This window comes from Falco punctatus (genome assembly GCF_963210335.1).
Source record: "Falco punctatus genome assembly, chromosome: 8".
Lineage (NCBI taxonomy): Eukaryota > Metazoa > Chordata > Aves > Falconiformes > Falconidae > Falco > Falco punctatus.
Window position 1 is genome coordinate 61792390 of NC_137588.1, and position 142274 is coordinate 61934663.

The following is a 142274-nucleotide window of genomic DNA, read 5'->3' on the forward strand; positions in this document are numbered from 1 at the left end:
CAAAACGCATATGAAGTTTAATTGCAGGCATATTTGTTGCTTATTTTTGTCGATACTTATTACCTGTAGATGACAAAGAAACATAATATAAAATGCACACGGTACTTCTTTCCCAGTGTATTTCACACCTGTGGTAAACGTTACGCTGGATGTTTCAATTATGCTGTTGTGGATAAGGATGCAGTATATATATTGTTTTATAAGTTATGTTTTGTGATTATTTTTTTTTTCAAAATTAAGAGCATGGGAATAAAAACTAAAAAAAAAAAAACCAACAAAAAAACCACAAAAGATAAACGAAATCTAGAAATGCCTTTAATGTTCTTTTCTGGCTGTGTTTAAAAGATCGACTAAACGAGAAGAAAAGCAGCTTTCTCCCCCCTCCCCGCCCCGTGGTGGCATTTTGGGGAGGGCCCCTCCGCTTCCCCCCGGGAATTGCGCCGTCGCCCCGCTTGCCCCCCCCGCGCCCCGGCAGGGGAGGGGGCCTCGGTCCCGGCCACCCCGAGGGGCAGCCCCGGCACTGGAAATCCTCCCCACCTCTAATTTTATGGCAGATTTTTACCGCTGCTGTTTTGGCTGCGCGGCGGGCTTTGCGGGGGCAGCCCTCCTTGCCGCCTGGATTTCTGCTCCCACCAATTCATAACGCTTCGAGCCGTGGCTAGGGTTTTTTGTGTTTTTTTTTCCCTCCCCAAAAAGTTAACCCTCGCCCCCTGAGGACCCCCCCGGTGCCGCAGCCCTGGGACCGCTCCTTCCCGCTTTGCCGTTTTGCCCGTTTTGCCAAGGTGCGTTTTCCTCTTGCTCCTCCAAATTCTCCCAGATCCTGAACTTTAAAGGTTGTTCGATTTATTCCTCCTCTTCCCCAAGATTTTTCAAGCACAAAAGACTCTGATTTCATTACTAATTCATTCCTATTATGGTTATTATTAATATTTGGTGAAAAAAAATGCCGTAATTCTGAATTATGCCTTCCTCCGCGGCGGGAAGGGCCGTTGCTTTTTGCGCGGCCGCGGATGTCCTCGTCTCCCGGGGGGGTGGCACCTCCCTGCGCGGAGCCGCCTGAGCCCCGGGGGGTTTCCACGGCCCCGCGGAGCCCCGGGAGCCGTTCCAGGGCAGCGGGGGTGGGGGTGGGGTGGGGGTGGGGCGTGCCCGCCGGTCCCCCGTCCCGGGGCTGGGGGGCTGCGCAGGGGCTTTACACCTAACGCGGGGGCTCCGCGGAGAGGAGCTCAATCTCCTCCATCTCTTCTTATAGCTACGGGAGCGTGCACCAGCCCAGGAAAAGAACCGGGTTTCCCTCCAGTTTCCAGCCGGGAGGGTGTCCACAAGCCCTCAGCTGGGATTTCACCCTGGATTTCCCCTGTTCGTTTTCTCCTGTTCCTGGAGGTAGCACTGTTAGTCCTGAATCAGAGTAGCCACCGCAGTGCTCATGCTTAGCCAAACCCCGCTGCAAGCTGCAGTTGTTGCCAGAGCCCTGAACCAACCCCCCAACCCCCCCCCCCGAAACTCAGTCTGTGGGAGAGAGCTGGGGGTTCCTGCGCTGGTGGCTGTCGCCGTGACCCCCTGTGAATACACCAGGGATACCCAGTCTGCTGGTGCTGGGTGAAATTTGGGGATCTTGACACATTTCTGGCTCAGGGAAAGGAAAATTCCAAGGAAACACTGAGCAGAAAGCAGCTCCTACACCTTCCCTGTGCACTTTCACGGATGCCCTGCTTCCAGCAGCCTGTAGGTCTCCACCACAATGGTTAGACCTTGAATTATTTGGGGTGTTTGAAACATGGCTTGGCACTGCCTTGCCCCAGCACAGCTTCCTTAGGGATATGCCCTGGGAGATGCCCAGGTGTGTGCCCATGCTGGGAGCAGCCGAGGGGTGTTGTCATGTAAGGGTCCCTCAGTCCCCAAAGTCTCCAAAGAAGGGGTCCCAGGTATAAAACGGCTCTCCCCACCACTCTTCGCACTTCGGTTTTTGAACTCCCTTTGCCAGCGTCTGGCTGGTAGGTGTTTCCATGCGCCGGAGGCGATGGTTTTCCATCCCTCACCCTGTGCATTCCTCCAAGTGGTTTCCAGTGCGTGAAGCTCTAGCAGGGATTTCTGAAGCTGCATCGTTCGACCTAGCGTGCTCTAGGTGGGACCCTGCCTTCCCGCGGTGCTGCAGAGAGCCCCTAGACTCCTGCCCATTGATTGCAGCCTTGCCTTTGTCAAGGCAAGCGGATGCTTGGAGCCAGAAAAATAGCTGAATCAAGTTTTCCATTTGTTCTGGGTGTGCTGGCTTACCTATTAGCATTTCCAAGGCAAAGCTGCCTGAGGAGAGCTTTGCTTGGGTTTGCTTGGGAACGCTATATGGTCCTGAGAGGTCCCAGACGACCAACCCAGAAGTTGCCGCACGGTGGAGGTTCCTATTGCACCAGCCCAGATGAAGTTTACAAAGACTTTATGCCTCAGACTGCGCTGTTCGTTCGAGATTAAATGTCTTCTAATAAAAAGCTGTGGTCAGTTTAACTCCAAATTGCATACTTTTCTTTATCTGTGGCCTGGAACTCAGCAAACTATGCAAAGTCCCATTTAAATTAATGGGATGCTTCAGTACTGATTTTAATGGGATTTTGTATAATAAAAATAACACTTAGAAATGCCCTAACATTTTGCTGCAAACTTGCAACAAAAGTCACTGGAACTGGGATAATAAAAATACAGGCTTTATATGAAGCCTATGAAGGGTTTGTCATTAACTTCAATGGCACTGTTTCAGGCCCTATTATTTTAGTATACCCTTGTATAAGTAAAAATTACTTTATCAATTAAAGAAGAATCTGTGACAACTTTTCTGTTCCAGTCTGGCAACTCGTATGTGAAAACATAGTTTGATATCATCAAAACAGCCAAGATATTCAGACTCATAAAACAGCCTGTATACAAGGACTGAGAACAAATAAAAATAAGAAACTACACATTGTTTTTGCTAAGAGTTTGCCCATCAAACAAAGTTAAGTTGTTACTTCTAAAAAAAAATACTTCACATCCCTCCTTTAATCTATCCAGGAGAACAGTTTTCTGCTCACTCTCATAGAAAACAGTAAAAACCTCCTTCAAAGTAAAATATGTTTTAATTAACAGAGCTGCAAAATAAAATCCACAGCTATGCAACAAGCCTCCTCTGCAGTTTACCATTGTGCGAACCGCTCGGGCAAGCTGCTCTTATTAACAAGCTACAGGCTACGCTCTGCTCCAAACTGATTAAGCAGTAGGGCTGCAGGCAGATTTTTCTATCAAAAATGTTTCAATGGCAGCCAGCCTTTTCTTTTGCGGCATGATTTTTTTCTTCTTTTTTTTTTTTTCACAGGAAAAAATAATTTGTTTATCCCCAACTCCGATTTCTCTAATGAAGGAAGCATATGCACAAGAGCTTTATTTACCAAAAAACTTCCCAACAAATAAGAATTCCCATAGGAAATAAAAAAAGGAAAGACGAAAGAACATATGTATTTGATTTTTTTTCCCCTTCTTCACCCTAGTAATTTCTTGCAAAAACCCAGGTAACAACCTTCAGACTCTGCTAGAGATGAGCAAATTTGCTCACCAATCTTCCCAGGAGATCAGTGGAGCTGAGCACAGGCTTGTGCCCACAGGCGAACCCCACCGATGTAAATGAGCAGCCCAGAACCAGCTCCTCCCGCCACCGCCGCTGATGCAGACCTACAACCCACAGCAGCCAGCGATGCTGCCCGAGAATAACGTGTAAAACAGCACTCGATCCAGGTTGCTAATTCAAGTCTTGCATAGCAGCTTCAGAGCTTCCCAAAAAAATCTATGTGTTAATATGCAAGAAACAAAAATCTGACTTAGTATGAGCAGGGACAAAGTAGCTGCTGTCCCCCAGGAGCGCAAAGCAATTTATTTTACAGGCTTCAAAGTGATACATGCCTGGGTATAGGAGATTAGCAGTGGGATTTTCAAAAGCCCTATGTGAGTGAGGACCAGATTTAAAAAATGATTCAGTGAATCAGTCCTGGTGTGAGATTTTCCTAGAAGTGAGTTAGGCACCTGGGATTTAGACACTAAGAGTGAGACTTTTAGAGGGATTTAGATGTCTGAAGATACAACTTAGTACGTAGTGGGATCTTTAAAAACACCCAGTGCCTGTGTCTATCAGAGGTATCTGCTCTGGCTCCTTCTGAGGCTCCTCTGACTGCCTGGGTGAAACTGTGGGAACCCAAATCCTTTCCAAAGGCTGGCTCTTGGCATTTGAGCACCCTTAAAATTCCCATTCTCCCTCCACTCCCTTCTTTTTCCCAGAAAGTCTAGAAGGAGGGTTCACTCATTTAAGAGCTAATTCAGGAAAGTACTTAAGCACATAAGGAAACTACCCAGCAAAATGCTTCTAGGCATGAGGTGAAGCCCTGGTCCCACGGAGGCCAGCTGGAGCTCTGCCGCTGGCTGCGCCCCGTGGGTAACCGCAGCACCCTGCCTGCACTCTACCGGAGTCAGCAAAGTGAAGTTGCTTAAAGTTAAGCATAAAGTTAAGCGGGGTGAAGGAAGCATTTTGGCAAGTCATGTTCTCACAAGTCTATGTTTGAAGTCAGGTCCTATATTTAATCTTATGCTCTCGCAAAGCAAGACCCCACTATAAGCATTTTTACAGGGGTAGGTTTTGAGCCTTTGAAAGCAAACCTGGAAAGGCAGGTGAGAAGGCTGGGGGCCAGCCTGCTCTCCCCTCCCCAGGAGCTGGCTAACGGAGGCAGCAGCCTCCCCTCCCTGGGCTGCAGAAGCCAGCAGCTCTCCGGAGCATCCCCTCCGAGGTGGATTCAGCAGCAGAGACTGGGACCGGGACGTCCCGCGCGGGTCTCTGCCCACATTGCCAGCTTGTTCCCTCAGTGAGGAGAATAAAATACCCTGAGTGATACTTGGAGCTGGAGGGAAGCTCCTCATTGATTATGGCAGGGAAGCATGCTTATACCTCTTGCCTGCACTCACAGAGCCTGCTGAGACAGGTCTTGCCCCCTCCGCTGGCCCACCTCTGTGGTCCCATGGACCAACACAGTGGCACCAAACCGGGTTCAGCACCGGACCTGTGCAACCCTTCTGCCTGGCGTGGTAGCAAAAGGGGCTGGATCCTGTCCTCTGAAAGCTCATCCTCTTAAGTGGCTTTGCACATGTTACCTCTGAGCACACCAGCCTACAGCCCCATCCCACCTGCCCGTACCCCCACCCCAGATAGCCCGGCTGCCCCCTGCGCCCACCCCGGCCACGGTGCCCTGTGTGAGGAGTGCAGGATTGCTCCCTCGCCAGTCCCCGTCTCACTCCCAGCACTTTGGGGGGAGCGGTAAGTACTGTTCCTCTGTGCCCCATGGGCTGAAGCTCACCAGGCTGGTCACATCCGCAGAGGTCATGATCTGAAAAGGGCACAAATTGCCCACCTACTGTCCCGCCCTCTCTCCTGATCTGAACCTACCCCGTTACCTGCCCTCTCCATACATTTCAGCAAGCTCTGACAACATACATACCTATTCATTCCACAGCTCCCCCGCGCTGTATGTATTCACCTGCCTTACCTTTCCTCCTCCCTCGTTCCCTACCTGTCTGTCCTGTACAAATACCTGCCCATCTTCAGCCTGCCTGGATGTGGGAGTTAAACACTGATTGCATGTATCACCCTGCTCTACGTACCTTCATCTATCTGATCTCTGATCTGAGATTGTAACCATGAATTTCTTATTTACTTGCACATGCCAAGCTCTTTGCTATAACTGTTCTGCACAGACATATTTAATTTGTTCATCTCTACCTTATACCTACTCATTTAGCCAACCCTCCCACCTCCCAGTAGCCAATGAGTACCATATAACTTCGTGATACTTAAAACTGGTAACTCCATGTCTGACGTATTCACCTAATCTTCTTTATTTTGTTTTAACACAGTTTAGTGTTAGCTAAATACAAATGTATCATTCAATTCTGCCTGTTCCTCTAAGGTCCAAGGTTAAGATGAAGTTAGTGACAGAGTTAAAGGCTTACTGCTTAGAGTTAGAGTCAGGGTTTTGTTAAGGTTTATGTTGAGGTTGGTTTAGCGTTAGGGATAGAGTTGTTTCAGCATTTAGGATTATATTTGGGTTATGGCTGGGTGAGGGTGAGGCATGGGTTAAGTTTAGGATAGGATTATGGTTAGTGTCAGGGTCAGTGCGAGGTCTCAGCTTGTGTTAGGGTTAGGTATTGGGTGCAGAGCTGTTGGGTTAGTGCTGTGTTCAGGTACTGTTGGGTTAGGGTTAGGTTTGGCTTACTGTTGTGTTAGGATAAGATTTAAGCTTAGGGTTGGGTTTGCATCAGGATTTAGAATTAGGGTTAGTTTTAGCACTTGTTTAGGAGTCACATCTTAGCCTTGATCATGTAATTTCTCTATGCTTATTTCTTGTGCAAACAGATCTGGTCTCTTTCTGTCCATCTTACGACGGCAGATCACCTATTTTTCTCTCCCACACATCCCTGCAGGTGTTTGCAGCTGAGTTTCATAACACCTAGCAATCCACTTCCCCCATGTATTCCCATTTACCTGACCTCTTTGCCTGTTTTGCATACATTCATGTCTCACACATCTAGTCTGTCTCACATCTACTAATCACTCTTGTCTTTTCTTACAGCACAATGTATTCACCACTTCTGCGTTTGCCTATCATGCCTAAGACATCAGTGCAACTAATGCCACCATTAACAATCTTTTTTCACAGCCTCATTTATACATACTCATAAAGATAATGTCTGTGACTACTTACCTATCTGATTAATCTGATGCAAATTTTAATTAATCTCTCTGGATTTCCATAGCACATGGTAAACTATATATTTTCATCTCCCTACTTGTTCTGTCCATATTCATCTTTCTCCTCACTTGTACCCATTCTGATGAGCTTCCTGGTACCCACTCATCTGTATGTGCACCCACATCCTTCTTCATCAATCATCCTGTCCAGGATTTATTTCCTCCATTTAACATCCCTCTAATTCATGCTTGATCATCTGGCTAATTTCTCAATGTTCCCAGCTCATGAATACTCCTCTGTCTCTTTATCTACCCAATACCCAGTCCAACCTGTTAGCTCGCTAATTGTTCCAAGCTTTTTTTTCCAGCATAATCTCTTTATTCTGTATGATTTTTGTATGTAATCTATTTACTCCATGCCTATTTTATCTGACTTCATTGCTTTTTCCCCTATCTACGCATCATGTCTGTGCACTTTATCTTTTTCGTATGCACCTACGCAATACTTCTTTTGCTCATCTATGTCTTGTGTGCCACATTTCTCACTGCTTCTCTGCTTTTGTATTTGCAGGGAGCTTCGATGACTAGGTACCCTCTCTATGGGTGTTACTCACCTATTACTCTATTAACTGCTCATCTATTAACCCTGTTATTGTTCTTCTTTTATCTGTGGCTCCCTCTATCCACATTCCCCATCATCAATGGCCTATTCACCCTATCAGTCTATATTTTCTGGCTGTATTGCTCATATATTTATTCCATCCTTCCGGCTGACTTTCCATCCCTTTACCCAGACAACACGTGTGCTGTCTGCTATAAACCTGTCCATCTCAATCTAATCTCTTTCTCTTTTGGCCTTCAATTTATTAATCGGCTCTCTACAGGTTTATCTACTCAACCTTTCTAGCTAATACAAGCTCAGTTAATATTCTCTTCAGTCGGTATATATGCCCATCTCTTCATCCACCCATCCATCCAATTTCTGCTCAGCTGACCCAGCCGCAGAATATTCAGTGTTTCGAGTGGATCACCTCCTCCTCCTTACATCCATTTTCCTGTTTTAGATCTGTTAGTGCCACTGCTGTTCATGTCACTTTTATTTAGATTATGTAGCCCAGAATATCTCTACATATCTCTTCACCTAAACAAGTTAATTGATACAAATATCAGTTCATGTCTCCTTGTATTCCCTATGTCCTTCTACGTTTTCTATTACACCTGTACTTATCTATATGTTACCTATATCTATATCTATATGTTACATATATCTTAATATGCTACCTATTAAGTTACAACTTACAATACCTACTTGTGATAATCCATATTTCTATTTTGTAATCTATCCACATTTCATTTACTCTGCTTAAGTTCCCAGCCACCCAGCAGTCACTTTACCTACCCAATACTCTTTCTCTCTTCCACATTTACCTGTTCCACATCCATTCAACAAATCAATATGTGATATACAGACACCTATTTGCTCATTGTAACATGGGTATCAGGCTGGAGTATCATGGAGTAACATGGGTATCAGGCAGTTCCTTCTTTCCTTCCTTCCTTATTTTTCCCTTAATAGTTCTCCCATATCTAGCTGTACATTTAAAAATATTTCTTTTTTATGGCCAATCCAGCCAGTGCCTCTTGCGTCTACATATCTATCCCATAGGTTCACTATGCATCCCATCACCCACCTCAGCCCTACCTCCACTACCCAGCTATCCAGCCAGATCCTACATAAACTTTCCACTCACCCAGATGGGACTTGCTTTAACACAACACATTCCACATCTATTCTACTTATCTTAATGTGCATCAGGACCACCCCTACCATACCAATCCCCTGGCCAGGCTGTCTAGTTCATGTCAAATACACATGCTTTCCCTCCATCATCACATCTGTATTAATATCAACTTATCCATCCTCTGTACAAACCCTGTATATGTCTATGTAATGATGCCAATTATTCTAATTCACCAGTGTCCCACGTACCTGTGTGTCTCTACCCATTTATTTCTGTGTGTTTATCTAAACTATCCATCAGTTTACACCATAAAATCCAGCAATCAACACGTGGGGCCATTCAATCTGGGTGCCCAACATGCAGTCGCTCCTTACGCAAGAGGCAATTCAGTTCAAAGTAAGTGCAGCAATAATGCTTCTATCACTTCCAGTGACCCAGCCTTGTATCACACTGATGGGTACAGGGATGCAGAGAGAAAGACCAGGTTTTGTCTGAGCCAATGCCATGTAACCCCACGTGTCTCAAAGCAAAAATATCCACTAGCTGCAAACAAGTAGAAGTTTGCTCCTGATGCAAAACTGGGTGGGTGTCAAGACCATTATGCCAACAAGATGAAGAGAAGTGGACACTGGGAACAGACAATAGTTTCTGCATCTGTGAAATGTGTGATTTTCATGGTGTGGGACCAGTTTCCAACTTCAAATACTCATGTCAGCTGCAGTGGTATGGTACATCTTTTGTTATCATTTGTGTCAGGGTAAGAGAAGTGATATCAAAGGTTCCCACCTGAGTTTTCCGTTCTCTCCTTATAAGTTTGATTTCCCTTTTTTGGTACTCTGAATCTTTCCCTGACCAGGCAAATCTACACCTGCCTGCAGCTGCTCCTAGGGGAGTTTCTATACTGTAAAATAGACACCCTCCCTCTTCTCACTCTTAGCCATGTCTTTTTTTCTCTGCTCAGATTGTGGACCCTGTCCTGGGCTCAAACAAGAGCCTTGCATGGCTGAAGGGGGCAAAACCTTTGAAGCCCTGAGTTTGGAAGTGTTCAGACCCAGGAATTTGGATTATCAGGATGCTGAGCCATGGGATTTGGTTTTGAATGCTTTTCTGTTATTTTATATATTCTCAATTACTCTCCAAAACCAAACCAGTATCACCTAATGCTAAAAAAAATTTGAGATCAGTGAACCATTAGGTGGCAAAGACTGACAAGGCAAGTCTGGAAGTGCATGGAGTTATGCTGCCAGGTGCTGCAGAGGGAGCTGGGGACTGGGATGCCCTGGGAGCCTTTGCTGAATCCTTGCAAGCCGCACACGTGGCAGGAGCTGGGGAGAGGAGGGCAGGAGTCGGGAAACTCTTGGGAAAGTGTCATAAATACCTCTCGGTATTCCCTGAGATAGCAGAGCCCATACATGCAACGCTGGCCACAGTCACCAGCCTCTGTGAGAAATTGTTTGTCTTGGTCTTTGCATTAGGTAAACGCCCAACCCAAATTCACTGATAACAGCAGACACCGAAAAAGAAAAAAAAAACACACAAAAAAAAAACCCAACCCAGAGACAAGGTCTCCTTGGGCCCCCAGTCAACAACAAAAAAAGGCAGCAACCAGACAGCCATTTAGTGAGCATCTCAAAGCTATCTACCGTCTGCTGGAGGGGCTTTAAAAGCATCAGATTTGTGCGTTTGGCTCAAGCCAAGCGAATTGTAGTCTAAAGCTTTTCCTTGAATTCAAGGCTGTGTTTACTGCAGTCAGGGCGAGGGGAAGGAGGCAACCCCAAAGCCCTCCCTCCTCCTCTTCCCCCACCCTGCAAGCCCCAGGCTTGAAACTTGATTTAAAAAAAAAAATACAAGATTGAATTTCAGTTTGCAGGATTAGGGAGATGACTTTTAGGGGCTGCTTGTTGGAAAAAAGGCAAAGCAAAGCAGCTGGGAGGGATTAGGTTGAGCTGGCGTCTGCACTTTCAACTGATTCAATTTTGCTCCACAAGACATTGTATCTGAGCCTTTCTGGAGACTATTCAAAGCAAATCATTTTCATTTTACCATTTGGTAAGTGATCAGAGTCTATTTTTAGTGTCTTGGAAGCGTCGGGTTTTTTTTCTCTCTCCTTTTCTTCTTTTCTTTTTTTCTTTCTTTCCTTTTTTTTTTTTTTCTTTCTCCATTTTCTTCCACAATTGAATATCTGCATTTGGGGTATCAAGAACAGGCATGTTTGGAGGGAATGTTTACCACAGCCAGCAGCTTCAATTTATTTTATGCCTCACTTCAAGATGAGAAGGCACCAGAGAGAGGCTGGAGCTGGCAAGGCTGTCAAGACACTCTCTCAGAAAGCCTCCCAGAGCCCAGGCTCTGCACCAGTTTGTTTTTTTTTCAGGTGATTCCTTACAATTTTGGCAAAGTCAGCCAGTGGGTGCGGGTCCCTGCAGCCCGCAGGGCTGTTAGCAGAGGCTGGGGTCCCCCGTGCCCAGTGGGCATCAGGCAGGGGGGACTGGGATGCAGCCCAGGGTCCAAGCTGATGTTTTTTCAGCTGATCCTTTCTCCCCAGCGACAAAGGTTAATTTGGCAACTCAGAGACGTTTTGCAAAATCTTCGGTGCCTTCTCTGCATTTTTCATTGAAAAACGCAGAAATCAGAAAATCTTTTTGATAATAAGAAAAGGAAGAAAAAAGATCTTGTTTCTTGGGGAAGGGGAGAATGCTTTTCCTACTAGTTTAAATGTATTTTCCCACATTTTATTTTTTCTTAATTTCACTTTACTGAAAATGGAAGGGTTTGCAGTATGTTTTCTCTCTCTTTCTCTCTTTCTCTCTTTCTCTCTCTCTTTTATTTTTTTTTTCTTTCTTTTCTTTCTTCCTTTTCTTTCTTTTCATTCCTGGAGCTGTTTGCTCTGGTACATAGCTCTACAAACTGAAACCCCTTTACAAAAGGGGGCACAGGCCAGGTGAGGGTCCCACAGCATCATCCTCTAGTCCTCCACAGCCACAGCAATTTCCTTAGACTCTGGGGAGGACAAGGGGCTGCGATCCCCTCACTGAAAGGACTGCTTGAACAAGGCTCTTGGTTAAAAGCATTTCTCTTGCTGGTTTTGCCACAGATTCATTGTATACCTTTAGGGCAAGTTATTTATTCTCTTTGCATCTTCCCTTACATAAAAAGCCTGTAGCAGGGAACAGAAAATGATAAATGCTAGGGTGTTTTCCTCCTCAGACTGTATTGCAAAATATCCGTTTGCTCCAGGAGCACTAATGCCTTCCTCTTTTCCCTAACCGAGAGATGGTAGATTACTGATGCAATATCAAACACTGCATTTCCAAATCAAAAAACTGACCTCTGGACAAGAGTCCTCCAGCATGAATGTTTTTCCTTCTTCTGTTACATTTTTCAGGATGTGTTTTGCCTATTAGTGACATCTATAAAGCACTTGCTTTGTGTAGCAGGGCACAGATCGCATCCCAAATCAAGTGGGTGAGTTTATTCAGTTCAGTTTGTCTGTAAAATGGGGGTAAAGCATCACCTGTCCCCGACGGGCATCCCCGTAGTAGTGCGAGGTGTTTTGGAGGGATGCTGGCAGCAGCCCCCTTGGAATTGCCAGCCTTTTGAGAAGCACAGGGCCACTCACTGGCAAGATGCAGCTCAAAAGGATGGATTAAAGCAGCAAGGAGGAACGTAATGAAACGCTACATCTGTGCTGGCGGGAGGACAGTGTGGGAAGCCCTAACAGCACCAGACCCAAAAATGAAGCCACAGGTGAAGCAGGGACACCGGCAGGGAGACCACCGCCTGCCATGAAAAGGACCTTTTGGTGGTTTGGTGAGATGTCTAGGATCAGCTATTCTTTCAAAACAAGGAAGAAGCCTCCCCCGCCTTGTCCTTGCTGTCCTGGGCTGAGCCTGCAGCCCGGCTGGGTGTTTCAGCCCAAGCAGCCCCCCACCCCGCAGAGCCAAGCAGCAAGAGCTGCTAGCTATTGTAATAGTGACAATTATTTATTCACAAGCTACAGCAAAAAGGAATCTGCAAGCAGGGGGAGAGAAGGGGGAGCAAAACACAACCTGATCTTGTAAAAGAGAGCCTTAAAAAATACCATACATAAGGTCCTTGCGCAAGCTTTTTATTTATCAGTCTGCAGTCAGAAGAGGAGAATGCAATAAGTGCATGGCACACAGGGAACGGGGCGTAGGAGGGTCTCTTCTAATAAAAAAGAATGGGTCTGAACAAAGGAAAAGGTTCTGCTAAACTGATGGTGGCAGATGGCATCAGCCCCACCATGTTCCCCTTCAATTGCGGGAAAATATAGTAAAGCAATTTAATGAAAACACTTAAATAAGCAAACAGTGCAGTTAATTGAACCCATATGCATTAGGAAGGAAATCTAAAGTATACTGATTCATTAAGTTTTATATAACTGTAAACCCCCAGAACCTAAGACAGAGTAAGAAGCCATGATGAAGTGCCAACTAGAAGGAGACCTTCTACCCAGCTTCACTTCGATCTGTTTTGTTATGACAAGAACAAGTGGTTTTAACAAGTACACCATAAATCAGGAGTGTGCACTCCAGCCCAGAGTCTTCCAGGTACCAAACTGCACTGCAAACTCACATTCCTTTTCTTCTGGTAGGGTTTTTTTATTTTCCAAGACAGAAATAACTGAAACTTGGATGCTGCCATCTGCAAAGAAAATATGCAGTGAAGAGCTGGTCCTTGTGGTCTTTATTAATTTTTTTTTATCAAAGAAAACTTAGCGTAGTATCTAGACGATGCTCCCTGAGTAATGTCTAACTGCAGGCCTTGGGTTCATCGCACTTGGCTTTGCCTGGTAAAACAAAATCCTCTCTTTTGCAGTGAGCATGCCCCTGCAGCCGTGACCTTCTGGGTAGAGAGGTGGCACGGACAGAGGGCTGGGGCTGGGAAAGGCAGCAGGTTTGCTGTCCAGCAGGCTCCTCTCTTCCAGAGAGCTTCTGCCATACCCACTGTTTAAAAACACCATAAATAAATAAATTCCTGGGGAGACAGCAGCTTGGCCCCATTGAGTCAAAGTGCAAAAGTTCCCTTTGATTGCAAGAAAGACAGAACTTCACCTACAGATCAGGAAACCTCTGGAGATGCTTGGTTCAGGATTTGCTTCATGTGATTTGGGTCTGGAGGTACCAATTTTGGTTCCTGCTTCCACTGAGTTTTTCCCCGGCTCATGAAACAAGATCAGTTTGGTTTTTGGAGAAATCGTGTTCATTGCAAACAAAAGCCAATGAGTAATGATGAGTTTTTCCCAAGCCACATAAACAACTGAGAGATGGGCTTTAGGATTTCCAGTGATGCTGATGCAAACTGCCATTATAGCCACCAGAGTAAGACCTTCACCCTCAGTAACTTCAGTCTGAAATGAAGGTGACCTGCAGCCAAGAAGAAGTCTCAAGGGAATTGGAAGGCCATCTCAGAGCATCCATGCTTGTTCAGGAGTCATCAGTAGCCCATGAAGACACCATGGTCTTTCCCATTCATACTCACCTGCTGATATGCACAGCTCAGTGGAAGGGGGTTGTAACAGGAGAAAAAGCTACAAAAGTAGAAAATTGCAAAATTAAGTTTTCATGCATAAAGGTTGACCAGGGAGGCTAAATGATTGCACAGCATGATTCCTGGTGCTCAGGACTAAAAAAACCCAACCCCATCAAAATAACCACAAAGCAAGCATCTTTTATGAATGTGCAAAATGTTATGGAAAAACACCTTGATTTAAAAAAATGAAAACAAAGACACAGAAGTCTTCTAGGTGGGATCTTTGTAGAGACTTACAAGTGTGATGGTTTCTCAGTCTCTCCACAGGTGACCCCATGGGCTCTGTGGCGTGGGGCTCCCAAGGGATGGGGAGTGATGGGGCACAGAGCTGCACGGGATGGCTTGACCCTGCCACCCTGGGTGCTTTGGCCACGCTGCAAAATAGATGCAGTGACTGTCTGAAGGGAAAAGCACGGCTGGTAGGTGAATACTGCAGCCCCTGTTTGAATTTCCTGAATGTCAGGCACAGTTAACGTTAGGGAGACAGAGGGAGAGCTGAAGTATTGGCCCCAATTCAACAAAGCACTTAAGCACGAGCTTAACTCTAAGTACGTACTTAAGTCCCTCCTTATATAGGAGAACATATGTTAACGCCTTGCTGAAGCCTGTGTTAAGTGCATGCTTAAAGTTAAGCGTCGCTTAAGAGCTTGAATCAGGGCTGTTGTTTACTTCTAGAAATTGATGTCTCCTGGAATATCCACATTTCTGGTTGCAAACCTGATGCATCTGTTTTCTCTTCACGTTATTAATAGAGTCATTCTTTAAAAAAACCCATGGCGACAGGATCCTCAAAAATCTGCAGTCGCTGCATTCAGGGGAGCCAGTGGCCAAGTCCTGAGCATTGCCATATAGATCCCCCATGCTTTCTGGTACTTTGATTTTATTCTAGGGAGTTTAAGGGGAAGCAACAGTGTTACAAAACAATGTGGAATCACAAAAAATACAAATAATATGAATTCAGCTCAATTAGAAAAAAATGTGTTACCAGGATTAGGAAATCTTGAACCATCAGAGACTGCTGGAATAAAAACTTGTAAATGACAAATTATTAATGTAAATGTGTGTTAAATTAGTATATATAAATGTAAATAACATAAATATAAAATTGTTCCTATAAATAGAATAGCTTTGTCAGGAAATCTTGAACTATGGAAGATTATTGGAACATGGCTTAACTCCACCATTAGGCAGCAGGAAGGACATCTTAGGAAAACGAAGATAATTCACAATTTGGGTTCTTTTCAAAGATACATCCTCCCAAGGGGATCAGCCTCCATAGAAATTATGCTCCTTGTTAAAAATCACTGTGGTGTGTCTGGGAAAGTGCTATTGGGATGCTCTCAGGGGCTACCAGGACTGGTGAGGCACAGAACAACATTTGGCGCCTCTGCTTATCTTTTGAATTTATTTTTGCCTGTTTGTTGGGCATCTCTCCTGTGCCTTGCTGCCCTTCGGAAATAAGGCTGCTCACTCCATCGCTCCGAGTGAATACCAGCATCCCAGTGGAGGTCCCAGAGTGGATGTGGGGACCTGCCGAGTCCCCGCAGTGTCCCAGGAGTGACAGGCGGCCATCCCCATCGTGGTTTCGCTGCCTGGGGCTCAGATTTGCCACCAGCCCTCCTGGCCCTGCCGGGCGGTTTCCCAGCGATGCTGGAGACTTAGACCACAATAGAAGGAAATCACTAAAGCTGAATTGCTCCAAGTAAGTCCTCAGCAGGGTTTGACTGGTAAACATTTAACAAGGAGAACTCCCTATCCTCTCCTGGTACGTATTAAACTAATACATTTATTTTAACAAGGGAAACGGTTTCCCCAAGCTCCTGCTCAATTTGAGCCCTTGACTTCTACAAAAGCCTCAGTAAGGTAGGCTTCCTGGGGCTCGGTAATTCACTGGGACTAAACGAGAGATGGCTCTGAGCCATGAACTTCGAGTCTGGAGGCGACAGGACCTCCCCAAGGTTGGGGAGAGCTTGGCACTGGGGTTTCCATTCCCACCTGTCTCCAGACAGGTCTGATAGCCACCTCAGGACATCCCTGCTGCCACCAGGTTCTGACCACTCCAGCCATCCCGTGGAGCCAGGTTGACCACAACCCATCATGGTTTCCATGTGCTGGAAGCGGTTCCCACGCCAGGTCCTCCCCTCAGAGGCTTTGTGAAGCTCTGGCTCCATCAGTGCCCATCCCGCGCTGCCTTGGGCTCCCAGCCCTGCCTGCTGCCTCGCTCCCTGCGCTCAGGTGGAGCTGGGTGTCACGGGCAAGGACAAGATGCTGGGAGAGTGAATAGCTCCCATCCCTTCTCCCCAGGCTGGTGGTGCTGAGGTTTCATCCCGCCTTGGCTCTGCTCTTTGCTCTGTTGCATAGACCAGAGGGGGACTGGCGAACCCCCGAGAACAAAAGCGCTTTCATGACAGAAGATCCTCCGAGATGCCCAAAGCCAGCTGTCCTCAGGAAACCCTGCTGAGCCATCTCCTGATGCTTCCTGACCTAAACAGGACACACTCCTGTCTGGAGCCCCATACCGGAGGTTCAGCGCTCCCCAGGAGCAGGGGATCAGTCCCACCGCCGGGGCTGGCTGCGTTCCCCCGCGCTCTGAGCAGGACGGTGGCTGCCAGGCGAACGCCGCCTCTGCAAGGCATGCCCCGAACTGCTCCTGGGACACATCACCGGTGTCAGGGCTCCCCCACAGGTACCCACAAACTGCATGGCTGCTTTCCCTGCAACAGCGGGGGCCCAGAGATGGTCCCATCCCCTGCGGGCAGCGGGGCTGCTGGTGCTGCCTGCCTGCCATCCCAGCGTGGAGAGGCTGGTGCTGCCTTTGCAGGCAGAAGCTGAGGCTGCTAGAGTCTCTCTAGCTCCCTCACAAATGTTTTTTAGACTTGCCCTCAAGGAAATAAAAAACTCTGAAAGCAACTCCCAGATTTGTATCTTTGCTCTGAGCCATCCCATGACTCCGGTACTTCCACTCTGACTCACGAGCAAGAGGGCAGGTTTGAACAACTGTGGCTGCCTCTGCCAAGGCAATTATGAGCCCTGGCATCACGACCCAAAAGTCTCTGGGAAACTTTCCCTGCTCAGCTTTCCCTGGTTGCAGTGTGCACGAGCAGCTGAGGGTGATGTGTGGCATTCCCAGGAGAGGCGCAGGCGCTTGTGGGTGGAAATGGCAGATGCAAGACCTTGCTGTGTTGGGAAGAGCTCCCTGGTACCATAAACCACCTTCGGCTTCACAGTCCGCAGAGCAGAGATTGCCTTGGCGTTTCCCTTGGTGCCTCACAGTTAGGTAGTGCTGGGAGATCCTTTCAGGTGATGCCACGAACATGGAAACATCCAGAAAAAAACTGCTTTGGCCTGAGCATCTGACATTTTTTCTTTGTCACCATGTTTACCTTTTGTCACTACCAAAACCTGAGCTGTGAAGTGTCTCGCCAAGTATTTGTTCCCCAGATATTCCTGCCTGCTTTCAGTTCTTCACGATGTTTAATAAACCTCCTTCTTGGAAAGGATTGAGAAGAAACAAGGAACATTTGCAGATGTTTCCCTCACCCTCAGAAGCAAGCAGAAAGCCCATCCCCATCCCTATCCCCACCTGTCCCAGCCCACTCCAAGCAGTGAGGTCTCTCCCACCACCAGCAATATCAGCAGGAAAATCCTTTCCAGTCTGTTTTTCTGGGATTGTGATTCCAGCAGATCTTCCAGCAGCTTGGCAGTACAGTAAATAAGAAACAGATTCCCAAACATTTTGTTTTACTATTTTCTTCTTTGTAGCATCTGAGCCCAGAGGCTGAGGACTTGACTCCCAAAGGTCCCCGTGCAGATTGCCCATCCGCACCCACAGGCAGTAACCCCATGGCAAGGCAGGCACCAGGCATGGGCATCGCCTCCAGGAGAGAAGAGTGTGCCACGTGGACCGGCGGCTAATCAGGCCAACAGAACTGCACAGGCATCTGTTCAGAGTGCCCAATTCCAGTGCAAAATGGAAAAGCAGATAGAAAACAAGGCCCCCGGGGTATGTGCTGTGCAAGGGTGGTACGCAATCAAACAGTCATTGCAATCGCTTGCACATTTCTGCAGCCAGCTTCTGGGCTGGTTTGAGGTCTTGTGTTGCTTCCTATCACGGCTGTCCCCAGTTGCATTTTTCCCATGTGCTGTCTCCTACCTGGGAGCACTAATGTCAGGTCTCAAAACGCTGGGACCCATCCTCTTTCCCACGCCAGCATCAGTCCAGAATACGTTAATCAATTGGAATTAGCTTTGGTGCACAGGCATGCAAAAGAAGCATGAACTGAAGGATTCAAGTAATTAGCCCTATTACAACAGAAAGCCCATTTACAGGCCTTTTCTTAATTTTCTAACTGGACTTTCCACTCCTTGAATTCACGGCAGTTCCCTCTGAGTTCAGAGCCCCCCCTGCGCCACTCTTTGCTGCTGGGACGGGTGGTGGCGTTGGCTCTGCATTTCATGGCTTTTATGTATCAGAGCGTGATGCTACCTATGAGTCTCTTATCAAACACAGCATCCATCTGAAGATTACCTCTAGAGCAGGACGAGGCTGGACTCCACCCAACAGCAAATTTTTGGAACAAATTTTGAGCCTTTTTCAAGGAAAACCCCTCTGGGATGGGGTCATCTCGCAGAATAAATGCTGCTCTCCCTGCCTAATCCACACAGACGACAACTAAGCACATGAAGCGTTCCTCAGCCCATGTGTTACTCACAGACCTCTCATCCAATGCCTTCTCCCAACACAGTCAAAAACCGTAGTGCAACGCAATGATTGCAGAGGGAAGCCTCTTCTCTATCCATGTCTCACTGTCATATACCTACATTATTCAGCCACGGAGAAATCTATGTCACAACACCTCAAGGGAGTCCTTCAGAAAAGACCGGTCTCTGGTCTGTATGCAAAAGCCTCTAAACTTCTTTATCCTCATAAATTAATTTTTCTCTTTTAAATACATTTCACACATTGCAGATTGGTTTTTAGAACACATCAGAGTCAGTTAATGAGGTCAGATTAGTCCTACACTTGTTTCAGCTAGAGCCAGAGTGGCACTAATAACAGTGATGCAGCCTCTAACACCAACATGCCTAAAGCGCCCCTGTAATCTGTTGTGCAAGGTTGACTTGCAAAGTAGGCAGATAAATTGTGTGCTTTTGCATTTTGTAATATTGGCACTCGGATGACTACCATGGTGCATGGTAATCCCTAGGGATCAGAGGAGAGCTTCAAAGCAGAGCCTAGATGCTGCAGGAACTGATGCTGGCATGGACTTAGTTCCCAGCTATCATTTGCTCTACTATTTTCTTTGCTACTACAGCCATTGCTTCAAACTCGGTTGGCATAGCAGGGTGAAAGTGGATCAGAGGCGGTCAGCGTCATGGCTATAGGGGACGATCTCTCCTCTCTGCGCACTGGGAGGGAGGATCTGGAGCCTGCCACCCTCCACACCAGGCTCCCGGGTGCTTCCCAAGCTGTTATCCTTCCTGCAGGCACTGCCATCCCGGTAGAGCCCCACAGCAGTGGCACAGCTGTGTGCGTGGAAGTGCCGCAGTATGGTGGGCACAGGCTGGAAAGCAAAAACCAGCATGGGCAGCTCCAGAGAGCAGGTCAACGGGTGTCCGAACACCAGCCACGGGCACGTGCATGCAGTGTATGATCATACAGCGATACACGTGGACAAGGAAGTTATGGCAGGCAGGAGTTTATACTAAATAGACCAAGTCCTATTGTGTTATAAGACAAAATCAACATCACCCTGGTTAGTAACTTAGGAAGTAATTAAGAGCAGTTTTATAGGTGCAAGATCCCACTGTGTGATAGACCAGTAAAACCGTGTCTGAGTCTTCTGATGGATGCGTGCAAGGATGCGTGTAACACGCGGGCCAGGCTCGTGCTGCAGGTGTGCCTGTGCCTGCTCATCCCCACTCCTCTGCTGGTCGGAAAGAGACCAGGGCACTTCACAGGGGACCTGAGTCCCCTCTCACACCCACCAGCGTGGTTCCACCTGCTTTGGAGGAGCACAGTCGGATTCACACCATGTCCAAACCAAAAGAGTGAGCCACGTTCCCAAAAAGCTGGACCAAATTTACAAAATGAAGCTCGACAGAGGCTTTGCAGTCTGCTCTGAGAGCAGCGAAGGAGCTGTGCTCCGAGCCCGGGGTCCCCCTGCTCCCCTACGAGCCGGCCACCCAGCACCTCCAAGCTGGGCGTTCAGAAACAGGCAGGCAGCAAGAGCCCAGCGTCCCCCAGATCCAGGCTTTGCGTTTTAGTAGTTCAGCATCAGTAGAACAGGCAGGAGGCTGTTTCCAAGATGCCAGAAGGAAACACAACGGTGGGACCCACCAAGCCATTAGGTCCTCCCTGCCCAGCTCCCCCTGCCCAGCCTGTGGGGCCGGTGCTCAGCTGAACCAGCACTGGGGGCTCCAGCGCCAGCTCCTGTTCCCAGACCAAGGCCACATATTTACCACGCCAGTTTAAACCATTAATAATTGTCTCTACATACCCTCACAAGCTTCCAACGCTATGTAAACAGAAGTGAATTAAAATTATTTTTTTTCCATCACTGTTTAAAATGTGCGATGCTTTTCTAAACGGCCCCACAAGCAAAAGGGCGGGGGGAGGGGGGGGAGTCTGAAATGGTTCCCTGGCCTCCAGCCAGGTCCCAGAGAGTACTTGATATTTCACTTCAAGATGGTCAGAGCAGAGGTTTAAGAGGCTTTGAACACAAACAGCGTTGGGTTAGTTAAGTCCTGCTTTGACCAGCAGTGAGCGTTGGAGATATAAACAGATTTCATTTGAACTGGGCTTAATGTAACTGGGTTTACAGAGTCGCAACTGATTTCGACATACATCAGAAGTGGTGTATATTTAGGGAGGCAGCATGGTCTGACAGCAAGGGTGTGATCCGTGTAGGTGCCCAGCACCAGCGCTGACCCCCCGTGCACCCTCGGCAATCCCCACCGCTCCTTTATCTCAGCCTGGAAAGGGCTGACCTACTTCACAGAGCAAACCTGGAATCAATTAATGTCTAGCCTGCATTTAGGAGAGGCAAAACACTATATAAACATTATGTATCATTTAGCTTCTGAGGAAAAGCCATCGCCTGACAAAAGGGGCCTCTCCTTTTTATTTTACAAAGTCCGGTTTACACTGCTGCAGCCCTCTTGACTTTTTTGGCCTGGTCCTAATTTACACCAGCCCAAAGTGCAGGAGAAGCCAGTTCACAAAGTACACGATTTTCCCTCATTAATAGGTGGGGGTGCCTTTGCTGAGAACTCCCATTTCATATTTGGCTGCTCTGTGAGTCTCCCCAGCACGAAGCCGAGGGGCAGCATCACGCTGCCTCCTGGACACCAGAAAGGCTGCTGGCATCTCCCCAAACCAAAGACACTGGCCAGAAGGCTGCTTCACGCTGCCTACCTGGGCCAAAGGGGTTGTGCAACGTCCCAACACATTCTAGTGTTTCTCGAAGGGTTCCAGCAGTTCTTGGTCAAGGTCATTAAGAAAAAAACTTCATTGGGAGATAAGGTGAAGCTGAAGGTGGGAATCATGGAACCACAGAACGGTTTGGGCTGGAAGGGACCTTGAAGACCACGCAGTTCCACGCCCCTGCCACAGGCAGGGACACCGGCCACCAGCCCAGGTTGCCCCCAGCCCCATCCAGCCCCTCGGGCACTGCCAGGGATGGGGCACCCACAGCTGCTCTGGGCAGCCCATCCCAGCATCTCGCCACCCTCACAGGGAAGGATTTCTTCCAAATATCTAATCTAAATCTCCCCTCTTTTAGTTTAAAACCATCCCCCTTGTCCTACTGCCACAGGGAAATGCACAGAGGTGTCCAAGGATGGGTGCCCCATGGAAAGCCAAAGCACGGGCTTTTGTGGGAAAAGACAAACCCCAAATCCTCCTGGCAAGAGCCATCCCAGGGCAGAGCCCTGCCCCACGGCAAGGAAGCAGAGGTGGGAAGCTGCTCCTCAGACAACATCTCCAGCACCCCCAGGTGCTGCCTGCCTCCCTGCAAGCCTCCTGCCTCCCTGCATGCTATTTTACATATTTTACAGGCTGCTCTGCCCATGTGCCGTACATCTCCGGGTGCCATTACCGCAGCCTGTCTGCTCCTGGTCCCAGCACTAAGGCTTTTTGCACCCGAAGTGCCGCCCGTGGCACACATCTCACCACAGCCCTCTGCAGTTCCTGGGTTTGTATCCACATCTTCAGCACCAAAACAAGAGGCAGAGAGACTTCTTCCAAAGCAGCAATGTTTCTAGCCATCAAGCAAGGCCACTGTATTTTAAGGAAGCTGAAACACCTGAGAGTGCTTTGCCATTCCCAGCTGGAAAATGGAAATCAGGTTAGAGAGTTAGAGTCTCCACCTGTTTGGTTGCTACCTATGATTTCTGCCCTCTGCATTCATCCTAGATTACTCATCAATGCAACTGTTGCACTTTCCTGCCATTAGAATTTTATTTTCAGTTTAAAAATATCTCCAGACCATTTATGACCAGTGTCCTTTCATGCTGGTTGCTGCCTTGCAGTCTCCAGCCCTTGCACACCATTTTTTCAGGCTGTCTGAGCCCCTCCTATGAATGCAGGGAGGCTTAGGGTTGTTTTTCACACTACACAAAAGTTTTATCTTACCATTAAAATAATGAAAACCAGGATTACCCGCAGTCCACACGCTGAGCTGGGGATGCCTGGCAGGGTGCTGCTGTAGGTGCAGTGCTGCTGGTGAGAGCCAGCCCTGCATTTTCGGGGACCCTCTGCACCCACTGCTGAGGGGAAGGGGATGCCAGCAGTCCTGGCTGATGGGCCATGTGACCCTCGTTACTCAGCTGAACACAAATACTGCAGGAATTGCCCCTGTTCAGTGACACCTACTGCGGTGTGGCCCAAATACAGCTAGTGATGCTGGTATCTCAGTCATACCCTTTGCAGAGGGATTTGCTAAATCAAATAAGCAAAGGTCCTTTAACCTTGTTGGCATTATTAGCTTTGAAGCCTGCAAAAACCATTTCTGGGGTTGGTGTTTGCTTCCTCGAGTTTGACTCTGTCCTTGAAGTGAGCACAGCAGCAAACCTGCACTTTGGATAAAATTCCAAACGATGCTTTCCCTGTCACCCGCAGGTGACACATGGACATACCTGGGCACAGAGCTGGCTTACCCCTAGCAAAACAAAAAAAGCTGGAAAAAAACGTTTAAATAATGAATTAGCAAGGACATCCACCAGAGGTTGTGCATGCAAAGATATGCACCCAGTATTTCTGGAAAGGTGAACAGTGTGGACACGGCTGGGGGAAGGTCGGATACCCCATGCCCCGGCTCACCGGACCGTATCCCGTGCAATCAGGGCAAGGCAGGTTTTCATCTCATCTCTGCGCCAACATGGTCACATCATGTGTTAGAGCACCACATGTGTTTCCATCATGTTGGGGAAGTTTTAGGAAGTATCCCTCATAAAACACAGAATTATTACAAATGAGAACATGAGAAACAAATTGAGCAGGAGCTCGTGTCGCTGTTTCTCCCGAACCCTTTTATGAGGAGCTCCTGTTAGCAGGTCTCAGCCTCCTGGTGCCAGGTGGCTCGGGCGAAGGCTCTGGGGCACAAACCCACTGCAGACAGCAGCGGGGGGCTGGTATCGGGAAGGCGAGTTCTGGAGAACCATGGAGATGAGCTCTCTGGCATCGGCTAGAGGCAGGCAGGGCCCCAACAGTGACAGAGAGCTCTGCAAGACCAACCCACCACTCCCCATCGGGACGTGTCAATAATTTTGCTTAGATGCTGCTTGTGCCTGGCTCTAGTTTATTTTACTGCTGGAAGCCATAGCATAGTAGTGAAGCGGGTATTTTCTAGATGTTCCTCCAGTAATGCTGCACGCCCACTGATAGTGCAGAATCACGAGGAATGGTCATATAAACACTGTTAAGGCTGAGAAAAACAGAGCACCTGATGTTATACCAGCAGTGCCATCAAAGGCAAAACATGTGGCAGCCTCATGTCCAGGTCATCAAAGGCTTGAGCCTGCCTGCTTGCCACGGGAGCCGAGGAGCAGCCATGAGCCCCCAACATCCCTGCCATGAGGCACCCACTCCTCTCCCCATGTCATCCAGCCTGGAGAGAGCCGAACCCCCAAGCCCAGCACCCCTCACCCACTTCCCTCCCTTCCACCATCCCCAGCGCTCATTTCTGGGCTCCTGCCACAGCGTGCCAACGGGGACTGTGCCAGGGGCAACGTGGAGCCGTGCAGCCGGACATGCTCTGCTAATCCTCGTTGTCTGCACAACCTGGATGGGGTCAGGGTGGCTCGTTCCTCATCATCCCAGGCAGATCAGCCACCACCGTCAGGGCCACCCTGCCCGGGCGCTCGGTACCGGTACTCCCCGTGCTGTGCGGAGGAGCGGCTGCTGCTCCCCAGTCTCCTCTTTCCTTCTCTGATTACCCAAAGCCATGTGGGTGTGTTTGCGTTACAGCTGCCAGATGAACCCAAACAGGATATTCCAAGATGCTAATCAGCATCGGAGCACAGAAATGAGCTGCTTCGTTCAGAGCTATCGCGATCCATTTCTGTGGCACGGGTTGGTTCTCTCTGACGCGGAGCAGCCCCTTCGCTGTGCCGAGGCTGCTTGATCTTTGAGAAAGGGAGCTGGCAGGGAGAGCACTGGAGGCCTGGGCTCTAATCCCAGCTTTGCCACAAGGTTTCCAGGAAAAGGACCCAGGCTGTGATCCCTTCCCAGCCCCCGGTTGCTCCAGCTCTCAACGGTGACGTGCCTCCCTCCACCACCAGCTGCCTGTAGCACGGGGCCAGAACCGGCGGCTGCGCTTCCACCCGCCCAGCGAGCAGAAAGTAGGGCAGATATTTTCTGAATTATTTTTAATCACAAATGTTTCCGGCTTATTGTAATGAAGGTTTGAAGAGGAGGTTGTAGGCAGAGCTCTGACGGCCACCAAGGATCATGTTCCACCTAAAGAGCTTTTAACTTTCCATCTTCTCATGATCTGGCAAAGATTTTTCTTTCATGACTTCCACAATCTCAATATGCTAGTATGTTCGTAATAGCGATGTTGCAACCTGCAGTGAGAGAAAAACATGGTAAAAAGATCCCCAAATACTGTGCAAAATGGGAAACACCATGGCTAAGGCATACGGGGAACTGCACCCTCCAGGAGCACCCCTCCACTCACCCGGTGCGGCAAGGTGCAATGGGAAGATCCCAAGTATTCTGCGTGACCTTGAGCCCCCTACCTCTGCAGATTTTAATATCCTTGTAAATATTTTTCTCCCAAAAGATCGGAGGAGAATGGCAGAAGTGCAACTCAGGATGGGCTCCGCAGTGTGTCATGTGCCCAGTAAAACATTTTCAGAAGCACTTGTCCTGATCAGTGCACTCAAAGTACAGGGGGAAAATAATACAGGGATTCCTGACAGTAACTGCAGTCACCTGGGGAATGGGGCAAACAGGGATTTTTGATATCCAAGGAATTTTTTCTAGACTCCAGGCCAGACCGCGGGTGTTTTAAACAATGGGTACCAAGCTGTGATCATAGGCTTGTATCACATTAAGGTTAACCCAAGACATGTAAAACTCAGCAGTCTCCATCTGGGGGATTTGTGGGAGGTTTTTCTGGTTACATGGTTTAGACTCACTGCCTGGGGTTAGTTGTTCCCCACAGAAGATCCAGAGAACTTCATTGCAGAGGCAAAGCACAGGTCAGCCTGGACTACTGCTGTAAGAAGAAGGTAAGTCCTCCTCACCTCCCAGATTTGGGTGCAAACACAGCCTCCAACTGCCCCCATGAACCTAGGATGGGCTCTCGCCTGCCTCCCAGGTACGCTGAGGGGTGGGACACGGGAGCCAGACCAGGGGGATGGAGCCTTGCTTGGGGCTGGGCACCCAGGGCTCTGCCAGCAGCAGGATGTGCCAGGGCTGGGGCACAATGGGGAACAGTGAAGAAGAGTGAATTTTCCATCAGGAAACTGAGCGCATGTGATGGATCCCACACTGACACAGCATGGTGCTGGGATATGGCATTATCCCTCCTGATAGGGATGAAACCAATTCCTAGCATGTGCCATGAGTTGGTACCTTCCTAAACTCCCAGCACTGCTCCTGCTGAGACCAGTAGCATTTTCCCAAGGGAGAACAGCTCAAAATGTCCATTCATCCCAAGAAAAGGGCATCTGTTCTTGTACCTTGGAGTCTCTCTTGTCGTCACCTGCTCCTTCATTACTGACCTGTTCTGTGTGTCAACCTGGAGGTCCAGAAACAGCAAATAATGATCAAGAAATGGGATGGTGAAACAAAAGCCATATAATGATTCATAATGATGATACTGGTGTGTCACAAAGTCTTGTTGATATCCAGCAGCTCACTGAAATCTTCACTTAAGTGATTTTGTGCTGTGAAAAAGAACAAGCCCAGGAGGAAAACACTGTTAGCATGAAGGTGACGCTTGGGACTGTCACCCTGAAGACCCCTCCATGGGCTGCACACCAGCTTCAGGCTGGAAAGAAGGTTGTGACCCCCATCCCCAATGCACTTTTGGAGCAGCCAGACATGCCAGGCAGCGCAGGAGTCCCCAGGCACTGGCAGGATGGGGGTGCCTGTCCCAAGGGAGGCAGCCCGGGGTCCCCCAGCACCAACCCAGGCAGGCAGGTCCTGCAGCTCTTCAGGGCCCCCCACCCCTGTCCTTGGGTGGCACCCAAACTGGTCACAGTCTAGTATTCGAACCAGTGATTTTCTGGCCCAATGGCAAAACCACTCTCAACCGAGCCATCCTGAACTGATTATTTAAAAATTACATTTGCTAAAAGCAAGAATGAGCAGAAGAGTTGGGGGACTCAGGGAGTCACGTTGCTCTAATCATTTACATTTCAGTGACAGCTTTACTGCATTTATTTCAAGTCAGCTTTGCAAAAGCCCTTTATCAAGCGGTGCACAGCTCTCCTACAGGCGCTGCAGCATGTGTTTCAAGCCCATAGTAGCATTTTGGATATGTTGCATCAACGGGCTGCAAGAACGCGGGAAGGAGAAGGACCTCCCTCGAGCGCTCACAGCAAGTGAGTCCAAGCCATTTCTGGACAGGGCTCTTGGCTTGACATGACCTAAAAGGATTTCTTTTTAAACTCCTCTTCGAAGTTAAACAAACTCAGACAAAACACATCAAAACCAATTAAGAGTTTTTCTCCACCTTTGTAGTATTTTAACGGCTGTGTGCCATCATAATACTTTCAGCTGCACGTGTGATGAGCCTGTCGAAAATGTATGTAGGATCTACAGCCTGGATTATTATAAAAATGGGCAACGAAAGAAAAGGAAATTTTTCCTCCACTGAAAGCAGCTCATCCGTGTCTTGCCTTGTTAAACAACATCTGACATTTGCAGACAGTGCTATCCACCCACGGCTGACCACCGCCCACCTGCCTGAGCCTGACTGGGTTGCTCATGTTCTTTCCTTGCTTTTTCAGGAGCTTTTTGCTTCTTGGCCCAAACAGCAGCTGCCGTCGCTGCTTCGCAGTCCCGTCCGTATGTCTGAGTCAAGTTCTGCCAGTGCCAAACCGCAGGGATGGGAGTGAGTCCCCGAGCACCACTCACAGCTGGTGGGTCAAGAGATCAGTCAGGGAGACCTGGGCTTCAAAAATCCCCTGCTCCGGCCCCAGCGCCGTGCAGCAGCAGGAGGTGTTAAGCAGGACCACCTCGGGGCTGGCAGCCGAGCGGTGCTGGGGAGCAGATGCCTTTCCGTAGGATTTGCCGTGTTCCCCCAGCGCACCCAGCTGACCCTGGCCCCGGCAGCGTGCAGAGACCTGCTGCAGAAGGGTCAGAGGCAGCTACAAGACCACGAGAGCAGCCCTGGGTTAAATGAATGCAGAAATGGGTCATGGCTGAGAGGACTTGGGTGTAAAGCGTGCACTGGCTGTGCTGCAGGAGCCCGGGCTTTTGGCAGTGATGGAAAAATAGTCAAAGCAGGAGTGTAGAGATGACAAAAAGGGGACCATGGGGAAAGATACACTTATTCTGCTCAGGGAATGGGACTTCTGTATCCAGCACGTTTCTAGCTGCACCAGAAGCCAAATTCTGCAAACAGCCAAGCACCAGCTTTCCAACCAGAGCCTGCTGGCTGGTAACACCCACACCCACATGTGCTCACACACACTCATGTGCACACACACGCATTCACATGCACCCACACAGGCTCACATGCACCCACACAGGCTCACACAGATTCACACATGCATGAACACTCAATGCACAGAGCTTGCGTGACCTGGGTTTTGGTAATCGCAAGTGCAACTGACATACTGAAGAAGGTGAAGTTGCCCAGCAAGATGAACACAACCATGAACATGTGGCTGCTCATAAGCCTGTAACAATCCATCTCCCGCTGCAAGTCTGACCAGCCATCAGCCTGCAAATGTATTTAAGCAGAGCAGAGAGTTAGTTCCAAACCACAGCATAACTCACAAGCCATACAAAATCTTCCTCTTCTTTTTAAAAACTAAGCACAGTTTCTCTGTTCCTCAGAGGTCCAGGTTTAAATCAGCTAGTACAGATCTCTCTGCTGTTAGCTTCAGAGATTTTCCCCTCTGAATTTGCAGTACTGGGTGGGGAAGTTTGTCTATCAAAGAAAAATTTCTGGATCTGGAATATGAGTTTGCTGCCGAGCAGTATATGCTCTCCCTAATGAAGTCACAGGTTAATCAAAGGGCTTCTTCATCAGCGCTCCAAAATCTGCAGTTTGTCGTTTGGCTGAGACAGACTGGAAAATGCTGCTGCTCTTACGGTTAATAAACTGAAGAGTGTGAAGAGGGCAGCCCTCCAGCTGCCCCAGTTTTCAGAGTCTCCAGTTTTGGGATCTCCATACCAGCCATGTCCCAAAATGGCAAATGCAAACATCAGCAGGTAGAGCATGATGGGGGCATACATCACTGTCTGCACCGGCTGGCCGAGAGCCTCTGTGAAAACCTGCAAAAGGAAAGACAAATGTGTGCTCTGTAGGTGAAGGAGATGCTTGGCAGGGATGAAGTCTGGGAAGCAGGCTGGGGATGCAGGAGATGACAGCCTCCCTGGACCACCTCTGAACCAGCTCCCTTGTGTGCGTCCACAGGGCTGTATGAACCAGCTCCCTTGCATGCATCCACAGGGCTGTACTGGGAACTAAGGAGAGAGAAGGGGCAACCACCACGATGCACGGGGGAGCATGGCAAAATTCAGAGGCTGTGGCCATGCATCAGACTCTTGGACTGGGAAATGGCCCTTGTAGGGCTCAGTGGTGCTTGCATGTGGCGAGACCAAGGGCTGCTTGGTCCCAGAAGCATCACACTTAGCACACAGGAGCTTCTCACTGCCTTTCGAAATAGGGACAGGTTACTAATGGAGTAATGGATTCCTATTGATAAAGGATACAGCTGTTCCCAAGCTCCTGCATTAATAAATTAGCTGAATAAAAATAAGCAATGCTATTAACCCTCATGCCCCGGGGTCTGAGCACAAACTGGATTTAGAATGATATTTCTGCTGCTCTCACTGCCCAGCTGCTCCTCCCTTGCCATGCAGGATGGGCCGGGATGGGAGACAGGAGTCCGCAGCCGTCTCTCATCCCTCCGTGGTTGCTCAGCTTGGGAAAGCCCCATGCAAGGCTTGGGGTCACTGGGAAGGGAGGTGATACTGCTTCTGAGACCATCTCACTTCTTATAAAAACCCACATATGACACTAACATATACAAAAGACATTCCTGGGAGTTGAGGGGTTTGCTGGTTTGGTGAACTGAGCTTATGACTTTTAGGCAAATGCTCCCACTGACTCCAAACCACAGCCAGCCACGGGCAGCCTCTGGCACCCACGTTACATTACGCTGCAGAGCGGCGGCAGCATGGGCGGCTGCTCCCCCAAAACCACCGTGCCTGCTGGTGCCAGCTGGGTCTCATTCGGTGCACCCATTCGAGGACTGTCCATCCACCATCTCTGACTGTCGACAGCATCTCTGGCTGGAGCTCTGGACCGCATCTGGCTGAGCTGCTCGGGTGGCACTGCCTGCAGGGACGGGTGCGGAGCTAGAGCAAGGGGCTCTTCCCAGCCTCCTCCGGCTGCCGACGTCCCGGCTTGTTCCGATGGCTGAGGGACTCCTGCAGAACCATCTCAGAAAGCCCAAACCAGACCAGCCATAAACCACCAAGCCTGGTACCAGTCCCGGAAAACCAGGAGGGTTCTCCTGTCCCCCTGCACACGCAGGTCTCTCCGCAGGCACAGCCTGGGACTAGCAGGGGAACAAAAGCCATTCAGCCCCCAGAATCAGGTGACATTTTTGCCAAATTATGTCATGGAGTTGGGCAGGTTTGGGCTGTGGCACGTGGCCATAAAGAAAACCAGCCACCCAGCGCTGGGGGTGACGGGAGGGCCATAAAACGCTCCCAGTAACCGCGGGCTGGCGAGTGTGGGACCATCCGCCCGTTTCCCATTGCCAGGGCTTCTCTGGCTGCTTCGGGAGCCGCTGTGCAGCCTCGGAGCTTTTATTAAGAAGGAGCTTTGTGGTTCACAGTGTATGCAGGTAGTAAACGACATTGAAATTAATCCCAAATATATTTTTTAAAAAAAGCAGAAAAGTTGATTTTTTTAATTTTTTTTTTTTTTTTTTTTTTAACAGAACAACCTGGCATTTTTAAAGTTTATTTTGAAATTGAAATGAGGATGAATGGGGCCTACACTAAAACAGGGATTGCAGCTAACAGAACGTCTCTGTATGGAATACAACAAGGAAATTATTTCCTCAAGGTGGAAATTTATTGCTCCGAGGTGGAAGGCAGAGTGTTTTAAAGAGGTTTTTAATTAATAAAGGGAAACGTGCCAAGAATGTGTTGCATGTTTGAGCTCTCTGCATTAAATACTGCAGAGAGTTGAGGGCTAATTTAGGCTTCAATTAATAAACAACAATACACACAGAGGCATAAACAGCCTCCTCCGCCTTCAGCAAAATGCATGTAGGCTGCCCTATCACATTTTAAAATAAATTTTAGGCAAAGAGGTGTTGTGTCCGGGGTGACAGGCAGCTCAGGGCACTTGTCCCTTCAGGTCAGGACACAAGGGTAGGTACCGATCGCCCCTGGAGTGGGAAGGCAGCAGCACGGCAGGGCTTTGCAGGGTATTTATAACATACCTGGAACAGGAAGGGACTGTGAGAGCCTAAAGAATTTTCCTTTTTGCTATTTCACCCCCTCCAGTAATACCATTCTAGGCATTCTCACCCAAAGGCAGGATGCAATTTCCCAGTGGCCCCAGTCCCTTAGGTGTTAAGTCCCACCAACTTCCATCAAAACCCAGTGTTGCATGGCCCAGATTTTCAAAGGCATTTAGGCTCTTAAACTTGCAGATTTGTGCTGAGTGGGATTTTTTTTCAAAGCACCTCAACATTTTAAGCATCTCAGGGGGGAACGGTGCCAAATCTTATCCTACGGGTTTTCTTCCTTGTGGTCCCCAGACGAGGCATCTCCTGGCAGTGAGTTCCACAAGTGCATAGCACAAGGCTCAAACCAACAACACACGGGTACCCTGATTTAAATGTCCCCCCATTTTGCTATGCATCAGTTTGCTCTCTTACGATCAGCCAGTCCAAACCGCAGCATCTGATCCCTCATGCCCAAACCATTCATTATTTCATGCGCTTCTACATGTCCTCCCTTCTCCCAGCGACACAGAATAATTAACATATAAAAGTCTGGTGATAAGTGAAGTTTACGATCCAAACTAGAGGAATGAAGGCTCAGAAGTGAACATTATAAGAGCCCTGTGCCCATAAACATCCCACTTCTGGTGGGCTACCCAGCCAATTAATTACACGCAGAAATGCTGGCTGAGCATTCATTGCCCACATAAGCTCCTTGCTGAAAAACAAACCTCCAGAGTCGTCAGGAGAAAACTAAGTAGGAGATGGTGTGCTGGAGAGAAAAATACACACAGACCAAGAATAGGACGTGCCCTAGGTTTTATAGGGGTTTTTTTTGGGTCTACTCTGCTGTAGTAAGAAAGAAAATCTCTCCGTTCCTTGTGGGAAAGAAGAAATACGGGAAAAAAATAATGGCCAAGCCATGGGCTTCTTAAAAAATTAGGAATTATTAGTTGTTACCTTTGCTTACAAACTACCGCAGGCATCAGCCCCTTTTGGACTAGGCAGCCCTCGACACCTGGGTAGAGCAAAGCCTCCCCCTGTTCCTGGGCTTGGGATTCCCCCTCTCTGCTGGGACTTAACCAGTGCGCAGTGCTTCACCCTCACCCCGCGGCTCTGCTTGATGAGCTTGAGTATGCGGAGGGTCTGGAGACCCTTGATTGTCCCCTCCAGCTGGGTGCATGTGGCGACATCCACGGGTAAGACGTGTGGGAGGAAGGTATTGAGGAGGGTGGCGGCATCCAAGGTGGTGCAGCTGCTCTTCCAGTAGGCAATGGGATCCACATACAGCTTCAGCAAAGGCTCGATGGTGTAAACAGCGACGAAGAAAGCATCTGTGATCTGGAGAGAGGAGGAGGTGAGCCCAGGCTGCTGCCTGTGGCTGCCAGACCCCACGCACCCAGCCAGCATGTTTCTATTAAATGTCCCCAACAACATCCCTCTGCCCAAGGGTACCATTTCAAACATGAGCCAAGCTCACACCGCCGCAGTCACCATTGTGGGTCCCTGTCCAGTGCAGGAGGGTCCTGGCCGCATCCCAACACATCATGCACCCCCTCGGCCCTGAGGAGCCAGGCACAAGCCACTTGCCTCCCTGCACGGAGCCTGGTCCTGCAGCCAGAGCTCTCGGGAACCTCTGACGCTCGTGACTGGGCTCCTTGACATTAGCCAGGCCTGGCTATATATTACTGGGATATATAATTAAGGCTCAGAGGTTTGCGTACAGTAGCTGGCTTGTGTAAGACAAGAAAATCAAGAAGTGTGACCAAGAGGGATTTTTCAATGTGAAAATCGAGTATTAAAAGGGTGCTTAAACTAGCTGTGCTGAGACTGTGGGAGGGGAAAGGGCTGCTGTGGAAAGCACCAAACAATTACATTTGAAGGACAATGATTATCGAATAAGTGAAGGGATTTGAAGCTGCAGTGCGTTTCATCCAGGCCCTAGGCCAGTGCAGGCAATAGCACGCAGGAGGACAGTGGGCTGGCAGCCACCCTGAGCAGCTGTGGGGGCTGGACCCCCATCCCCTCCTGGCTATGGCAATGGGAGCGTGCCATCACACCTCCCCTCGGAAAAGGCACCCCAGCCCAACAGGCACTGGCCGTTGGCCTCCGCAGCCAGGGAGGTGGCACTGATGATGATGCAGCTCACGAGCACTGTGAATGTGCAGCTGCCCATCAGCCTGCGCAGGGAGGCACAGAACTGGGTGCCCTTCCTCCTGTCAGAAACAACGGCAGAGCTGGAGGGAGCTCTTTCAGTTGGCTCTCTTTCCCCACCCCCACCCCCACCCCCCCCCCCATGAAAACACCCACCCCAGCAGCCAGCCCCAGCTGGAGACCTGCTCCTGCCTGAGTCCTCCCTTCACCCAGGCTGAGCTGGATCTGAACCAGCAGGTCCCACAGCACCCATCACCTGGGGCATAGCTCTGCACCGAAAGGGCTTTGCTCCGTGTGTGCTGCGGTGGCAGCAGGCAGCACGCCTTGGCACGGCTTCCAACAGGCACTGGAAGGGTCTAGGCAGGAAATCGGAGGGGGCTTGTCCATTCTGGGAAGGGTCGGGATGCTCCGTGTGCCACCTCCCTGATGGCTCCATGAAGAAGCCGGGTGCTCAGCTTCTCCAAGCGACCCTTGGTGCAAGCAGGAGGGTGGAACTTGCTGTTTGATGCCACCGTCTTACGAGGTCACTTCCAGAAGAAGAAACCACACAGGAAGGTGCTAGGGCCAGCTCCTGGATACTCAACATCTCTGCGTTAGCAGCGTAACAAGCAGGTGGTGATGATTCTTAATTTACTGGGTTTGCATTGCTGATTGGTTTGGGCAGATACCTGCTCCAGCCTGAGGGAGGGGACAAGTCAGGATGGTGCTGTGTGGGTGCTGGGCCCCGTCCTTTCCAGAATCCCGGGGGAACGGCCCATCTCCGTGCCAAGGCGGGAGCTCTGCTGGCCCTGTGGAGGAGCACCATGCCCTCGTGCCACCCTGGCACTAGTGTCTAACAGCAAAACAAGCCCAGCACGCCCAGGACGAGGTGTGCCTTTGAGGTTAGGGGGGTAATCCTCCCTCCTGCACGCGCCACCGGTCCGGAACCAGTGTGGGAGCCCAAGCACAGACCCTGCTCTTTCCAGGGACCCTTCCCGGGGCTCCAGCATCCCCGCAGCCCACGCGGGCTGGCCTGGCTCTAACCAGCAGACCGCTGGCAGCCATGCCTGGACTTTTTTCACAAAGGAATTGTCAGTTCCTCACCAAAGGGTCCAACTCTGCAACATATCATGGTGTCACAGAATTATTTTGATTGGAAAAGACCTTTAAGATCATCAAGTCCAACCGTTAACCTAGCACTGTCAAGTGCATCACTAAGCCATGGCCCTAAGGACCACATCTATGTGTTTTTTAAATACCTCCAGGGATGGTGACTGTACCACCTCCCTGGGCAGCCTGTCCCAGTGCTTTGGCCACCCTTTCTGTGAACAAATCTCCAATCTAACCTCCCCTGGTGCAACTTGAGGCCGTTTCCTGTTGTCCTGATCTTCAGCATGAGCGACACTTACGTAAACATGGCCTTTGATGTCAGCGGGATAACACACTCATGTTTGCTTCTTGCCTTGGTTCTTCAGGAGAAAGAGCATTAACAATTGCCAGTTTATTTCAATTAGTCAGTGTCTCTGTGCTTGCTGCCCTGGATGCTCTGCAGGCACTTGTGCTAGGACACACATGTTCGGCTAATCGCGAGGTGCAGCTTTGAGTAAACCACAAATATTTGTTTCTTGGAGCAAACGATCATGAAAAACTGAAACTAGCTTGTGCAGAAGAACTCATTAGCTTCAGTTAATTGGCAATCCCTTCGTTACCTGAGACTGAAAAGGCCAGAGGAGATGCACACACCTGTAAGATGCTGCAGAAAGTGGGAGGCTTTCAAAATTGTGTTTTGCATGATTGAAAAGCACTTGCAGAAGTGGGAAGGGCAGAGCAGGGCTGAGGACCTGGCAGGTTGCGAGGCTGAGGATGAAGGCAGGGATGGAGCAGGGATCAGGGCAAACCCAGGAACTGTGCCCGTTGCTGAAAACCGGTGATGCTGCAAGCACCCTGAGCCAGGGCCAAGCCATCTGGGGGACATAAACCAACCGAAACCTCCGGTCCAAGGGGACCAGCCCTGTGGGTTTGCTCTGCTGAACGCCCAGGGCTCCAGATGGGGCCAATGCAGAGCCAGTGGCCACTGGCACAGCGGCCCAGACACGTCCCAGGGGATGCTGTGATGCCTCCAGCCCCATCCTGGAGCTGGGGATATGCCATAGACAACTGGAAAGCATCGGAGAAGTAACCACGTCAGTCTGTCCTTCCAGCCTCGGGGTGCAGCTGGGTGAGGACACATCTTTGTCAGCCTTCTAATGTCCAAACTGCCCCTGATGAGGTTAATTAACAGAAAACCCACCTCTTCTTCAGCCACTCCACCACCACACCTCGTCTGCCAGTCTGAGCAGCTGGGAGGAGGAGGAGGAAGGGCAGGAGGGATCCCGGTGCAGTTGGTCTGAGTCATAACTCACAAACCCAGACGAAGTTTTGCTTTTGTTCCTGCAGAGCCGCCTGTGGGACCCCATCCCCAGAGCCCTGCAGCACACCTGATGCTGACGCCGCCCCTTCCAATATGATTTTTGCAGTTTACTGGACCTGAGCTCCCACCGCGGGGAAAGGGAAGGATTATTCGCTGGCCCCGTTTCAGAGGGGGTCCTGTGGAGGTGTGATCTCCAGCCCTGCAGGACCCCAGCAGCAATCCCAGACACGCAGCATGCTGCAGGCATCTTTCCTGCTCTGCTCTCTCAGTCTCGAGATTTTGCTTTTTAATTTCCTGAGGCCACGGAGCACCATCAGAAGGTCTCCCAGGGATGGTGTTTCCCACATGCCATGGACTGGGCTGGTTGGGGGGGAACACAGCAAGTTAAATCAGTCTCGACACAGGGAAGTAGGCAAGTTACCTGCAAGGAGAAGGCCAGTTCATGATGGATTATCCAAATACTTCAAGCCACAGTCAGCCTTAAAGCAAAAAAAAAAAGAGAAAAAACCCCCACAAAAACCCAAACACTCCAGGGGAATATATAACCAGGTGGCTGCTAGCCACGAGCCAAGCCTCGCCGTGAGGAAGGGAATGCGGTTAGTTTGCAGGAGTGGCACCGTCCCGTGCTGGGGTGCGACCCCACAGGTGCGCGGGGAGCGGGGACCATGGTGGCACCGAGGAGGAGTTGGCACAGCAGAGGAAGGTGAGTTTTGGGCAGCTGCTGGAGCCATACCGTCACGGAGCAGCGCAGCTCCAGCGATGCCATCACCTGGAAAAGACCCAAACCCCGCACTCCAGCTACTTTTGTTCAGAGCGGAGCTGACAATGCTCTTCACAAGGGAAGGCGCCTTAGGCTGATTTTCCTGGCTCAAATCCAGCGCCTGTCATTAAATCCTTGCTGTATAAATTTGCTGTGAAGTTCCAGCTCAATCAGGGAGACCGTGCATCCCCTCCCGGTGGCCCTCAGCATCCTGCACTCACCGCACACCAGCAGCACATGTGCAGGCGGAGAAAAGCTGGGGAGAGGCAGGAGCACAGAGTGGCTGAGCTGGCTGCCGTGGGTTTGGGGACATACATGAAGGTGGCTTGGGGCTCCTCAGCATCGCGGGGCTCCCCTGCCCAGCCCTGTGGACAGCGGCGAGTTGGGGATGCTGCTGAGGCAGGGTAGCAGGTGGAACTCGACGGGGGTTCGTCACAGTTTGGGGACGCGTCTCAGAAACGCTGGGAATTCTGTCCACACCCCCCAAATTATAATACAATAAAAGGTAAAAGAAATAGAATGAAAGAAATTACTTGTGCCTTCAAGGTGAAGCAGAGCCCAGGAGCCTGGCACCGCTTCCCGACCCACACGGGGCAGCAGCTGAACAAAACCAAGCGGGGCCGGGGGCAACGGCACCCCGGGAGCCCCCAGGGAAGCCCCTCTGTGAGCAGCATGACAGACCCCAGCACACCAGCACCAGCATCTCACTTGGGAGACCGCCTCTGAAGTCAGCACTCCCTGCAAAAGAAAGTGAAGCTGTTTCTTCACTATTTTTATTTTATTATTATTCGTGTTGCACAGCAACACTCACAGAAGGCACGCCCAGGTCTGTGGGACGTCCCAGAAGTCAACAAGATATTTGGGCTCAATAAGTGTTGTCCTAGAAACGACGAGCATTTCAAAGCTGTCCTCCTCTTTTCTCAGTGTTTTTGCCCCTTCGCCAGTCAGGCTCCTCAAACCACCACAGCTGCCCAGCTCCCTGCCCTGGCTGGGCAATGCACTCCCCCAGCCGAATTAGTTGGTGGATGTTTATTTTTTCCTTGAAGTATGTAAATAAATATCAATATTCTAACCCAAAGACCTCCCAGTAACTAAATATTATTGATCTGAAATTTGCCTTAATACTAACAGCTTTGTTACATCTGTACAATAATAAAGAAACAAAGTACAAAGGAGGAATTTGTTTGTTTTATTTGAAGTGCCCACATTATCTGTCAATTTCTAACAACAGAGTTTTCACACTTGATTAGAGAAGTCAAAACTGTGGGTGAAGCCCCTTTCACTTCCCCACCAGTAACAGGAGACGTCACAGCCTGGTTATTTATTAGTTTTAGTCATTCCTCACAACAGTGACCACTTTCACACCGTATCAGAGAAATCTGCCGCTTCGCTGGGGAAATGCACTTGTAAGCAAAGCACACTGGAGCACGCAGCCTGAATTTGGGTCTTTCTAGGTATTAACTTGATATCCCAAGCAGGGTTACCGACAATAAACCCCAACACCTTACATCTTCCTTCCTGTGACCAATTAGCACCTGACAGTGCACTTGCTAAGGATTAACAAAAAATACCTTTCTTATTTTATCGACACGGATACTTGCACGGCAGCTAGTGGCATTCTGCATCCCAAATATCTGACAGACCACACACCTCGCACATACACCCAATATAGATTTTGGCACTCATGTATCTCACTTCTGGGTGGCTGGTGGCTGTGCCGCCGGTGTCACTCCAGCAATGCACTCTGGCATTTCGGAGGTGTCAATCTCCTGGAGCTCCGCGCCCAGAGCTGCTGGCAGGGCATGCCGGAGCACGCTGGGGACACTCACAGCGGGACTGCACAGAAGAGGCCCTGCCGTGAGCCTTCAGCAGGTTGAAATCTCCCTGCCGGCAGTGGAAATCAGTCTCGGTGAGGATCATAGGATCAAAAACAAAGACTTTGAAACCAGGGAAGAAATTATTTTAAACCTCGTCGGTGGGATATGCAGTTCTTGCAACAATGTTTGCAATGAGTAATTGTAGCTACAACAACAACAACAAAAAAAGGGTGAGCATACCTTCAGCCGAACCCAGCTTAGCAAGAATCCTGCTAATGCCGCTTCCTCCACCACCGGCAGCTCCCGGCGGTGCTACCCCCCGATCCCGCAGGTACGGCAGCGTTACAACACAAACAATGGCTCAGTCCTGCAAGGTGCTGAGCACTGGCCCAGCCCAGCCAAGCACTTAAGCTCATGCTTTGTTTAATGATATGAGGGCCAGGAGCTCACTGAGTATGTTTTGTATTTGCCAGACCAGAGCTCAAGTTTTCTTGAGCCTTCTGCAGAAGGCTGCAACTGCGGGATCCAGTCCTGCATCTCTGATGGAGAAGGGTTCTCAAGCATGCTGCAACGCTTAGCTGGCTGTAGCGGCTGGGCTGTGGGTGCCAAAAGGACAGACACACTCAAAGAGCCGTCGGACAAGCACAGAAAAAAACCCAAAAGCAAAGCTGTAACCGTGAGGTGAGCTGCAACCCCAAGGCAACAGCAGCAGCAGCTTGCACTGCTCTCACCAGCATCCCCTGCGCTGGCCACCAGTCACTGGCAGAGGGAACAGCCCCAGCCTGCCTGCCCTTACGCTGCCTGAAGTGCAGAGATGTACAAATCTATAGGAGGGAAGCGGCTGGGCACAGGGCAGGGTCCTGTGGTAGCTGCCACCAGCCTCGGCTCCCAGGGGCTTGGGGAACACCAACACGTGCGGGCGGGCTCCTGCTTTCATTCCAGCTTGTTTGAGTTGCTGGAAAAGGACTGTTCAGAACTTAGTTGCTACTGGTTTATCTGCTCCATCCTCACGTGAAGCCAGCGATGGCAAAAGACAGGCAGGAACATCCACAGGCGTCTCAAGGCCAACAAAGCTAAGCCATTCTATTTACAAAATGTCTTAGGGGGTTGTGAAATCAGGCTTACAAGGAATGAGGGATACCATTTAAATCAAAATACTGGTGGACACTGTATTAAAGAGCTTTACATCTTGGTTACACTGAGGCAGCGGCTTTGTCAATAAATTTAGCCAGCTTCACATCTCTCTTGGTCAGCCCACCGCAGTCATGGGAAATCAGAGTTATCTGAACCTGTCAAAAAGGAAAAGAAAGGGGTTACAAAGCCATTCTGACATCCGCCACGTAGGCTGAGCAACAATTCCTTGGGAACGCTGCATGTCTCTAAGGTGAACTGGTTTTACACGGTGCTCCCAGCGAGCTGGACACTCACCACTTATGTAAATGCTCATTTAAACCTAAAGATCTTGTAGGTGAGGGGGCTTAACAGACCCTAAAGTCTAACCAAAGCGAGCCCCTTCGCAGAATAAAACAGGCTTTGCGTTCTCAGGTTTCATCCAAGAAGAGGTGTCCGATTAAGTAACTCATTCTTTACATTTAAATTCCACGGATCAGTTTCATGAAGAACCTGGGCCAGTGACCAAGCTGCCAACAGCTGAGGCAGGAGCTCAGGCGTTTTGTTAAAAAACAGCACCCTGAAGGTGAAAAAAATTGTTAAGCTTGATGCAGATTAATTTCAAAAAGAAAAACAAATGGACCGGTGCATTTTGCTATGACGCAGCTGCCTGCACGGGTTTGTTTAGACTAAGCCAGATGACAAGTTGGGCGTTACTTTGTCTCGCCTTTGAGGTTTTGGAAAGAGAGAAGAGGAAAGAAAAGATAAATTCTGACGATTCTGGAAAGCCAAAAAAATAGTGAAGAGTAGGTGATCAGGACTTTGTCTGGTGCGTTTAATGTCCCCTTAAAGAGGGTGAGCTGAAGGGCTGATGAGGAGGAGCCAGTGCCGGGATGCCTCTGCTGGGGAGAGGTGGGGATGTCCTGCTGGTGGCTCCGAGCCGCAGGCTGCTCCTTCGCACGTACTTTCGGTATGTTTTTAGTGATACCGCTGCATACTCACCAAATGCTAAACCACACACCTCGATACAATGCAATGAGAAGTATCAAAAAATAAAAATAAAGGGAGAGCAGTAATTCCCCCTTTCACAGAGCACCTTTCATTTGTGGGCTGCAGTATACCTTGTAACCCTTGTAAATACAAGACCACCACCAGTCAGGTAATATTATAAACAAATTTTATAAGCTGCTATGTTGAGACATAGAGGCCTAAAATTTTTTAAAAAATCAAACCTAAATTGAGACTGCTGGGCTCCCATTTAGGTACTTACACATCAGCGGTCTGCCACCCTACACCCCTGGGCTCCGGACTCGCTGCACAGAAAGTTTAAAGACAGTAATTTATTCAAGTTGGTTAAGTAAGAGCTTAAAGGCTCCTATTTTATTTTTAGATCTCAGCCAGAGAGGTGAAGTGATAGGTCCAAACCATGCAGCTGGTAGCCCTCGCAAAGAGCTTGATTCTCGATTCCTCACGGCTACAAACACCTCAGCATCTCTTTAAAAATCTCAAACCTCTTTATAAAGACACCACCTCTTTCCATTCCCTTATCTTGAACATAAACCACAAAAAAAGGCAGAGAGCATGGGCCAGAGGTCTGGCCCCCTTAGCTTGCCGTGCCTGTACCTAGGGCTGGTGACCACGTTACCTTGCTGTAGACATTGAACCATTCTGGGTGGTGATTCAGCTTCTCTGCTTGTAGGGCAACACGCGTCATAAATCCAAAAGCCTAAGGAGAGAAAGAGCAAAGAGGAAAATACTCCTTCACCTGCCTTGACTGGCAGCAGATCTGCAGGATTCACTCCAAAATCTCAACAACTCCGAGAGATGCTCTAGATAGCTGCACCTCGGGTTTGCAGGTGTTCAAGGAGCATTTCACCTTCTCACGCCACCAATGCATTGCCTGGGATTGCTGAAACCATCCCCTTCAGACCCCGGCAAATCACTCTGCTCGATGTTACCTGCTCCGGGATTCAAAGCCGTTGTATGAGAGCAGTGGTTTTACCTTTGGCATCCAACAGTGAGTTTAAACATCCATCCCAAACCCCTCATCCCTTACTGCATCTTAGAAACATGCCATTTCTAATTAAGCATCGTGCCACAGTATTACTGATACCACTTCCAGAAACATATCCTTTCATGTAACTATTTTGCTGTCTATTTTACTGGAGGGAGAAAGGCGGCGGGTGGGTTTGCCCCTCTGCTTTATGAGAAAATATTTTCCCTTAAAATGAGTTAAAATAGGTTTCCCAGTCCTCTGCCCCTATATTCTGCACGACATGCTCCCCCAGGATGCAGGTTTTATCATGGGCTCAAGAAGAAAATAATAGCAGGCCCTTGCCAAAATACTTAGGAGCAAATCGTTGCATTATAAAGAAAATTAGAATGTCCATGTAAATCAAGAATGCAATTACGCAGCGGGGCCCGAAGGGCCTTGGTGCGTGAGCAGGATGCCTCTCGGTCGGCGGGCTTTGTTCGTACTGAGCTCCATCCATCGGGGTTCAGGACCTGAATTAACATGCAAAGCTAAAGTAACATCCACGCTGTAGTCTGGTTTGTATTATAATACAAGCAGCTCAGCAAAACCCTACCTGATTTAGGTAGTTTTTCAGTGCTAATTTATGGAAGAGAATGTACATAGCCCGCATTCCACCAAGCGATGGCCATTTCAAACAAACATGTGGTCAATGAATAACATATAATGGTTGATAATAGTTTCAAGTCTTTTTGCCTCTCACAAATTACAAAAACCTTTAAGTAAAAAAAGAATCGGTGCCTGGATGAAGTATGACTTTGTTAGTCGCTTTGCCAGTCAAATGAATGCAAACGTTATAATCAGAGAAAATCATTCCAATGAGGTTTGTCATTTGGAAATCACCAAACTGTCAGCAATTAAAAAGCTTTTTTCTTTGACCCAAGAGCATTCCAAAATTCGGGAAAATCTAACTTCCCTTGAAGCTCTCGCTCGGTTTAGTTTTACTTTGAGTGAACAATTGCTTTTAAAACTTTGCAAATGTTTCAGCAGCATGCTTTGAAGCAGAAAGCTGCAAGTTGTGCACTAGATGTTAGCAATGATTTGGAAAACTTCTGCATTAATCGTGCTGAATGATTTTTGATTTAAATGCTTTTAGAGCGTCCATGGGCTTCATAGGAATGCTATTTCCAACAGAGCAACCTAGACACAGAAAGGTCCCCAAAAGTTTATAACAGCAATGCATCTACAGCTGGATTGCCTTTCTACGAATAAACAGGATGGGAAAGAAAAAGAATTAGATTTATAAAACCCCCTACCAGGTTCATGTACGCCCTACCAGCGCCTGTCCGTCCCAGGAACTCACCCACCAGGGCACGCTCCACAAACACAATTCATCGACTCTGTGGCAATAATCACCGCTCCAACGGAAGGCAGGCAGAGCAACTGCGGCCGCAAACCAGGCTACTGAATGGTCTGTCCTGCAGACCCTCCTTCACGCTTTGTGGTGACAAATCCTCTGTGACCGGTGGACCACCATATCCCTCTGCCATCAGTGGACCACCAAATCCTCTGTGGCCGGTGGGCCACCAAATCACCCACTTCCCCTGAAGGCAGTAACAAGTCTCCAGCTAGATAAAACGGACGGCGGTCTTAAAACTGTTCGTCTTCCCGAGGAGTGCTCGATTTGGGGCTGTCTGAGCCGCGAAAAGGAATTCACTCTGGCGCAGGGGACCCTCCCCAGGACAGGTCCTGCTGCTCGTTGCTCCAGCTGGCCACGACTGCCCGGCCAGGGCAATGCGGTGGCGCAGCGAAGGACGAAGCCCGCGCGCCTGCGAGGCATGCCCGCCTTCCTGCGTGCCCTGCTCTGCTCGGAGACCTGCTCCCTCGGTGCACGTTACCCAAAGCAACTTACCTCTTGCCATTTCGTTTATTTTAATTATACACAAAAAGTATGTCCCACTAAGAAAATGAGCTATGGTTCTACCGAGCAATTTCACCAAAGCAATCTCCATTAAGGCCCTAAATACTTCCTTTGCTAATTAAACGAATTGGAAAGCTATTGTTTATGAATCACCTTTGTATTTGTAGAGCCATAACCCTTCTTTGGGAAAATACAATTGGCTCTGGAAGGAAAAGATATTCAGGTTTGATTAGATATGAAAACACTATTACATAAAATCAGTTTGGACATTTCTTCACGTCTTGAAACTTGATCGGTAATTTGGTCTAATTGGTGATCAAGGAAACTATCTTGTGATCAATTAAAGTAATTACCGCATTCCGGCAACACAACCAACCTTAATTTGAGCAGGAGTCTGCACTTCTTCAACTTTAATTAAAAATAATGAAAATTATTATGCAGTCTGCAGTGCAAGATCATTGTCAAGACTGCATTGGTGGGCAGAGTTTATCAGACCATCACACATTTCTTGATGAAAGTGGGACAAGTACCCTACTCATGACAAAGACCCAACACAGTCTTGACTTTCACTATATTAGTAACAGAGATCTGCAGCCCCTCGGCCACTAACAAGACCTTTTTCAGATTTTCCCTTTAAAAAGAGAAGGAGAGGAGAAAGAAAGGATTTGTGTATTTTCCAAAAGCCATAAAGAAGTATTTAAAGAGGCTTTGATGTATTAATGTTATGAAGTATTCTGATATTTCTGTAACAGGCATTATTAGGCAGACATTTTCAACCTGATTCTTTTAGGACGTTTGGGCTAAAATAACATCCAGGCACAGAGGGTACTCTGACAGCATCACCCGCGTGACCTGCCACGAGCCATGGAGAGCAGCAGAAGCAGCAAGGAGTGAAACAATCCTGCACAGACAAGGAGATGCCTTAGGTGCGCCGGTATGTCCCTTCCCTTCATGTCTTTTAAGATAGTGAAAGACAGAACTGAAAACTAATGGTGCTTCAGTCAAAACATCACTTGTAAAACTAGATTTTTTAAATACTAGCAGCCATAGTATGTCTTTATGAGATAAAAATCAGGGCTACTCTCAGAAGAACAAGTTAACCTAATAAAGGAAAACAAAAACCCAACAAACCAAACCTTAAAATAAATTCAGCTATCGCATAATGTTTCAGGACTGGCCAAACTGCTTGTGAAAACGACAAAGTATGCTATCAAAAAATAAGACTTAATGTGACTTTTGTTGCCTGAGAATGGGAAAACCAGGGCCAGACACCGCTGTCAGAAGCGGGAGGAGAGATGAAATTCCATCCACCCCTCGGCACTGCGCAACGCCGCATGGCTCCGGGAGAACCGCGGGATCCTGCAGCTAATCTGCTATTATTCTTCCTTTCACACTTCTTAAGCAAGGAATCAATTCATCTTAATACTTTTTAAACATGCTGCTTTTGCACAATGCTTGCCAACATTATCTTGATGAGTTAGACATCAAAGCGACGCAGGTCGCTGTGTGGTGCTCGTACATCACCCACCCGCGCGTCCCCCGTGATGGATTGCCCCAGTGCATCTCCGCAGCACAGCAGCTGACAGGACTTGACTCGAAAGCGGAGATAGTTGAGAAAAACAGCTGAAAGGCCTAACAATATGACCACACGCACTTTTTATTTATTTGTTTTAAAATGCGTACGCTGTGAAGTACGTACCCAGCCTTCTTAAATCCTTCGGACACCCAGCCAAGGAAACCATATGCTCGTCACAAGTACGTTAAGGTTTCTGCCTCCCATCTGTCATTATAACACTGGAGGTAGCATTAACCTTGACCTTCTGCAGCGTGAGGGCTACCTGTCTTCCCTTCCCCACCCACCCAAGCTGCATCTGTATCATTTATCAGCGGGAAACGAACAAATAAAACCAGTTCTAGTGACATTGTCCCGCAAGGCAAGGGAGGACTATGCCTCACGCATTTGCTTTCCATTCACCCGAGCAAAAAATGCCCATATCCAGCATGTGTTCTCCTGAGCAGCTTGACACTTTTAACAATAATAAACTCAAATCATTAAGGTTCACTTCCAGACTGCAGAAGCTTTCCCATCTCCAGCTGACGGAGCTACCTAACTGAGCTACGGGCCAGCGGATAAAAGGAAAAAGCTCTTTAACGTCGAGCTATGGCAAGTTATGTCACCAGGGCCGTCATGGTATTTCCTCTTGTGCTCTCAAGCAAAATGCAGGGTTTGTTTTACTTAAATTCTATTTATGCCATTAAGAAAGACTTTTACCTCATAAACGTTCAAAAACCATCTCACAAGGTCACATTCTTCATCGGAAAGTGACAACGTGGTTAAAACACAAAAAAAGAGGAATGCAGCGAGCACTTAGGGAGGTGATGGCAGCACAGCAGGACAGGTATCATTCTCAAACCCACGTGCCTGTTTTGGGATTCCTCCCTGTCGGCATCATCAGCCTGCCTGAGCCATCCCCAGGGATGCTGGCTCCACCTCGCATTAGATATTTTCCTCTTCTGTTGTTTTTTTTTTTTTTTCTGGCTCTGCCTGGATTCATCCACGACATAAATCAGGGTGATGCTTCCCCACTGCTCTTCTCCTTTTTAGTACCATTCCAAGAGCAGCCAGACAGTCACGAAGAACGCAACTAAAGGATGCCCCAGCGCAGAGCCAAGCGCAGCTTCTCCCGTCCCCATCTCCCTGGTGCGAGGGCATAAGCCATGGAGCAGCCGGCTCAGGCGTCTCGTGCCTGCACCTCCCTGCTCCCTCACCCAGTGACCCACCCAGGCACGGGCAGGCAGCAGGGTCCGACGGTGAACACCTAACAAACCACGGTCAGAGATGTGGTTTCCTCCTCTTTATTAGCTGGAGCAGCAAAATACTGCAAATGCAGCCAACCCTCCCGTTCCCTAAGCATCACTGGAGACTGCGGTAAGCAGGACTCCTGACTCTGACGGTCACTGATAAAGGGAAAGGATGGAAGAGGAATACTACAGACACACTGAGATGCTGTTTCTGTCTTCAGAACAGAATGTGAAACTCTAAAAAACCCCACAACCACAATTTCCAACTCAACTGTTCATGCTTTTCTGCGTTTACAATATTCTTTTAAAATCCAGAGCTGACTGCTGGCATCCCCCATACTTATCCGCACGCATCATTTATACAAAAGTGAAATGCTGCTTTGCGCTCTAAAAAAAGTTACCTATTTATAGTTGTATCGTGGCTGTAAACATTACTCTCCATGTTAGATCTGCAGCGGCGTATGTGAAAACCTTTACACCATGTTCTACAAAGAACGCCGTTTCTGTTTCTGTCTCCCAACACTTGTTTACAATTATGTCGGTGAAGAAACTAGCTCGCCAGCTCTATATCAAACATTTTTGACAGCAAAAGCACAAACACTGATCTGTTCTAAGTAGTTTGCCACTCTATGTAATCTTGGAAAAGGCATTCTTGCCTTTGATTCTAAAAATGTTTATACTTCATACATTATGCAAATAGTTTTTATATATTAAGAAATAATGCAAGCAAAGCTCAAGTTAAATTAAATTCTTCAACAATAACCTTGCCAAAGCACTGATTTTCCTATTAAAAAAATTATTCCAATTTGTTGATCTTACATTGGATGAAACATACTGTAACAATCTTCATAATTTATGTCCTGTTGGGACACTATGATTTAAAGTAACATAATACAGACCAGCATCACTGCTAATCTAAACCACCTGACCAGATAAACAACAGTTTCCCCTTCCCTCTTCACTGAGGGTATTTCTGTTTATTGTCATATGATTTACCAATTTGAAGAACATGAAGAATAAATGGAGGCAAAGGGAAGCGGAGCTCGGAGGCATGGCCTTTCCTCAACGGGGATGTTTCTCACACAGGTACCGGTACAATGTCAAGAGCCGCGGGAGATGACAGAAGGTAATTTCAGGAATGCTGTCCCAGGAAAAGCCCAAGCCGCTTGCAGCCAAGGGAAGTTTACACTCGCTCGGTGCAATCTAGACCAGGTGTGGCACGAGAAGCGACATGGTCCTGATGATGTTCAAGATGCAGCTCCCCAAAAGGGGTCTGAGTCACAGGCTTCACCTTCTAAGCTCAGCAGTGACCTAAGCTGTGACATCACTTTGCCATAAAGCAGGTGCAAGCGTAATGTGCCCCGTTTGTGATTCAACTGGCCTGAAAAACAAATGCAAATTTTCTGTGAAGGCCAAGGAACATGGATCAATGCAAGCCAAGGGCCCACGAGGACGGCAGAGAGCACCGACCTGCTCCTCGAGCCTTCTCCGCGCTTTGCCTGCCTCGTCCCCTCGTGCTCACCAGGTGCGTGAGATGCCCTCGCGTGCAACCCGCACAACAAACCTCACCTTTACCTTTTCTAAGCCTATTTGTATCAACATTTTCATAACTGCTGAATTTAGACCTCTTTTTCTTTTATTGGTGATAATATGATACAAAACTTTCCATCTATTACCTTCTTCCTTGTCACATCTTGACTTTTCCAGCAGCCTCGGTGCCGAGGATCATTTTTCCTATTCTCATTTTTATTACAGTAAGTGATTGCACCTGGATTTCATGAACAGAAAGCAGATAATATTCTCGGTGATTCAATGAACAGACTTCACACCAAAATTCATCGCCTATCCCACCAAAAAGATTTATAGACTCGATGGAGTACAAGTGAGAGAACACGGAGATATCTGAAGGCAGCATAAAAACTTATTTCTGGGAGCGGTAAAAGTTTCAAGCCTAGGCTCTACTGGGTCAATACAACCGTATCACAAAATACATTAATTTGCTTATAGGTAGATAAAAATAATTATAGTTGCCATAAAGACTACTGCAAAATAAGAAGACATCCTAAATCCCAAGGAAACCTGCAACAAGGTCGCATGGTATTTGTGATATATCACTTCATATAGAAATATTACAAAGAAATGCCTTTTTTTTTTCCTCCCCCGGTTCCAGTTTCTTAGCACTAGGTAAACATACACTCATAAGTATGATTTTATTTATTGAAATAATGTAGCTCTCTATAATTAGATTTTCGAGAAAAAGAGGGGAAATCATCCCAGGTTTCGGGACTGAACTAGAACATGGAAGAAATCCTCCAGCCACACCATCAGCTTAATGTGGCTCTCCACCTCCCAAGCCATTTTGGTGTGCTTTGTGCTCAAAAATGGAACATAAAGGTTGCACTTAGGAGGTTTGCACCAAATAAAAAAGCTACTTCAAGAAACATGACTTTTTAAAATGAGCTTTTTGCACCCTACCTAAAAACATTAAATAATACAGCGAAGCCCCATTAACTGAGCACCTGCTAAAGCAATCAGCCACTTAAAATAATAAACTCTCTTGGCTGCGCAACTGAAAGAACAATGATAATTTTACTTGTTAAAGCAAATGTTTGGCCCAGCAAATCAAACCCCTGGCTGTACTGTAATAAAGCCATCACACAAACCACTATAAAAATAAACTAGTAACAAGGTGCCGTTAGTCCCCAGTCCCAACCTTTGGAATTCAGGCACCCGCACCCCCTGCTAAGGCGCTCCACAGCCAACCCGCTTCGTGCCTCTGCCTGACCCATCCTCGACCACACGGTGCCGGCCCATGACATGATGCTACTGTAAAACAGACCAATGAAGAATTAATTTAAGCGAATACTCCACTTCAGAAAGGTGCTCGAACCCTCTGGCTTCTGCAGAGCTCAGGTGCAGCGTAGAAGAACAGGGAAGTTCCTTATCCCATCGCCCCACGTTCTGGATGGGACGGAGCTGGCCACAGCAGAACAAACCTCTACCCTCTTCCCCGATGTATCTTTTTACTCATACACGAAGGAATGATTTCATTCTGCAAACATGAAAGTGAAGTTCACATGCCATACATGTTGCTGATAACACAGGGAGCGCTCAGACAAAATTATCCTTGCTCTTTTGGCCAAGATTACAGATTCTACCAGTTTAATATCCAAGATCTTCTCTGCTGAGTATCCGAGGGCAATCGTACCCTGCCTCTGACAATCCTCTAAATCTCTGCTATTTATGATGCTAAGAAAACATCAAAGAGTGATAAGAAAGGCATCGCTTTATGATGGATGAAGAGAAGGGGTTGGTCTCAAGACCATTTCATCTCCCACTATCCTACCCACTGTCAGCTTCTTTGGTTTTTTTTTTTTTGTTTTGTTTTTTTTTTTTAAAGACAAGGTCTGCAATTGAAACATGCAACAAAGAAATCACAATGGAGGTGTGAGGCACTTGGAAAGACCCTCTTGGCTAAGCCAGAATCGAAAAAGACCTGAAGCTGTGAAATAAAGCAAATTAAGGAACATTCACTGCAGATCCAGTCAGGGAATCATTTCACTCAACCCAGCTGCTGAAAGCGTCCTACTGTGTTGTTAGAATGCGTCTTCACGTTGGGACAACTCTTAGAGTAGAAGGGAGTATATGATACACGAGGGCAGTGAACTCAGCAGGAGGCTCACCTGGGCCAGCACCTGCAGGCTTTTGATTTATATTGCACTATAAAACCTCAATGTGATTTTGCAGACAGACATTTCAAGTCTAGAAGTGACAGATCCTTCAAAAAAACCCAAAGAGTAGGAGAGAACAAGCATCTTCCCAGACAACATGTTTCTCTTCAGGGCATCCTTCAACCTCCGAGCAGCCGGGTACCTTGCCTGGTTTGCCATGCCCACCGCTCCCGATGGGATCTGCAGGTCACCTGGACCTGTGCTTCATCTCCTGACTCCGATATTTAGAAGAACGGCTGGAGCAGGTGGCAGAGAAATGGACAAAGGCAGCCAAGTTAAGTTACGTTATTAAGAATGAGACTCAATTAACTGCCAATAATTTAGATAGACAACCTACACTCAAGGTTTCCAACTGCCTTCAGACACCTCCATGTGCTCCAAGCACATGCCTGGAAGTGGCATGGTACATCTGATGTGCAATATTTTAAGAGGTTCCATGGTTTTTTGGTTGGCTGTTCTTTTCTAAGACACAAGGGTTCTTCCGGGCAACCCACACCGTTTGTACATCAGCACGTCTGGAAACGGAGAGACGGGCTCATGAGGGGAGACAAATACTAATTCTGAGTCCTCCAGTGAACATCCAATTTCTTTTAGAAATTCGTACGAGCACACCACAAAGGGAATCCCTTTGTACAACTCTGTTTTTTCATTAGATTGGGCATTACAAGACACGGTCGTAAACCCAGCGTCCTGGACCTGCACAGCTAACAGTAGTTTTGCTTCCCACAAGCACCCACCCACTGTATCATGGAATAAAGATTCTCCCAACCAGGGGCACCTTGGTCACACACAGACACAGGTTTAACTGCCTCCTGTTGTTTTCATCACAGCACGAGGAAAATCACACTAGAACATGAAATCAGGACCTTCCCCTAGGAATAGAAAACATTTTCCTGCAAAGCACCCTTAGCGATAAAACAAACCCACAGCGCGGGGCTGACTCAGGATGGGGCTCCCCACTCACCGGTGTGTTCCCCACCAAAACCCTCCAAGACATCACAGCCAGCTTTATGTTTGTCCAAAGCAACTTTTCATCTCAGCCTGACAAAATTAAAGGAAGGAAAGGGCAAGGAGAAGAGGAAGAAGGGAAGCTCTCCCCACACCCCCCTGCACGAAGCAGGTCTGCAGCTTTATAAAAATTACACTCACCTCACCCTGATAAGCTGTGGCCCTGCCAGTGGCTTTCCAGAGCAGATGTAACGTTTTAGCCAAACGTGATTGTTTGTGAAAGAAATAATTCTGATCAAAACCCGAAACTGCAGCCAGCAGAAGCGCTGCACTTCGTCACGTTAATCCGCCCTGACGGGGAGCAGCGAGCGGAGATTCCTACTGCGAGAGGAGCAGATGCGAAAGGTCAGCACTGGCCCGCGACTTCAAAACCCTTAACGTGTAAAACAGTGCGCATTAAAGCCTGAAACGGCTCACCGCGGGATTAACGGATGTCCGCTAAGTGGGTTTGATGTGCTTTTGGTGAGTAATGGTTAATTTTTAAATAGGGGCGTTGTAGTTTTATTTTAGTTTATTCTGCCAGCCAGAGTCCATTTTTAATTACAGCTGCAGAGAATAATATCCCAAAGCGTGTCTCTCCTTCGCGAGAGTACCAGAAAGCGAGAGCTGCTGGTGTAAAAGGCAATTTATGGTTTGGGAATGTAGTTGGGCATTACTCCAGAAGCAAGGGGATGCAAAAAGTTAAACAACCAAGACAGAGAGATGTGCTGTTTGCATTTAATGAGCATCTTTCCAGCACCCCCATAAAAAAAAATATAAAATTAATGTATAAAGAGTTGCAAGACACCAGGTTTCCTTAACCAAAAAAGTAAAGAAAGGATTCTGAGTGACCATCCTCTTTAGCTCAGGCAGCATCAGTCTCACTTGCATTTTTCCAAACAGTGGTCTCCAACTGAATTCAAACCCACTGAATTTTCCATTCGTTTTCCAAAGGTGTTTTAATGAGGAAAAAGCCCAAACTGTAGCTACTGACCTGCTCACAGTTGCTCCTTTTGGTTATGCATGTGGGGCAGCCCTGCCCGCATGGCTGATAAACAGAACAAATGTTGTAATCCAAACAGAACGAATGACCAATTTGTGGGGCTGGAAAAAAGGGGAAACATTTCTTCTACTCCAAATCTACAAGACAGCTTGTGAAATCCAAAAGGCATTTTGACAAACAACTTCTTTTGCGCTTTCAGATCAATGCATGCAACAAGCGTTAAGGCAAATGCTGTAATAATTTTTACTTGAGTGATAATAAATCCATCTTTTAAGGAAAGCATCTGTATTAGAGCCAACTGGAGAGCTGCCCAAAGGTCAGCTGGGCAGATTTAAGCAGTGGCCTGCTTAAATGGAGATACAACAGGTCTACTCAGTGGGGAAAACAGCAATTAGAAATGCCAGCACCCCCAGTAATTCTAAACAATAAAATAATGGTTTATTCTAAGGAGAAATATGACCTAGCTCACCGAGAAAACGAGCATCCCTAATTACAGTTAAGTCACAAGAAAAATTAAATTGATGCAACTTCTTGGACACCTGGGACGGGACATCTTGCATGATGAAGGAGATGAAGGACACATGCCCATTCTGAGTCTTCAACTGAAACATGATTAATTGTATTTAAATATGATTAATGTTGTGATTGATCACTGGCCTGATACTGGTGGTAGTGCCATGATACTGTAATGGTGACACTGGTACTGTAACAGTACCTGCCACAGGCAGAAGGGATGCGAGGGTGGCGGGGTCTGTACACACAGCCCCTGCCCGAAGAGGAGATGAGACAGCCCGTGGCATGAAGGGGGGCAATCGCTGCCCACCACCTGCCTGACTTTTATCAGGCACAAATTTCTCATACGCATTAGAGCCGTGAATTTGTAGCGAAGAGATTGAAAACGATGGTTCCCACACCTGTGAGGAAAGGCTAATTGTGAAGGGCTTGAAAGGACGTAAGAGGCTGCCGATGCACTAAACCAACACTACTTAAACCAATAAAAAGTCACCAAGTGCAAAGCACTGGTCTGAAAATATTCTGCAGCACAGGCTGACTTTGCATATGGGTGTGTACCCTGCTAGCCATGCTGGCCATGAGAAGAAAATAAATCCGTTATTTCCCAACTCCCAGCACTGAGGGTTTAATTTCTGCCTAGACACAACCCAGCTCTGTATCTCCACCACTGCGGACTGCCTAGCTTTGCAAAATTTCCTACTGCTGGCTGCCAGTTAACTGGAAGCATCACTGGCCACAGGACCTGCTGAGCAGGGCACCGGTGTCATCTCCTCCCCCTCCTCCTCCTCCTCGGCCAGGGAAGGAAACCCGTGAGCCTTCAAACAAGCCATCTCCCCAGAACTTCTCCTCCCACCCTGCCCAGCTGTGGGCTCCGTGCCTTCCGCGGGCAGTGCCCGGCACGGGGCAGGCAGGGGAGCCGCGGCCAGGTCCCGCAGCTGCGCCCTGACCTGCCGACTCAGAGGCGAGAGCATTATTGACTCAGTCAATCACAGGAATAAACTGAAGGAAGGTGTGACCATCCAGGAATCGTATATTTTTACTGTGCTCCGCTCGGAGACACTTGAGCTGGTTCATTCACTCCGTTTCAGCTTGCAGTTTAACCTCTGCCAGTCCCGAAAACTTCATTATCAGTTTCTAATAAAGGAAAATGTCAACAGGCAGATATGCTAGAAATTCATTATTTTCAGATACAAGTATTTTATCAACTTTGTAAATCCGCTCATAAATAATTCTGATTTATTGCAAATCAGTTATTGTATTCATAAACGCAGGGAAGTTAGTGAACAACATAAGCAACAGAAATACTTTCATAACTTTGCAGGTGCACAAATCACAGCATATGGGAGAGGACTCAAAGGATAATGGAAAACGAAGCGGTTTAGGAAGGGCTATATGAAAACCAGCACCTACCTAGGCGGATAAAAAATAATAATTTATTTTCATTCCATGGGCAATCCAATGCACAACTCTAGCAGGAAGAGCAAGGAGACCGATCCTACACGAAAAATAGCAATTCCCCCCCAAACGAAAGAAAACAGGTTCGTCTTTTGATTAGCACAAGTGACAGTCGGGGCTGAGGCTGCTCAGGCTTTGAGGTTAAACACAACTGACATAAGCTGCACCTGAATCCAATCAGTCCCTGGGCTCTGAGAAGATTCACACGCGAGGACTAAATTTGTCACAAATGGGTTGGTTTCCGATCCTCCTGTAGCCAACTTGCTTTATTCTGACCCCTATTTAACAAATCAACTTAATGGGCACTGGGAGTGCTATAAAACTTAACAATGGAGTGATTTTAACTTTTAAAATACAGTTATGAAGCAAAATGTTGGAGAGCTCCTTCAATACTGGAAATCAAATTAAATCTAGACATTTTTTAACAGTCTTGACAGATATAATCCTAGTTACCATGTAAATTTATGGTAAGCTGCTGTGATATTAGCCACAGGTGCTACTTTTAATATATGGCCCGCATCTGGCTGGGAATAAAATTTCTCAGAGGACTGAAAATGACCTCACTATCAGACAATGGAGAAGAAAAAACCACAAGACCGCTGTGGCATATAAAAAGCTGGAGATGTGGTCCACAACCGAATATTTAACATAAAATTCATTTTAACTCTGCAGATTGTAGGTTAAAGGATATTATGTTTTCAATACGTAAAAGGCGTGGACATATTTCAGCCAAACAGCCAAAAGATTAAGTACATCAAGTGGCAATGAAATACACTGCCTTCATATATAAAAACAAATTTTCCAATCTTTGATCAACGCAGAAGACAAAGCAACGTGCCAGGAGTAGAAAAAGGAAGCGTGGATGCAGATTACATTACCGGGACTGGCACCAAGTACCACCATCAAAACAAATAAAGAGTATTTATCGCATATCAATAGAGCATTGCATATGAAGAGAGCTAGCAAATTTGGAAAGGAAATGTAAAGTGAGAATAACAATTTATTTAATATTTCTAGATTTTTTTGCACCATTTTAAGGAAGTTCTCAAAAACCGAGACTCCACAACTGCAATGAAACACACACGCTTCTACTCTCGCCACACACCATCCTCCAAAGCACTTCCTTACTGTCCCCTCCGCTCAGGCTCATCTTTCGCCTGTGTCCTGTAGCCCCAAAACACAGAATGGATTTAAAATAGCTTTTAAAACTCTTAGAGCATTTGATTTCCTGTCATTTTATAAAATGACGTTAGAGGTCTTATGGAGACTTCCTACATGATTTTTTTTTTAAAAAACAACTTTAATTAAAAACTTACCCTATGAAAGAAAGCAGCTGTAAATGCTGAACCTGACCATCAGCAAACTTGCCCACCTTTGTAATTTCCTAACTGCATTTTCTGCCTTTGCATGATTACCTAAGGAAATGCAATCATACAGGCAGTTGCCCCTTAAACCCTCTGGTCAAATCCAACCAGTTTTGACAAGAGACATGGAAGTCTCCGAGTTAAGATGGTCCTGCCAATTTGGTGCAAATGAGCAGTTGGGTACGGGGCCCAAGGGGAGCGCTCAGCACCCCACGCTCAGAGCCCTTCGCAGCCGCCTGCCCAGCCCAGGACCGGGCTGAAGATGAATCTGGGGGAAATTCAGATTTTTAAGCCAGGTCTGGCCCCTTTGCAGGATCACCCCTCCTGAGGCATACTGACCCAAAACGCTGAGAAAATCCCACGAAATTCCTGAGATAAAGGCCAGGACACTGAGGTCCTTGGCAACCCTCCCCTCCCTCAATTGCTCAATGACCAACTTTCAACATTAGTCCCGATGTTTCTGCTGCTTCTTTTCTGAATTTGCAAAATGATAACTGGGAGAAGTTACCGACATGATCTGGAGGTGTAAATTAACTTTCTATCCAGATCCTGAATTTTGTTTGGGCAGACTGGAAGCAGAAGGCTCGCTCCACAGCTGAAAGATAAAATTTTGTTTCAGTAGCGCAAAGATAGGAATGGACAAGAGCGTGCCTTCTTGATGCTACACAGCAGCCCGAAAGCCTCACTAGCCACTTGGCTCTTCCCTGCAGACAGAGAAAGAGCCTCTGAAGAAGCTCCCTGACGTGGCCGGGAGGTTTACGGATGCTCACCGGCACCCAGACGCGTGGCAGGGCTCGAGACTTGCCATGGAGTGGTCCAAACCCACCCGCTCCCCCTGACCTTGCTCACAACCCGAGGTTTCTGCCAAGCACGTGGAAAAGCAACTCAACCATGGGGCTCCTGAGCAAGTGCACCCAAGCGAGGGTCCTGGAGGTAAAAGACTCTGATTTTAACTCACTGCTGCCTCTGCTCTTCAACAGTGGCAACAAGATGCGGCGGCTGCAAGGTATAAGGAGGAACAGCTGCAACACTGCGATCAGCACAGCTTTTCTAGACACGGTGCTCTACAACCGTGTTGCATTTGCATTTCTTCCCCCACCACTGGTGTATTTTATATTTCATACAAGATTCAGAACACCCACCCACCAGAAGCCTGTCTTACACTAAAGAACAATGGGAACACGGAGCTGCAGCCACCGCCCAGCACCAATGCCACCCAGTTCAGTACACCAGGACTGGTGTGTGGTGGGCAGCTACAGCAACGCATCTAGCACAGGACTTCCAGCCGGGACCCTCGGCTGGTTTGCAGTTCAGAGAACTGTGCCTCCAAAGCCCATTTTCATGAAAACATGTCTTCAGACTAACAAACAGCACCAGCACTTTCAAGTTGTGGGTTACAAACTAATTCCATGAGCCAGAATTGTCATTAGCTTGTCAGCCTTACAAAGGCAGCCCACGGCTGATCGCTTTTAACCGAGCTAATCTCAGTCTGAAAGCTTCAGGAATCTAAATAACTCTTGTTTCACAGAAGTTTCATTTCATTCTCATGCTGAAAATAATATACATAAACCAAGCTCATGTCTACACATTTGCACGACTTTATAATAAAAGTTGTGTTTATATTCTTAACATCTGTTGACATACACAGACTTTGTAAACCTGGCATAGATTTTAAAGCCACAGAATTTTCCATGCATCATGAACATTATCTGCGAGAAGCAATAAAAAAAAAAAGCAATGAATACATTAATCACACCAATATCATCTGCAAAGCATAAATCTGAAATACCTTTCATGTCAGCTCAACTATTTATTTTTTTTTACACACCTGATTTTACACCATCTGTGAAAGGGCAGCAGTAATCTGAGGAAATCATATTTCTCAGTCCTTTGACTTTTACTAAATACTTGCACTTTAAATATTGTAAACAGAATATTTATTATGTGAAATGAAAGAAGCTGTACCTACAAGTTCAGGTTTTTTCATTGCAGGATTAAATTCTCCCAAAGTACAATGCAGGCATAGCTCCACTTTTGTCATTTGTTCCCTAGGTCATAATAAACACAGTATTTACTAATAGTCGCTATAAACATAACCATCGATAAGCATACATGCATAATGTTAATTTACTTTCAGCTCCAACTTATTGAAAGGCAAATACTTGCTCTCTAATACCAGCTCGGGATCTAATACTCTCGGGACCTGCATGTCGAATCCTTTGGACTACACAGGAACGGCCTCTGCCTGTAACTGCAAATGGGGGCCACGACAGCTAGTTCATACAAGTCAGCAGGTGAGATTCTGCCTTCAGATATTCACCTACAACCCCGACCCAGCCAGAGCTGCCCAGAGGATCCAACCCACCCGCCCAGCTTGTTCTCCCGCCTGGGTGCAGAAAGTTCAGCTCTGCAGCCAACGCCTGCCCTCTGCTCTCATTTCTGCCTTACCCGACATCCACAAAGGGCAAGCAAGAGTGAAAACGTTTGTACCAGTATCTCCCAAATAATTCAAGTGTCAATTTTTTTTGAGTACCCTTTCTAAGGCAACATGTACTATGCATACTTCATCATTTATTAATGAGCATATTTAAACATACTCAACTTTCTGTATCGGTATGTGCTTCATCAGTCTTCAGACTGGGAAGATGCTGATATCTACCTATGCTGTAAAATAGAGCTACACAGTCAAAACACCGCAACTTTGTAAATGTTTGCCAAAGCGATGGGTTTTCTAGATATCTGCGGGTGCAGCACAGTGATTTGTCTCTTGACCTGTCTGTTGGCACACTGCCCAAGTCCATCTGATCAAATTGACTTATTTATTTCAGTGTGTAAAACCACTTCTGACTTAACTCAGGGTGTGTGGGGGAAAAGTCATTTCTAGTTGTGCTGAACCAACAAAGCCTGACCATGCCCTGTCAGAGACACTATTTCATGAATGTTCAGAGTGCAAAGGCTGAAAAGCTCAACTTCAAGGGTTACTTCTATCTCATTGGTGTCAAAGGTGGTCTCCACTAGTTGCTCCAGCTGCAAGCTGCCTGCACATCTCCCCAGGGTTTCATATGAGCTCCCTCTCACGGGCTTCCCTCCTTCGCTGCCCTCTGAACTGTCTGATACGGTTCAATTTGGTCTGTATTAACGTTCAGGTTTGAAGTGCAATCCAGGAAAAAATGTACTGGGGGCTCTGGACATGCTCCCCGCGCCAGCACCATCCTGCTTGTGAGCCGGATTTTCCTGCAGTTGTTTTCTCTTCCACTTTCACCCAGCTCAGAGGGGCCGGGAGCACCTCACCCACCTTGTCTACTGCCTGAGCTTTCCTTACCACGACAACAAAAAAAATGCATCAGTGTTACAAATTGTTGTTTGTCTAAGTCCCTGCAATTTACGAAAAAAAATCTTGGTCTGGGTTTAGGCATAGCTATGCAAATAAACGGCTCACAGCACAGCTCTGGGCCCCTAAACACACCAACAAACCTGTGGCTTCCCAAAGCCTGGAGCTCGCCACGTCCCTCCTGCAGCGAGGAAAAGAACCAGCTCAGCAAGAGCCACTGCCCGAACAAAACCCTGGCTTTCCTCTCCCACCCAAGAAAGCGCTCACCCCTCCTTCAGAAATAAAACCAAACGGAAATGCAGGCTCTTGCAACATGACTTTTTTTCAAAGCAATGTCATGATTCTTCAGAACGCGATTTTTTAGGGGAATGTAGCTGACCACAGATCTCCAGATAAATTCAATGTTTTTAAAGCAAGTTTCTAACTGATGCCTAAGACGCGTTCCTGCCAGTTTGAGACGTGGCTCAGGACCCCGACTCCAAAGAAAAACCCAACAAGGTCCAACCAGCAGTGTGCTGTGCCGAAGACACTGCGAGATCAGCTCCTATGATTCATTCAGGAATACACTAGAACTGTCTTCCTGCTTAGAAGGTGAAACTTATCATGTTTTCCCCAACTTATTTGCCAAAAGCGTCTGTTCTTATATCTACCCATTTTTCTCAAGTTCTTTCCTGACAGAAATGAACCTCACCAGTTACATATTAGCATTCACTTGCAAGTGCTAGTAATGAAAAAAAAATAAATTAAAAAATCAGGGTCGGATATTATTTGTCTAGTGCCATAGTCCTGACCCTGACCTTGACCCTAATATGATAATCAAGAAATTGTAATATTAGACCAAATTTACTTAATAACTACAAAATGGAATTAATTTACTCCACCTAATGAGATCAGAATCAGAGAGCAATGCGTCGAGGCAAACCCAAGAAGGTTTGGCGCCACAAGGATACTCCCAAATTTCTGAATATAAATACTTTCCCATCAGGATCGTATGGAAATCAAAGCAATTACATTTCCTTTATATTACAAGTAGTATATAATAATAATTACCTGATTAAAATTTTTGAAATTGAACTCTTTGTAGATGGCATCTCTTTCACCTAACTCAGACCAGCCCGAAGCTTTGAGATCAAGTAAAACTTGGCTCCTCTCCTCTGTCGTCAGCCAGTGAGACTGAGAAGACTATTCAGGGAAGAAAAGAAAAACATGACACGAGTGAGGCAGAGGTTGTCTTTTGTACAACAGTAAGAAAACCACACGATGAAATTGTGGTTACGGACTGTAGAAAGGTAAGGAGGTGGAAAATTCACTGTACAGTTTCTTACTGTTTATAATTTCACAGACCAGCTTAACTTAAAACAGACAAAACCCACCATTTCTGTTTGGTCAATTAAGTTTGGCTAAATGCTCTTCCACGGGAATGGGAAGGGATGCCAGCATACCTGCACCCATCCCTTGTTCATCCAAATTACCCAGATGCTCTAACGCTTGAATTAATTTTCAAATATACCACTCATATAAAGGATTATTTACATTATATGCCAAATGTACCATTATAAGGCTAAAAGGGATATTGGGAAATACCTATTTCAAAAGACAGAAGTAAACCAGCAGACTGCATCCTACCTAGCCTGTATTTTACTAGTCCTAAGCAAGCAGGAATGGATTTAAAGATAGCACTGTGGAGTTCTATAAGCCATAAGCTTTTTAACTAACAATGAAGAGAAAAAAAATTGACAATACAGACACCATTACGAGAAGTTACACGTTACTGGTATAAGCACTCGATTCTGCAAAGCCCCTGCGTTTAAACAGGTCTTCCTTGAAGCAGGAGTCCTTCTGGAGCCACGGGGAGCACAAGCAGGGATGTAACAGCACACCGTGAGCTTAAATATTTGAGTCAGTACCTGACTCATTCACGGGGCCTGGGCCAGACCCGGAGGAAAGTTCTATGAGGTGTCTGGAAGCTGTTTGATATTTTTACTAAAAGCAGAGACTAAGGAATGAGTGATTGCAGAGATGACCCTTTCTGACAGACGGGTCTCAAACTCCTATCAGAAACGCAGCGCTGGAATGGGAAGGAAGCACCTTTCTCCCCAGCAGGGCAGAAGCCAGATCGCTTCAGGCTTTCCATCAGCAGCCAGAGCAGCTTTGCGAGGGCTTCCAGACAGGGGACGAGCAATTTTGCTCCAGAGCTTCACCCAGACACCGGGGGTTCGGGACCACCCACCGCCCGCTCAGCAGCTCAGGGAAACTGGTGCCTTTGCCAGCCGGCACTGGCAGCTCCGCTGGAGACAGGCAGGAGCCAGTGCCACCAGATGGGGCTGTGAGCCCGAGCAGAGCAGGAATTAACGCAATTAATGCGACTCCAGCAAGGCTTTAAGATGCTGGAGCAACATTTTCACCAGTATTAAGGAACAAAAAACCCCCTGCACTGTGTAAATCAAACCGCATCGCTCCCACCGCTTGCGTTCAGTTGGATACACCCAGTCCAAGCGATGGGTCTTACAGGTCCCAAACTGAATTAATTTAGGCTTTTTACGCTTCAAACCCAACTTTGGACTCGCAGGAATGGAAACACCCAATTTGTTGTTGCTCCAATCGCAGTTGCAGGCATGAATTTCTGACATTCTTCTTTTTCCAAGCATATACAAAATTGCCGCTGCCAACAGCTGCCTTGAAGAGTATTATTTTATCTGGCACCAGATGAATTCGCTAATTTACAAAAAATCGGGGGGGGGTGGGCGAGCTAGCAAAGCCCAGGCCTATGAACAGGAGGCAGCGCATGGTTGGTTCCTCCAGCTGGCAGCAGAGGTGCTCTCAGTGGGTTTTGGGGATGCTGCAGTTGCCTCCCCGAGGCCTCGCCGGTGCTGATGAGGCACCACCGGCCCTTGAAATGAGACGGTAAGAGTTTTTAATGGAAGTAGGGAGAGTGCGAATGACGCAGCCCCGCAGCACGGCAAGGGCAGCGTTCTGTTTAGGAGCAGGTTGCAAAGGCCCCGTCCCAAGTCAGCCCTGCAGCACATGGGGACCGTGAAAACGAAGCCGAGGCGGCGGGAGATGCCACCTGTGCCCCAGCGCAGACCCTGCGCTGCAGCCGGGTAGCACCAGGCAAACGCCGCCGGGGCACCCAGGGGCCCTGCACCCAGCCCGCCATGTGCGGCAGCTTGGACCCCGCCATTGGGACTCTTCACTGGGAGGAGGCTTAGGGGAAAAGAGCCAATTTATGTGATTAGCATAATTAATTAAGTTTATGTAATTCATGTAAAAAAACTACAACGTACCAAAGAAAAAAAAATTACATGGGATGAAAAAAGAATAATTAAAAAAAAAATATCTGCATTACAAAAAAGAAATTACGCGCTCCCCCAAAAAATTTATGTTACCAAAAAATTTACCCGGTACAAAAAAAAAAATATTAGGTAGTACAAAGCCATTATAATTGAACGGCACAAAACGCGGCATGCTGGAGGGGGCCAAACCTGCGCTTCAGTTAGCACAAGGCACGATCGCACCGCACCGCCCCGCGCCCCTCACCATGGCCGCTCCCCGCCGCGCCGCGCCCGCCGCCCGCCGCGCCGCCAGCAGCGCCCGCAGCCCGGCCCCGCCGCCGGGCATGGCCCGCACCGCGCCCGCCGCCGCCGCAAATGGCGGGCAGGGGCCGCCCCCCCACGGCGGCCTTCCGGGGCGGGGGGAGCGGCGGGCGGGGACCTGCCGGCCGGGGGGAACGGAACGGCCCGGAACGGCCGCTGCCCGGCGCGGGGGGGAACGGAACGGAATGGCCCGGAACGGCCGCTGCCAGGCGCGGGGGGGAACGGAACGGAACGGCCCGGAACGGCAGCTGCCGGGCGCGGGGGGGACCGGAACGGCCGCTGCCCGGGGCAGGGAGGAAGCGGAACGGGCAGGAACGGCCGCTGCCCGGCGCGGGGGGGAACGAAACGGCCCGGAACAGGGGGAAGCAGAACGGAACGGAACCGGCCCGGCCGCTGCCCGGGGCAGGGGGAGCAGAACGGAACGGCCGCTGCCCGGCGCGGGGGAAGGGAACGGCCCGGCCCGGCCCGCGGCTGCCGGAGCCAGCGGGCTGCAGGCTCAGCCCGGTGCCGCAGCGCTGCCCCAGCCGCCCCGCGGGGGGCACCACGCTTGGACCCCCCCCCCCCGCCTGAGCGCCGCGGCGCTAATTACTGCGGGGAGCCCAGCCCCGCGCCTCTCAAATTAATTGCCGTTGGCAGAGGCAAGAATGCACCACTGTTCCATTAAAAATCTTGACTCTTTATAGAATACATCCCAGCGATTAACTATTGTGTATTAATGTGAAAATCAATGTATTAATAAAATACATCCTAGCTTTATCTCCAGTAATCCCAAAGTTTTCTCAGCGCAGTTTCCTTTTTATACACAAGGACCTCAGGTTTCCAAAGGGGAAAGAAAGAGCCACCAGGAAAACACCCAAAGAAGGACGCTGCAGGGATATAAGCTCTTTGTCAAACAAGAAATCCTATGGTTGTATTTTTTTCATCTTAATTTGCACTCCAAAGCTTCCCATCAGGGTCCTAAGGCAAGCCTCCACCATGTATAAATGCTACACAAGCACATAATCCAAAAAACACAACGTACCCATGCCTTATTCAGAGTCTTCCAGACTAATTACAACTAAAACCCATCTAAATTCTTTACATAACCTCAGCTGTAGACTGTGCAACCAGCAAACCATGTAAGCAGAAATTTAAATAAATCTCAAAACTGGTCTTGCATATTTAGGCAGATGATCCACACTTGAGAAGTTTTAGTCCTGTAAGAAACTGACTTAAATGGTTACACTAAAAACCCGATTTATTTTTAAAAAAAGAGTAAGGACAATGAACACAATATAGTTCTACAGAAATGTGGTAAATTAGTCGTGTATACCAAATAAAGGGGCAAGCTTTGGAAGTTATTCTAAATCTTAAAGAACTACCACAAAGTCAAAACTCCTCCAGCACAGTGAAGCAGAAAACCAGCATCCAACCCCAGCACCAAAGGTGGGACACAGTCACCCTGTCGTATAACGCTCCGCAACTGTTATTGCTGGTATACAATGGAATAACTCATTTGAAGTATGCTACTTTTTTTAAACACCTTTTTCTCCATAGTTAATTTTATTGTCAAACTAATCTAGCAACATCACCATTCACCAGCGTTTTCCTTTAAAATGTTGTATTTCAGGAATATACCAGCCAAAACCTGAGTATGATCTGTGTGGGCTAACACATCCTATTCCTATCATGTTTACCACATTGTCCACATGGAAGCACACATGCCTGTGTGTTCTGTAAATGAACCATGGATTCTACCAGAGCAGAAGTAACCCGGCTCCTGTGCCAAGCAGTGCCACACATACAGGCCAACGTGCTGTAAAAATCTTACTCAATCTACAGAGCTCAGGGACCTCTTCAGAGGAGCAAAGCACCACCTATTTACATTACAGTCCATGAAAAATAAGCCAGTCAGAGTAGCTTAATAAATAATTTTTTAGTTCATGTTTGTTTACTTATCACATAAATCGCTATGAATTTGCTTTTTACAGATTCAGTAGCTGATAAATAAAGCAGATTTTTAGTCGAGGTTATAAATTACAGCAAACAGATTCAACAGTTCATTCCTACGTACTTTTAGTCCATACAAACTCTTGCTTCACCAGGAAGCGGGAAATTCCGTCCCTCCTTCGGCATCTCAGATTATTCCTGATGTTCGTGCTCCTGTCCTGGGATCAGCCACCGAATGCTCTCCGTTCGAACAGTAGCGTACATGACAAAGCTAGCCAGAAACAGCAAAGAAAACAGAAGCAGCCAGTCTATGCCTTTCGTCAGAACGCTGGGCAGGGGGCCTTCCCAGTCTTCCTCGGTCACGGCCACATCGCTTTTAGCTTCTATACCTAAAAGAGGAAGCACTTGATCAAAACTGGTAATACACATTAAATACAGAGACGTTGCTTCTATTTGGAGCCTTTGTCCCTGTTCTCAGACTAAGGCACAGGTACTAAGACTTAGAATTTTGGCAGGGTGCCCCCTGTGTGTTAACATATCTAGTGTGTAGTTTAGTTACATAAAACCAAACTGATTTTTTGTGTGTGTTTTCATAATAGGAGAAGGCTTGTTCTGTCGCTCCACAGCACAGCCTTGTATAAGTTTGTGGGTTTCTTTCTTTTTGTGAAGTTTCTTTTGTTTGTGTTGTTTTGAGTATTTCTGCAAATGTAGCAATTTTTGGCCTCTAATGAAGGCCCTGGTAGGCCTATATATGTTTTTTGGTTCATTTTTCTTTACAGAAGCACAGAAGGACTGTGCTGGAGCTGCGCTCACAGTGTGCACAGCTAGGTCACGGTAACTGGATTCCTTTTGTCTCCTCCAGCACAAGAATTGAAACCATCTTACCGCCCAGCTGCTGTCAGCCTTACATGGCACTGGCAATGACCCCAAGGTTTATCTGCCTTTATTCCCAAATTAAATATTTGGGCAGGAAGATGTGCTCAAACCTAGCACTCTCTCTAGTTAAACCCCACTTTTTCTGTTTCTCTCCACTCCTGAGACAGCAGCCCAATGTTCAGCACACCCTGAAATCCAGCTCACTGCAGCAACTGATTATATAAACCTTTATTGGGTCCTCTCAGGATTTTCATGAAATTCATCTGAAAGGCCAAACATCAGCGAGAGGAAAGCCCAGTTTGGAGCTAAAAGCCAGCCTGTTCTTCTTACAGACACATCAGGGCTGATTCACATACCTGTTTGATTAAAAATGAAGTCTTTCAGTGTTTCCAGCGTTCTGTCTGTATGATTAAATCTAGCCATAGGTTTAGCACCTTGGAAAAGGAGGATATTGGGTACAGCCACAGTTCCAAATCTAGTTGACAAACTGGTGGGCATAAAGAAAATACAAAGCATGAATGAAAAGAAATCCACTGGAGGAAGAAACAAAGATAGTCATGACACAGGAAGTGTCAGTTTTGCTAAAGTAAATAGTTGCTTTATAAGAAAAAAAAAATTACTCCTGTTTTTATAATACAAACGGAAATAAACTGATGCTAGAGCACAGGAAGTGTAAGTTACCTGCTGTGCTGAGATGCATCCAGTGCCAGGAAGCGAAGAGTTGGAAATGCTCGAGGTAAAGAATTAAAATGAGGTGCCAGACTGGCAGAAAAGCGACACCATGGTGTATAGAACAAGACTAACGTACAGTCACTGCTGTTTGGGTTTAAGAACTCCATCAGGTCCTTAGAGAAAGCAGAAGAAAACCAAACATAGACAATTACTTATTTAAGAGTTAAATTCTACATAGGAATGCATCTGTCAGCAATTGATTAGACACTTGACAATATTTGTTAAGTAGATCAAGTAGCTGCACATTTGTTTAACCTTTTTAAAACAGATGAAAAAATGTAATTAACTTTTTTTAAAATATATATCTACACACACGTAACTACTACAAGAAACAAGCTAGAAATAGGCACCAACAATAAATGCCATTAACAAATTCAGAAAGAGACAGTTAATCCATGCAGCACAAAAGCTGACAGTTGACTGCAGTCACACAGATGAAGACAGAGGCACGTGGACTGAACTGTATCTCCGTCATTTTTTGCTCAGAATGACACAAAAGGCCTCCTTCCCGGACATTGCCTCTTTTTGCTAGCACAGAGCATGTTACATGAGGAAATTTGTTAACTCAAACTGAAAGAAACCCAGGGTGCTGACAGGGCATTTTCCACCATCCTCACGTGTTAAAAACAACACCGAGCAGTGAACCGGGCGATCTGCTCACCTGGGACACATTCAGAATCTGCAGTGTGAAGCGCTCGATGCCAGTTGTGTTCCTCTCCTCGCAGTTCACTTTGGGAGCTTTGGTGCTATCGGTGCCGTTCGAGTCCTCGGCAGGCGCGGGCAGCACCGTCTCCAGCACGGCCTGCTCCCGGCCCTGGCCGCCCGCCGGGCGGAGGGGAGCCGCGGGGCTGCTCCCAGCGCCGCACGCAGCGCCTCCGGCCGCCGCATCGCAAGCCCCCGTAGTGACGGCGGACGCCTGGCCGTCCCTCGCCTCCCCCGGCACCACCGAGAGCACCACGGCCTGCTGCGCGGGGAGCCCGCTGCCCAGCATCGCGTCTGCCATCTCCGCAGTCCGGTACCGCACCGGCTCGCCGCCGCCCTGCGCGGAGCTGGCCCCGGGGGAGCGGGGCTGCCCGCCGGCGCTCTGCTCCGCCACCGCCTCTGCGCCGGGAGGAAGACGTCAGCTCCGCGCTGCGGAACAGCCCCGGCCTCCCCGCACCCCACGCCCCGGCCCCTGGCGCCCACCGCGGCCGCCAGCACCGAAGCCCACCGGCCTCACCTGCAGGAAGGGCCCTACTGACCCAGGCCAGCGCCAGCAGCAGCCGCCACATCTTCGGCGCAGCCCCGGCCCCGGCGCCGGCCACCCCTGCAGCGCTGCGTCTCCCCGGACAACGGCCACTTCCGCCGGAGCCCTGGCCCATTTCCGCTTCCGGGGTGCCGCCGCCGCCGCGCGTGCGTGTGTGCGTGCGGCCGCGTGCGTGGCGTGCTGCCATCTTGTCCTGCAGCGGGGCGGGCGCCGCGGCCGAGCTGCCGGTGGAGGCTACGGCGGGGCTGGGGCGGGTGTGCCGCCCAGGGACCGGCTCCGTGCGCTGGCTGTGGGCTGGCCAGCTTCGCCCAGCCTGCGCTTTTCCTCCTCCGCGCCCCGTCGGTGTGGCTGTGGGAAGAGGCCTCCGGTCTTCCCACAGCCGCGCTCCTCTGGGAGCCCAGAGGCTCTTCAGCTGAGCGGGGCGGAGGCCTGCCGGGTCCGGAGAGCAGCCCCGAGCCCGGTCCCTGCCAGCGTGCAATGCAAATCGGTTGGTTTGCAGTGAGTTCGCCGCCGCAGGCTCTGCCGAGCCCCCGCATGGCTGCCACATGCGTTCCTGTGTGCCGCCCTCGCAGCCCGAGACAAGGCCGCCGCGCCACAGCCGCTGCTGGAGGTTGGCAGGGATTTCAGTGTTGATTTCAATTAGTTCAGGCCAAAAATTCTTGCAACCAGGGGAAATGTCACCCCGAGGACTTGACAGGATGTTATGATTGAAGGGTAATTCGTTACAACAACGTGTTTTGTTATAAGCCGGTATTGCAGCCCCAGGGGCCTGCTGGGACCGGGACTTCCTAACAGCCACTCTGTGCCGAAGGATTTGCCTGCTTCCACCCGCTGCGGAGAAGCACAGATCTGGCTTGGGATGTGTTTGCACATGAAAAGTAAACTTTAACCTATAGCCTGGCTGGGGTAAGGGTAAAAGCCTGCAAACTAAAGGCATAGATGTAAAGCTTTAAAGGAAAAGATAAGCTCTTGTCCATCAGCATATTGGCCAAAGGCGAGATACATGCTCTTGGTTTTTCTTTTTAGGAAATAGTAATTCCTCCTGTCATAGAATTAGTTCTTGCTTGCTTTCAGTTTAATAGTGAAGCTTCAAGACTATTTGGCACATTTTGAAAATGAACATAGTACCTCAAGTGCTGGTACCCTCATTCTTTGTTAAAGCTGCTAGCACAGCACCATGAGATTTGGCCAGAAATTTGTATCTGTCAAAAAATGTGTGAGAATTATAACCTAGGGAGAATATGAACCATAGACACATGCTGGAAAAAAGTAAGGAAAACACCGTACATGCATATAAATGGAGATGACTGTCAGCTTTATTACAGAAATGGGATTTTTGTCTTATTTATTTACCAGGGGACACTTCTCCGACTCTGCCCTTTCTTATAGCACACGTTTTCTTGCTTTTTTCTTTCCAAGTCCAATTTGCAGAAGCATTAATAGAGGACATAATAGCCTAAAGATAGAAAACATTAGGTTTGCACATAGAGGGAAAATAATTAATTAGACCAGCTGACAAGAGACCAAGGAAGCAAGCCTGAAAGCAAAAGCACGTATGGAATCCCAGCTGGTGCAGACTAGGCAGGAAAAAGCTGCCCCATCCCCAGTTGTCCTTTGAGTTTGGACAAAGCAGCATTTTCAACTCGAGAACAATTTTCCTTCTCGTGGCCAAGGGCTGCATATGGTTCCCAGCTCTCGGCTCTGTGCCATCAGGGTCCTGCGTCTCCCCTGCTGCAGCCCTGGATGGTGTCAGATCTCAGATGTTGGTGACGATACTCCAAACCTTTAAAATAACAGATAACCTTCTGGCAGCACACCTTCATCTGACACACTTCTGTGGATTTAATCCTAACATAATATCCTTCCTACTGTAACAAATCAAAAGGTTTGTGCAAAACACTATTTTTTTTAGTGACTACAAGTAATCTATTAATGGAACTCCCCAGAATTATAAACAGGTTTTATCATACCTAACGCACAACAAACATACTATCCCAGTGCTTATGTATTGCAGAGAAGGCACATTTCTTACAATGCCTGCCAGTTTTGTTGCAAAACTTTTCAGTGGCTTGCATTTTTCTGATTTTTAATGCCAAATGTCTGTTTTCACGAAGAAGTCTAGGAAAAAAATACATTGTTTTGCATCTATTCAAAAATCTTGGACACATTAGAAAAGCCGTTTGCTAAATTTCAGATCATTCCCTAGCCAAGAGGAGGATTTGCAAAATACGAGTCCTTTGTTGCACCCCTGAATAAACACCAGAACTTGGTGGGTGTTTGTGCATCTTAGATTTCTGCAGCTGGACTCCTCTCCCCTGGATTTCAGTCACACTGGGTGATCTCCTTCGCAGGCAACACGGCAAGAGAAGGAGCAACGAGTACATGGACTGGGACAATGAGGCAACACCGGGACCTGCACCAAGCCCAAGGTTTCCCCTCATGTATAATCCCAACACCCTCACAGCTATGACATTCTGTGTATTCAGTAGCTCAAAGATGAGGTAGAAGAGAACACAATCAGCACTCCAGTCAGGAGCACTGACTGAGGTCGCAGGCAACTTTTTGGGATGTGTGACTTTGTAATCTTTGTTTGCTCACTGTGGCTGCAGTTTTTAGTTTTTATTTAAAAACATGACCACTTGAAGCAGTAAATACACATTTTAGTATTAAGCATATCTCAAAGGCCTACTCTTAAGTAATCAAACTTGCACCAATTGTTACTGTGATGTTTTTTCACTAATTAGAACAGGCTTTTGTGGTATGAAAAAAAACAGCATGAAAGGCAGGAAGATTTATCTGCCTCAGATCATTTAAGCAACACTTAAGAATTCCACAACATTTTCTGGCTTCAAAGTAGTTAGAAGTTTTTAACTAATGATTCCTTCCAGCAACCCAGCAAGACAAGCAGGTATTTTTATCATCTTTTTACCAATGGGAAAAAGGAGCCCTTGCCATCCCTACGCCATGCGGGGAACCTGGGCAAGAGCCAGCTCCAGAACACGGTAGCTTTTGGGCTGCCAATTCTGTATGGTCAGGCCACACCTCCTTCCCAAATGTTAAATAAACACAGAGCCACAGGCAGAACTCTGATAAAAATAGCATGCAGCGCAAGGCAGCAAGTCACTCCTTTGGGTTTAGGCATTACAGCTTTAAATGATTAACTGTCAGGAAAAATCTTCACTTGTCTTGGTCCAAAACCACACTGTTGAGCTGGCATTATTTAATAGGTATCATATCACTAATTCACGCCGTACTATTTGTGCTACTTTTAAGAGATCACACTGAGGAGATAGAAAAGCATAAAAATGCCAGTCCAGCCCCAAAGCAAGCCTTGGTGTCTCATCATACAAGTAAATGAAATCCTAAAGATTCCTTCAAGAAGTCCAGCTTGTGTAGCTGATGCCCCAACACTGCTGGTCTGTCAGCATGAATAAATCATAAACTGGTCCTGTCATCAGAAACCGCACCTGGCCTCGCACACCAGCTGTGTATCGAGGGAACAGACTGCATTGCAACTTCTATCGTTCAGTTCATTGCACAGCCGAAAACACAGCAACCATGGAAGCAGTCAAGCAACTTCCAACACAGCTGAAAAGCCCGTATTCTTGTATGCTATAATTATGACTGAGTTAATATCTAATACCTAAGGATTCATTGCAACCAAAAATAATTTTGCTCAAGGAATCACATCCAGGAACTGACTTTAAACATAGCAGACTGCAGTCGAACTCTGCTCTGAACATATCCCATCACTTTGAAAGGCAAATATTTGTAATTGCCAGAATAGACAACAAAAAAGAAAGGCATCAGAAGCCTTTTTCAGGTAAAAGCAACTGACATTTAAAACGTTTCAACCCTAGATGTATTCAGGGACTTTGAAAAGTACATGGAAGAGAAAACAGAGGGTGCTGGAGAGCAAGGGGAGGATGGATGCAGTCCTAGCAGTCTAGATTGCAGCTTTTGGTAGGTAGGACTGCCTGCCTGTCTTCCCCAAAACTGATGTGAATAAGCTGTAAATAATATGGTCAAGTTTGTATTCATAAACCAATATTCATTTTAATGCATAAATAAGCTTGTAATTGTATAGCAACAAAGGGGTTAAAATGTCTGAAAGATCATATAGACTGTTCTGGCAAGAAAGTTGCAAATCTCTGCAAGGGGAGCTGTCCTCCTTATCTGCAAAGCAAGCTGCCCTACCAAGGAGATAACGGGACAGCTGGATGTCCTTGAGTAAAATTACGAGGGGTATTGTAAAAACCCTGGGAAAGATTTCTACAAGTCTGCCAACTCATCACTTTTGAGACCTAAGATGAAAAGTACACCATGAGGAAGACCTACGGCCTTCCTCCCATAGACCACTGCCCACATTCTAAAGACCCCGGCCCACAATTTTTGGAAGAATCTGCGCAAGCGTGAAAGACTGATAAGCTAATTAGCATACGAAGTGAGGGTAGGCGGGTTCAGGTAATGAATATGTATAGGCGTTAATGGAATATTCATTGTTTCATTATATAAATATAAGTTAATCTGCCCCTCCGGGTGTGTATGATTGGTGGAAGGATCCCCCGTACACCTGGCGCTGACAATAAAGAATATTTAGTCACTAAAATCTGGTTTTGGACCTGTGAATCAAAACGTATTGAAAAACATCAGCAGAGGAAAAGGAAAAAAAAAAAAAAAAGAGAAAGGTTGGGGTAGTATGCACATCACATGTTACCAACAAAGAAACTGGAATATTGCTAGAGTACAGGGATAAATAAATCTTACTCATCACAGAGTAAGACCACCATTCCACAAGAAGTTTATGAGTACTCTCAAATTGATTTCCACGTGCAACAGAGGGGGGAAAAATAAAGTTAGCAACTTACTATTTATACATACATAGCTATGACTCCTTTCCTCCACCTTCTGATATTTGAGTGAAAGGATAACAACAATTAAGTTACCATACCAGCACTATTAATTCATTAAAAAATAAGCATCATCCATCTGTTTTCTGATACCTTGCAGTTCATACGTGCTTTTTGCCTTAATTCAAATATATGGGACTTGCCTGTAACAAGCAATACACATCTCATGTTAAAATTCAGAAAGCTAAGTACACTGAAAGGGTGGGCTTATGTATACAATTTAAAAATCACACAATACAGCAGCCTCCCAACTCTCACAAATCCTGTGTGCATTTTGAAGTCCACACAGGCGTGACCACACTCCATCTATTGCAGTCGGATTCAATTACACTTCAGGGAGGCAAGGGACAAACAAAACAAGCCGCTGGATTTCAAGTGAAATCTGTACAAGGTGTATCAAAACATTTCAGTGCCAGCTAGAGTTGCTTAACTATGACTGAGATGTCAGGAGAACAAACAGCATTTCACTGACAAAAAAGAAAGGCTAAGGCTATTGGTCTGCCAACGTTGTCAACAGGCATCTTCAGACAGAATTTAAACGATATTAAAAAAAGCCCAGAGAAAAATGGTTCTGTTTTAAAGTATTAACTTTATTAATAAATATACATCCATATGATGATGTAAATACAGATCATGAACACTACTCCATTCCCATACACATAATTGCACACGAGTAGCTCAAGTTCATGGACATAAAAACATACACAGTATCTAATCAGGCTTTTTACAGCAGAGGATGGGGTGCTGATACTAGTTAGTTAACAGATTATTGTTTCCCCCCCCAAAGTAAACCTGTGGAAAAGCAAATGATGAAAGGTTAGAGTATCAGAAAAGTGGTTCAAATTTCAGAATACAGATTTTTCTATTTGAAAAAAAAAATCACAAGGATAAAGATCTAAACTCTACTAAAGTCATAAATATATTTAAGCAGTGTTAAAATATATGCATTAAAATAGAGAAGAATAAACTTCTTTTGTGGTCAGAAATGAAGTCTGCAGTTCAAAGTATTTATGATTGTTACCAACCATTTTAACTGTCAACTCTAAGGATAGCGTGAAACATTATTATACATATAACAAAGAATGGCAGAGTCACAGCTAATGAAACCATCAGACAAATGACTTCACATTGCTCTGCCTTTTAAAGCTCTTCAAAAATGGGGGAGGGAGTTAAATTCTCATCTGAATTACTCTGTGTATTGTAGTTCCAAGTAATTCTTTTCACAGACACATCACTTTTCACTGACAAGGCTTGGTTTTGTCCTAACTGAACTCTTAAGATCTTTCAGACAAAATGAAAATATATTCATTCAGAACAGAGATCTTTAATGGCTCTTGATACATAGTTATTTTGATTAAACTAAATCCAAGACATAAAGAACATTGCTTTAACGACAAAGCTAACTGCTGATTTAAAAAATACTATCTTTGATATCAGAGTCAGCCACTTCTGATGGTATCTGATTTTTTTTCTGCCAAAATATGGTGCTAGCATCTTGAGTATGTCCAGTGCAAGACTTTGTAGTAGCAAAATTATTTGGTTTTACAGTTTAAGTAAATTTAATCAGAAACTGAATAGTAGTTACTATATGTATATTAAACAGTGAACTTGTATAGCATCATTAAGGAATAATAGCAAGCTAATACATTTCATTTATGTATAAATAAGACGTTAGAAACTTGATACTTAAAGGAAATCATTAAAAACCAAACTTGACATGTAGATCTTCTGAACAGTGTTGACACACAACAGTGATCCTAGCTTATGAATAGCTGATTTGTGATATATAATATAAAATAAGCGATTTACCTTACAAGTAATGTTTCATACTATGGGGGGAAAAGGCCAGTTTTCCCACTGGTACTAGTAAAGTTTAGGCATTAACATGCTGTTTCAGTGTTTCTCATGGAAAGAAAAGTGTTGAAAAAAGCACAATGCATTCTGCAGGTAATACACAGGAAAAGCAGAAGTAGTTGAAAATTCCATTCCTAGTTCACTTTGAATCTCTTAACAACTTCCATCTTCCCCTCACTGCACGGCACCAGTAAACTATAGTCAGATATAAAACAAAGCAGAATTAGGAAATGCCCAGCAGTGCACTTCTGGTCTCCTTGCTAAATCTAGAGCGCCGAGCAGCCCATTACAGGCTCTCTGAACACTTTTCTACTTTATGCTCATCATTTCACAATTGACAACATTAATTGGGTTTTACTGGGATTATATTCCATCTGATATAATTAATAAACACTGTAATGAACAGAAATTGCTTAGATGATTTCATTATTTCATCAGCATACTTGAATACAAAATTCATTATACTAGCAGAACAGCAATACATCTGCATTATCTCCTGACACACAGCACAGCACCATTGAGTAGATGCACAAGTGAGAAATGGAACAGGAGCGAACAGCATAAACAGGCGGAGGTAAGAAGTGGAGTTTCTCCAAGGTACAGTGGTGACATGCAACTCGTTCCTTGCCAGCGAGATGTGACACTCCTGCAGTTACTACATTCAGCTGAAGAGGACTGCTTTCCCAGCTGAGTTCAGGAAAGAACTTAAAGCAGTCTTTTTGTTGAAAAATCATCTGATTAAAAACAGCCAATACAACACAGATCCTGAGAGCGAATTAACTCACGTTAGCATTTTGTGTGTGTCAGAAGTTACATCGTTCTGAGAAAGACTGCTAAATTCCAGACTTGCGAGTTTGTTGAGGAACAGAACATATAACTGGATTTCATAGCTTCAGCATGAAGACACTATTTTTTTAGTAGCAGTTTAGCTGCCATTAGTTCATCTATCGACTAAGGAGCCATCCAGTATAGTTGAGGTTCATTGTCTTAGTTGCCAGTGCATACACAGTTCCCCCAAAACAATTCAACACACCTATTGTAAAGTACAGCATAAAGTCCAGCTCAATATGTGTTAGGCATCACTGGAACACCTGAAGGCTTGCTGCTTTTTTCCTGATAAAAAAGGTATGAAACATGACATCTGTTTCTTAAGTTGTCATCACTGAAATCAAGAGGTCTCATCAAAATGACAGCAGGCCAGAATAGCATATAGGTTAACAAAAATTATCAGCATCATTACTCATTCAGCACAGGCTCAATTAACCCAAATTTTTCTGCTCCCCCAGATCTGCAAACTCTAGATATTCCCCCTCCCCACATATTTGAAACTACAAATTTATCATAAAGTCACTTATATGTGAAACAACTTTAAACATAAACTTTCTTCCAGATGAAGAAAAAAAAAAAAAAGCTTTAATTCCAGTAAAGTAAATTTAGAACAAACAATATGCAACATTGAGGACTGATTTTTTTTAAGTCTAGATGAAAGTATTTTACACACACACTCACACTCTCACACTTAAAAAAAAATTAAACACACCCAGTTGAAAAATGGAACATTTCTTTTGGAAGGAGGGAAGGTTTTAGTTTGAGTCAAGAAAGGTATTTGTAGTTAACCAACAACATTTTTTTTCAGCTTGCATGCATAGATGAATTACTTTGTATCTGGGCTCTAGCAGTGCAGTAAACTGCATCCTGTTTGCATCAGCTATACAGTTTGCTTTTATAAATCATGAAAATGGTGTCCTTTGGTAGATATATAAGCTTCCATAACTTAAATATAGTATAAGTGTCAAACAACGAAATAACGGTATTTCCAGGAATACCCAGCAAAACTAAGTCTGAAAACTTGGCAACAGTGTCTATTTAAAAAGTTTAATTTGTAAACATTATAGATTAATACTTTAAAAGCTATTAAACTGTCGCCACCTAAGCACAGATTTTAAAGGCAAAGAACAGTGTAAATAGCTATTTACAGGTTTAAGAACATACTGTTTAATATTAACCAAGTGCGTAACTAGAATGAAAAGTACTTAATTTCTTATAAAATATTTCAGATTTCAAAGAACTATTTGTGGTTTGGTATATGTAATATTAGGCATTTCAAAATTACAAAGCAGAATCCTGTAACAGCATAACTAAAAGAACAGCTATCACCTAAAGGCAAATTAGCTTGTATTAATAAGGCGCTGTGAAGCTGTAACATGCTGTACAAATCTCAGTTTTCTTTAGTATTTTCAAAAATATTTTTTGAGCATTAGTTGAAATTGACTTAATGCTTAACTCCAGAAACAAAAGCCACCTGAAATCAGCACTTTAGAAAAAGGTTGGGTGGATTTGTTTGGGTTTTTTTGAAGTTTAAATATCTATTTGAGGTCTGGAGAAGCTCCTGCAGAAGTGGAAAAAGTAGCTTGCTGCTTTCTTTATCAATTTTTCTTACTGAGTAAGAACTCACCTGGCTAAGTTCCTTATTGTGGGATAGGCCACATCATGAACCAACAGCCAGCTAATTCTGTCCTCCTTATTTCAATTATTTAACGCATAACCACACAAGTGGATTTACCAGAAATTGAAGGTTAAACTAGGGACGTGGACATTACTTAAATATTGACACCAAGGCATAATGCATCACTTCAGACTTTCTTCTAAATTATTATTTAAAACCAACAAAACCCCCTTTAAACCAGTGCCTTCTCAACATTACCTTAGAAGTTACTGAGTTGCACCCGAAGGCTATGGCATTATTTGAATAAGATCTAGAAACTCAGACTTAGGCAAACACTACAACAAAATGCAAGAAACATGCCAAAATTCAGCGTAAAGCGGATTAGTAAGGAGTTACTAATTCCCTCCTCTCATTCATTAGGCTGTTTGATTTTGCTACTGGTTTCACCAACAGCATGTACTCCTCTGTTATGCACCATAGGATAGGGAAAAACTGCACTGCCACAAGTATAACTTAGATTTGCAAGCCGTGATAGAGCTTTAATGCTACCTGGAGGTCTGCCTGGGCTGACTTTGTATCCTGCTGCTTTAGTTGTACCCAAGGGTCTGCCTGGACTTGTCTTAAATCCAGCTGCTTTGGTGGTCCCCAGGGGTCGACCTGTGCTGGTTCGGTACCCTGCTGATTTTGTGGTCCCTGATGGCCTTCCACGTTTACCGGATCGGTTGAGGTTTTTCTTTTTCTTTAGTTCGTCTTTTGTCTCTATATTCCTGCCACTTGTGGTCTGCAAGTGCGATTCGTTCAATGCATCTTGTCTCTGGCATGCAATTGGTTTGTGGCTGACTGCGTGGCTGTATTTACTCTGCTGTGTGGCATACAAGTCAAACTGATCAGCAGCTCTCACATTGTCTTCGTTAAGGCAAGAACTCTTGCCAGTCCCACAGAAAGCTGTATTACTGCTGGCAACAGGGTGCATCATTTTCTACCAAAAATAAGAGAGACAAATATGCATCAATGTATATAAAAATACTGCAGTGTTCCACAAGTGAGAATCTTTCAAAGGCTACCACTGTTCTTAAAATTAGTCCCAACAACTTTGTCTATTTTTAGTAAACAGTATTGATGTCAGTAAATTACTTTTAAAAATTAGTTTTATTAAGCTTTCACTTAAGGTTCTGTGCAGTAACCTTTACACCCGATTAAAAATTACTATTTAAACCATGTATTATTCAGGTAGGTATAATTGGGGAAGAAGTAAGTTAAAGAACTGAATGAAAGCATTTCAGCAACCAAACTATACAATATCTACTTACCCACCGCAATTTCAAAACCTTTCTAACTGAATCTCATCTAAATTCTAGCTGTTCTAGTTGTATGATTAACCCATCACCTGTGAGCCAAGGAAAAATACAGTATCACTCTCTTGATTTAGTAGATACAGGCTCCTAAAGATATTTTTTTTTCAACTGCAGCAAATTAATAAAACACTAATCAGTTTTGTCATTTCTTGTCAAAATTAATGTGAAGAAAGCAATGGGGAAGGCATTCAGCAGAGACAACGGTGCCATAGTTGGGAAAGCAGAGGTATGAAACGTATCTACTATGAAGTACAAGATGCTGGATTGCAGAAATGCCACTGCTGTCCTAGTTCAAAGAGCAGGTACAAACTGGTGGTAATGCCAACTCTGAGATAACAACTTTGCGAAAAACACCACGACTCCCGTTACAGCCGTGCACGTTATCACACATCTCCAAATCTTCTGGAAAACAAACATGGCTCATCGAAGTCAACAGGTGTTTTATATAGCCTGCTTTTTTGTTAAGACAAAAACAACTTGAGCTGTGCTCTGTTTACAGAGGTTTACTTGTTTAAACAAGAATGAAAGCTCTATCTTCAGGACAGCAGAAAGGTGACTCTCACCTGCATGTTACTGCAGGCTAACCCCAGTTTCAACGGACAAACTGACGCCCAGCTGCTAGAAACCACATATGGTCACCATGCGTAATTACAAGCAGCTATTTCTAAGTAAATTGGTTATGATTATATCCATCCTATCAATGCCCTGCAGCATACGTACTGGGGTAGAATCACAACAATTAACAATATTACTGGTATTTAAAAACCTTTTAGTATTAATGCTTCTAAATACCAACTGCACAGATACTGCCTCAGATTTCCTACTAGTGGCAACTACTATGAGAAGCTACCAAAGCACTCAAGGAGCAATACTATTATTTTCACCCCATTCAGCTATATTGGTTCCGCAACTTAAAGATGCTGCAAATACTGAAGTTTAAGATAATAATATTTAGCCATGATGAAGACAAGATTAAGCCAATCAGTACGTGGCACATCAGAGTATTTCTACACCCTGCAGTCATGCTTAGGACACCAAGTATTTCTACCTGTGGTAAATTTCTCTAGTAGATTAGGTCTGGAAGATTTATAATATTTTCCATGCAGTAGCTCTTCAATATCATCTACAGCAACCCAATTTAAAGTCCACCATTGATTACTGAATTTGTTCGGCAGTTACGAATGTCTCCTCCCAGCCAGAGAGAAAGCATAGAGCAGAGACTATCTGTTTACCCAGGTGTAAACCCCAGTGCCCTTTTCTTCTAATTACAATGGCTACACTCCTTGCTGTAATACCCAATTTACCCTGGCTTGTCAAATGTGCATTACAGTGTATGCATTACTCTTGTGCAAATACATGAATATGGTTTTATGTCAAACAGTGAAATTATGATAATAATGTAGCTTAAATATTAGGTTCTAGCAGAGATTATCTGAGTGCTACAGTTCTGGTGTGTTGAATGGGGTACAGTAGAACAAATGTGAAACCACTATTATTGCAGGTGTTGACTAGCAAACAAAATAACTAAGAATAATTAGCAACCCTGCACTTACCAAAGAATAAAGTAAGCAAGCTACTGGTTAGGAGAGCAGACAGACTTCTCTGTGCAGCCATAAAAAGGAAGCTTAAGGTTTTCTACAATTAGCAGTCAAAAAATATGTTACCTTCCTCTAACCCCACTAGAACAGGGCCCACAACATCACAAAAAATACCGGAGATTTTTCATGATATGTAACTGCAAACATAAGCTTTCCGATCATGTCCTTTTGCTGCCGAGAGAATAAGCCCAGCAGCTTTGAAAGGCTATTCATCTGTTTGTTGATACACTAGAGGACACTTGGCATGATTAGCAGCATTCTTGTCTTGGTACTCACTTTAAATGTAGGAATACTGGCTTCAGCCCCAAAAAGCCGCTCCAAGCTTGACTGCCACAAAGAAGGATCAGTTCAGCTGCCCAGTATCCGAGGAACACACCAGAGCAGCGAGAAGGCACTAAATAAACTGGGGGGCCCTGGTGTTTTTCAGAAGACAGACACCACTTAGACTTGTTTCTGTCTGTGTTACATTGCTATTCTCTGCTTTTTCTCCTCATTAGTCAGGGGGATTTTTCCCTACAGACACCATCCATCTTTCCTGGGGAGAACCATCACAGGTACTCCTAGACAGTGAATATATCCTGCTGCAACTGCCAAATGTTGGAGCTTCATCATCATATGCATGTGGTTTGTGCCTACTGTAATATCTCTGAGACCTCTTGACAAACACTAACTTTACGTACAAAACCTGGCTGATGCTAGTTTACCTTCCACCTGGCTACAGCCAGTGTCACTGTAACTGATGAAAGAAGAAAGACTGTACAGGAACTGTTTAAAATTTCTTACAAGAGGAAGCTTAAAAAAACCCCACACAGTCTTGGTGGAAGACTGCCAACGGGTTTTTTTTTTTAAATGTGGCCTCTCCCCCCTCCCCGTCCTTCATCAAACCATGAAAATTTCAAGTAGAAGCCAAGGTTCATATTCTGTGCTTTTTATTTAAGACTTTTTTTGAAAAGTTTCAAAAAGGAAATCTGTAATCAAGCTTAGTTACCCTAACATGGACATCTCCGACAAAATTTTACTTCGTTCACATTACAGTGGGGAATAAAAGAATGTAGCAAGTCTATCAGTAGAGTGGAAGCAGGTTTCTTGACAAGGAGATATACATTATAAATGAGAATTGGGATAAAATGCAAAGCTATGCCAATTTAAACAAAAAAAAATAAATCGCACTCTAGCTAAACTGCATAGCCAAACACATACAACTTTGTGTGCAAGCATTCTTAAACAAACAGAAAAGTTTCCAGCAAAATAGAACTTAATTGTTTTAAATCTGTAAATAGACACATAAAAGTTATTTGCAACAGTTTATTTAAATCAGCTTTTAAACTGATTCAAGTCACTGGTTGAATGTTTCTGTGTAAATGAATAGTTGAGGCATTGTGGTAATGAAATTTTGTTGTATTTCAAGAAGATTTTTACTGAAAGTGCTGCAGAGGATTTTCTGTACGGATCCTTTCCGATATGGCAATTTATTTCTATACAAATGCTGGGGAAGGGATGAGACAACTGGATAAGGTAGCTTTGGGAAAAGAGAGGCAGCATTAGAGCTTCCCGACAAAGCACAGAAGCTCTACCACTGACAGAAATAAAGAACGAAAAAGGACCATCCATCCAGGACCCACAAAGCCTTGCTGCGGAGGCACTTCTGAACAGGGCAACAACCCCCTCCTTTTATAGTACTGCTGCACTGCCACTCTCCTGCAAATTTAACCTGCTTTAGCACTAGCAAGGCGAGTTTAAAGTTTTCAATTTGCCCCAATAACAGCCAGGCTACCCATCAGTCAATACACAACGTATGAAGCTGCCACTAAGATTTTTTTTTTTTTGTATTTCAGAGACAAGCTTGATGTTTGCTTCTCTATATATTATAGCTTAAATAAAAACATTACCCATATTAATAGCTTTTCAAACAACAAATACCAGGAAACGTAATCTCCTATTGCCAACAAGGACAATTGTGCTTTTAATGAGAGTTAGTATATAAAACCCACTCATTTTTCTTAAGTTTTTCACTGCTGAGCTTGGAGTAGTTGCAACAGTATTAATGCAGCTGCAGGAAGCTGCAGCAGTACATTTTCATCATCATCCAACACAAAGTATGTGACACACTACTTAAAAACACAAGCAGCTACAAGTATTATTTCTGCACTAGTACTCTGAACGTCATTTCTACCAATTAAAACCATTGGAGTGGAGCACAGGACCGGCTCTGTTCAAGATCCTGCATAAAGAACGCTCTATGCCATGTACGACGGCGCAGGGGCTGCAGGCCCTGGGGAATACCAAAGAGCTCATTTTCTTTGCAGGGGGAACTTTAAGCAGCAACAGGGGCATTTTCCCTTTCAGGACTGCAACAGAGATATGGTAGTGGTTCTGCTCTCCCTCTTAGCATGGTGGGTGTGAGAAATACTTTCATCAGTCAGTTAAAAAAAAAACAATTATATCAGCGTAAATGTTTTTCAAGTGTCCTTTTTACTGTCAGCTCCTTTTCTACACATTAACTCTTGCCAAAGTAGGGCCTTACCCAATTTTTAAAAGCTTCCAACTGCTTGTTTTCACAATGTTGCACCTTACCTTGAGTATTCCCATAAATGTAAACACTTTAAAATATGAAATCCTATCAGTGGCACAACATACAGTGTAAGACCTGAACCCACCTTTGAAATCTTATCTACTTCTGAAGCTAAGTTTCTCCAAACTGTGCTTTTTAAGCACTTTCTGCAGCTGATTGCATAATATGATTTTTCTCATCATTTGACACTAGGTAAACTACATTAAAACCAGCCTAAAACATAAGAAACAATTTCTTTACAGTAGTGACTCACTAGAGCTGTTACATGACAACATGAGACTACAAACCAAAGAGACAACAATTTTGAAAACAAGTTTCTTTCTCAATTATTCTTAGTGCAAAAAACCCTATAGAGCTCCCCAAACAACACAAGAACGTACAAGTCTGGTCCTTTCCCTGGTGACCCAGGTCATTTTCTTATGTGATGGAAGTTATATTTGGAGCTGAAATATCCACCCCCTTCAAATTCCTCTTCCCCTGACGTGCTGGGTGGAGGGGGAGCCTTCTCTCGCAATGGGGCTGTGACTCCTGCTTCTTACCAGAGCTGCATCTCTGTGCCTCCGGGAGTTCAGGTCTTTTGACTCAAGACACCCTTGGAGAAACAGAGCTCTCCAAAGCCTACGCACCAGCCTTGTTTTAAAGACAGAAATGAGCACTGCTCTCACAAAGATTAGACACTGTCAGGCCCTAGCTGGGTTAAGTGTCAAGTAAACTGTGAATTTTTAGGGATTGTTCATTATTTGACTGCAAAACCAGGCAAACAAGTAATTGTTAGGCTTTCTAACCTTAAAAAACAAGTTAGTCATATCCAAGGGCTGAGTTTCACTAGATGTTAACATCGGCAAGAACGTCAGCTGACTTCTTCCCACCCCAGAAATAAGATCATAGAACCATGTGATGATAAGGAACAGAACACTTGAAAGGGTTAAGACAGCTTCACAAAAATTCAGGAAGATCACATCAACGATTTAATTAACTGTGCACTTCAAGTTCCACTGACAGTTTGGTTTCATAATCAATAGAAACCACTCTGAATCTGCATCTTTTTCTCAAAGGGACAATCTTGCCCTTTCCTCTTCTCCTACATTCCCACTCCTTGTGCCAACAATTGTGCAAGAGCAGGACAAGCTAGCAACAGGGAACTGACCCAGGTGAAAACTAAACCAATAAGAAAGCAAAAGCAACAGCTGGCTGGCATTGAGGCAGGAGGAACGGAAACACGCATTTCCATTAGAACCACAGAGACAGACTGAGGTCCCAGGTCAGCCTAAACCATGTTACCCACTGGCTGCCACTGACCCACTACCCCCTGGTCGTAGTTACTTAAAAAACTAATCAGACCTCGAAAAGATGACTTGGACAACTTAATGAACTTAGAAGACCTGACTGAAGGGTATGACAAGTCCCAAACAGAACACAGTAAATGGAGGCTGGTGAAAAACCCTCACATCTGGGGATGGGGCAGCCATCAGGCCAGACAGACTGGCTTAGAAGAGTAAGGTTGTGAAACTGCACCCTGATTATTCTGTGGTTCTGTAATTACCAAACTTCAAGGCAATCTCAATATGCATATGAATGATGGAGCAGGTACAAGTAGATCTTTGTAAAGAAAGGATTATTAGTGTTTGTGAATTGTCCGTTCACCTCAAGGAGCTATTCCCAAGTAAACAGGAGCAGACCTCGCCATAGCCTTGAACAATGGCTTTGAGGAGCTGGAGATGCTTATTCATCTCCGTGGGTGTTCTTGCCCACCTGCTCTTCTCCCCAGGGAACAGACCTCATGGTAGTCTAGAACAATAGCTCAGAGAAGTAAGAGGTACTCATTCATCTCAGTGGGTGATCTCACCTACCCTCTCCTCTTTCCCTAACCTCCTCCCACAAAAAGATTTTAAAGCTTAAGAGATGGATCAAACGTCATCTTCCTGATGTGTGCTTCCACGGTGGTTTCTGTGACAGGCCTAGTGCAAAAGGCTCCAGACACCTGTCAACACACCCAAACACAGCCACTACAGCGTACTTATGCTAGACTGCAGAAAGACAAAGTCCACTTGTTGAATCTCTTTGATACAGTCAACAGATAAACAAGTGGGACTTTTATTTTGTTTAAGGTTGCAACTAAAACCTGAAGGATATATACACACACACACACAAAAAGTTGTAAGAGAAACTGCGGCATCTGAAGACTGACATAGAAATAAACCATAACTTAAGAAATTTATTAACTGAGTGCACCTCCTACTCTGTCATTTTGCAAAAATAAAAAACCCCACGTGGATCAAAATAACTGCTACTTTCTTCAGAGAGATACCCAGAGAGAAATGTGTGCAAATTAAAGGTGCAACTGTTAACTAATTAATTAATTACCCCAGAAGGTCTACGCACAAATAAGGATGTACTAAACTATCTGTAACTACCCGCAAGAACATACACGGCTTGCATGCGGCATGCCAGAAGGCAGAGGCACAGCAGGAACGTATCGGGGGCTACCCGGGTACTCCGACACGACAGAAGGCACGCGCTACTTAGGTATGTTACGGAAACACCCCCATGGACGGCACGCATGCATGCAAATCCCCCACACTAATGGAAATACGTTCTAAGTAGAAGCACTGCACATACACTATCCCCACGCAGGAGAGCTGCGGGTGCTGGAGGGAATTAGTAATTCCCGAGCGCGCAGCGAGACCAGGCCGGGGCGCAGGAGGCCCCAGCTCCACCTGAGGAGGCCGAGGGCCAGCTGAAGGGACAAAGCGGCGGCGCGGCTCCCTCCTGCCCCGGCCCGCCGCCCCAGCTGCCGTCCCCGCGCCCGGGTCGCTGCGCAGGGGCTCGCCTCGCGTGTCACCTGCCCTGCGCGGGCAGCAGCACACAGGGCCCGGCGCACCCCGCCCGGGCGAGGGGGCAGCAGGACGGGGCGGCGATGGCGCAGCTCCCCTCCCGCGGCCCTGCGGGGCCAGGCTCCCGCACCGCGGAACGGCGCGCCGCCGGGGCCCCCCGTGCGGGGACCGGGGGATTCCCCTCAGCGGCGGGGCTGGAGGCGGCCGGCGGGGGAGGGGAGCGGAACGGCCCCGCTGCGCTGCGCTGCGCTGCGCTCCGCTCCCCTCCCCCGCCGGCCGCGTCTCCATCTTGCCCGCCCGCCGCCTTCCACGGCGCGCAGAAGGGGCCGGGGGGCGCAGGCCCGGCCCGCACCTACCTGAGGGGATCGGGGCGGCCTTGCAGGGCGGCGGACAGGCGGGCGGGAGCGAGCGGCCGCCTCCCCCACACCCCGCCGGGCAGCTGCAGGGAGCGGCGCTGCGGCGGGCGCGGGCGGGCGGGAGGGCGGGGCGCGCTCCCGAGCGGGGCCGCGCCGCGGGGGCGCGCTGCGAGCGTGCGCGGGGCGGGGCCGGCGAGGCGCTCCTCCCGCCTCCCGGGCGCTCAGTGTCGAGCACCCGCCGCCATTTTGTCCTGCGGGCGGGAAGGGAGGCGGCGGGCGGGCGGCCGAGGTGCGAGGCGAGCAGGGAAAGGCGAGGGGCCAGGCGAGTCCGGCCTCCCCCCGGCGGCACCGTGCTTGCCCACACGGGATGAGGCAGGGCCGCCGGGCAGGCTGCGAGGCCAGCTGCAATGGCGTGCAGTGGCCTTGAGTGCAGGCAAGCCATCCCCATCACCCTGAGCCTGTGACGAGCCAGGGGGGTGCCTGCACTGAGCTCTCATTCTAGTTCTTCACCACGAGTAGCGTTATTCATGTTCGTCTTTGCATCTGGCTCCTAAGGATAAATCATGGACTTCATAGTAAAAGAAGCCATCGAACATGTCCTGTATATTTTAAATACTGTAAATGGTTAAGCACATTCATGGAAGCTGATTTAGGATTCCTGGTGTTCCTGTTACTTTTATTTGAAGGGAGGAGTGTGGTATATTCTGTTCCAAAAATACACGTGTTGTAATCCATTATAGAATAGCCAAGCTTTAGGACTGCATTAAAATAATGTATTAGGTGAGTTCTTTTTCACTGCTGGCTTCGCATTGAAGAAGGCAGTCATTTCCAACGTAACTTGCAGGGTCGAGTCCACGTACCATTAGCCACTCCACTGGTATCTTACAGCACCAGCTGCAATGAAGTGCTGTTGATTATTAAATATTTTGCCCTGTTTCATCCATCTATGGTCTCAAGAGTTTAGTATTGCAATGGCACTTCACTATAAACAAGACTTTATACCTTTGAGTGGCAATAGCAACTTCAACTATTTCAAAACAGATCCCATAGAAACTGGAATTTTAAGTGCCTAGGGCTTTTCACCATCTAACCTCTTGCTGTCAAGGTCATTTTCAGAGAAACAATGTGACAGCCCACTCTGTGGTGGGCTATGACCAACAGAATTTTTTATCCACATTTGTTAATGACCGTTAACAGAAACAGTGCCACTGTATATTCACCCAAACCTTCCTCTGGTTTGGGCCATCGATAGACAGTAGCACATACACCTTCAAATCACAGGGTCTGTATGAGCATGTAAGTTCTTAAATGACTGACATATGAAAGAGTCTGAAAGATTTTAGATGAGGTCTTAGAAAATAAAAACACAAAGGACCAGGCTCAAAAGAACCCACAGCTTTTACAAATAGCTAATTCTGTTTTTCTAAATATTTTCCTCTCCTGCTGTTGTTTGGGGAGCTGACTGCTATACTCCAACCCCGTGATACTCCATTTCTACAATACTTGGAGCTCTTCAGGCCAAAAATTGCTGTGAAACATCCTGCCAAGATGATGGTTCAGTTTTTTGCCAGTGCTTCCTAACGCATGCAGGAATCTTCACTTGCAATATAAAAAAGCAGCAGGGAAAGGCAGCATTTATTTAGCTTAATTTAGCAAATGATTCAGTTTATTTACAAACCTCATCTTTATGCTGTTTTTAATTCTTGTTGGAAACGCTACTGCCAATCAAAAGCAGTAGAGTTCAATACCTGTTTGGTATCCTGGTATTTTCCTTTTAATATCAGCCTGGAAGGTGATAGAAGTCAGGCTGGGCTCAGGCCCCTGATTTATCTAGAAGAAACCGTGATCGCAACAGAACGCAGAAGCAGTCAGATAGTACAGAGGAGCAAACTTGTAATGTGAAGCAGTGACAGGTTCCATCCCAAGAAGCTGTGAAAGAGCAAGATCTGAACATTTGGCCTTGGAGCTGGACGTGCCTCTGTGAAGGCACTGCCGCGCGAGCGCTCTGTATCGTGCTCCGGGCAGACCCACGCCAGATGAGCCAGCTCTTGTGCCCACAGTGCTCAAATAATCTGGTAGCAACAGGGTCCGGTTTCCTCATCTGTATGCTGCGCTAATAAAAAGAGGAACAGAACAAAAAATAAATTGGTCTGTGACTATCTTATTTTGTGAAAGCTCCCCAGGGCCTGAAGCACAGCTGTTATTCAGGCTGTGAATCTGTTTCCTCTTCTTCTTCTTCTTCAGGACTGCCATCACTAGCAGTAGCAAATGATTACATTAATTAATCTGTAAAGTAAAAGATGCAATGAAATGCTGCCCTCTTCTACATCTGGACCACAAAGTCCCATTCCCTTCCTCCCTTACTGGAGATCTCACTGGAGGATCCAAATTTTAAAGGAGAGGAAGGGCCTAAAAGCACAAGTTCCTCCTCCTGCCAGCACAGGAGCTTCTCCCTGGTCCTCAGCTACGCAGCATGCTGAGCAAGCTGGGGGAGTTCAGAACCGTAACTGCCGCAACCTTCTGCCTATTTAACTGTGAATTGCTGGAGCTGATAACTTCTACAAATTCATTTGCTTGCTGACATGCACTGGCGGAAGAAACATAGGTTTTAGTTAAGATCAAGGATTTTCATTAAGTGTAATGTTTTCCTTGCTCAGTGGGTAGTTTCACAACAGATGCCCAGTGGTATTTATTGTTCTGAGAAACGTGTTTGTGATGATGAACTTGGTACTTAGAATGGCCAAAGTATAAAATAACTTAAGAATCATACGCTGACTCCACAGTAGGTTATTAACAATTTCTTAGCTCACTAGAACTACTTAGTTCTGAGATACTAATTCATTTACCTCTGCTTATGCTGGCCAGCTTGACAATTTTGTATCTCTGAGTTCGACTAAAGAAAAATATTTAAATTTGTTTCAGATGAGAAGTGTCTCAAAGAAGCAATGTTTGGGTGGCAATCACTCAGACTAATGGTCATTTATTTCAATTGTTTCCACTGTAGCTAAAATTATGAAAACAAATCTTCCTCCCTAGCACTATATAAACATTTTACAAAATGTACATTTTGGGACAAGTTTGAGTCCAGCTGCGTGCCTTTTATCTTTACATTTTTAGGTTGCTCTCTGCCTCCACTCCCCCCCTACAGCCGGTTAGCTGGAAGCCAGAATTTCTTCTGCAAACGCCGAGCTCTAAGAACACAAACTTGTTTAAGCTGAGACCATATTTGGAAGAGATCTGGGTCAAGAAAAATAATCAAAGGAAAGTGCATTCCTCGAGCGTCACGTGAGGAGGCCAGAACGCGCACACAGGGCCCAGTGCTCACGCTCAGAGAACGCAAAGGGGCTGCGCACGACCTTCACAAGCAGCTCCCTGCGAGCAGGCTTGTGCAAGGGCTGGTTTCACACTGACACAGAGAACCACCCCACCGGCCTACTGAGGCCGGTTCAGAGAAAGCTCTCTTAATAGAGGTGTTCAGCAACGCACCACCAATGCGCCCATGGCAGAAATCTAAACTCTTAATTCTGCCACACTACACAGGCTGCATCCTCACAGATACATGTACCTGTCTCTCTAACTCTGTCACTGGCTTTGCTGCAGTAACCGCCTTTTCTTATTAATATGAACATGTCTGAAGGACTGAAATAGCACAGTGTGCTCGCTCCCCCTAAGAAACCAGCAATCTTTTTCTTATTTTATGAAAATCCCAAATCCTATCTTTGGTGTTTGTTTTGTATTCGGCTATTACAATTGCAGAATTTTAGCAAAGCTAAAATTGCTTAAACAAATAATCTTTACTTCTTTGTATTCCACTTGGAAGACATGAGTGAGAAAAGCTCCTAGAGATGGCACTTTGAGCCTCAGAATCTTTTATTAAATTAGCAGCCAAATGTACATTAAATAGACTGCACTGCTTTAATTGTACAAGTAAAATCTCAAGCAACCAGGACAGGGAACAGCTACGGAACATGCCAGGCTGTGATCTACACTCATTACATTTTGATTACAACTTTTACAGCATAAAGACTAACATGTAAAGTAAGCCTTAAACTATTTAACAAAACAAAGGGTGGCAACGACGTGCAATATAAAGTTAGGGTAGTACAAAATTCTGAACTGTGACTGCACACATTTTTCATCTGCTGTGAATTTTTGTTTCCCACCCAGAACACTGGATTTAGTCCTCCTCTCCTGTTATTCTGGCTAGGGTGTGGAGCAGAACCTCTACCTGTTCACCCACTCAGCGTGCATACAGAGCAGCTTCTTGTGCTCCATCAGCTCTCACACGCAAACAGCCACCGTGGTAGACGAGATGTCCTTAGTACCCTTCACAACGTGGTGAGGAATATTTTTTTGTTTGCATCTTTGGTGGGCCACATACATGGAGAGCAAGGGAGCTGGCAGGGCTGCCACTGAGACTTGCTCTCTCCCTCCCCTCACTGGTGCAGACCTGCTGGGGCCAGGACCACAGGCAGTGGTTGGAGGCACCATGGGAAATGGTGGCACAGGGCTCCCCTTCTCTGCCTCCAGCCGCTCCCTGGGTTCACCATCTCTTCCAGATCACAGATCTTCACCTACAAAGCAGTCCTCTCCTACTTCACTGCCACCTGGAAGTGCCAATGTCCCATTCCCTGAGAATGGCAACAGCCCCAGAGTATCACCCCTCACCACCACCACTGCATGGCGACTACATTGCATTACTGCGACGTGCAAGCAAAAACTCATTCATGATCCTGTATCAAATACCTGTATCACTTATCCACCCAAAATACCACTGTTTACTCAAGCACCGAAAGCATAAGGCAACCTAGAAAGCTGGTAGTGTATCAGCTTGGGCAGAAACAGAACAAGCTCTGCTGACAAGTATTAAAAAAAAAAGTAAAAAAAATACAGCATCCCTGAGCTCTTCCAACAACTGGTGACCAACAGGGATCTGTACAGGGAAGATTCCCTGGAAAGCACCCAAACTGTGATGTTTATAAAGACCTTGTCTGTATCCATGGACACACTTGGAAAGAACCAAATATAACATTTTTCATTACTTAATTGTGTCTTCTCCAAGCTTTTATTTTCCACTTCTTTCCACTATTTTTTCTTTGTGTATTTGTTAATTTTAGAGTTTCTTCTTCTCTGCCTTGTAGGCATTTTGCTTCTGTTTTCATTTACCCCACATCTTCACTGTGAATTTCTTAACTGAGTTTGAGCTGCACCTCACTGCATTTCCAGCAGAAAACCACAAGCACTAGTTACTGCACACATGACCCTACTCCAAAAAGTATGAGGTTAACTGCCCTAAGAAAAAAAACGCAGAAGCAATAAGTGCAGAAAACATGAGCTATTCAGAAAGACAGTTTCTGAAAAATATACATTGAAATTACTTTTATTTTTGCTGGAATTTAAAAAACATAGGAATATTGACATTGCATTTAAAAACCCCAGGAAGTTAAAGATTATACATTGTTGCATCTCTGAAATCCAACACTGCAAAGCTGGAAATCACAAAAATGTCTCTATCATGCCTCTTTTAGGAGATACCAATATATATATAAGAACATTTTGAAACAAGATTTTTAAAGAAGTGTCAGGCTGTCCAAACTTCAAAGCGCTCTTCATTAAATACACCAAAATCTGTCACTCTTCTGGGGGGGCCACTTTCAAAAAGTTAGACAATTCAACAAACAAGTTGTATGAAACACATCAAACCCCAGCTCTTAACGGAAGGAAACCTGGCATATTTAAAGGGAACCATGGGGCTTTAGTTGGAAGATTTCCATTTTACATTTTGAGAAGTGTTGCTGTGTGTGCTGCTTGTCTTTGTTCTCCTCGATTTATTAATATTGTCAACTACTACATTATGGGTGTTCTAATCCTAAATGCATACTTTTAAGTCGATATAATCATTACTTTCCTTTCCTGTACTGCAAACAAGGTACGCTGACATTAAAAGTAACACACGGTTGTATGCAAACAGAAATAGTCATTTAAATTACCTGAAGTTTGGAAATAGGAGTTGTGAATTTATACAACCATGGTGCAGATTGTATGATTTGTCTTCACCAGGGTTAAAGCAGTATATACACAGCTGTGTTAAAATGACACATTTCTTCTCAATGTGTCAGGTAAGAAAAGCTTTCTAGAAAAGTCCTTTTGAAAGTCATCATCTTGAAAGTCTTGCAGCTGCTACAATGAAACAATTCAAACTGCTACCACTTAGGCTCCAGATAAGTAGAGAGGAAAATTAAATGCTTAAGAGTAGTAAGTGTCCATCATGAATACTAATGGTTATGGGGATGAGACCTCCAAAAGAAAGGTCCTGCCTGTCCCACTAGTTTATTGACTGCAATGACAATCAATATTTGTGGAACTCACTCATAAATACCATCATTCCTATTTACTTAAAGCCATGTCCTAACAGTAAGAACGACAACAACCCTGGGGGGAAAATCACATTAGATGTATATATAAGAACAATATAAAAAGTGACAAAGTCATATTTTGTTACAAAAAAGGTTTCTCTTTTTTTCTGAGAATTTCTTTTTAAACTAAACAGGCTTTCAATTCTTATGTCAGAGAACGGGGAGGGGGGGGAAACCAAATCCTAAAATTCTGATGTTTAGAAAAAAACAGGAAAACTATTTTCATACTACAAAACATTTCACTTTACAAAAAACCCAAAGAGTTGTTCTATTACCTGCATGATAAAGGCAAAATGGGACACGAAATGGTAAGATCTTAAAACCAGACCTCAAGTATTTCTGGATAAAATTCTCTACTCTGATCTCTGCAAGACTCTCTGACCTTAAGGGGACATCTGTACAGGGAACGGATGTGTGTGGAACCAGCCAGAGAGATGCTATGGATCAGGAGATAATCCTGCCTTTATTTTGGTGTTTTATCATTTTTCCAGTATAAACTGATATGGCATGAAGCACCCCCACAATATGATGCAGGTACATTCTAACAATTTCCAACACGAATCCCAACATTGTTGAATTTACTTAACAGTATAGTCTGTCAGAAAAATTAAAATCTGTTTTATTTTATATTCTTTATGATGAAAAGTATAAACTGCACTTTTAAATTAAATCATGCTCCGCCAAAACCGGTCTGCTTTAAGACTGATAACTTCAGTGGAGAGAATTAAGATGTTTTGCAAGTATCAATTTTCTGTTAAAAAATGTCCGCAAGACAAAATAAAAAAATTTTTAATTTACAATAAGCAGTGTAAACAGCAAAAACAACAGAAGCCACAAAGTTTCACGCACCAGCCACTGGCAGACAGGTAACTCCAAATACTCATAGAACTTTGTATCTTCCTTTGTTGGTTGGTTGGTAAGAATTTTGCTGCAAAGGAGAGAATAACCACAGTTAAAAGTGAAAACGGATAAATGAATTGCAGTAAAACCCCACTAACAATACATGTAAATATCCCACATTACATGTAAATAAGCAGTTCCTTAGAAATCTCCTTCCTTTGGAAGACATTTTTACGGGGAGCTCAACAATTTTGAAAATGAAACAGAATATCAATAATGGCTCAGCAGGACCACTGAAATTGATGGTGGATTTGAAAGGCTGCTTAAGAGAAAAAGCCAAGGACACTGTCAAGTCCAATGTAGTATCACTGAAGGTTATTTTAGAGAAAGCTGAGGTTTCTTCAGCCAGAGAACTCAAAATACAATCTCCCAAAAGAGTGTCTTGAAAACATGGTACGCTGAACACAGCCGATTATTAGCTGGGTATGCTGTAAAGTGACGGCAAAACAAATCTCTCAACGTATATAATAAAGTATTAAAATGAGGGGAATCATTTTCTCCTCTGCCTGCTGATGCTGAAATTAGGAAATTTATTGGGACCTAACTCTTTAAGGGGTCCTCATTCAAAAAGCTCTGTTAATGTGTTATCTCCATCTGCTGGCTGGATAACAGCCGTTATGTCTGTCTGGCTGAACCCAGTAATATATCTTCTAGGCTGTTAATGAAAAGTGGTTTTGAGATCTATAGATCCCAGCCCCTGATACTAATAAAAATGTATGCCAGAGTGTCAACATTTGTAAAAATTAATCTCATGAAGCATAAACTAAGGCACTTCCCCTCTGGATTCTAGATATTTCACTCACCAATCTGATGAGCTCCTCTTTTATAAGTCGTGTGATTTCTGCTTTTGCTTTCTGCACAGCCAGTTCATTGGCACCTGAAGGAAAAAAAAAAAAATTACCGTCTTAAACAATTTCTGTATGTGAAGCCTACAGAATAAACACTGCTGGCTGCTTTCAGAAACACTGTAAAACTTGCTGGATATCTGCAGCTATTTGCTGAGGAACACTAGAATTGTATGGACTGCCACAGCTAGACTGCGTTCTGTTTTAAAGGAAGATACTTAAAACAGACAGTCATAAATTAAATTATTCAAAAATACCTAGGATTAGAGGTTTCTTTGAGAAACACTCTACTCAACCACCATGAGATTTGCAAAGTTTTTGTTGTAGTACTAGTTAATTTCTTAATACCTTCAACAGCCAAACCTCACACAATTCTGTTTTCTTCCTTATTTCACACTGGCACAGATGTCCTCATGCTTATTCTAATCTATGTTTCTTGCCTTTTTTCCTTCTCTTTCTTTCAAACAGATTCCATATGTTTGCTGCTGTTCTGTGGCAGGTCAGTCTTCTGAGGAGAAGCATCTCTGTCATCCCCATGTGTCATTTGACAAAGCATATCAAGATAAACGAGTGCTTCTTTAGTAATTGCAAAGTAACTACAGTGGGTTTGTAACTAAGCATCCAAACACTATCACTGCAGGGATTCCATGTCCAATTACAGAACTTGGCTCACATCTTTAAACATTTACAAAAACGAATACATACTTTCTATAGCCAAATAAATCTTTCGTTCTCCTTCCTTAGGTTCTTTGCCTGGAGGGAAATAAGTTCCTCTGATTGTAATAGCAGCTTCAGAATATTCACTGATTCTCTGTAGCGCTTCTTTGGAGGTAACTTTCCATCTGGCTGTCTGCAAGGTAAAGGATATGGAAGGATCAACAAGGAGAAAGGCATCGTGCAAAATGGCAATCTAAAGGTCAGCTGACATTTTAGACAAACAACAAGAACATGCACTGCGAAAATCACTCACAGCATTCTCTAAAAATGTAGACTGAAATTTTAGCCAGTTATGTTTATGCAAGTATTCAACAAAATCTGCCTCTTGTGTCAGCAAGATAAAGGTATGGAAGAAGGAGAACAGAGAATGGATACACAGTACTATTGAAGCAAGAACTATAATGACCTTCCATTTTGCTACACTGAAAGTTCAAAATCTGTCATTTTTTCTTGTGATTTTCTGAAGCAGCACTCAAGTATTTTATTTAGCACTTTTTGTACAGGAATAGACTTCAAGGGCAAGCATATACTGTTACTGGCTGCAAGTAACTGCCTTTAAGAAAATAAATGCTATTTATTTCTACACAGTTCATCAGCTAAAGACAAAAATAAGTAAACTTAAAATATCCATAAATAAAGCCTAAGGAATAAACACTGCCAGTTGTTTTTCATAATCCTGTAAAACTTGTCCCAAATCTCTACAATATCCTCAAAAATACTTCACTATGATAAATGCATCCCATTAATTTAGACAATTAAATTACTAGAAAGTATCTAGTAGATTGCTGTAAGTCATTTATAGATCAAGACAAATTTTTTTGTCATGGTGAGCTTCGGCATTCAAAATAAGAGGACTTAGGACCAGACTGGGGAAGCTCACACTGCTGTTTCTGACAGGAAGAATGATCCCTTCCAGTCCTCATTCCGTTTCTCAGTTCTGGTAGACTGAGCAAACATACCATGTATCCTACCTTAAACCACTGCTTTTCCAGAAGCCAACTTTGGAATCAGCCTCTAAAGGCAAATTGTACGTCCCTGGATCAAAACTTTGCCCATTACATAGTATCTCTACAAGAGGTACCTTATCAGCCTTCATCTGAGTGTCAGAAATTACTGCACCCAAAATCAGGAAAGCTACCCTATGCCCATCTTACACATTTGGTGTAAGTTGGGTGGTACTTCTGTAAAAAACAGCTTACAGTCAGCTGTCACTCTTGCTTTAGGCTATCACTTTGTCATCTCAGATCTGCACTGTGTTCAGTATTATACATGTGCACAGTGCAACATGAGTCCATCTCCCTTATAAAGATTTTCTGGGGATGTAATGAGCAGTGATGACTCCCACTGAAGAGCTGCCATATACATCATTGTTTCTGAGAAGATAGGATACTACAGATTATTGAAGAACAAAAAGAAGGGCAAAAGAGAGCTATTTTTTTCTAGTACAGTTCTAAAAAAAATAAACGAATTGTAGATCTTTGAGATTTTATTATTTGCAGACACACACGAGGACAACAGAACAGTTACCTGTCTAGCCATTAGCAGCAGGCAATGCTTTGTACCTAACAAGCGTATCCTTAAAGGGTTACAAGAATTGTTAGCAAAATTACAAAAGCTACATGTTCTATGAATGAGAAACTGCTCAGGATAAGAATTAACAGGATTTCTGAGTGGGAAGGGTAACAAACTAATAACACTACGACTTGATAAAATAAGGCAAACCTGGACAAAACCACAAAGACAAATACAAGGAATTTGTGTTTCATACTGTGGAATATAAATCCTCAAAATAACAGATGAGGTAGACTATAACAGCAAAATTCTGAATGGCAAAAATACTAAAGTAAAAAAAAAAAAGAAAAAGAAAAAGAAAAAAGAAAAGCAAAGAGCAGTACCAGTCACATGGCCTTTGAAATAAAATGCCAGATGGTGACAAAGATTTGGATATGACAGAAGTCAGTGGCAGAGGGCAAAAAGATTTTTGTATAATAAGGAATGCTTGTTTTTCTGATATTCTCTGGAATATGTCCAAAGCATTGTGCATCTATAAGCTGAGAAGTAATCACAGATAATGCAGTAAATTCAATTAGGTATGATAAGAAATGGGATAAAATATTTTATTGGTATAACCAGTTACAGCTATGAAGACAGCTTTTGTTAAGTAATGGTCTTTTACACTTGATTATAGCAAAATGATTACTCACCTGTGGGAAGTCATTGATCTCTAATTCTTCTTCATATCTCTTAAAGGATTCATTTTGTCCTCCATCCTGTTTCTCTTCCTCCTGTTTCTCTATGGGCACATAATTGAGCTTAGCATTGATTTTTTCAGCCAGTTGCTCTGCAATGGTCTTGGCAGATACAGTAGGTGCTTGAATTGTGCCTCCTCTCAGGATAGCATTTGTAGCCTGCTGCATCACATCCTGTATTAAGAAAAAAAAAAGTCCACACTAGGACCAAGGTAGCCAAAAGAAGTCCTACACAACCACAAGGGTTTCATTAAAGCTTTCTACATAATTGTCCACATAACAAATACATCCTCTGAATTTTGCTTTCTCTTCTTTCCTTCCACGCAATAACTCCGCTCACACCTGCACAGAAAAGATGTTATTGGTTTTTTGTATCTTCAGCTCAAAATACCTTTGGACTTTCCAGACCACATTGTTCTAAAACTACACAGATCATATATCACATGCTTCAGCAGAGAAAGATGTTCTGCAACTCTGCTAAAGCTGAGAAAGCCTAATTGTGTAATTCTATCAGTAACAAATTAACTCTTTGCCAGGGCAGACAAAGCATTTCCAATTCTGTATTAAAAATCATATTAGCTCAATTAACAATCCTACAACTTATAACTGAGTTAGCCCAGCACAAATGAACTAAATAATGCTCTATGTTATTAGTGTGCAGAAACACTAACTAAACTGGCAGCCACAGAACAAAGAATTGAACAACCTTAAAAAAAAAAAAAAAAAAAAAAAAAATTGCTCTGTAAAGAGTCTGACCTTAAAGTGGAAGGGGACCAATACTTGTGCCTCTGCTCCAAGATTCTTCTGGGCATTGATTCTCAAAGCCAATCTTTTAGCAATTTCCAGTTTTTCTGCATTCCCAGCTGACGGTGTAGGAGCATTCGACGTTCCTGGTGCTGCCATGTCTTTTACTCTTTTCTTTGAATTAAACATGCTTTCAATTTGTTCATCAATCTAAAGAAAATAACAACTATTAGATCACTGCATTTACCATTAGATAATCTTATCATCCTAAAGAAAGAAAACACTGAGGTATATCTAGATTACATGCTTTTAAATAAATTAATCTCATAAAAAAGATAGAAGCCTACCCAAAACCACAACACAAAAGGAACAGAAACCTAATAATCAGGAAAGTTTGAACATAGTATTTACTTTAAAGGTCATGAAAAGTAGTCTAACAATAGTCTAACAAACGTTAAGAAAGGAATCTAATGAGGATTTAGAAATAGAAAAGGCTACTAAGGATTTCTTTAAAGCACTGAAAGTAAAAAAACCTGTTTGTAATTGAAAGCAATCATTCTATTTAATTTACATAAGAATATTATAAAGAAAAAATGTGACATTTACATAACTACATATATTAAGTATAAAATACTGGTAAGTCAGAAAGAGACTTTAAAGATCTTCACAGATCTTGATCTTCATAGCTATATATATTTTATACTGAAGAATGCATACAGATTTAACTCATGGAATCAGTCAGTAGCATAGGATACAGAGTAACAAAAATCCATGCATTCTGCAACAAGTTATGTAACCTACTGGGGAAAAAACAAATATATTGAAAATCCTTAGGCAGTTTCAATGTTATTTTCAGGTGCTTACATCAACAGCTGTATCTTCATCATCTGAATCCTGCAAGCCAAGAGCTGCTTTTTGTAGCTTCTTTCTTTCATTAGCCAAAGCCTGTTCTGTTTCATCAAATTTAAAACCTTTGCCAGAGAATCCACTGCTTTTTTTAATCAACTTTCCCTCCTGAAAACAAAAACAGGTATTCCATATTTAGAACTTTAAAATTACAATTGATATTTATAAATATAAAATTATACAAATAATTTTGAAGTTATTTATTTTAAAAAGCAAATCCTGCACATTGAGAAAGCTCTTCAAATTAAAACCCTGTATTTTACAATTAAATGTAATAAAAAAGCTATGTTAATTCAGCAGATAGAAACAATACGCTATTGGGATTTTCTGTAAATACATATTTTAAATGCTTTTCAAATGCAGTAAACAAAACCCTCCAGTTTTTGTATTGGAAAAACTCTGAAATCACTCTTCTCAGCATGAGCAAGATCCTCTAATGGTGAGAGCTCTAGAAACAGTAATACAAATTCTGTAAAAGAACTTCATTATCTTTTACGTGAATTTTGATAAAAGCCGAAGTGACCCTTACACAGTAGGCGTTTCTTTACCTCATACCAGATGACATCTAAATTCTCAAGAACAGTCCTGTAAACGACATTCAAGATCCTAATCTTGAAAACACTTACATGCTTACCTAAGCATACATATGTGTTCTCAATGAAATCCGGAGATGACTCATGTATGCATACTGTGCAACTGGACCCATGTGCATACGCATTAAACCCAGACCAAACCCCACTACAGAACAAAGAATGACTTACAGCCTTCTGTTGGTCTTTGAAGTCAGCCCAGAGCTTCTCTAAATCAGTAGGAATTGGATTCCCCGACAATTCCAAAGCCTTAATGATATCACCAGCATACCGTGCCTGATCCTCAGTAATGAATGTATATGCATACCCCTGGTCAAAATTAATTTAAAAGATAATAAAGAAAAAAAATCTCTAAAGACACTTTATCTCTAAATTTATTGAAGCACCCTTGCACAGATGCTGTTGTTCTGGTCAACAAAAGTAACCATGATATTCACGTATAAACTTTTTTTAGCGAGAATATAGAATGAATAATGTGATTTCCCAGGAAACTGTAATCAACCACAGATGGCAGAAACTGAAGTCTTTCCTTTCAATCTTGTCATAGTTAAAAGTTTAGAAAATAAAATCTTATAAATTAGCAAGGCACATTTCCAACACTGAAAAACACCCAAACCTTCAGCCACAAATGGGATTTAAAAGAACATTCATACATCTGATGGACATGTAAGTTCCAACTTTCATAGCACTAAAATTCAAAATATATTTTACACATGATCACTCAAACCCCTTCGACACACACTAAAGGAAAACCCTCTTCCCTCCAATGATGTCAACTACTCCTTCTGCAGCTATCCCTTAGAAACACCTTAATCAAGCAATAAATAAGGAAAAAATTTCAGTAATAACTAAAGCAGGCAACGAATTATACATACTTTATTGCCGGCTCGTCCAGTTCGGCCTGCTCGGTGCACATAATCTTCATAATGGTTGGGACAGCTATAATTGACCACCAGCATCAGTTGTTTTACATCCAAGCCCCTTGCTGCTACAGAGGTGGCCACCAGAAGTTTGCAAATCCCATTCTTGAAATCATTAATTATGCTGTCCCTGTCATACTGATCAATACCTGCAAGAAACCAGACAAAATAGTAAAATTGTAAAGCTCTGCTTTGAGCCAAAGTAATTTGTACACAAGTCAAAACACCCTCCAACTTCAAAGAACCAAAAGCCTAAGCAAATAAAATTTCAATACATTCACACTTTTACAGGCGAAATGTCGCAACACTCTCCAAACCAGCCAGCTGCAACAAGGTCTTTTACCATCTCATACCAACAGACTCTCCGTGCCAGTCCCTCTGCTGCCTCCTCCTTGTCTCTCCTCATCCAGGGCACATGTTCTCTCTCTCTTCTCTGCTTCTTCCTCCTCTCTCTTCACTGGCTGCCCAACCTCTTCACAGAACCAGCCACACCTGCACTTCATCTACACCAGCCAACCCCCCGCTTCTGAAGCCAGCCCACATTTGTATATTATCAACGCTAATTAACCCAGCTTCATTCTTCTACAGTGAAACACATTAACCAGAATAATAAGTCTCTTAGCCTATTATCCAGAATAACAAAACTTCTAGTTTTTTCATTACAAAAAAGACGCTTTCCCATTCCAAGATCCTCAAAAGTTTCTTTAATGTAATTTTCTATTTGATTTCTTACACTTTTAGCTAAGACCTCATCTGGAGGCTCTGTCTGTTCTCTGAAAACAATAGAAATCTCAATAGAATGAGAATATTTTTCCCCTCTTCCACTGTTGCACTAAATGAACAGTGGTTTTGTAGTTATTGGCTACTGTAATTTTAAGAGCATTATATATAGAAAGTTTTAAAATACTCTGGGATGGACGATATTCTAGAGATTTCCTCCTCTTGCTACTAAACTACTTCCGTTATATTAGTACTTGATGGCAGAAAAGTGAAACAGCAGCTGCTGTTATTGTGGAATCTCAAATAAAAATATCACATAATATGCCCCCAATGGCTTCACTGTTCTACAATAGCAAGTAGTTAGCAATATTCCCTGGGAGGTGTTAACTCTCAGTAACAATCCTGTTGGACAGAGACAACATTTGGCATCTGATGAGATCTCACAGGGAATAAAGAGCAATTACTGAAAACTATCACATCTCTTTCAAATTAAGAGACAAATTATCTTCCCCAATTATAAGCAAACCTGCTTAGGAAGAAATAATAAATGGTACTATACAGGAACTAAGTAACTTCACTTTCTAACTACTGAATACCAACATTCTGGTTTGGAGTTGTTTATATAAATCTTTAAGATTGCAGATTACCTCCATGAAGAGACAAGCAAGGGTAAGAGGCTCTCATTAAATCTTTCAACAACCCATCAGCGTGTTCTTGTTTATCTACAAATATGATAACTGATCCTTTCTCCTGATAGTGTCCAAGTAGCTCCAGTAACTTCAAAAACTTGTTCTCCTCTTCTATGACAATCTAGAAAAATACATACAAAAGCAAAGTAGAGAGAGTGTAACTTGTATCTTAGAATCATAAAATCGTATAGAATCATTGAGGTTGGAAAAGATGTTCCAGATCATCAGGTCCAACTGTTAACCTGGTACTGCCAAGTCCACCACTGAACCATGTCCCCAAGCGTCCCATCTACATGTCTCCACACATGACTCCACCACCTCCCTGGGCACCCTGTGACAGTGCTTGACCGCCCTTTCAGTCAAGCATTTTTTCCTAATCTCCAACCTAAACCTCCCCTGGCGCAACTTGAGGCTGATTCCTCATCCTGTCACTTGTCACCTGGGAGAAGGGACCGACCCCCCCTGCCTACACCCCTGTCAGGCAACTGTAGGGAGCGAGAAGGTCCCCCCTGAGCCTCCTTTTCTGCAGGCTGAGCACCCCCAGCTACTCCCGCTGCCCCCCATCAGGCTGGTGTCCCAGACCTGTTGCCTGTCTCTGGACACACTCCAGCACCTCAACATCCCCCTTGGCGTGAGGGGCCCCAACACTGAACACAGCTGAATTTGAGGTGCAGCCTCACTAGTGCTGAGCAGAGGGAGACAATTACTGTCCTTGTCCTGCTGGCCACACCATTTCTGATACAAGCCACGATACACCTGGGCACACTGCCGGCTCATATTCAGCCCACTGTCAACCAGCACCCCCAGGTCCTTTCTTAAGTCATTAAACACATTCAGGGTGCATACAAATAAAAATCAGGAATAGGAGATGACTTTTTCAGGCTGTTTCCACAGCTAGTGACAAAATTGCTGTTCAGCTTGGTGGTATTTTTAAAATCAAGTTTTTAAACAGAAAGTGATCACATTGCCTTTGCAAACTGAGGTTAGTTTATTCTGAGTTCACGTTTAATAAGCTCGCTAAACTTTTAAAAATAAAAGCTCTGTGGGTATATTGGTTTATATTCAATATTGCTGGAAATAATCTTTTGGAATCAAATGAGAAGATAAAGCAAGGCAGATGTGTGATACTCACAACATGTTGCTCCACATCAGAACAGACAACGCTTCTGCCTCCGACCTGCACTTCTATGGGTTTACTTAGAATTCTCCGAGCTAGTGCCTCCATAGCTCTGGGAAAAGTAGCAGAGAACATGACAGTCTGACGATCAGGCCTGACGTTGTCTACAATGCGCATAACCTGGTTTAAGAGAACATTCCTCGTTAACACCCAAGCGCTGTAATCGTACTTCATGCACAAACAGAGCTGTCATCTTTAAAGTCAGGTGGTATCTGCAGTACACAGGCTGTAAAACATTTCTTTACAGATCTCTCGGGACCTAGATGCTGGCATTGGAAGAAAAGCAAAACTTGCTGGATTTGAAAGGAAGCCGAGTGGTAATATGCAACCTGACAACAGCCCAGCAGAAACCTTGAGACATGCAGCAGAAACCCTACAGCTCAAGACACAAAATAAGGCAGTTTTCCTAGTCTGGCAGGACAATATAGCCTGATGACAACTTAAAGAGAGTCCTGGATGTCCAAAGCTGCCAGCAAGTAATTTGCCACCAACATTTCCAACATCTTGTTCCTGTCTCCTGCACGACATGGCTAGGAGACATCAAACACTTTATAAGCAGGCTACAACTACTAATATCACACCTGTATCAAGGAATTACATAGGGTTACAACATGGTCACAAATATCCAAAACAAGCGTGCAAGAAAAAAGGTAAAACAGTATATTAGAGAAAGATCTAAGCCATATAAGAATTTATTGAACACAAAGCATGTGAGGATAATAGAAAAATTAAAGTCAGTTGTCTGTATGTAGCGCATCTTTCTGAACACTTGTTGGCAGTCTAATAGTAACGTGGCATTACAAAATCCTTTAAGTGGAAAACAACATCTTTGGCAATATCACTCATGTCACTAATTACCTGAGGCTCAAAACCCATGTCAAACATTCTGTCTGCTTCATCAAGTACAACATATGTGACTCTACGGAGATTTGTCACCCGACCTGTGAAAGGAGAGGAAAAAACACATGGGAAACAAAATCAAATGGAAATCTAGTTTCCCTCAGGAATATATTTTTTAAAATGATATATGGTCTCACTATCTTCTAACAAAGACATTAATTATTTTTTTTAATAAATTCACTAAATGTGAATTTTAATGTTCTCTTTTTAATCACATATACATTCTGGGAAATGTGTAAGTATGCACAAGGCCCTTTATTTTGTCAAACTCTTCTCTTGCATACCATCATAGGGCCAGAAGAACCTGTAAAATTCAGAAAACTGCCCTCGCCAAAACACATCATAAAACTAAGACTGAGATGAAGCAAGGAGCCACATCAGCCATTATCTGACAGCGCCACCTAGAAAAAAACATATTAGAGATTACAGCGCATGTGTGGAAGGCAAAGTCCAGTGCTAACTGTTGCAGCCTCAGAAAAATTCCTTTTACACATATAATCTGTAATGCTTCCTCGGAGCTAGAAATAACTATTTGAGGATAATCATACTAATTCTAATTAACTGCTAATAATATGCATAAAACAGAGTAAGCAGTGTTTTAAAAATAAATATATGTAAGATTAAAACCTACCCAGTACCACTACTAAATTTAAAATTAAGAACCACCCCAAACTCTGGGACAGCTGGAAACAAAATAAGCAAGTTGTGTATCTGTGGACATTTTGAAATTATAAAGATGGACAGGATAATTAGCACCCTTCCCAAACAAAAAGCTAAGAGATTCCCTTTAATGAGAAGGATTTAACTCAAGGATTTAAGAATCATACTTTCAAACAATACAAACGTGAACACATTCAGTTCCAAACAACTGCAGTGACACTGTCAAATGCTCTCAGAATGGAACAGATTTCTCAAATTTTCTAGAAATATCACTCAGATATGCGCCTATCAAACTACAGAAGAACTTGGTCCTTTCAGCTTCAGCAAATTGCAACTGAATCCTCAAATTATTTTTTAGAGATTTAGCGCTGCATTTCTTTAAGAGACGAAATTCATACTTAAGGAACAAAATAAATATTTCTTAAAATCTACGTATCTATTTAACTTCTTAACAGATTCATCCCCAAATAATAAATTTGTAAAATTACTTGGGAACAGCATTAATGTACCTACCTTTGACGATTTAAGTCTTGGAAGCCCAGTTCTATATGTCTTGAAGGTACTTTTTCCACAGAAGTTAAATAATGTCAACAGTTTAGTAGAGGTTTTGATGTGGAATAATTTAATAATAAAACTTTATCTAATAAGCATGCAATGGTTACACTAGGACAAAACCTCTTAAAGCTGCAGTGGCTCAGTTTAATCAATCTGAATATCTGATACAAAGTCAGTTCTTTTACTTTGAACAGTTATTTAGGGAGGGCTTCTTTGTTTTTTAAAACCAACAGATAAAGGCAGTCAGATGCTCGTATGTAAGAGTGGGTAACAGCTGAGCTACTCTAACAATAAAGAAGTATCAATGGGCAGACAAAATAAGCAGCTCTTATATAACCTTTATCTAAATGACTTGAAGTTAAAAAATTTGGACCAGCACATTAAGTTTAAAATGCTAAACATTCTGAGAAACTCTTCAAGAATGTAGTATTTCCTGTCCTCCCAAAAAAAGTCAATTAGTGCTATATATTCTCAATAGCTAGGTAGTGCAGCCTGAAGAGATATAAAAAAATTCTGTAAGACCATTTATCAAAATACATGATCTTCTGAATTTGTTAGAATTACACAACAAATATAAAAAATTCTCCATAGCAAAAAGTTTTCTACTCACCATTGTTTGCTGCTAACATGTCAATCATACGTCCAGGTGTGCAAACAATAATTTCAGCACCTCTTTTGAGTTCAGCTATCTGATTTTAAAATACAGTAAGCAAATGATTAGAGTGGGGTTTTGCTTTGGGTTTTTTTCTGTTTTTTAAAAAAACATGTATCTCTTTGCAAAAAAACCACCCACATATGCTGTAATACAGCTGTTCTACTAATGTGAATTGTTTATGTAAAGATTTAATTAACAATTTCTTTAAGTCTTTGGAAAACTTTCTTTCTGAAAGGGTAACCTCTGACAACTTAATTTACTTTCATCTTAAGTAGTTATAAAGGGGATACAGGCTTGTAGACAGTTAAAGGCCTATAAGAAATGTCACGTGTTATATCAGGGACAACCGATACTAAATAAACCATGTTCCATCACAGACAGTCACTTGTGTTGCTTTCATAAATGTGTGTGTGTGGGGAGAAACCCTTGAAATTAATCTCTAAATTACTCTTAACATGCAGTATTTGATAATGCAATAAACCCAAAATTAACACTTTCTGGATTTTGTTATTTTGAGGGGAACTTTTGTAAAAATATAGCTTCTCAATAATTTTCAAACTATCACATCCCACTAATAGTTGAATTACTGTGATGCTCAGTAAATACCTAAAAAAAAAATATCTGAAACTTTTAAGGACTATACAATTTTCAAGAAGATCAGTATGTTTAAAGCTAAGTTATGTGCAAATGCTTCAGCTTTACCATAACTACCATTCAGGCAGAGAAAATGAATTAGGAAGGCTGCAAATGTACTGGACTCACAAGGAAGAGAAAGGGACTAAATTAAATGCAAAATTAACATTAACTAATAAAGTTAAGTATGGTATGTCTTTTGTGTACCTGTTCACTGATTCCTGTTCCTCCATAAACACAGACAACTCGAAGTCCAAGTGTCTTTGAGAATTTCTTACACTCCTTGGTAATCTGCAAAGCCAACTCACGAGTAGGTGTCATAATGACAGCTGAAAAGCAAAGCATTTTCATTATACATTGTAATGTAGGAGATGTTATTATTCATACAATAAAAATTAATCTGTAATTATGTTTGCAGCAATTTACTTACATGTATTTTTAAAATAAGACAGTTAAGAAAATGGGGTGGAAACCTGGTCAAAGTTTCAAGATCAAAGGAGTAAGGTCTCCCAGATCTATGGACATGCAAGTGCTCTTGAAACAACAGTAGACAGCACATTGGTCACAAACAACATTAAATATCATGGTCTTCATTAATGAAATTAAAAAAAAAAAAGCCACTCATTAATGGACATTGGTAAGTAAGCATTCCTCCCTATAACCAACCCAAGAGAAGAACTGAAGACACTTCTAAAATGTATGTTTGAGTTTTTATTTATTTAAATAGTGACTTCGAAAATAAAATCTTTATACCTATGGGACCTTCTCCTTCTTCTAACGCCCTCTGATCCATAATGTGTCTGAACATAGGCAACAGAAATGCAATAGTTTTTCCGCTTCCTGTTTTAGCAATGCCAATCAAATCACGTCCATTCATAATTGCTGGGATAGCCTGGGTTTGAATGGGAGTAGGCTTTTCATAGCCATGTCTTAAAGAAAGGAAAAAAAGATATTTTAAGAACAAAACAGGATTTTACAGATGTGAGTCACAAAGTCATCCTAAAAAATTTTGCACATTCATTTACATATGCATATCGGTGCCATTCAAAAAATACAACTTAAAAATGAACAGCAAAAGCATGATACGAACAGCGCAAGGCATAATTCATAACACTAGCTCAATACTGAGTGATAAACACTCTGATGACTAGGTATGTAATGTCTACAAACATGGACATGTTGCATTAAGCGGCAAAGAAAAGGTGTTTCACACTAATGCATGATAGAACACAGTGAGCAAAATCAAACATGATATATATAGTTCATTAAGTGCTCGCTTACTTTTTGAGGGCGGTGAGAATCTTCATGGAAATACCACACTGTACCCAGGTTTTTATTGGTTTGGGGCAGCCTTTTCCCTTGACTGTAATTCCCTCCAACTCCAGCCTGTATACGTTCACCTCTGAAATAGAGTTTGCATTACAACAGAGTCAAAATTGACATTTCTCTACTACCTGCACCAAAAAATTCTTGATCTGTCCCTGAACATGACATACACATTTTATCACCACCAGAAACACAGTTTTTAGCTTGTTACACATAAATACAGGAGGTATGTGGAAAGGACCCGGGTAAATTTTTCAATCAAAGCCTCATACAGAATTAAAAGTTATAATAGTGACCTAACTGATTCAGTGTTTTTCTATACCAAGTTGCTCCAAAAGCTCTTTATAATAATAAAAAAAATTGCTGTTTCTTTGCATATCAAAATCTGTCACTCTCTTCCTTAATAGTACCCCAGGTGTTCTGGTTGTGTTTGTCCTTACCTTCTTGGGTCATTTTAGCCAGTTCTGGTACTTCAACATAGAAGTTTTTCCGGAAAGGTTCATATTCTATTTTTCCGTGATCCACTGGTTCCAGCAGCTTTCTCTGCTTGGTCTGATAGCCAGTCAGGGCAGTCTGAAGATCAACTTCCTCCTCTTCTGAAGAATACTGTATAGATTATAATTTGTGTGTGAATCAGTGTGAATGGTATTCTGAGAGGCTCTGGTTTTTCATTTATAGAGGAACTTTACTGAGAAGTAACAGTTACCCCTTATCCTTTTAGACCAGATACTGAAAACCCACTCTCCGTTTAAGAACAAGTCCCAGTTGGTCTTCCACCTAGTTCTTTCATGTTTCTCCTAAACCCTAACGTGCACCATGTTCCGTACCACTTTGACGACTTTACCAATACCACCTGCCAGCCTCATCATTCAGAAATAATCACTGCCACACAACAGAAACTGTAAGAGGAAAATACTAAGAAAGAAAGTCCAGCCAGCATACCACCGACCTGTATCCCACCGCAGTCACAGCTTGACAGATGCACCCAGCTCAGCTTTAAACGACTCCTGCATCTGCAGCAGCACAGAGCTCGGCACGGCCCAGATGAGTCTCAGCGCTAGCGGGGCACCCAGTCTACGACTCGGGCAAGGCTGTCCCTCCAGCTTCCCGACAGCAACACACCCATACCCTCAACAACGATTCGGGCCTACAGCACCACACACCACCACATTAAGTACTCAATATTCCTGTTCTCCTGAAAGCACTTCATGAAAGCAGTTTGGACACAGAAGAATAATTCTGAGAAGTTCAGGTCCAACAAATGAGCAAGATGGTTCTGCGAGAATCCCAGAGCGCTGTTCTGTTAAAATTCAATATTCACACTGACCTGCCACTGCCCAACATGCAAAAAATCACATACTGTAAAGACTAGGGGAAGATCTACCAGCTCACTGAACCAACAACCAGAGAGGGCAGCTTACATTTATCTACTTGTACCACCTCTTCCTACTAAAACACATTTGTTATTTACAGCGAGTGTAACAGAAAATGCTTATATTTTTGGTTTAGGGTGCTATCTACTAGAACACATGAGATGGCATAGCATTTGGCAGCCCTAGGCAGAATCAAACTCCTCTTCTACAAATGAGAACATCTACCTCTCATTTGTGCTAAGAGATGTCTCGTTACGATTTAGCAAGTGTTTTGAGATCTGTAACTTCCAGGTCGTTTGAAAATTAGTGTATTTATACTTACAAAGAAACTCAGCAGAAATTACACACAAACTCTATTTTTTTCAGATCAGATACATGCAACTACATACTCAGCTGCTCAGTCCGCACATGCAAACACTCTACACTAGCTCGTGGGTCATTCAAATACAGGACCACCAGAACTGGCTGCCCAGTTTCAGGAATGTGAACTGAACACACACTACATGTGACAACACCAGCCTGGTCATATTAAGAAGAATTACAAAGCCAGACAACCTGATGCATTCATTCAGTTCCTTCTGAAAAAAACAAACCACCACCACCCAGTACAAACAACTAGAAACTGTGTAAGATCAAAAATCTTGTGACCACAGTTCTGCAAATCAAATAACTAAATGTTTATCTCCTACAAAATGGAAAAATCCCAGGACTATCTGCATTCTCATGCCTCTTGTAAGAGGCACGCTGCCTTTTCATAGTAGAAATACAAGACACTTCCATTACCTCCATTGCATCTTGGTCATTCTCCATGAGCTCCCCTTTCTTCTTTTCTGACTCTGCAGCTGCCTTTTTGGTTGTCACCACGGTTACTACCTTGGTAACAGTTGGTCCAGATTTCTACAGAAATTAAGAAAAATTATTACACTGTCATATAAAACAAAAAACATACTGTATAAAATATACAGAATATTTGTACTTCTGAATGCATTATGCTGGGGTTTGGGTTTTTTTTTCTGCTTCAGTGAAATTTTATCAGACTAATGCTTGATAAAACAGCCTGATAAAAGCACAAAGAAACAGGCATTAAATGCATCTAACTTCATGATTTTTGCATTTCTCCCTTTTTTTTCAAAGCCATTTTGATATTTAAACACAAAGCTATTTAGAAGTCTAAGATAAGAAATCTTAATCAGTGATTTTACCTTTTCACTCCCACCTCCACCTTTCACACTTCTCATATTGAACTTCTTCACCTCTTCTTTTACTTCTTCCATATAAGCATCCAAAGGATCTAACTCTTCATCTTCAACCTCATTGCCTTCTTTTTCTCCTTCTGCAGTTTCCTCTTCATCATCTAATAAGAGCAAGAAAGATGGGAATAAAACAGGGAAAGAGAAAAGTGCTCCTGTGTGTCAAATTATTAGTCTACCCAAATAGTTACAGCTCAGTTTTATTACTGTATCATTTTTCCTCACAGAGATCTCTGCGATTTGTTAATCTTAATTGTATCTTAAACCATTTGAAGCCATGACCAGATTTAGGCTTTGTTATTTTATAGTTCACAATCTGAAACGTGATTAAATGCTTTGAAGATAATGTAATAAAGTATTAAGAACAAAATTATTTTAACTGTTATATAGAAAAACTTAAATACCATCATCATCTTCTAAACTCCATTTTTTCCCCTGTTTCATCTCTTCAATTTCTTTTTTCAGTTCTCCTATGTTTTCCATAGCTTTCTTGCGTTGCTCTTCCCTCCACTTCTCCACTCTTTCTTTTCGTTTTCTCATTTCTTCCTCTAGTTTGTTCTGATCAAAATTCTATGAAACAAAACAACCAAATAGTGAAAATTAATGGCCACTGGCTTTAGCTTAGGCTTCTTCAAATAAACATACCCGTTGTGTGAGCATGCCATAGAAGGCTGGACATCCACAAACTTGTCACAACAGAAGTAGATGAAAAATACTAGCATCAAGTATAGCATTTTCAAGTAAGAAATGCAGTTGACTATTTTATTTCTCATTATACTAGCTGGTATATGATTTTTAAGATAACAGCGCATGAAACTATTTTATTTACTATGATAAAAATGTAGTAACTCACTGGTGTGAGTAACCTACAATTGCTAGTTTGTGAATTCCTCATCTTTTCATGTCACGGAACAAAGCAAAGTGAGCTTCCCTCCCTCCTCCTTCAATTGCTACCTGGGTTCAGAAGCCAAAACAATTTTCAGCTCCTCTACTGACACCTAATACATGAAAAATGGGAGATCCCTCATGCTTGTCTGTGGTTTGCGGTCTAAGCAGTTTGAAATCTTGAACTGAGAAGAATGTTTCTTATGCCAAGAACTGGAAGCATACCCCGTTACAGGAGTCTCTCTGTTACTGAAGAGATTTTGTGGGGATTTTGTCCAGCTCTAAGAACAGCTTTTCTTTTGTTAATGCAGTAATCTATGGCTAACTTAATTCCTGGTTTAAATTCTTATCTTTTAAATCTGTAAGTGTTAAAGGTTTCTACCTCAGTGGCCACAGTATTTGTGGTAGCATCTTTATCCTTCTCTTCTTCTTTGTCATCTTTGTCTTTTTTCTTTTCTTTGGAAACTTCCACACCTTCTGTCTTTTCTTTAGATCTTGATCTGAAAGGCAAGATCAAAGACTTCTTAGAACATGACAGCTTTTCTCAGGGGAGGATACACGTGCTGCACAGAAACAGAACTATGAACACCCTGTACAGATTTATGTTTTCAAGTACCGTAAAAAGCACACTGCCTCCCAGAATATCTTTCTATGTCATGGAAATATTCCCATTAACTACCAGAAATGTAGAATCTATTGCAATCCACCAAGTCACATGCTTTGGTTCTGTTCTTCTCATTTCTTTACAGGGAAAGTTGCAGACTGCATTTCCAGAACACTTACAATTGATACGCTAGTGGTTCTGCAGCTTATTTTACACCTCCTTGAAGACAGCAGTTAGAAAAGAGATACTAAAAATTTCCTGTTTGTTGAATTTCTAGAGAAGGGTAAAGTGATATAAAGTCTGAATGTCCCCCTGAGCATTCAGTACTGGCTGAAAGACATAAAAACACTCTCCCAGGGAAAAGCTACTTATGTAACTCAAATGTAACGTGCAGACTTGCATTTAAGACAAAGCTCATTTATCACAGATTTTATTATCCTTACTTGCTTCCAATTAAAAAAACCCACCCACACATCCAAACCAAACATGCTAATTCATGATAATAAATGTAAAATTCTCTTCAGCCAATTAAATCTCATTAAGCCATTTCCATAGGGCTATTCTAATATAAATCATACGCTTATTCCAAAAGACTTTGTGATTCCAGCTTCCCATAATTTCCAGGTTGTCATCGACCTGCTTATATACAGACTGCTGTTACAACTTATGTTACAACACAACTTGTGTTACAACTCCACTCCTTTTACAGCATAGCATGATTACATGCCGTTTGTAATTATATCTGAAAATAGCATTACAATATATTTGAAAGAACATGACCTGCAGTGAGTTTTTACATATTTCTGAAGTCAACATCAAAAAAGTTCAATCTTCACCTCTTTACTAGACAGTTTATTCGGCTGCAAACCCCTAAGACCAGTACTTGTCAAATCCATATTGATTGCAGCACTAAGCACACCACAGAATTCAACAAACAGCAGATAAACAGGTGGTGGCTTTACCAAAGCAGACTTCTTGAACTTCTCTGAAGTGTTACACTATATACTTTATTTTTCTGCACAAATATAAGTAAAAAAGAACAAAACCCACAACAGATTCCAGACTTTATTGGCTGACATTCTTTAGAACACCTTTTGTGTAAAGAATGGATGAAACGCTGAGCTCAGGTGCAATCAGTGGCACTTGTAGCAGTTTAGAAATTCCTGTTCCAGATGTCACCGTGATGCTGTTTATAGATCCCCTGCTGCTACCCTACCTGCATTTTTTAAAAGCCCTTTATGTTTCCAGAGAAATATAGTGCTTTACCTGAGAAAGAAAATGATACAGTGAACACTGCACTGGAGCACATCTGGCAAGTAAAACTTACAATTCAACAGTAATTTACAAGTTCAAAGGAAGTTATACTTCAATGTAATGACTGTGGTAGAGAGCACCTGTACTTTATTAATTTGGGCATATATTCTGGAACACAAAAGACTACTTATTCATACTGGAACCTGAGATATCAATGAAGCATTACAAAAGAATGAGAGTAAGTCTTAACTTTAAAGTTAACTGCTTTTTTTAGCCACTACAACTTCCATCTTTCTCTCGTAAAGAAACATTCTCACAACAAACTGCGTTAGGCACATTAAGCAAAGGGAAGAGATCCTAACAGTACACTCGCATAATATTCTCTTGTTCTACAAACCAAAGCTTTGCATAGCTTTGCCTGACAATTCCCTCCATGCTACCAAGAGTTTTACAATATTTTGTCACTGTGACATTGATTGTAACTAGAGAACCCAAATACCTGTTTTCTGTTTTCCTGTTCTTGCTTGGACTGGAAGATCGAGACCGTCTGCCTCTACTTCTGCTTCTAGAGCGCCTTCTCTCCCGGCTCCGGGATCTCCTTCTCTCTCGGCTCCGTTCCCTTTCTCTACTTCTTGAACGTCTGCCACAAAACAAAATTGTATTTATTTAGCATGTGATCAGAGTGTAATTTTAATCTGCTCTTGAGGAGCAGGTTGTAAAAGGAATACAACAATCATCAAGATCACTAAGAACTTACAAACTCCAGCACCAGCAGCTAGGAACCATTTAATAGCAAAAAAATTAAGCATAGTAAAATTTATCATGAACAACAGCAAGTAACTAATCATAGCAGTGGAAGAACATCAATATCCAGAAAACAGGCATTTTTATCTACTTTGATTGGAATTAACAAGTCATACCTTTGACGCTTTCTGTCACGCGACCGAGACCTCCTCTTGTCCCTGCTGCGTGACCTCTCACGTCTACGTTCTCGATCCCTGCTTCTGGAGCGTCTGTCTTCTCCACGTTTTCCTCTTTTGTCAGATGGAGAACGACTTCTGGAACGGCTACCAGAGCGTCCACGTGACGCAGAGCGCTTCCGATAATGTCTGCATCGTAAATTCACAAAAAAAGACGAACATGAGTGTAAGAACAATTTGCAGTTAAAGGATACTTGTCACATTTAGGTGGACAGGCCAAAAAGAATTATTTATATAAGTATATATTATTTAATATAGGTATATTCCTAATGATGCTGAAATTAGAGGGATTGCTTAGTCACATTTTTGTTTTGGTTTTAGAGTACTACTGTAAGCACATCGTGAGAACACTGGAACATAAAGAATAATTTCCTTTTTAGAAATCTACTGATTTCCATTATACATAGGAAAAGATGAAGACTCTCTGAAGCTATCTCAGAATTTGTCAAACAAATAAAATTGTTCTTTGCTGCTTTTAATATAATGCATAATTTTTAGCCAGGTAAGGTGGGTGGGTAATTCATACCTCTGCCCAATGGAAAAGCTGTCAAACTGCAATTAAAGAAACATAAACCCCTGAGCATATGTGACACAGCAACGGTCAATGCCTTTACAATGCTAACATCCATAAGATCATCAAACATCACAATAGAAGCTTCAAGAAGTTAGCAAGGCTTCAGAGGTGTGTGAGGGATGTGGAAGTCTCTTTTTTTCCCCTCATTAACACTCTCTTATCCCAATCACACTGTGGGAGAGTAGGGCTAGGAATCCTCTAGGAAACTCTTGCTGAGCATACTAGTCATAGAGGGGCCTCATCTGTGACCATCTCCTCTTCCTTAAAGTCCTCATTTTCAGTCACCATGCCAGAATAGTTCCTTTTTTTACCCTCCTGTAGCTCAGGACCCACAGACCCTTTTTCCTGACAAGCCCAAAAGCCAGGCTTGGGAAGCAGAGGAGGCAAGACCTCAAGCCCCCCACCTCTTTCTTTCCCTTCCATTACGCCACACCGGGTTGTATTACAACAGCATTGGCACTAAAAATAACATAGTTTATTTCAGCACTTCGGTCTATTTGGGTATCACATACATTTGGAATCAGTACAGTGGCAGCATGATATCCATGTACTGCCTCTCAGGAGTATAAGCGAACGCAAAGAACATCTGTCAGCATTAGGTATCTCTCATCTCTTTCCCATCTCTGTCACAAAACACCATGGAATCTGCTCCATACTTCCTCTTTTTCTAATCTTTTAGTTTTGGAAAACAATTTTTTTTTTCTCCAGTTTTCCCCTACAGTATGCAATGCAGTCGAGTACTTGATTTCAGGTTTCAAAAGCCCTAGTCTGCTCAACGTTACATCAACTCCAGCACGTGCTGCCCACCCCACCCACCATTCACTCTCACCTTCTTACCATTTCTTAATTTAAAAAACTTTGTGCATGTATTAAAATAGAAAGTTAATAAAAGTTTAAACCCACTTTTTACATTATTTTTCAGTCCAAACAGAAAAAACTCGTCATTATCAGAAGAGAAGCTGTGCTGTGATAACCAAGGTAGTCCTGCTAGCTTGAGCATCAGCCCTTTGGTGTTCGGTTCCCAGCAGATTTTGCAGCCTGAGTGTCCAACAGTGCCTGGCTGGCAACAACCGCTGCCCTAGCTCGTCTGAAACTAATTTAGACAGATGCACGGGACTACCCAGCTCTTCACTGAATCACTAATTTGAACCCAAACCAGCTGTTAAAATTTCCACTCATCTGCCTCTCCTGGTGTAAATCCCAGCGATGGATGCGGGCAGCGGTTAGGGTGGAGGGACAGCAGCATGCAGGGGATCCTGTGTCCCAGCGTTAGCGTTAAAACCCGACGGTGAGGTTAAGCGAGGGAACAGGGACATGTGCCACAACAGCACCGGCAAATTACGGAGTTGGTTTAAAGCCTGGTAGGTGTGAGCAGCTCCAGATCACAGGGCAGCACAGGCATGACCCAAAACACTCAACATACACCGTCACATTACGGCTGGGTCGGTTCCAGCACCTGATCAGGTGTTTAGAGCCGCTGCGAGAGGACAAAAGATACGTGATCCTGCAGAAACTTGAAAAGAACAAGCAAAACCGTCTAACCCAGGTGAAAAAGCCTGCCCGGCCGATGAAGCCAGCGCTACTGTGCTACAACAAGGCAGCAAAGGCCGGGCGGGCTCGGCGCGGCCCCCGTGCCCCGCGCACAGCCCCGGCGCGCCCGCGGGCCAGCACCGGGACCGGGCGGCGGGGCCCTGGCAGCTCCCGGGGCAGCGTGGCCCGTCGGGCCCCGAGCCCCCAGCCCTGCCGGCGGAGCGGAGCCAGCCCCCCGCTCCCGGCCCCGGGGCCTCGCCGTGGCCGCTCTCTGCGCGCCCGCCGCCCGGGCCGGCCAGCAGGGCCCGCCGCCGCCCTTTGTTCGCCCCCCCGCCGCCACCCGCACCGCACCGCACCGCACCGCAGAGAGCCGCCAGCCCCGGTGCGGGCCATGCCGGCCGTGGCGGCGCCCCCGCTGCCCTCACCTGGACTCCCTGCCCATGGCGGCGGCGGCGCGCTCCCTCCGCTAGACGGCGGCGGCCATTCCGCGCCCCTGCGCCCGGGCCGACGAGAGGCGCGGCGGGAAGCTACCGCCCCCGCTTCCTGCCCGCCCCCGCCTGCCGCGCCCCCTGGCGGCTGGAGGCCGCACCGGCGAGGCCGCCCCACGGCCCCGGCCCCGGCCCCTGCCGGTGCGGGTCCCGCCCAGCCCCACAGCCAGGACACGCCGCCGGGGAAGGGGGCAACAAATGAACTTTTAATAGAAAACCACCAGCCCGGCAGTAGACGTGACACGGCGCTATGTACGTGAACAGGTGCGGTACGAACGGGAGCGAGGGGCTGCATTTCTTGACCGACGGCGAAGCAGCGTCACTGGCACAAGCCCTGCGGGGGGCAGCGCCGCCACCCCCAGCCCCTCGGCGAACCCCGAAGTGTTGAGGGGCTGACCGGCTCCCCGGTGGGTCTCACAGGGTGGCTGCCACCCCCTCGGAAGGAAACCCGCTTCGTCTCTCCTTGCTTCGTCTCTCCTTGCTTCGTCTCTCCTTGCGTGTAGGGACGGTGCAAGCCAACGTGCAGCAGGTGTGTCAGCTTTCCGAGGATTCAGCCGATCAGGGTTACGATTTTTATGCTGAGGATTAAATAACTCATTGCTTTTTGCAGATATTAGTACAAAGTATTTTCGCGATTTATTTGTATTACACTCAGGCATATAAACAGTCAGAACAAGTGTAACTTCTGAGCAAACTCATTATTTACATATCTCAACAATTTAAATGACAGCTATTTGAATTTGTTGAAATTCCTGTCTAACATAAACAAATTTAAAGCTTCTGAATAAATATTTGCGTTAATAGATCAAAGTCAGAATCTTTTGCAGCCCAGCCCTGGACACCTGTAACTTAATACTCACTGTAAAATAAAATAATCAGTAAAAAAACCCAAACAGTGGTCAAATCAAAATGTAAGCTTCTTGTTTTCATGCCACAAACAAACATGTATCTAAGTTAGGAGTCAGGAAGCTTTTATGGAAAAAAGGCAGGGCCGTTTACTTCAAAGAGGCATAATCAAATGCTTCTGCTCCCTAAAAAAAGAATTCTGCAAACACCAAGATGGATAGGTGCTTCCCTATGCTAAAAAAAGGCACTGGCCTAGATTACCTGACAGTCCAGATTCTAAAGAGAAAACTACAAGTTGAAAATATCACCACATTTAGCTTCAATAGAAACTTTTATAGATCATCAGCATTGAAGTCGACTATTTGGAAGGACTCTTCCTTCCTCTCTCTCGCTGTCCAAAATTCATACAAGATCACAAACAAGCATTTGCAAGCTTGCTGCTTTATCAAGTGACAGATTAATTTGTTTGTCTTGTTTTCAACTATTTGGCTGGACATCTACAGAAAAAAAAATACAAAATGCTATTCTCCCTTCATACACAGACCTTCATGTTGGAGTCAACTCAAAACACAGTTTTTTATTTCACTGTCACTTGTAGTGTATCGGATTTAGACAGGAATGGCTATTGTGATTTCAGCGGGGCAATTTCAGAAACATACCCAAAAAGTGAACATAATCAACTCTGCTGAATCACAGACTCTGTACTGTTGGGTTGTAGTAGTATGCAGCAGGAGTGGAACTCCCGCAATTAAGAACCTGTCTACATGCAAATGCCTGGTAATAGAGAGCCAGACTGCAGAAATCAGTGTCATATTAAAAGTTGTCTTATGCAATCCTGCAAGGAGCTAGGGAAAAAAATTAATTCCCTTTTAAGTTGTACATATACTGGAGCAAACATTTGATACTGTAGGTTGGTTGCCAATATATACAACTTTTCCCTCATGAAATGAACTGTTAAAATAAATAAAAGCATGTGTATGAGCTACACTAGAATTAGGTTGCTGGAAACTCACAAACAGGTCAGATTAACAATTTTGTTTCTTCCTACTTTTTGATTAATAACATTTGTAAGCAACGGGACTTTTTTTGTTATTGGTTTGCTTAGCTGTTTTGCATTACAATCATCAAATGAAATTAATCACAATCACAACAAATAATGTATAGCAAGGCAAGGATTAGGACAACAGTGTGGCATGTTTCAACAAGTATTCTCCAGAAGTAGCTACTGATTCAACATTCTGAATTTAAACAACAGAATGCAGGGATTTCTTTTATTTAGAACTTTCTAAAAAAAAATGGGACCATCACAAAATAAGCACTTCTTGTTAGCTATAGTCATACAGGAGATACATACATATATATATATATGGTTCTGCTGAGAGGAATTCTCTTCTCTTTGTTCTCACTGAAAAGAACAAAGGCAGCTTTGTAAATGTTTATGAAGGAAGCTGAGAAGGGCATTATCTAACCAAAACAAATATATCATCCACTGACACTTGCATCTTATTCTTCACATTTGTAATAGGCAGACACAGTATTTAAATAAACTGAACCAATACAACTGGCAGTCTGGGACCCTGCTCTTCCTTTCCCAGCATGACTGGATTTAAGGCTCCTTTCAAGCATTCAAACAGGTAAGAATTTTAATGAAGATTTAAACCTGTCTGTCTGCACAGTCAGACGTTAAAGGAATACAGTCCAGAAAGCTTTAGTGTAACTACTGCGTTGAATTCTACAGCCATCATGGTACTTCAGAACCAAAAACCAGAATAAGTTCATGGCAAAAGATAAAAGTAAAGAAATAAACACAGAGGTCTGTGAAAACATCTCCCATTTTGCTGTAGGTGTCCATGGAGCGACTAATCACTTCTGCAGGTATTCCAGACAGTAAAAGAGCAGCAGTTAATACTGTCGTTTTCACCTTCTTCTCACACTAAAAGAAAAAAAAAAACAAACAAAACCCCAAACCCAACAGTATTACATTAGTTCTTCTGTCGTAATCCAATTCTGCTTTACATGTCACAAAAGTTGCGACAATTTTGTACACAGCCAGGCACATTCCAAATTCATCAATAAGAATAGCAGGTTTGGATTGATTCTCTCCAGACATGCTCCAGGATTCACAACACTTATCCTAGCTACAGACTGATGCTGTGATGGATCCATCGGAGCAAGTGTGAGAGGCTGGTTAACAGAAGATAAAATTCATCACAGATATTATGCCTACTTCACACTGGCACTCCAAGGAGGCTGTAAAGTAGGGCTCTGCAGCAGCTTCTGGATGAGTGGGAAGAGTCCCAGCCAAAGGCAGCCTGGGTGTAAGAAGCCAAGCCAGGCATCTCCACTGGCGGAACCAGATTAATCTCATCACACTACTTGGAAAAAAATACTGTTACTTTTCTAACACAGGAAAATGATTTAGAATTGAAAAGCAACTGCTGCTTTTTATTTTAGTGCGATACGACTCCATTGGCAGTTTTATACTCTGAACCCACTAATGACACAAAACCTTTTGAAAGCTGTTCTTCTGTCCTTAAGGACTCTTGGAGATGCAAAGTCAGGCAGGAAAAGGTAAGAGTGGCTGAAAATTTTGGTAATTTGACAATACCTGCTGGGTGTCTTAATTTAATCCAATCTAAATTAAGCTTTCAAGACTCTTTCTAGGTTTCATGACAGAAAAATGAGGGATAACAAGCTGGTTGACCTCATCTGGGTATGTAAAAGCAAGCTGCAGAAAGGAACCACCTCTTTAAATTCTGAAACTGAAGAGCTGATTTTAAAGACAGCAGAAACAAGATCAAAGAGATCTAGCAGATGAGCTAGCGCAAGTCTAAGGCTAATTCTACTGGTTTATGTTCTGACATATCACCTTAGAATGACTACTGTGAAGTTTAGTTTTCAGTGATATACTTAACTACAAAAGAACTGCTGATTTATTCTGATTTTTTAAGGTAATCTATTATTCCTTTTAAAATGCAAATTTTCCCTTTCAACTACGGATTGAGCATCATCCAATCCTTCTTTGCACTGTAGACCTGACAAAATCATCAACCAAGCAAGTACTTCAGCACAATTAACTGGTGTAAATATATAAAGCAAGTGATACAGCAAATCTTGCAGCTAATAAGCAGCAAGTAAGACACACAAATGTCTCGTTTCAAATCGCCATTCAAACCGATACTAGCAGTGGAATACAGACGCCTTAAAACCCATGGACTGTCTTAGGTTTTAAATGAACACCTTCCCAAACTTCATCCGGGTATCACGTGCAAAAAAGCTGCTGAGAGAGCGAACAGTAACCACAGAAGAGCATGGTCTAGGAGAAAAGGGAAAGTATCCTAGAGATATGAAAGAACTACCTGACTTTCCTGGTCAGATGCTTTCAATTAAGAGTACTGCTAAACAAGTTGCTAGTCCCCATTTTCATGGCAACTTAAAGATTCAGACTAAATTTAGGAAGATTACAAACTAATATAAGCTATCAGTATTTGGTAACTCTCAATTCTACAGTTTAAAACAAGGGAAAAATACTTCATGTACGTTGATCCTAAAACTATACACTTCAAGTAAATTTAAAACATTTCAAATTAATTCTGGGGAAAAAAAAAAAAAGTTTTACCTTTGGAAAGTACTTGGACAGTCCCATGTAAGCAAGTTGTAGAGTAAGAAATGGTGCAAATATTGACTGTAGGAACAGAAAAGAATATATAAAATTAACTTGGTCAGAAGGAATAGCTAAGAAAACACAGAAATTTAATGCTTCCCAAGTCGTAAAAGAGATTTAGGTAAGTAAAAAAAATCATTTGTGGACTATAGCAACAGTATTCTTGAATACTACGAACCCAAGTAGACAAGTTACATGTCAGAAGTAACGTTCTCCCTTATTTTCTTTGAGCATAAACCCCTGAAATGTCAGAAGGGTACAGCAGTGTGTAAAAATGAGCCCAGTGATCCACGAGGTGGCAGGCCCCACCAGCTACACGGCACACTGCCACAGGCACCTGCAATACTGGGGAACTGCTTTGCCCAGAAGACTGATAAATGAGTAGATTTTATTAACTTGGGACAACTATTGTTTACTGTGTTATTCTTTTGTAGGCTCCAGTCTAGAAGAGCAGTTGACCCTGCTGACAAAGATAGGAATAAACTTGCAGGGGACTCAAGCTGCGACAACTATTCCAGTGCTTCTGCTCCTCGAAAACCACAGATCAAACATGCGCTACTCTCAGCTGTTACACAGTAGCTGTGTTAAGACAGGGAACACAGATTAATCTCAAATAATTTAGAGACTTTTTAAGGTTTTATAAAGTTGTTGAAAATTTAAAGAGTGCCTGAAGTTCCAAAGTCAGTTGCTACTGCTGGACTTCAGCCCTAGATAAAGGGTATTTCATAGCAAGTTTGCAGTAAGCTATCAAAACAATAGGATTGTTTGTTTCCCTGAACTCACCAAGTATTTGCACACAAAAGCCCTGACTGCGATGGCAAGCAGAGCACATCCCACCAATCTAAAAATGCGGAAAGAGTCAAACTCCTCCACTGCATTCCCATTCTCTTGGCTTGGCTTCTCATTCATCAGCTGGTTCCTCAGCTTCAGAGCTTCATCAAATCTGGATAAGTACTGGTCTAATCCATGTCTAGGTGGCCGTGGTGCAGCTTCAGATGGCAGTTCCCCTCTATTACGGTGACGGAGCTCACTTGCACCCTCATTGACAAGCTCTGGAGTTTTGCTGAACAAGTCCTTATCCCCTTTTAGGTCTACCATGCTGCCTGCATGGTCAGCTGTGCCTGCCAAATTACAGACAGAGTCGCCAAGCACAATTCGCTTGGTCACTGAAGGAATGGGAAGGGAGTTTGATTTATCTTGTTCGTGCTGAAGCCTTGATTCTGTGTGACTCTCATCATCTAAAGAAAAGAAACAAAAATACAGTTATGCACACTGGGTATGTGGAACAACACTTTAGGCATACTGGATTGGGGTCCTGGGTTGATGTCTCGGCTTCCAAAGTGAAAAGACAGATTTATGATTAATAAATGTGTCAATTATTAATCACAATGCCGTTTGACATACGCGAATACAAGCAATCTCATTTTAAAAATAAATGGGTGCAGCTGATAGGCTGTGTATCAAAGGAAGGGTTTACACTCATACTTAGGTTACACCACAGTTGATAACAAAAAAGGAAAAGCACAGTATGGACCAGACTGAAATGCTCATCAGCTTCACCAAATATATATTTTTACACAACTGGACACAAAGAACCCTACAGGTACCACATGCTTTGCATTGCAGGGCACTCTTTGGAAATGGTGCAGGCACGAGACAGAAAGCAGTGCAGGTCAGAAGTTGAAGCTGTCATTCAGCAATGTGGAGAAATTAAAACACTGGTCCTCCTTAAGCAACAACACTACACACACAAGAGGAGGGATGGTTGTTCTAAATACATGGAGCAACATTAAAAAAGACAAACATTTATGGAAGGTGAATCACACGGAGCATTAAAGACTGAGAAATGCGCAGGCAGTAGAAGGGTACTTTGCCTTGCTCTACTGTCAGAGGCAAAGCAACGTTAACCTGCTCTGTATAAAACCTGAAGACCTCATCTTACAGCGAAAGAGGTGATGCCAGAGAACAAAAACCAAACAGAGAGGCACGCAGAACAGGTCTGGTCCTACCAGAAAGGAAGGACCAACACTGAAGGAGTGTTTCTCAGTGTTAAAGCAGACTGATTGATGGCTTATGAGCATCCTTGCAAACTGAATCTGAGAAGTCTTTCCTGACATGACAGTCGGTCTCCTCAAAGTACGTGCAGAAACATAAATGACCTACCTATGAATCTGCAAGCATCTGCGTGCCAACCACAAACACCTGATGACTGATTATTATCTAAATGGGAGAACACTTTGACGTAAGAACACAGCTACAAAAGCAAGCAGCTGCGTGAAAACGTGGGGGAGGGCTCATCGTTTCTTCACCTAAGAAGAAGTCCACGCAGTGCAACGCCAGCTCGCCCACTCGCCCTGCAGGCCAGGCCCAGGCCCGCCCCGGGCACGGCGCCGTTTCCCCCGCGGGTCCCCCCGGACCGGGGCAGGCCGTGCTTCCCTCAGCGCCCCTGGAACGAAGGACCGCGCTGGGGGGGCAGCCAAGGCCGGGGGGCGCCAGCCTCCACTGTCCCGTGAGGAGGCTGCGGGGAGCGGTGGCGGCGGGAGGCCGCAGCGGGCCGTTACCGCCAGCCCCGCGGCCCGGAGCCCTCACACCGCCGCAGCCCCGCCGCCCCTCGGCTCACCCTTGCCCGCCGCGGGCCGGTGGAAGCCCATGATGCGGTTGATCCGCTCCTCCGAGTTCATCAGCAGCTTCCTCCGCCGCAGCTCGGCTCGGCGCTGGGAGGCCGAGAGGCCGGCGGGGACCCCCGGGGGCGCGGACGCCGCTCCCGCCCCGCCGCCGTCCTCCATCCCCGGCAGAAAGGGCCGCGGCGCTACCGCAGCGCCGCACAATGGGGCCGCCCCGCCTCAGCGCGCCGGCGCCGCCCGCCTCCAGCCGCCGAAGCGAGCGCCGCCATCTCGCGTAAGGGCAGGGGAGCGGAGGGAGGCGCGGGGAGCGCCCCGCACGCCGCGCCCTCTGGCGGTACGACGCCCGCACTGAAGATGGCCGCTCCGGCCTCGGAAGTGACATCCCGGCGCGGGAGGCGATGGGGTCAGCGCTGTGAGGGGGCGATGGCGGCGGGGCGGTGCCGGCCCGGCGGGGCTGAGGTGGCGGCGGGGAGACGCCGCGCTGACGGGAGCCTGACCGACATCTTCAGCCATGGTAAGGGTCTGTGCATGCCTGTGGGGAAAGCGGACCGCCGTGCCATGCCCCCCCGCTCCGGCGGCGGCCGGCCCCGCGCTTAGTTTGCTTGGAGGTCTGGTGTCGGTGATGCCGGCCGGTCCACCTCGCCTTCAGTGAGGGAAATGTGCTCGCAATGCAATATAAAATCCAGTACAGGGTGGTAATGTTCCCCTTACCACACGGAGAGGCGAAAGCAGTGTGTTGCGTAGAAGCTTCAAGCGGTACGGTAAGTGAACGTTCACACTTCTCACCAAAGGAGTATTTACCTCACGCTAGAAAAACAGCCGTTTAATCATGATCATACAAAAGCAGCAGAACATCAGGGTATGGAGCAGGCGAGGCTTACAGCGCTGTTTGGTTTCCAGCACACCATGTTTTAATTGTCACACCCCTCAGCCAGAACGGATCAGTGCTGAGGGAGCCCAGTGCTGGGTTTTTGAGGTTTTCTGTTAGAAAATCTTTAAGTGCTGCTGTGCAGCTGGATTTAAGCAGCTAATTTGTCATCTCAGCCACGCTCCAAACGAGGGAAGGGAGTATGCTGTCTATTGGAGTGCCAGCAAGCAGTGTTTCTGTGTGTCCATGAAAGGGATACACACGCAGGGAAATGCCTCTCAGGACGGTTAGGCTGCACAGGTCACATTCCCAAATCGCATTCCCAGTGCAGTGTCACCACGCTGCTGTTAATACAGTAAGCAAGTGAAGGGACTGACTACACATACAGAGGAAAAAAACAAGGGAACAAGGACCTCTCCATGATTCCACAAGTACATTATAAAACAGGGAGCACCTTTGGATCTTTCTAGCAAGATACAGTTGGCATAATATTCACATTTATGTACAAGAAGTCGTCAGTCACCTCTGCTTGCTTGACAAAAAGCGGTAGAACTGGGCCACAGTAGTCTTTCCGTAACTTAGCATTCACATAGCTAACCCACACAGCAAAAGTACCTGAAAGCCAAACCAAAGGAAGACACTGACATGGACACTTCCCATCAATACTTCAAACTAATTACCTTCACCATCCTTGACAGAACAACTTGCACTCCTTAACACACAGACTGCGCCACCGGCACTTCAATTAGAAGCAGGACTTGGCTTCGAGACCCTGCACTTGAGTTCCAAAGACCAGTGCCAGAATGGCTGCCTGTCAGTTGCACAGCCACAGCTGGAGTGGTGAAATTCAGCAGCAGCAGGGCAGATTGTTACATGTATTGGAGAAAAACATTATGCTGACAAGTCCAGTTAATATTTCTACAATACTAAATGATTTACAGAATGATAGAATTCTGTATTCAAAAACTGTTAAATATAGAGGTCAAAGTACCAAGCTCATGCATTAACTTATGTATGATGAACCAGAAGCAGCAGTGATGACGGCTCATAAAAAAAACTGGCAAGCATAAAATGGAACATTTATTACAAAGAGGTGTTGAAAGAATAGGATGTTAAATAAAGATATAGGATTACCTACAATGAAATTGATCACCACCTTGGGAACACTGCTGAAGACTAAATTCCAACCATCAATGTCAGCTGGCTCTGGAGCCCAACTTCCAGCCAGATGGTGGGGTACCACACGGTGGGGTACAGCACTACTGTGGGCTTACTGGAGGAACAAACCCCATAGCAGAGTAACAGTGCTGACAGAGATGCTCTGAAGGGACAAAAAATGCCAGTGACAGAAGAAAATTAATTTTCTCAAATTCCCTCTCAGTTTGTACCATCTAAATATATTAGGGTTTAGCTAAAAGTAGAATTTATCATTCATTGGTACATGGTATTGATCTCAATTGATCAAATATAGTATTCAAGTTATTTTTATAAGAAAGGAGTGATGGACTTGCAGGAGTTCTTTCAATTAATTTTATTGAGTAGCCAAATCTGATAAATTAGCACAGATAAAATAAGCATTTGCATGTGTTACAAATGACTTTTTACAGGAATAAAACAGTGAAAATTACAAACTGTAAAAAGGAGGACAAGTAAATCCTGTCTCAAATTCAGAAGGGGGGAAGATTTATAACTTTATCCTGAAGATCAAGTGTTTGAGTTCAGAAAACAAAGATTTAATAGTACAATATTGTACACTACTTTACAAAATTAAATTTACTATAAGGATTACATCCATAATAGTAAACAGAACCTTAAAATCACATTTAATGGTCCCTTACTTAACAGCCATTCTGCATCTTTGATTAAATTCTGTTAAGAAATTAATTCTAAATAAAAGTGAATCATTCTAGTTATTGCAACACAGTCTACATGGAGTTAGATTCAAATATATTAAATTAAAAACAATAATGAAAGCAAAGTAAAATGGATGGTAACAATGTTGACTGAACACTAATGTGTCAGATACAGAAATAGTTTTAAAAAAAAAAATCTTCAACTAGAAAAATAGAGTATATTTGCAGTGGTAGAGTTGTCATACTGAGATCTAAATACCAGAGTCACTCTTGCCTATTTTTGCAGTTCATCTTCAGCATCCAGGTAAAAATGACAAATCATAGGTAGTTTGTTCATCTGTCCTGTGTTGCCCTTACAGCAGTACAAGGTGAATCAGCAGGCCTTTCCCACTGTGAGGGAATAAACTAAAAAATTTCAATACAGAATTTCTTCTGAAGTGAAGAGAACTCCAAGAGGGTTCATCTGATTCTTGTTTGTAATGTTTTGCTCTGTAAAAATTAGGGACTCTAATTCAAAGTTGTTAAATGCCATAAAGACCAACATCTTTACCCATTAGTTTGGTATACATAAAGCAATGAAGCCATCTCCAACATGTTCTTTTTTTTTTTTTTTAAAAAAGGGATATAGTAGCAAAATAGTCATAGTAAGAAACAGACTTTGGGTGTGGTGTTAGATGCAAGGATGATTTTCAGTATCTGAGTGATAATATACCCAAACCACAAGTTTTAAGCCAGAACCTATGCTAGTGCATAGCTTCCGTTTATGATTTAAATGAAGACACCCCTTTCCCCAGGAAAAAAAAATATTAAAAAAAATCAGACTGTCAAAACTTAAAAAACCTCTTCACTATGACTAGAAAGTGTGCAATTCTCTGAAAAGCTGTTCAAGTAAATATACTCCTGTTTGCTATGGAGACAGCAGACAGGGAAGCTTAAATTGGTTCTATAATAATCTTTTCATGCTACTTTAGACGTTCTGAACGTTAGCTTTTTGTGCTTAAGCAGCAAGAACAATTTCCCCAAAGAAACTCCTCCCCTGAAGTAAGGCAGCTCCTGACAATCACATGCAGCTACAGCCTGAAATGGTAGCAAATGATTACACTATGATGTCCTTTGACATTTGTGTCACTGAAACACCATTTATAGGTGTTTTACGTGTTCAAGTTACTTGCCCCAGGAAGTAGGTTTTGACCTTTTAAGTTTACCACTATTAAACAAAAAAGCAAACCCAAGATCTTTCCATGTGAAACACTTCCATAGGCACACAGATACTGTAACTTAAATATTCTTTACATTTGTAGCTATCGGTGATAGCTTAAACTTCAAAACAGAACAATTATCAATTCACTTTTATAAAAGAATTTAAATATTTTTGTATATAAATTTTCACTTCAAGTCCAATGTCAACTTCCATCTGTAGCTCTGGCAGGGATCTGAGAGTATATTTAAAGCTTTTATTAATGGTGCACACTGGCTTTGGACCCAGGCTCATTACACAGCCGCAGTAAAAAAAAATAATTTTGAAAGCTTCAAGTGTGTCTCAAACCATAAACATATCTTCAAATGCAATACAATTTTTTTGTCTTTGGAAAAATTATTTCTTTTCCAATTTTAACATTGGTATATTCAATGTTGTCTCAAAACATTAGGTTTGAAGTGCTGTCATACAAACTCACCTCAGAAACACACCAGATTTTAGGGGCCTAACATTCAGTTAATGTAAACAAGAGCCAAAAGTCTACTAAACATAAACCACAAAATCAGAGATAACCTTCCTTGCCCTTCCCCTCCCATGCCATTCACAAACAGAAATTAAAATAATTCCTTCTACTGAAGAAAAACAAAGCTTGCCATCTACCTAAGTCTACTTTTGCTGCTGACTCAGACACTGACTTTTCAAAATGTGTCTCTCATAGGGCCTGCCCCTCCCTATTTTTTAATTAGAATACTGACTTATTAAAAGCTTTAACAAATTCGACCATCTTGTCCGGGTTAAGCTTACCTTTAGTCCTATTAGCCATAATCCAATCCAAGCACTGGATTCTACGCTTCATAGGTATTTGTTCGTTTCACAATGAACAGTTGTTTCATTGCTACTTTAAGCATTAAGTTGAACACTGAGATGCTCTGTCTGTAATCACTGGATGCACTTAGAATGAATTTCCCTGCAAATCGTGATCAGTATTGTGAGGTTTTATATCTAGCAGCAAAAAAAGAATAATGCAAAGAGTTACGGAAATATACATTTTGAACAACAAAGAAGTCTTTATTTTACAAAATGTATTTCACCTTTTCAGTATTGCCTTTGTAAATGTACTTCATGCTGCAAGTACTTACAGTAAAAACATGATTTGCAGCAAATTAAAGGTGCTCAACCAGTTCCAACAGTTTGATAAATTTTTTTTAAGGTACAATATTATGTAGTTGCACATTTGATTCTCAGATGTGGTCCTTTATTTGCTTTAGTTCGTTGAAATCACAGTGAGAACTTCTCATCAACTGCCTCAGGCCACAGATTTAATGAAGATATTACAAGCACAATCGTTCTTTACTGCAAAATCTTTCCTTAAAGAAGAGAGCCAAACACTAGTGTTTCATTTATTCACTTGCTGCTGTATATGAAGGAGGAATTCATAGTATGATAAGGCTGATTCTGTTCTGTCTTCAATCATATTTTGCAGAAAACTTGATTTCAATGGACTGTCATCCCTTAAAAATGAAAATACAAATGTCTGAGTGAAATAAACATTTGCCAAGTTCTACAGTGCAATGCATTAATAAAGTTACAGGTCAAGTGGCAAGATATTTCAAGAGCTTAAGGACATATGAAAAGAGGATCTCAGATAGCCCTTGTGATTAATCCTAACAAGTGCATTATCAGCATTTACTTCATTTATCTGACGTTAACTAAGGATTGTTCTGTGACATTTCATCTCTGTTGTCAAATCCATTAGGCACACCATGCACAATTACTAAAATTTCCATTAAGAAAGTTCAGGATAAGATATCCAAATATGTATTGTTAAGAGGTCCCTAAAAGAAGCACAAAGACTTAAAAACACTTACTTTATTATATATAGTATAGGAAAGAATGGTCTCTGTTCCCTCAGCCAAGAAATGAAAGCTATTGTTCTGATGGACTCTGCAGTTTCAAGTTCTGGGAGGTGCGTCTGAGAGGCAAAGGGTATCATTAATACATACAGGTTATCTTTCAGGAAAGCATTAAAAAAAAATTTAAAATAGCCCAACTCTATCCTAATCAGGTATAAAGGAAACTCAAGCCAGATATGTTTTGTGATGCTTAGGGCTTGAAACAGCCAAGTGCACTAAACTGGTATCAGCAGCGGCTATCAGAATGGTGATTACTGAGCTGTGATCAATATGTGCTTTGTTGTAGAAACCAAAGGATTTCACACTAACCCACTGCAGTTCTGAGAAACTTAGTCATTGCCAGCCTCTTCTTACTGTGTTTTCATGGGAATATTTATAAAGTTTAAACCTGGAGAAACTCCAAGAGAGGTAACTAATTATTTCTTTCTTTGAATCTGGATTTATAGTGAATAACAACTAAAGGACTAATACTTGAATAGTGGTATTTAGTTCTTGTGAAAATAATATTCTGGCAGCACTGTATGACTGGTGTACAGCAAGGCAAGCACGTACCATATTCTGTGGTATTGAGCCATAATTTGGAACTCCAAGAACTTGGCTGATAAAGCTTTGCCCGCAGTTCTTCCCAATCCACAGAAACATTACCTGAAAGATACCCAGCAATAACACCATTAATCTGATGCAAAACCACATCCCAGTGGTCTCCTATGCATTCTGAGTTCTCAGAAAGAACGTGCCAAATAAATTTGGATACTTTTTACAATCACCACCACCACCACACTTACAGAGCCGGCATCCATAAGGTAAGCACCATCCCTACTCAACTTCTCCACTGACAGCTGGAGAATGGGAGGCTGAGGTATAGTTCTATCATTTATGTTAAGAGCCCCCTAAAGGAAAAAGCAAGAAGAAAAACAGTGGTTCACATCTTGATGCATGGGAACATGCCCAAGAACAGAAGGCTAAATAAGAATAAGACATATTATGCTGAATACTGAAGCTGGACCCTTTTCCTCAGATTCAAGACTACTTCAAGTGCATAATTTATTTATGTATACATTTAATTGATAACATTTGTTTTATAATTTTATTTATATATTTTTATTTTATTTAGAGAGGGTATACTTCATCAGCTTAATCTTAATTAGTTCTAGAACTTGAATATCAGATTTCTTATGTACAGTTGATGTGATTTCTAAAATTACACAGGCTCTTGCATAAACATTCTCTCACTGTTCACAGAACTACTTTGACATTTAAAGGAAGCTACAGAGGGACAAAAAGTTAAACTGTTATACTGTCTTTATGTACACGTGATTTATAGTGCAAGATAATGACACAAGGCAAAAAGTGGAGTAAGTTAAAAAAAAATCTTCCCCATCCATCCATAGCCAGAGCACAACTTCTCTCCAGAGTTCATCAATCCAGTCCCAAATAACAAATGCGTAAGTACAATAATGGGAAAACATGAAACAGTAAATTTTACCTACACAGTTTCAACATGGAAAACTTGTGAGATTTTTAACACAAATTTATTTTCACATTGCACACATCTTTAGGATCAGAAGAACAGACCGCGTAGCAATGCAAATACTCACCTCATCTGTGAGATTATCAACTCTGTACAGACTGGGATGTGTCATAAGCATGAGGTAAACAAGGGGCTGGTTTTTCACTTGACACATGGTAAAAATGCGTTCATCTAAACGTGTGTTCGTCCCAGTTTGAAATGCTTTCTGCAAACAATCAGGCATTTAATTTGACCATTAAAGTGAAGTGAGATAAGCTGAATTTAGCACACCATCTATTGTTATTTTACTTAAGTCTTAGAGATAAGCCAGAAGTATTTTCTCATGGTATGGTATTTCACCACTGCTATTTTACTTCTCTATTGTTGTCTTCGGTGTTTCACATACAAATCATACAAGTCTCCTTATTCCCATTTCTGGGCTCTAGAATTAACCATGACCTTGCACCATCAATCCTTTCTAGTGACCACTACAGCTGAGATGAAAGCATCTTGAAATGTGTCTCTTCTAACATACACCTCAAAAATGCTACTTGCTGGAATTTAAAAGAATAAATTAGTGGAGCAGTTTACAATTGTCTTTAATGTACAGAATTTTAGGTAATTCTGGATTTATAATAAAGATATATAGTCCTGGCTTGTTGGGACAAGAAAAATCAGCTATAACAAACAAGGGCTTGCTCCTCCCACTTGATTGGGTCAAACGCATGTAAAGTCTTCTACATGAAAAAACTCTAATGTCAGCATGAACATGCTAGTAGCAACATGCTGGCTAATTCCTTATCAAGAGGTACGAATCAGAAAATTCTAGAGAGAACAAAAAGCCAGCTTATCAACATTTAAAGTTACTTCTAATATCGGTTCAGGAACAACCAATCAAGAAATACTTAACTGAGCAAATATTGTGAAATGCTTTAAATCTTTTGCAACAACAGCCAGCCAACTACTACTCTGCCAGCCAGCTAGCTCTCTTTTAATCCAGACAGAACAGCTGTGTGGATCGACATTTCCAGAAACGCACAAAAGTTAGATCCCTGAAAAAACACTCTACCAGTACCCTACCACGTTCTCTAGACTAGTCAGTATCTTTATTTTCCTATTCCTTTGCTTAGAACATGTACACTTTTGTTCTTATACACACTTCCAAACTCCCACTTCTCAACTAGATCAGTTCTCCACAGTGATACTCTTTAAACATCATCTCTATCTCCTGTTGCTCTCCTCTGCAGGCAAGGGCAGAAGGCCCATTACTCTGATACATTTGCTCCACAAAATTCTCTAAATCCCTCAATTTTTCATAACATAACAGACTCAAAGACAAAACCACATATTCGCTACCTCTAAGATCATATGTTGTCTACCCAGGCCTAAGAAACAATTAAATAGGCTTTTTTCTACATTGACCTTTCAAGTCATCAAATTCTGGGGTGCAGAGAAATGGAATTGTTATCTTGAGAGAACTTTATCTGTGCCAGAATAGCTGTTGCCAAATCTGTAAAATATCTCAGTAATCTAATAGCAAACTGGAGGGAGGCTGGTTTTATTAAATGACCTACATCAAGCAACTTCTCAATTTTGAGTCCTACAAGAACACTGAAAGAGAAGGCTGATGCTATTCTGTATATCAAAGAAATGTCCTTTTACTTCAGCTTGACATGCCAGACAGACAATCATCCTTTTGCACAGCTTCCTTTTAACTCTTACCTGTTTTAAGAGTGCCAGTACATAAAGTGGGAAGAGCCGTAGTGAGTAGGGGGCCATGAGACCAGGCTGTTGAATGCTTAGGACTGATGAACGATAAGCAGATAAAGAATCTATCACTGCGTTGACCAGGGCATCCCGAGCATCACTCAAGGTAGCAGAAACCGATCGGTCCACAGCTAAAAAGAGAGTACAAAGCTCAAGTAAGAGGCTTTTTCTCCCTTGGTAGGAATACAGTCACGTGTTAACTTTTCTCATTTTAACACATACTTCCATACATTTTAATATGCTTTTACTACACTATAGAGGAAGTGTCACGTGATTAATTAAAAAAGCCAGGGTCTTATGATGATGCACCAAAGACTAACTCCAGGTGACTACATAACTATACTGATAGGAAGCCAAGCATCAAAAGGAAAACCCCCAACTCTTAGGTTTGCAACTAAGAAAGCACTCAGTGAGAATCTTTTCTTCTAATGTTACTTCCCAGGGGATTACTGCCCAGAGATTTAGGGATATCATCCATCCATATCCAAACAAGCTCTTATCATGCTTACCCATATTGGCTAACAGCCCCGTGATGGCTTGTACATCTGCCCCTAGGTAGACATCACTCAGTGTTGTTACAACAGGTAAGCACATAGTGTGGACACGAATTCGTCTTTCACCTGTAAGAAAAAAAAACTGTAGTCTCCAAACATAACTCTTGTTTTATGAAACAATATGAGAAATGCCACTGTTTACTCAATAGCAAAAAAATTAAATAAGATCTAATCTAATTTATCATGCAAGTGGTGAACCAGGCTATTTCCAGTAGCTTTTAAAAACTGTTAGTTCTCAGTTTCTGGGTTAAGTCTACCTATTTTCAGAGCAGAACTAAGTTTCCCAAGAAACTTCTTGGTCTGGAAGAAACAACAAAGTAACACATCACAGCTGTGATCTTGATATTAGATAAAACAGTTTGTGTAAATTACTGCAACTGAATTGCAGCTGATAAATGGACACAAAAAGACTCATCCAAATACCGTGTTGTTGATGCAGGTGACACTGCCTGTGTACCTTACCTTTGCTGGATGTGTACAGGAGAGCTGACTGAAAAGAAACAACCTGCATATCAGTAAGACTCTCTTCTACTGACATTTGCACAGCATATCCTGCATCTGGGTTTACATTGGGTAATGACAACAAGTCTGTAGATCGTACGAAGAAGTTCCCATGGAAAGTATGAATGGAAAGACCTACAAGATAAGCATCGTATTGAATCGATTTTATTTTTGTAGTCATGAAGTACAGACACTGTTTACACATCTGCTGTCACTGTTAGATGGCTCTGTATCAGAACATTAAGATCCTTCTCAATGAAATCAAGTATCTTCGGGAAGGGTAAATATCCCAGACAACTAATCCATAGAATGCACAAAGCCTAGCAGAAAGCTGGCAATTGGAAGTCAAATCAATGCAGAATAGTAGTAAGTCTCTAGACTATAAAAACCAGTCCCTTGTTGGACATTTTGTTGAAATAGCAGTCCAGTTTTAACTACTGTAAAAAAGAGGTGGCGTGCCAATGAAGATACTGCAAACAGTCCTTAATAAATGGTCTGACTCCTGATACTGAATTTTACTTTTCTAATCTTTGTCTTTTAGCCATTTAGGCTTATATAACAGTCAAAACAATCAAAACATTCCCAAATAACAGCAAACGCCCACTTGCCCTCTGCCCCCCTGCAAAAAAAAAAAAAAAAAAAAAAAAGGTCTTCAAACCTTTGGTGCATCTTATCCTCATCACAGCCTCAAAGCCAATCTTTCTAGTTAAATATCGTTTCAGTTCCTTTTGTAATTTCTCCACCTGGACAGGGTTGTGATTATGATGGTAAGACTGGTAGTAATAGACACTACCTGCAGAATACCTCGATATACAACCTGAAACAAAACAAACATAAATTGGTGAGTGCAGACAATTGCAGCTGTGGTCTTTAAATATACCAGTTGAATGTAATATTCCCTTTAATTATTAAACTGTTCAAACCTGCAAATAGCTCTGTTACAGTTACAGACCTGCATACATAAACATAGATGTAACACAACTATGTGTTCAAGTATGTATGTAGTTTCAGGTGTGAAATAATTTCACCTTGACCTGAAATTCCAGGTACTTTGTCACTTGAAAGTTGGATTACGTGGACAAAAATAATTAAAATGCTAACAAAGCTTACTTTAAAGATGTTTACACCGATGGTTAAAAGGCATAAAAGGGAAGCATTTTAGCCACTTATACCAGGACCACAAGAATCCTGATTCACTAAGGGAGAATATGAAAACAGCTGGGTTAAATCAGGAAGGACAGAAAGTTTACAGTCCATTCACTATCACTGCTTATCAAGGATGAATTTGCATCTTAATACATTAGATTAATTCAAATCAGGTTCATATACTAAATGTTAATGTAGATTCTGTATATTTGCCAGAAGTGTTACATGCCCCAAAACAGCTTAATATGACTTACCCAGAGAAGCCAAGTCAGAATATTGTCCACTAAGAAGAAATAAATCCACTGCAACCTGTTGTCCTGAGCAGTCCAAGGCTAACTTCTTGTAAAAATCAGTTGATGGTGTCAGATGTATGTCCTATTAATACAATGGAGTATTACAACATACAATGGAGTATTACAAAATACAAAGGAAATTCAAACTGATTAACACATTTACTGCCTGTTTTCATGGACACTAATAATTGATTCTCCATCACAGATTACAGTGATATCTTAAAAAAAAAAATCAGATATTTAATCTGTGTTTAAAGTGGGAGGGTTTTGGGTTATTTTTTATTCTTTCTGCTACTTTCAAGAAAGGAAGGCTAGCTCAACAAAAGAACCACAAAATTAACCCAGAACAGGCAATTCTAGAACCACCTGCACGTACAGCACAAGGTAATCAGTTCTCTCAACCTTTTTTGCTTTGCTAACCTTTGCAGATGCTCTTTGGTTTGGCTCTTCTCGTGACTTCAGTGCTCCCATTCCCACAGACGGAAGCTGTGTCTGGAAGACTGAGATTCTACCTCCAGTGGGGGACATCAGTTTAAAGGCAGCCTGTAATGCAGGCCCCAGGGCACTCTGAGTTTCCAGGGACTTGGTAAACATCTGTGGCAAGGTCTTCAACAGATCTTGAATTAGCTACAATTGAGAAAACAAAAGTATTAAAACTAGGAGTCTTCAGAGTTTTCTTTATAGAGCTGACTGCTGAACATCCATAAACATGTATTAACACCTCTGATATTAAGGATAAAGAAAAAGCCATAGCAAAAGTCAAGGCTTGTCTTGTTTCAGCTTAGCAAAAGTATAGTCATGTAGATAAATTAAAAGACCTCTTTTCAAACTCTACATTTAAACTGTAGGTGTAAATGAATATGAACAAAATCCAGAAATTATCAAGCATATTCCAAACTATGTGAATATCACTAATGATTTAAGGTAGTTCTTACCTCTTTATTTTCATTTAAATTTACTAGTAAGTTTTCTGGCATTGGTATAAATACATCTAGAAGGAAAAAAAAAGTATTTGTTATTTTTAAAAACACATCAAGCTTCCCCCCACAACTGCATTTGCCAACCATTATACCTATTGAGAAAAGAACACAGGATCAGTGCGTAAACCCATTTAAAAATAAACTGTGTGGAATTCTTTTTTCTCATACCCATGGCTAGAATGCTATGTTAGAGTAGCTGTCAACAGTGCTGAAGGATAATCAAGACTATTAAATAAAAACACATAGCGGAGAGTGAAAGGTGACTTGAAAGTAAAGGCAGAAGAACAAGGATTAAGCATCAGTCACCACAGAATCCACACAGATTTACCAAGCATCAGTATTTGGGATCATGAGAGAACTCTAGATAATTGTACAAATTAAACTACAAGTTAGGACGGCTGTCTTCATCTTTTAAGTCATAAACAGCCACAGCATTGCTCAGATGTCAGGGGCTTGACAAACACACACACAGACATATGCCACTTCTAAAACCATTACTAGAGAGACTAATGATCTGACTAGGAACTCCCACCAGATGTACTTTGTTAAAAGGCTGTCAAAATCAGCAGTCATTAGTAGATACTAATCACAAAATTTATTTCTCCATACCTTCAATATCTGAAACTATAAGCATCTGAGGCTGAGAGAGACCTTCCTGAAGACTGTAGAAATGGATTGTGCTGTCAAATGTTATGAAGCCTATTTTTGTTCTTGTGTTCCCAGGAAGCCTAAAAATGAGACATATGGTGTTCAGCAAGATGAAATTTCATTTCTGCAGGCTTTTTTTTTTTTTTTTTAAACATCCACTGCACCTGTCCAAGGTTGTTACCAAGTCGTTAGCTTAACAGCTACACTGCAACAGCTTAAGTAATTTTGGAGAAAAAAACCCAACCAACCAACCAATCAACCAAAACCAAAAAAGAAGCGCACAGTAGTCACCTAGCAGACACTCAAAGTTTTTTTTGAAAGGGTAATAAGAAATGGAAGAAAACGAAGAAACAAGCTGCAAAGTACCAAGCAGCATTTATGTAAGTTCAAACAGCATGTATTTTATGAAAAGTTTATTGGATGTATGCATTCCTTTCAGCAAGTACTTACCTCAATTTCAGCTGTTCAAAAATACAGTTCAAAAGACATCATAAACATTATGTTTATTCCTTTTTGGGACTGGTGAAGCAGATAGGAAGGAGACAGACTCAGAAACAAGCCTCATAATTACCTTATATCAGTGCAGCTGTGATGGGGAAAAGACTACAGCTTTACGCTACATTTAATACAACATTGGCCATTGCCAGCCAACACTAGGAAACTTCTCTTCTAGACAGGAAGTCCTGGCATGTTTATGTCTACTGCAGGTTTCGCAAGAGGAACAAAAATAGGAGATTCTAAGAAAAAGGTACTTACAAGTCAAGATTGTCCAACAAGGTCTGGCAGACTGTATTCAAGTATCCTGTCTCTATTGCATTATGAGAGACATCAAACACAAAGAGGTACACAGGTGGTTGAGGTGGACGTAGCTGAACAAAGAGAAGATTAAATTTCAAAATTACATTTATTAGACTGGGTTTATTCCTTCCACTGCAAGTTTAAACTCTATTAAAAACAGCACACACGATAGCTAAAACTTCTGAATACATCTGTCTCTTACTGGATAATTCTAGAATTATAGTTTTCTTCCAGAAGACCCACAAACACCTACATATTCTAAACACAGAAGAACTTTGACATCATAAATGTTTAGAAACGAAGAACTACCTGAAGCTCTTCCCAGGAGTTCTCAGATACACTCCTTGAGGCAGCAACTGTTCTGCTGAGCTGGAAAGCATCCTCTATAACAGAGGTCCTCAAACTACGGCCCGCAGGCTGGATATGGTCCCCCAGGGTCCTCAATCCGGCCCCCGATATTTACAGAACCCCCCTGCCTACCCCCTCCCACACCCTCAGCCAAGGGTTGGGGGGGGAAACCAAGCAGCTGCAGATGACTGCCTGCCACTTCATCCACGTGCCGGCCCCCTGTTTAAAAAGTTTGAGGACCCCTGCTCTATAACAAAGCCTTTTCTGACTTCCCTCTGGAAATAAAACAAAAGGAGAGGATAACTAGAAGTAAATAAAGACTTACCATGTATTCAGATGGAGCCATAAACTCTATAGTAGCATTCTGCACTTCAGGTCTTTTATGAGGTTCTCCATAAACTCTTGTCACAGGATTATACATGAATTCTTCAGGAACTATGCAGATAAGTTTATATATTACTACTTAACACCAGTATTAGCTGTGCTACATTTTAAAACAAATACAACAACTCTCTTGTGCTTACTGGGCCACACTTTTTGGAGAACTACACTAGGTCAGACAGCTACTTTGTCACCTGCTAGGGTACCTTGGGAGACCATATCAAACTTGCTGCGCTTCATTAATTGACTGTCTTTGCTCATGGGAAATGTTTCTCATGTCTCAGCCCCAGCATGACTGACAATGATCCCTAGTACTGATATGGCCAACAATATTACAATCTCAAAGGCCAAGGTGGGAAAGTTTAACCTTAACAATTTAAAGCAATAAACACATTTAAAACCTACCATCATTCACTCTATAGCACAAATTACATTTCCATCTCCTTTGGTCTAGAAAGCTGACAAAAGGATTAATGTATGTCCGGCAGGAACGGCATCTCACAATAGTACTTGAAGTGACCACTGGCAATTGCTGGAAAAGAAAAGCTTCCTGTTTTAAAGCACCACCACACTACAGCTATTTATCTGCAACAACATTATCTACACTGTGCTTCCTGGTTAGCTAGTCAAAGCATACTTTTTGAAGGAAGGAGTATTTTTGCATCCCCGCAGCACCCCTTATACAATTCCTTAACAAGATGACTGGTCAGAACTGAACTCCAACCTATTTGACTGTGTACGTTCTGTTTCAAGCCTCTAAAGCCTTGAATTTTACACTGATGGTTTAAGACCAAGTCCCACTCAATACAGATAAAAAAAAAACCACAGAAAACAACCCCTATCTTTTAAAAATTACTTAAAATGTGAAAAATAACAATGTTTAAAAGAGGCACTGCTAAATTCACGAAGTCTCCTGACCATCTGAGGTCATCCAAACCCCTTTAACTTTGTTAATTAATTAAGTTTTGAATTCGTACTAGGTTTGGTATAGGAAATCAGTAACTATAACTGGTATGTGACAAGATAAAGCTATCTAAGCAATACTGGAATGTGTTGTTGCTTTCTGTCACAGTCCAAGTGCTGTGCTGTCTTTAATCTTCTGGTGTTTTGAGGTTTGGGAGTGTTTTTTTTTGATTAAGAAGGGGGGCTTGCAAGTTTCAGAATGGTACAGAGAAAAAACTCGGGAAAATTACAATTATATATATGGAACAGGGAAATGTCAGTTACCAGGGCATTTTTTCTGGGCCAAGATTAGCCAACATACTTGCCCTTCTTTTATAATTCATTGTCCAGCTCTGGACTCTAGTAAAGGCATGGCTGACATTTCAGCATTTAAAGTTTTGAATATTTGTCATACCGATAAGTCTTTGAAAGGATGAAGCAGGAGCCCCAAAGGAAGTTTGGCTTTATTCAGTAAGGCCTGAGTTTGAGGAATGTTAGTCAGGGTACAGCGGAACAACCTACATGGAGGACAAAGGGTTATTTTCAGAGACTTTCAGATAATAAAGTGATGATTTCAGTAGTACAGAGCATCCTTTATATTATTCTAGAGCTGGTGATGTTGACTTTCTGTTTCTAGGTAAAGGATCTTCTCCACCTCTGTCAAATCTTTCCCTTTTAGTCTGAGCTTGACCCAGAGTACATACTTTGAGTTCTTATTTTATACACTTTCTTTACACAGAACTGAGTGTCATTTTAGTCACTGGAGTCGAAGTTAAGCCTAACCATGTTCAAAGTTGCACTACCAAGTGTTATTTTGGAATACCATTTTGAGGTGGCCTTACACACAAATCTGAACCAGCGCAGTTTAAAAAGTTGTCTTAAAATTTATAACTATAAACAATGTCATAGTCATTTTCAGAGACTTCAGAACTCAATGGTTTCCACAAAACGCAGAGATGCACATTACTTCTGCAGATCCAGTCCAGCTTGCTCGTATGAACTACTTCACAAAGACGCAGTTATTTCCTTTATCTGTCATAAAAAGGTTGCAAAGCAGGAGTACCTGGTTATAGGGAGTTTGGTTGGTCTCCTCAGAGAGATTACTTGGGCAACCAAACAGCCAGCCTCTGGTTTGGATTGTCAGCTACCTTAGACTAGCTAGCTAGCTATCTCTTAGGAGATGAGCAGACACTGCAGCTGATCCAACAGAAAAATATAAATGTTCCAGGTGTTTTTTTTCATGCAAAATAGTGTGTTTCTATAACTGTTCTTTGAGACATTAAATGTACATTTCATTTACTCTGCTTTAAGTTGTTGCTTTCAGTACAGAGGTCACTAATGTTTCTGCATTCACAATCTTTTTGGTGTACCTCACTGAAGTGAGTTAACTCCTATTTTATATCTTTGCTCGATCATAGTCAGCTAGATTGTAAAGTTTTTGCATTGTACCCGTCTGTAGCTGCATTACAAGCAACATATTTTTCCTCACACTTTCTACACAGATGATTTTCCTCACTTCAAAGTTTAAACCACTCAACACCTTTATCTTAACACAGTGAAGCCAGTTTTCAATGTTTTATACTCACAAAATTACGGAAATAGATATGGAATTTTGTGAAGAGTTATGTGCAAGTAGGAACTTATACTTCTATTTATTTTGATGAATTATAGCAAACAATCTTACTCAGGATTACAGTTGAGCTTCTGGATGTCTTCATGCAAGTTTGGAACAGGAGCCTTCAAGAGGGTCGTAGGAAGAATATTTCTTTCTTGAAGAAGATTCACAGGTCTTAATCCTTCTTGCTGTAGGCTCAGGCTACTCATAGATGCAGTTAAGTGATTAGTACCCAGGGCAGGCTAGAATGAAACAAAATTTCAGAAGTTAACACTAATTATTTGGATGAAACCCACAGTTCTTTTAAAAAGCAAATATCATTTTTTCCCCAATTTTTCTTCGTTTTCTTTTTTGTTATGCATTAACTGCCATTTTATTACAAGGATATATTTAGATATACTACTTGTTACATAAACTCGGACTTGGGCATGTCATATAACAGAGGCAAATATTAGCATACATTTGCTACAAAGCTCTTGAGATACAGAGGTTGAGCTGGCAAAAGTCTTGGTCAGTTTGCTTTGAAAGTTCAGGAAAAAAACCAAATACTTCAGCTAACAATAGCAACCCAAGGGAAGAAAAACATGCCAAAAGCAGCTGGACGTTCTAAGAGAAATATTTGGACCAGGCTCAAGTACAGAACACTTCAGAAAGAGCCGGCACACAGCTTTTCCAAACTGGCACCAAGGTGTCAGCACAAGCATTCATTTCAGGCTACATCTATCATCTTCAGCAAACGGCACACCAGCCAGCCACGGAAGCAGCACCCCACAGACGCACACCACACACCTATTGTCACTTTCCTCTACCCACACACACCACAGGTAATACCGAAGTAAAAACCAGACAACCTTTACCTGGTGGAAATGTTTTGATCCATCTGGATATTGCAAAGCAGATCCTTGCATTCCTGGTGCTCCGGGTGAAGTATTTTGGTAGCCTGGAGGTAAGGTAGGGTAAGAATACCCAACACTTCTATTCATCTTAGGATTTGGGGGTGCAGAAGAGGGATGTGGAGTTGCTAGAGGCAGGAGTAGACAAATACTTAGAATTAACTGCTAAAGAACTGCAGCTTGCTCTGTGCATTAATACAGCAGGAGGGCTTTTTGTTGTTACTCAGTTTCTAAGTGTAAACAACTACAACTGCTGTCAGTTTTACAAAGTGCTCTTAACTGCTTTACCATACTTACAGGCAAAGGCACACAAATTGTCAAGGCTTCAAGTTTCATATTTAGTTTCAAGACACACATTGAACCAAGGATATATGTTTGCACATAAATGTCTAGAATTTTGTCTTTCCCAGATTCTTTAAAAAAAAAAAAGTTAAGTAACAGTAAGCATTTTTAATTCCAAAGCCTTACCCATGAGACCACCACCTTCTATTGCATCATAGCTGTTTTGCACCACAGACCCATCACTGGCAGCAGATGTAGCATCACCTATTAAGAAAGACAGTCCCAGTAAAAATGTTCACAGACTACTAAAGAAGTTGTAATGAGGTAACTGAAAAAACCCTACTTGCTGGATGACTATTGAGAATAGCATAGTTTGAATCTACTTTGTTTCTGTCCCAGGATGAAACTGAATTAAAAATACATCTTGGCCTTTTTCTCACACACACTTCCCCTGCTGACATGACCACAAAGACCATTCATAAAATCCTACAATCTTTCCTCAAGGAGAACAGGAGCTCCTATACTTCTGGTTGAATGATCTTTTAAGACCACTTCAGACCAGGTATTTGCCGTAGCTTCCAAGCTGATACAAAGCACAGTATCCTCATCAGAGGAAATGTCTGTAGGTTAGCTGCAGTGTTCAAAGTACCCTGGAATTTAGGTACTGAGTTCCCTGAAGAACATTTTCCACCGACAATTCCTGGAAGCACCAAATTCCCTTCACTTACACAGTCCAATACTGCTCACCAAACACCAACAGTTCTGATATGGTCACATACCAGTCAAGATACAAATTTCAGCAGAGACAAGAGAAACCTTGAACCTGAGAGAGGGCTCCCAAAGGACAGCTTTTTGTAAGCTAAGTATGTCTAAATATACAAAACCAATTATCTGTTGCTAAGAAGTAGGTACTCAAATTACTTTATATTATAATTAAAATCTTCAAAGATGACCCAAGGAAAGGAACTTAGATTGTATGCTAATTTTTGCTAGTACGCAGCAGTCAACCTACTTCACAGACTAAACATTTCTCTCTCTCCAAGGCCCTGGAAATATTTCTCTTCATTATGAAGAAAACACTTTCTACGCAAAAGCAGTTTCTAATGCTTTTCGTATGTTCAAAACTAAGCTAAATCTGAATTCTTGTACTTGCACAGCTACCACATACAAGATACCATCAATGTTAACATACAAGGAACTAACAGCTTTGACAGAACGAACTATATATGTAAAAATTAAACTGCTGACTACCACATGGCCCCATGTGGGCCCCACGGGCACTAAATGCAATCCAACTGCGTGT

The 142274-nt window shown here is 43.8% G+C and overlaps 6 protein-coding genes and 2 long non-coding RNA genes across 19 annotated transcripts in view; 2 read left to right on the forward strand and 6 right to left on the reverse strand.

Moving 5' to 3' along the window:
• Positions 1 to 37675: 37675 nt before the first annotated feature.
• On the reverse strand, positions 37676 to 62233 carry PCBD2 (pterin-4 alpha-carbinolamine dehydratase 2). Its single transcript, XM_080400441.1, has 4 exons — positions 62044 to 62233; positions 59557 to 59688; positions 41073 to 41153; positions 37676 to 39606 (listed from the first exon to the last, which is right to left on the reverse strand). The coding sequence occupies exons 1-4, from the start codon at positions 62122 to 62124 to the stop codon at positions 39511 to 39513; spliced, it is 390 nt and encodes a 129-aa protein (XP_080256567.1). The 5' UTR covers positions 62125 to 62233; the 3' UTR covers positions 37676 to 39510.
• On the reverse strand, positions 41073 to 71486 carry TXNDC15 (thioredoxin domain containing 15). Of its 3 annotated transcripts, none has more exons than XR_013930191.1 (6): positions 66856 to 71486; positions 66298 to 66737; positions 65586 to 65749; positions 65261 to 65391; positions 64153 to 64417; positions 41073 to 41153 (listed from the first exon to the last, which is right to left on the reverse strand). XR_013930191.1 is itself a non-coding variant. In XM_080400436.1 (5 exons), the coding sequence occupies exons 1-5, from the start codon at positions 66905 to 66907 to the stop codon at positions 64221 to 64223; spliced, it is 984 nt and encodes a 327-aa protein (XP_080256562.1). In that variant the 5' UTR covers positions 66908 to 66922; the 3' UTR covers positions 63995 to 64220. The 3 variants fall into 3 exon arrangements, 1 of the variants encoding a protein (XP_080256562.1); XR_013930192.1 differs by lacking the exon at positions 41073 to 41153 and adding an exon at positions 59560 to 59688 and having other exon boundaries at positions 66856 to 71483; XM_080400436.1 differs by lacking the exon at positions 41073 to 41153 and having other exon boundaries at positions 63995 to 64417; positions 66856 to 66922.
• Positions 71487 to 72361: 875 nt separating this feature from the next.
• On the reverse strand, positions 72362 to 84960 carry LOC308068929 (UPF0461 protein C5orf24 homolog). 2 transcript variants are annotated; one of them, XM_080400440.1, is made up of 3 exons: positions 84808 to 84959; positions 76642 to 77071; positions 72362 to 74759 (listed from the first exon to the last, which is right to left on the reverse strand). In XM_080400440.1, exons 2-3 carry the CDS (start codon positions 77066 to 77068, stop codon positions 74719 to 74721), a joined length of 468 nt encoding a protein of 155 aa, XP_080256566.1. In that variant the 5' UTR covers positions 77069 to 77071; positions 84808 to 84959; the 3' UTR covers positions 72362 to 74718. The 2 variants fall into 2 exon arrangements, with proteins under 2 accessions (XP_080256566.1, XP_080256565.1); XM_080400439.1 differs by having other exon boundaries at positions 72362 to 77071; positions 84808 to 84960.
• LOC308068933 lies at positions 77078 to 90539 on the forward strand. Its single transcript, XR_013930200.1, has 2 exons — positions 77078 to 84143; positions 87925 to 90539. It is a non-coding gene; the product is annotated as an uncharacterized lncRNA (long non-coding RNA).
• Positions 90540 to 91996: 1457 nt separating this feature from the next.
• On the reverse strand, positions 91997 to 115426 carry DDX46 (DEAD-box helicase 46). Its single transcript, XM_080400431.1, has 23 exons — positions 115285 to 115426; positions 112696 to 112884; positions 112275 to 112415; positions 110300 to 110417; positions 109437 to 109602; positions 108985 to 109136; positions 108566 to 108679; positions 106850 to 107015; positions 106365 to 106485; positions 105837 to 106012; positions 105291 to 105412; positions 104406 to 104484; positions 102539 to 102621; positions 101636 to 101800; positions 100462 to 100624; positions 99050 to 99243; positions 98346 to 98483; positions 97543 to 97692; positions 96691 to 96888; positions 95890 to 96108; positions 93674 to 93818; positions 92927 to 93000; positions 91997 to 92151 (listed from the first exon to the last, which is right to left on the reverse strand). Exons 1-23 carry the CDS (start codon positions 115299 to 115301, stop codon positions 92104 to 92106), a joined length of 3138 nt encoding a protein of 1045 aa, XP_080256557.1. The 5' UTR covers positions 115302 to 115426; the 3' UTR covers positions 91997 to 92103.
• Positions 115427 to 115960: 534 nt separating this feature from the next.
• On the reverse strand, positions 115961 to 122644 carry CAMLG (calcium modulating ligand). Its single transcript, XM_080400437.1, has 4 exons — positions 122478 to 122644; positions 120641 to 121095; positions 119813 to 119878; positions 115961 to 118126 (listed from the first exon to the last, which is right to left on the reverse strand). The coding sequence occupies exons 1-4, from the start codon at positions 122641 to 122643 to the stop codon at positions 117935 to 117937; spliced, it is 879 nt and encodes a 292-aa protein (XP_080256563.1). The 5' UTR covers position 122644; the 3' UTR covers positions 115961 to 117934.
• A 200-nt stretch (positions 122645 to 122844) lies between these two features.
• On the forward strand, positions 122845 to 134646 carry LOC308068931. 6 transcript variants are annotated; one of them, XR_013930197.1, is made up of 5 exons: positions 122864 to 122995; positions 128600 to 128721; positions 129705 to 129758; positions 129873 to 129965; positions 132584 to 132718. It is a non-coding gene; the product is annotated as an uncharacterized lncRNA (long non-coding RNA). The 6 variants fall into 6 exon arrangements; XR_013930194.1 differs by lacking the exon at positions 132584 to 132718 and adding an exon at positions 134513 to 134639 and having other exon boundaries at positions 129638 to 129965; XR_013930195.1 differs by having other exon boundaries at positions 129638 to 129965.
• SEC24A (SEC24 homolog A, COPII coat complex component) overlaps positions 124866 to 142274 on the reverse strand; it is a 26508-nt gene continuing 9099 nt past the window's right edge. For 3 of the 4 annotated variants that reach the window (XM_080400429.1, XM_080400428.1, XM_080400430.1), the window contains exons 4-23: positions 141158 to 141235; positions 140654 to 140817; positions 139866 to 140038; positions 138597 to 138699; positions 137645 to 137771; positions 137184 to 137293; positions 136469 to 136581; positions 135674 to 135792; positions 135020 to 135075; positions 134505 to 134711; positions 134046 to 134166; positions 133304 to 133462; positions 132607 to 132780; positions 132100 to 132210; positions 131546 to 131721; positions 129912 to 130049; positions 129099 to 129203; positions 128866 to 128958; positions 128269 to 128372; positions 127444 to 127911 (exon numbers count right to left, since the gene is read on the reverse strand). In XM_080400429.1, the coding sequence (XP_080256555.1) occupies positions 127797 to 127911; positions 128269 to 128372; positions 128866 to 128958; positions 129099 to 129203; positions 129912 to 130049; positions 131546 to 131721; positions 132100 to 132210; positions 132607 to 132780; positions 133304 to 133462; positions 134046 to 134166; positions 134505 to 134711; positions 135020 to 135075; positions 135674 to 135792; positions 136469 to 136581; positions 137184 to 137293; positions 137645 to 137771; positions 138597 to 138699; positions 139866 to 140038; positions 140654 to 140817; positions 141158 to 141235 (2546 nt within the window). In that variant the 3' untranslated portion in view covers positions 127444 to 127796. Of the gene's footprint in view, positions 127403 to 127443; positions 127912 to 128268; positions 128373 to 128865; positions 128959 to 129098; positions 129204 to 129911; positions 130050 to 131545; positions 131722 to 132099; positions 132211 to 132606; positions 132781 to 133303; positions 133463 to 134045; positions 134167 to 134504; positions 134712 to 135019; positions 135076 to 135673; positions 135793 to 136468; positions 136582 to 137183; positions 137294 to 137644; positions 137772 to 138596; positions 138700 to 139865; positions 140039 to 140653; positions 140818 to 141157; positions 141236 to 142274 lie in introns of those variants that run through there. The other variant, XR_013930190.1, reaches the window with a different exon arrangement.

Coding starts and splice junctions, on each gene's coding strand:
- DDX46 (XM_080400431.1), bottom strand. Junction 105,413..105,836: donor AGAAGGAGAAGGTCCCATAG/GTATAAAGATTT, acceptor TTTGCTTTTCAG/CTGTCATTATGACACCTACT. Junction 102,622..104,405: donor CATGTTAGCAGCAAACAATG/GTGAGTAGAAAA, acceptor CTCCTTTCACAG/GTCGGGTGACAAATCTCCGT.
- LOC308068929 (XM_080400439.1), bottom strand. CDS start 77,068: ATGATGCACCCTGTTGCCAGCAGTAATACAGCTTTCTGTGGGACTGGC.
- PCBD2 (XM_080400441.1), bottom strand. CDS start 62,124: ATGCCCGGCGGCGGGGCCGGGCTGCGGGCGCTGCTGGCGGCGCGGCGG. Junction 59,689..62,043: donor CGCGGCGGGGAGCGGCCATG/GTGAGGGGCGCG, acceptor TTCCCTGAATAG/TCTTCTCAGTCTCACTGGCT. Junction 41,154..59,556: donor ATTTCAAAAATTTTAATCAG/GTAATTATTATT, acceptor TTCTCTCCTTAG/GCTTTTGGATTTATGACGCG.
- TXNDC15 (XM_080400436.1), bottom strand. CDS start 66,907: ATGTGGCGGCTGCTGCTGGCGCTGGCCTGGGTCAGTAGGGCCCTTCCT. Junction 65,392..65,585: donor GATGCATCTCAGCACAGCAG/GTAACTTACACT, acceptor TATGCCCACCAG/TTTGTCAACTAGATTTGGAA. Junction 64,418..65,260: donor CTTCATTTTTAATCAAACAG/GTATGTGAATCA, acceptor TTCCTCTTTTAG/GTATAGAAGCTAAAAGCGAT.
- CAMLG (XM_080400437.1), bottom strand. CDS start 122,643: ATGGAGGACGGCGGCGGGGCGGGAGCGGCGTCCGCGCCCCCGGGGGTC. Junction 121,096..122,477: donor CCGGCCCGCGGCGGGCAAGG/GTGAGCCGAGGG, acceptor TCTTTTCTTTAG/ATGATGAGAGTCACACAGAA. Junction 118,127..119,812: donor TGTCCAAGTACTTTCCAAAG/GTAAAACTTTTT, acceptor TTTTTCTTTTAG/TGTGAGAAGAAGGTGAAAAC.